Source organism: Cyrtonyx montezumae, unplaced genomic scaffold (assembly GCF_038088225.1).
Source record: "Cyrtonyx montezumae isolate F1298 unplaced genomic scaffold, pur_monq_1.0 scaffold_10, whole genome shotgun sequence".
Classification (NCBI taxonomy): domain Eukaryota; kingdom Metazoa; phylum Chordata; class Aves; order Galliformes; family Odontophoridae; genus Cyrtonyx; species Cyrtonyx montezumae.
Window position 1 is genome coordinate 946,595 of NW_027071826.1, and position 111,635 is coordinate 1,058,229.

Sequence of the window (111,635 nt, forward strand, 5' to 3'; positions counted from 1 at the left end):
ATTGTGCTACTGTAACAGGTACAACAATCTTTTGGATGGACTCTAATCCCCGTAATTCTTATTCTAGCTCAAGCTAAATTAATTTTAACAATGCAAAGAGTAGCTTCTGCACTAACGTAAATCTCAGTTCAGGCTGGGGTGAATCCAGATTAGTATTTTTGTTGGAAAGAGACATAATGAAGCCATAACTGCTTAGAAAAACTATACAGATTAGCTACGCTCTCCTGAAAGGGAATTATTCTGATCCAGAGCTTTTACTGTAGCTAATAACCTCTGCAAACTTCTCTGAATGACTGCTTTAAAAGATCATTTCTGCAGAATTTAGCTTGGAGCCATTTTATGACTGAGAATTTCATCAGGTCCCACGGACCTCATATGCCCCCCGTGCGTCTGCCTTTGCTGTGCACCAGAAGGAGTGTGAAAGATGCTGCCCTACTTTAGAATATGGCAAAAGAGATTTGGCAAATAATTTTCAAACAAGTCTTTCTCTCACAGAGTTATCTTTTTAGAGCAATAGAGCAGTACTTGAAGCTTTAAAACTGTTTGTTTTTATTTTACTGTGTTTTTTATTTCAGAAAAACACGTGAAAAATGAAGGGCGTGCATTCAGTGGGGAAATCGTGCAGCATCTTAAAGACATTATTGCTGCTATTAAGAAATTGGTAAGAAAAGTTAATACTTAGTTTGAGATATACAGCACAACGTTAGCTGGTAACCACAAAATCAGTCTCCAACAGTTGTAATTTTATGAGTGTTCTCTTGTGTATGTCATATTCCACTCCATGAGCGAGGCAGGTTGGGTGAAGTTGGGGGATGCTTGCTTGCATCTTGCTGCCTACAGAGGCTTGGCTGTGATGGCACAAACCAACCTGAGCAGAGTAGACTGCACAGCTGATCCAAGCCTCAGCTCGTCTGCTGGTGTTTTGATGTGGGAGCAGTGAATGCCTTTTTTCACTGCAGGTTAGTGGAACTTGGGATAACATCACAGATATCACCTGAAGGCAGCAGCCTTTGCTTGCCTGGAGTTTTTTCATCAGAAGGACCTTAATGCCCTCCGTGCAAGGGGCATTAGTATCACAGAATGGCTTAGGTTGGAGGGGACCTTAAAGATCATCCATTTCCAGCTCCTGCCATGGCCTGGCTGCCTCCACCAGATGAGTCTGCCCAGGGCCCCATCCTGCCTGGCCTTGGGCACCTCCAGGGATGGGACAGCATGGATGCAGAAAATGTGTTCTTTTCTCTTGGGGTTACTCTTGCCCCACTAATGTCAATGAATACAACAGATGGTACAGAGTTCAGCAAGGAGGTGCTTTGTCTTTCAGCTCAGTGTGAAGGGGTTGGTTTGGAATAGTTTGTCTTTCTTTCTAGCATCTGCTTTGCATGTGGTGATGGAAGATCATACCTCAACGTCTGGCTGAAAAGGGTTTTTTGTAGGTAACTGAGTTTTGTTTTAAGACCTCAGTGGTCATTAAAGTCAGAATGGTTTCAAGTAGAAGGCATTTTAACAAGTACCTCCATAGAATATTTGTCTAAGCAGGGGTAAAACTTGTAAAAGCTCTGTCAGTAGGCTTCTGAACCAACCCTTCAGACCAGCTCTGCATTAGCCTTATGAGATGAGTGTTTTATATAACACGCTGAAATCATAAAGCTGTTTTGTTTTTCACTGCTTCAGCTAATTGAGGATGTAATTCATATGAAATTAAGAACCTCTTACGCATTTATTTTACATATCTAAACATTTCATCTTCTCAAGGAAAGGCAAATAATTTATATTCATGCATATAGAAGTTGCACTGTAGACAGCAAAATTTAACAGCATCTTTTTTTTTTTTCCCTGCACTGTCTTTGCTGGTGATTGTAACTGCTGTCTAAAATGAAGGAGAAAAATAGGTCTGGTTTTATGCATGTTGTGATGTCAGCATCCATTTAAGATGAGAGATTTGAAGGAGGGGGGGCTTTATCAATCCACCTGAAATTCTCAGTCACGTGAGTTTGGGGAGTTAATTAAGTTACTTAAGGACTCCTCCCACCATTAGTTACCTCCTTTGATTAGCTCCATTGTCTCTTGCTCTATGGTCACCCTAAAGGTGACCCTTTTCACACCACCAGCTGTGAACCAGGAGATGACTTTCTGGTGTACCTGAAGGCCAGCTACAGGCTCTGTTCTTCAGACCAGAAGGAAATGAGGCTTTTCTGTTGCTTAAGTATCACCCTGTAAAACAAGTTACTGTTATTTTGAAGACTGAAAGAAAGGAAGAGAACAAGTGTGAGCAAGGAGAACAAAGCGTCTGGGTGTGGAAAATAATCAGAAATGAATAAGTACTAAAAAAAAAACCCAACAGGTTTTTCACCAGCTGTATTTGTTCTTACTTGTGGATTTGTTAACTGTCAGGAGGAAATGCGAAGGAATACCATTGAATGCCTGGAAGAAGAGACTACAAATAACAGCAAGCTTCTCTTCAGAATCCAAAATTTTCCAGGAGAGATTGCTGCAGAGATGACAGGTAGTACCAACCTAACAACTCTGGAAAGAAAAGAAAATTGAGTTTTCTATGCATGTAAATGATTTGAAGAGTTCTGTGAAATAGAAAATACAAATGGTAAATGGCTTTCAATAACTTAGTAATGAATGAAGATGGGTGTTTGCTGATGTGTGACTCTGCTAGGGATTATTCTCTCGTGTAACAGTGTGACAGACATCTTCTCTGAAGACCATGCACAAGTACTAGAACTGCAGCATTAGTTCTGATCACAGCAGTAGCACAGCCTTTCTCTGATGCTTGTGGTGGGGCACTTGAGTGTTCTGTGCTGCAAGTTCTCTTCCTGTGAAGTAGGATTATTAACGATGTAATAACAAACATTACTTCTGGGAGGGGTTCATCTCTCCAAATGCTAATCAAGTACCTCCTACAGCTGGTAAAGAGAGAGTAGCACTTCTGAGACGTGATTCATCTCGCATGGAATAGATGTTTAAAGCAAGCCAGAAGAATTACAAGGTTGAAATACCTCAGTCTTTGTCTATGAAGGGTTACCTGAGACGTTAGCTTTAGGTATCTAGATAAAAATAAAGATTTAGATCTCTAATTTTCTTTTTTTCCTTTTTTTCTCTTTTCATATCCCCAAGGCATACTCTGCTACCTCCCTTCTCCATTGAGGGATGTGGTTTAGTGGACGTGGGTTGGTGATGATTTTGATGGTCTTTTTTACATTGACGATTCTAGGATTTTAACTTCGCTGTAGCCACAGAGGGATGTGGTCAAGAAACTGATTTAGATGAGCACTGGGATTTTTTTATTTTCAGGAGAAGCAATGGGGTTGGGTTTTTTATCTGGGAAACCATGAGGCTGCGTGGCTCTAAGTGTGGAGCTCGGAGGGATGGCAGCAGTGCAGGGAGATGGGCGGTACAGTAGAATTAGATCAGCTTTAGGCTCATTGGGAAACAGCAGAGAGTTCTGCTGGTGGGTTTTTATTTCTTCTCCATCTTCGTTCTCTGTTTGTTGATTTGGTTCTTACAGCAAGATCCCTCCCTCTCCTTCCCTCTGCCTGTAGCGTGGCTGCTGTGCAGTTAGCTGGTTGCTTTTACTTGCTGCTGCCATTCTGCTCTAAGTGCTTTTGTGCGGGTGGTTGTATGCTCGTGTGACTGCTATCTCAGAAGCTGAAAAGATGCCCTAGTGCAATGCCCATGCATGGAAGAGCTTTATCCACAGAGCCTCCTCATGAAGGCTCTTCAGTTTCACACAGTCACAGCTCTTCAGGGAGAAATGCTGTTGAATTCAAGCAAGGTGATCTTGCTCCTTCTTCACGGCTTCCAGAGCTGCTGATGCAGATGTTTTTTAGTGAACGTTTATCATTTCACTGTATATGCCTACAAAATTCCCCGGGTATATAGTGAAAAAGAGCAATGGTTCTCTGAGAACATGGCAAACTTTTTCTTGTTGAAGTGATGATGACTCAGGGAAACTGTGATAAGACAAAAGTGCAGAAATAAAGTACACGGTTTAGGGATGTTCTGTAGTTAGTGTCTTAGAATCACAACTATTCCTTGCTGAGTGACAGTACTTTCAGCAGTGAGTTCAAGGTTATGAATCAATCCCTTTATGCATTATCTCAGCTATGCCTTTTTGCAGCGAAGAGGCTTCTGTGTGTTTTTGTATTTATTTTGTAGCTCTTGTTACTGCATCACGTGAATCTGGTGCTGCTAAGATGAATCAGCTGCAGTCTGCACTGAAAAACATTGCTGATGAAATTGAATTACTGGATGAGAAGCAAACCCTTTGTGAAAGGCAGCATGCTGTGCTGTGGTACGTATTTATTTGAGCGAGGAAAAACATACTGGCAAGGTGATTAAGGCAAACTGAAATGTTATGAAAACATGGAGAGCTGTGCTTGCCCCTCACCCCTGCAGCTAGCTGCAATGTTTCTAGGCAACTCTACGCTGCAGCAGCAAGCCTGCTTCTCAAGATCTGTTTCCTTGAGCAGCAGAGCCTGCTTGCTGCTGCCTGCCCCCTGTAACCCTGATAAGCTTGCTTAGGGAAAGCTGGCTGCTGCCTGGCTTCTCCTTTGGCAGAGAGTTTTCTCTTTCGGTGGTTTATGTTAAGGAATTACCACAAAGGTCATAATTCTCAGTATAGGGGAAAAAAAACCCAAAACAATAAAGGAAGGAACCCTGAATCTGTAACTGTGATACAGATCCCTCTTTCTCTTCACAAGTTACCCAAAGATACAGATACTTCAGAGATGTTTTCTCCCTGCCAGATTTCAAGTTACTGTCACCTCCTGGCAAGCTGCTATTAGAGCTGTTCAAAAATAAATTGCAATGCATTTTCTTAGGGGAAGTCTTCTTTATTCAGTCTTCTGGTGCTTGAAGGCAGCTCTTCCATTTTTAATGAACCTTTTGGAAACCAATCCCAGGCTGGATGGGGCTGTGAGCAACCTGTTCTGTATGAGTGAAATGTCTTAGATGGTTTTAATCACATGTGCTGGTGAATGTCTTGCCTTACAGTAGAGGCTGAGTTGTCAACATACAGATATGCAAGTGTTCATTTCAACAAACATTTGAAACTGTGAATCAGTAACAGGAAACATGAATGGTTTGTGTTTTCTTTTAGTGAGGAACAAGCGCGCCTGCAGACACAGCATAAAGAAAAAGTGGATTTACTGAATGAAAGAATGGCAACAAAGATCAATACAAATGTGCTCTTACTTGAGACTGATCGTAAAACAAGAAATACAGAAAGAGAAATAATCAGAGCAAAGGCAGCATTAGAAGAACTACAAGAAAAATAGCTGAAAAAATGAGTCAGCTTGAGAAAAAGAAGGAAGAATGTGATGGAAAGGTAAAGGTTTTGAAATGCCCTGGGAGACTGTGCTGAATGCTGTGTCTGGCTTTCTCAGTTGCAGCTAACTTATGTCCCCACAGTGGCCAAGAGCAAAACTGACTCTTGTCTCTGGGTGCACACACACACCAATTCCTGCCTGGGCTTCTGCGTGCAGAGGCTTTGTGTGTGAGTGCAGGGTTCTTACATACACGTACAAGCACACACACATTGAAATTACATGGTACGTAACATCCATTTTCTAGCAGCTCATCTCATGATGTCGTGTGCCTGTGTCGGTCCTTCTTGCTGGCAGATCATTGTATGCTGGGGTTGCACCCCTCCAGACACGCTGCTTGAAATAAAAGTGCCTATATTATTTACCACCAAACTGTCAGATAAGCTTTTAGTGGTTTTTATATCCTGCCCTACTTTCAGTTGCATACATTTGGTATCCTGCCTGAATGACATCATAAAAACAAATAGATTAAAAGAAAACTTCCTCGTAGAGAATACATTTCTGCAGTACAGGACTGCAGCTGTGTGCCTGGGGTGGCAAAATCAGGTTCCTACACTGACATAAAATCACATGAGCTCTTGAGAGATCAGATTCTCATTTGCATATTTTATTAATTATCTTTTTTTTTTTTTTCACATAGAATTTATTCCTTGGGTACATAGCTGTGGCTTTTACAGACGGTTATTTTCTTCCAGTGTAGATGTTGTTGTGCTCACTTAATTTTGAAAGGTTCCAGATGCTTTCGTATAAATTTTTAAGCAACACATGGTGTGTTACTCAGAGGGAATCAATTGTGTCATTTTTTTTTAATGCAGAATAGAGAAATGAAAAAAATCCTTGCTGCTCAGGAGGAAAAATCTTCGGCAAAAAAGCGCACGTTTGAAAACCTGAATATAAAAGTACTGGACCTGCAGCATTTGATAAGTTTGAATTCAACAGTAAGTTAAACACAGAATTGTTGTGGTTCACTGTTAGTGCAAAGATCAACAATTCTGTGTTTCAAAATTGGTCAAAGTGAGCAGAACTCAGAGTGAAATGTGGGCTGCCTTTCTGAGAAGGATGATGAGCTTTCGTGTTATCTATCAGCATTGCTGATTGACAACTGAATCATAAACTACTTTTGACAATAGGATCATAGAATCACCAGGGTTGGAAAAGAAGATCCATACAGAGTGTTTTCGATGGCCAATTTGTCCATCTGGACAGGTCTATAGGGAATTAAAAAAAATAAATTATTTTTTTAATTAAAAAAGGGGCTATGAGAGGATGACTTGAACCTCAGTTCTGAAGAAGAAGAAGAAGCTTGGAAAAGGCTTTGTTCAAACGTCATGAAAAGGTTTGCACTGCAAAAGTGCTGTAGACAGTTGTCATTTTGACTGCAAAATCTCAGACTTTCTAGAAAACAGTAGAGGAAAATCTCATTCAGATGTAACGAAATCTTAAAGACTAGTGGCAGGAAAGGGATTCGTTGTCTGCTTTTTTTAATGTATTTTATTTTGGCATAGTCTGTTTTATTTTTTATAGGTGATACATAACGAGGAAATTCTCATCCCAAAACTGAAGGAAGAACATAAACATTTGGAAAACAAGATGGATCTTAATAAGGCAGACGTGGCAGCAGCCTTGGAAAAGAAGTAAGAATTAGTAAATTCTTTGGGTTGATATCTCTGCTGAACCTGCATCAGTGTTTTCACTGGAAAAAGTTACACCGATGTTTATGAAGAACCAAGAAGCATCCAAATTTCATGAAGCTTGTGAATTAGTTATCATTGTATAATAGATAAAATTCAAGATGTCTTTTTATAAGTGGGAGTCTTAGCATCAATGGGAAAACAGAGAAGACTTGAGGGATAGCTGGGCTTAATCCAATTTAGCTATCAGTAATGGTACCTTTTGGACTAGAACTGTACCCATTTAAAGAGTATGGGGTGGTTCTATCAACTATTGTTATATATAATATAGTTCTATCAACTATCTCTGCACTTGCTACCATCTTTCTGTCACCCAGAATAGTTATTTTCTGTGCCACAGAGCCTTTTTTTTTTTTTTCTGTATATTCCCTGAGGTTCAAAATGCAGCAAATGATGTGAATAAGCAAAGAAGTCTGATGTTGTTTTGTGGGCTTGTTTGCTACGCACGGTAGAGCTCAATGTGGAGATCCTCAGTTTAACATTACCCAGGGTAGCTCCTTAGTTGCTTCCCCTCTGACTCTGCCATGGGTCACGTGAAGGTTTATAAGACTGAAGGGGATGGGGAAAAATTAGACTTTCAGATTTCCTGTTTGAACCCCTACAAGCTGAGTTAAAAACCCTTACAAAGGAGAGAAGAGGAGTTCTGTGAAACACGGACAAAATTATCATTCGGAACTTTGTTTTAACTACTGTTTTTCTTGGTGGCAGTACTAATCCATTAATGTCTTCATGAAATGAATACTGCCATTAATTAAGAGTGTAATTACTGTAAAGAAACGAGCTGCAGCCAGCATCTGGTCATGCCTCTTGCTTCTGTTGACAGTTATAAATTGCTTATCTTTACTCTCTTGAATACCAGTAGGAGGATTTATGCTAGAGAGCTTATCCATGCTCACATTTAAAGGGCCTAAGTAGTTGTGAGTTGGTGAATGACCACAGACTCGTGGGTTACGGTGAATTTTATAGCCTCATTGTAACACGATGGTTCCTCTGCCCTCATCCTGCTGAATTTTGGAAGCTGTTCAATGTTTTGAATGTCTTTGTTTCTTTCAGAATGTTTGCCCTTCATAGCTCATTCTGCTATTTCATGAAGCCGATGAGTTAAGCAGCTGAGTTCAAGAAAGAATCTGGTCAGTGTAATTTTTCCTTCTCAGTATTTGGCACATTCTCTCATAGCCTGTTCAATTTAGGTTTTGCCTTCTATATAAAAGGACACCCTCTCATATCCTCTCTTCCTTTGTATCAGATTTCTTTCCTGAACCACTTCTTTAGGTCGACTCCTGCTTCTTCCATGACTCAGTTTGTTTAGAAGATAGTCAAAGGAAATCTAACAATATTTAAGAATCTTTTACCGTTATTCTCATCATACCCAAATAAAAGTAATAAAGGGACAGGGGGTTAGAACTGGATGAACTTAAAGGTCCCATCCAACCAAAACCATTCTGTGATTCTATGATTCTAGAAACTCAGATATATTGGCATTAGAAACTACCAAGTTCTCCCCATCAAACGCATGCTCCACCTGCAATTCTACTGCACTCCCACAGTCACAAGCCAGGACCCCATTCATCTGCTTCCTACTTCCTTTCTCTCCCATCTTCCTGCCCCTATCTCCCTCAGTCACAACACATCTTCCCTCCACTTTAATGCTGCATGCTCACCTTCCCAGTGCTCCTTCACGGCCCATCCTTCCCCGTTCTCACTTCATCACTCCTGTAGTTCACACAGTGGAAGTCTCTCCCTCCAGGTGGAGCAAGGCACCGTGTGTCTGTGGGCAGCACGCAGCCTGCAGGTGGTTTCAGACTGATTGGCTTGAATGGGAACATGGAAATGAAGTTCCAGATACAGTCTTGATGTGCCATTTATGTATGTGGGTTCCATATATGAAGTCAAACTCAATTTATTTAAGTTCTCTGGGATTTATTTTTATTTATTTATTTATTTATTAATAAAAAGCACTGTAGCAGCACAGAACATTATTACAAGGTAAAAGGGAGAAAGAATATTCAGCTAACATCTGCACTCCTTATTTGTAGGCTAATGAATATCTACAAAACGCTCAATGCCTGAACAACAAACTTAAATTGGGAAACAAAGCTGTGCACCAAAAGCTTGAGCAAGCACTGGAAGAAGAAAAACACTGGGCCAGAACAAGGGAGGAGATGGAGGCAAAGTAGGTTTTACCTACCAGCTTTGGGATCCAGCTATTTTAATTTTGTCATTTTACTACTAGTGTTTTTTTTACTGCATATTGAGACCATGTTGCTGCCAAAGGATCTAACATCTTTTTTCTTCTGTTAGATTGAGGAGGTTATCTGTTCTGTTTGAATCTCTAGAAAACCTTGTGATGAAGAAGAATAACCTGGAAAAGAAAATTGAACACCTGGAAGACAGCCTATTGTATGTAATCTTTCAATATTAGCAATAGTAAATAATTTCAGTCTTGCTGGTCTGAGGTATTCTAAAGTGGACCATCTGATAAGGAACTTCAAAGGGTTTATGATCTTTACCAGTAGGCTGGAATGAAATTACATACAACAAAGAGGTCAGCTGCCCATTACCCTAATTCAGTGTGCAGCTTCTTATCACCAGATGAGGAATATTCAGATAACAGAGAATGTTGTAGCAGTGCAAAATGTAAAAAATCACCAACACTGGTTTTAGCTGCAAACTCCATACAGTAGTACCAGGTCTTGGACCAAACCATTATCCTTTTGTGGTGGTTTCTGAGAAAATCTGCTCTTAGGTAAAGCTAAGGAAACAAAGATTAGCCTTGTGCACAGAAATGCCCTGAAAAAAACCAACCAACCAAAAAAAAAAACCAACCCCAATCTTTGGGTTGTGTAGTCAGTGGGGGATGGATGGGAGGAGCGTGGTCAAAGCACTGCAGCTCTTTCTGAGCATGTTGCTGGTGGAAGAGATTTTGGATTTCGCTGCCATAGATAAGAACCTGCCCAGATATCCTGCAACAGACCCAGTCTGCCTGTTCACTACAGGACAGGGATGCTGAATTTGTACTCCAATAATGCAGTTCTCTCAAGTAAGAAGGGGTAATTCTGGCAAAGGGAAGAGTTTTTCTTCTCCTCTCCGTTGGAGAATCATCATTGGCAAGAGAAAGTGGAAAGGATCAGCCCCTTATGTCCTCCAAACCTGGCAGAGCCAAATATTTGCATACATTCTGTGTTTTGAGTGCCACCAATTGTCCTCATTCAGCAAAGCTTTTCCTGTGGTGTGGCACCGAAGGGCTGCACTCCTGTGGTTTCCCTGTTCTCTCTCTAAATCCTGCTGAGGAATATTTTGTTAATACACTGTTATCTGGCTTATGGATGTAATTATAGATAAAATGAAAGAAAACATTCACTCATCTCCCTTTTCATGTGAACATGAAAACACACAATGTGTTCATCGTGCTTTGTAAGGGAAGAAGTACATCAGTTGATAAAACCCACCAAAATGGGAAACCCACCAACTTCACATTCGAGAATATAATTTTACTGAGTATGGAATAGAAACAAATCAGATTTTTCATTGTTTTGCAGGAATTATTTAGGACCGCAGTGCACTGCTACTGAAATGTTTGTTCTGTTAGTTTTTGTTTATTCTTCCACAGAATATCCAAGGAAAGTAATGCAAAGGAACTGGCATCTCTAGAGCAAAAACTGAAGGCAGAAAAGAAGATGAGGTAAGATGGGAAAGTGTGTGTATTGTATCCTTAAAAACAAAGCAGTAAATCAATGCATTACTGCCCTTTGTTGCTATTGTATCAGAGATATAAAAGCAAAGACTTCTTAAGTAAGTATCCAGTGATACAAAGGCAATAGAAAAACCTTTCCTCAAATATACCCATGATTTTGCTCTGCCAAGTGGTGAGAATCATTGAACATGTAAGTAGATCTTAGTCATTATGGCAGTAAATATTCTCCAGAATTTCATAAGCTATTTGATATTTACCAGGATACCTACACTTAACAAGAGCTGTGAAACTCTTGCTTTTTATTTTCATTAATTTTAAATTTAATTAACGTCCATTGGTCACTGAACTGAATATTTACATCATAACTTGGTCTCCAAAATGCAATCATGCTCAATCCTGTAGGTTGTTTTTGCTTTTCTCCTCATTAAAATGCCGTTCTAAATTCTTACTCTTTGATAAATAAGAATCTTTTATCTGACTTCCAGTATGCACTTTCATGTCAACAGCTGTTCTTGCATCAGTGCTGTGCTCTGTCCTTCTTGTAGTTTACAAGCCCCAGGGATTTATGAACACAAAATGAGGTCCCTTCTAGCTTTGCAGATAAATTGACCAAATTATTTGGTCCAGACTTTACAGAAGGCTGGTCACATTTAGATTCCTCCTCTGTGTTCAGTACAAAGTCTTAAGTAGAAGCTCATGGGGTATTCTGTGTCTTTCTGAACATCTCTAGATCCTGTCAGCATCCCAGGCTTCTAGCTGAGCCCTTTTGATTGTAGTCGTGAAGTTACAGAAGATATCATAAAATCACAGGGTAGCTTAGGTTAGAGGGGTTAAAGATCATTGAGTTCCAACCCCGTGTGGGTGCCCCCCACCAGCTCAGGCTGTGCAGGGCCTCATCCGTGGCTTTGGGCACCTCTGGGAATGGGCACCCACAGCTCGGGGCAGCAGTGGCAGGGTCCCACCATCCCCTGAGTAAAAAATTTCCTCCTAGCATCCAACCTAATTCCTCCCTCAAAAATATGGATGAATATTCCAAATTCTCAAATTAGACGTGCTCCAAGAATGCTGTGTTCAATAATGTTGTAATTCCCTTCACAGTTTTTCTCCCAATTTCTATTTATTTCTACTTATGATCTGCCACTAGAGTGATGCTTCAGTGGAAGCTACTGTACTTAGCAAAACAAAGGAAACTCTTTTTCTTGGAGGAGGAGAACATAAGCAGCAGAGTGAATGAAAGGATAGAGACTGCTGAGAAAAGGCATGCTGAGCTACTTCTGGAGGTATGTTAAACAGCAGGTATTCTAACTGATGACATTCAGTGCTATGATATGTCCGTGCTGTACATTAAGAGTAAACTGGAAACTCATTAGCCTCCAAGGGCTACTTCATTGTGCGTTGTTAAGTGTGCTATCAGGTCTAAAAATCTCCAGTATCTAAAGACCTTAACTTCTCCATCTTTAGATATATTCAGTAGCCATGTGGGCATAGTCTTGGGCAGCTGGCTGTAGGTGGCCCTGCTTGAGCAGGTGGGATTGGACAGGATGACCTCCAGAGGTCTCTCCCCACATCAACAATTCCATTATCTCTTATCCTCGTTAACAGTTTAAAAGCAATTCTTTGCTCAGCAGATGTGCTTTCAATGCAGATTGCTCTCCTTTTGTTCTGATTGCTTATTTCCTAGTGGTTCAGGTAGGCACTGTGTATTTCAGAAATCACTGTCCTTTGTTTTGTTCTCTTTTATGAGACTGAAGAGCTTGGAAAAGAACTTCTTCAGTCTGAAAACCAAGTCAAAGTGCTGAGTGAAGAAGCAATTAAGAGAAAAAAATATTTACAGGAGTTATAATGAAAAAGATAAAATATCTGGAGGTAAGCTTTGTTTGTGTGTGTGGTTTGATGTTTTGTTGTGTTGTTTTTAATTAACCCTGTATCAATTTCTGGTGGATGAATTGATCCTGTTCCGTACAGAGTTGGCAGTGTTTGCTGCATCACATTGCAGCTATGCTCACTATTTATTTCAAGAAATTTCTCTCTCTTTTTTTTTTCCTCTTATATTGATAGTGGGAACTTTGTTTGTTTAGTGCTCAAAAACTCTTATGAAGGGACCCTAGCATTATTGAGACACTGCAAGTGGTGCACATCCAAACATGTATTCATGCACGTATGGGCATCTCTGTCAGTACAGTGCCACGCAGGGAAGGTTTTTCTCAGAAGAGATGCCTCCCATTTTAAAATAAAAATACAGCATAAATTAAGTCACAAGATGCATCCATTTTAACTGTACCGTGAGCTACCCAATGTGTAACTTGTCACCATTCATTTTTTTTCCACTGTTTTTGGGTAAACAAGCCAGCATTTGTGGAAATATGACAGCTTGATTTTAGACATTGTTCAAATTCTCCTCTGAATTATGGTTGCTGCAAATCTATTGGAGTGATGAGTGGTCTGCAATATATAACTCAAGGCTACTTAGTGCCAGTGTTCATTAAAACACTGATGAGTTTTCTTTCCCAAAGGAAGTAGGACAGAGGAAGACTGTATTCCCATGCACAGCTTTGGGAAATTTCAAGCACTTCTCCAATCTTTGGTATATAGCATGTGCTCTGTCTCCAGGGAAACTCTCTGGCTCTTGGTCAGCAGTCTGATTTGCAATAGGATAAATCAGATGCCAGGACTGTAGGAAGTGTCTATATTTATGACCTTAAGAAGGTATATTTTGAGAAGGCCTTGAGGATCTTCCTCATTTTTCTGGTGGAGAGGTTGTGTATTGGAGATTCAGTTCCCAAAACAGCCCCATTGGGTAAGACACAAAGCTGATCCTCCCAGGAGCCTGTCTTCTGCAGTGGTCAATAGTGCTGCTTGGAAAAGCAGTGTAAGAACAGCCAAATATAGAACGAAGTCAAATATAGAACAAAATAAATAACATAATGACATATCAGAAACTTCTTTGGATGGAGATGGCATGTGCATTAAGTAGCTTTTGATGGAATTTTATGCTATGCTAGACAGCAGAATAGTAATTCTTCTGTTACTAATTAATAATTTTAGTTTACATTTACGTTTATCCTCTATAACAGCCTGCAACATGTAATTCGTATTTACCCATTGTTTACTGCCCAGATAGAATCACAGAATAATGCTCCCAGATGGTTTGAGGGAGGCCTGCTCTCAGCTTGAAGTTAATGTGTCTCTTCTTTAATGGCTCAGGTGGTAGAAGGGAGTGAGTGCTGATCACGTCTGCAGAAGACAAACATGATAAGAGTGGGAGCACCCTCTACAGTGCAGAACTAGAATTCAAAATGTTTTTAACAAATTGCTAAATTAATTCAGGGGAAAAAAATAAAAAGAATTCTTTTGGTTTATTTGTAGGTTTAGGTACAAATCTGTTTCGAGTCCATCGTGGGTGAGGTCTTTAGCTTTAGCAGTGATAAAGAGGACTAAGGCTGGCAAATGAGACTTAAATCAACCAAAAAAAAAGAAAGGTTGAAGAAATGTGCAGATTTTCAAGTTAAAGTAGGTAAATCTAAGAAAAGGTGATAACTGGTGAAAAAAAAAAGATAGTTAGAGATCAAACTTCTCTCCTTGTTCCCTTGTTAAGACAGGGATATATAAAATAACAGGCAACAGAGTAGATTCAACTTAAGAAAAAGTTAAGACCTCAGAAAACACTGACAGCACAAACTGTGAAACCCTGAAATCAGTTGTCTGAGACATGGTGGTATCTCTACCACTGTGGATTTAAGGACAAATCACACATCTGTCATGGATACTTAGGTCTAATTGATTTTGCTATAGAGCAGAGAGAGATGGATGAAGATGAACTCTTGAGATCAATCCCAACATTATTTTCTCTGTTGGTTTTTTTTTTGTTTTTGTTTTTTTTTCTTCGCTCGCTGGTTATGCTGAATTATTTATGCATTAAATGCTGCTTAGGTAGATTATCAATTAATATTTCTTTTCATTAAAGGATGACATCAAAACTTCAGGTGAAAATCTTCTTCAAATAGAACACAAGTTAAACGTGAGCAGGCTGACTTTGGAGGAAACCCAGAAAGAAACAGAAGAGGAGTATGCAGGATACGAAGAGCTGAGGAGATCATTTTTAAGTAAGTGTGAAGCAGTTCCTCCACGTAGTAGGACTTTTACTATTTCTGAAACAGTATGCTGTAGCCCTTTGTCTTCCTGTGGCTCAGGTGAACTATGAGACAAGTTTAAACTGAGCTCTTTGTGACACCAGAATCCACAGACGTAGCTATAGCATAAATATGGAGTATTTTTAAATGCCAGACCAGTCAAACAGCTCGCTTACTGACAGAACCTAGTTCTCTTTATAGCAGCATAACTTTAAAGTTCAGTCGTTCCACTGCCTTAAAAACCCTTTCTCTGCTTTGTAGAAAAGAAAGATGAAGAGTTACAGATCGAAAGAGCCATTCAGAAATCAATCAAGACTACTGGGATGCTCAAGGAGAAAATTGTAAAAGCTCAAATCATACTTCTTCTGTAATATTTCCATCACCAGCTCTACTTTCTAACAGGCACTGTGAGGCTGGGGTTGGGGAAGATTGGCTGGGGCTCAGGGTGTGCCTTCATCTGTGCTGCTGAGCATCTCTCTCTACTCCTTCCCCCTTCCCAGTAAGAGGGTATAGATGCCTGTCTCAGTGTAACTTTGAAATTACTGAACAAAAGGTGCCATGCTGTAAAAAAGCCCTTTCCACTTAATATTTGAGTACAAATCTCCTGTATAAAGATCAGCTGGCAGTGAAGAGTTTGTTATTTATAGCTGGAGCAACGGAAGCAATTGCGTGTCAAGCGTGATGCTGCAGTCAGCCAGCAGGAGCATCAAACTGAGAGGATGAAGTTGCTGGAAAGAGACATCTATGAGATAACAGAAAACTTGACATTGTGAACGCTGAGAACTGCAGATTCAAATTAGTAAGTTCATTGAAGCTTAATAGTGCTCATTCTTAATATGAAGTTATCAGTTCATTTCTCGTTTCAGAGCTAGCCATGGGAATGCTGAAACAAACAGCACAGCACAGGGCTAGCTGTCTTTTAAAGGAATGTGTAAATCTGGCTTTTCTTTAGAGGGAAACAAAGAGGAATATCCAAGTGCTGTGCATCTCCCTAAGGAATATTATCACATATCTGCTGCATTTAGGGAGGGACTGTAGCAAAAGGCCTTCCTGCCATCTGAAGAAGGCTGAGAGGGGAGTGAGATGTCAAGGATGCTGGTGCTCTGGAATATGTGCTTCTGGGCATACTCTGTACACCTTTCAGGCTCTGGGCTATCAGAAGGATCATAAAAGTGGTTTTACTGCCAGGTGCTTTCAGGCTGCCATCCAGACCTGAACCCACATTTGTACAGCCATATGCACGCAGCTTCAGTGCACTGCTGGTGCCTGCCAACAGAGAGCTCCACTGCTGCAGGCAGGGAATGTGTGTCTGCTAGCACTGCAGATGCTAGGTACTAGCTACTCCACAGCTCCTCATGGGCATTTTATCCTCGTGGACTTCAGCTTCCCTTGGCAGCAGGGAGGGAGTTGGTGTTTGATGATTTTTAAGGTCCTTTCCAACCTAAGCCATTCTGTAATCCTATCCTACGATCCTGGTTTGAGGAAGAGAGGAAGGAAGATTTTCTGTTTGGATGTGCTGTTGTGGCTGTTCTCAGTGCCCCACCCTGTTTTACTCAGTACCATGGATGTGGCTGTGCTATGTTCATTTTGGTAACTGTTAAGATTTGTTTAGCAAGATGAAATGGACGCTGTTGTCGAAAGAAAGCTCATCCAGAGGACTGCAGTTAACCTTTGCATTTCAAAACTCAGCTTCTTCTATATTAGGAAGCAATTCTTTGCTGTGAGGGTGTTGAGACACTGGAACAGGTTGCCCTGTGAGGCTGTGGATGCTCCCTCCATGGAGGCACTGAAGGCCAGGCTGGATGGGGCTGTGAGCAGGCTGCTCTGCAGGGAGCTGTCCCTGCCTACAGCAGGGGGCTGGAACTGCATGATCCTAAAGGTCCCTTCCAACCCAAACCATGCTGTGATTCTACAATTCTTCTTGCTGGTATCTTTAGGAACGTTGACACTGCTTGAAAGTTACTTAGAAAAGCTGCAAACCATGAGGAGTATTCAGTCATGTTTATTTTCCTCTGACAGCACAACGCACAGATGAAAGAAATCTTTGCAATGAATTCTGAAGCAGGAGGCCACCAGTCAGCCACAGTGAAAATTCAGAAGGACCTGGCAGTGCTCTGTGGTAATGCAGTATCTACAACTTCAAAACTAGAAGTGTTAGGCTTAGGAACATCTTTCAGTCCTTGTTTCTTCTTCCAAGATCAACCTACCATAGTTTAAGTGTTGACTCTGTTGTAGGTTTTCTCCTGGAGGGATGGTCAGAGGACAGCTCTATTCAGAAGGTGAAGTTTGATTCTGTATCATAAGTACTTCACTTGTGATGAAAAATAATGCTTCATATTGCAAATAGGGCACTGCCATTCTTTTATTTCGGGGCACAGAGCTTAGCCTGTGTTTTCCAATGGTATATATGCTTTCCCAGGTATTGATCCTTTTGCTCAACCTTAAACCCCGCCATCTCTCTTTATCTGCCAACATTCTTACTGTCCTCCATTCAGATCATCAGCCTCGGCATATTTTTTCCAGTTGGGAATGTCCTTCATTTTCATTAGGAATTAATCCAAACTGTAAGAAAAATTATTTATTTATTATATATCCCATCAGAAAGGAAAACTTTCCTGTTTTTAAAGAAAGGGTTGGGTCATCAATAGAAATCCTCCTGCAGAGCTGTTACTGTGGGAAAAGGACGAGAAAAGGCTTTCTCTGCAGAATTCTGAGGGAAAGAAAAGGAGTTTTACCACGTGTCATTGCAGGAATTTCTGGAGAACGAGCAGGAAATTCTGAGCGGGGTGACAGCCCTACTAAGAAAAATTCAGCATCGAGAGGAAAAGATCGGTGGCGTTCACAGCAGGCTGCAGCAGAGCCTGGAGGGACTGCATTCCCTGTGTGAAAGAAAATCTCAAATGGATGACGACGGTCAGATACACCACGACTCTCCCTCCCCAGTTTTTTTTTTCAGTCCCTGAGGAGTTCTGCTCAGTTCGTTCATCCTTGGCAGCCTGTGGTGAAGCAGCTGTGTTAGGTCCCCCTCCTGCAGGTTTAGGCTTAGTGCTGAGGCTGGTTTATTAGAACTAGGAGCAGCCTGGGTGTTAGGAGCATCTTCAATCTCCACTTTTTAAAGGCTTTTGGTAACAGCAGCAATGGAATTGTACAATAGTCTGAGATCACTCACCCTTCCAGACTGCTATGTTTGCATTTCCACAAAGGACAAATAAAACTGACAGCCCCCAGCTTGCTGTCACAGCTAGCACTGTAGGGCTACGTGGTTGATTAATGTGCACGGTGTCTAGGATTTTCCTGGTGGGCAATCTCTACTGCTGCTTCCACTTGAATGCCATGCCATGGTGCTGCGCAGCAGGAGCTGTTGAGGTGGTTATAGTACACTGGGGTCTTAGATGCACACAGGCCCAACCACTTGTTTCAGTTCCTCTTTTTCACTCCAATCCTATAGCTTTCTGCTTTCCTTCTTGGTTCACAGGGACCTTGTTTGTAATGAGTCACAGCTTTGGTTGCTGAATGACCATTGCCTTGTTACAGAAAGTGGTTTCTAATTGTGTGGTAGAGCTGAAAGCCTGTGCTGTTTGGGCTGCTTTGAAATTGTTGGGTCTGGGCTATAAGAGGGAATTTCTAGAGGAAGGGAATGTCTCAAGAAGGAAGCCAGGCAGAGGGGGAAGGATGGTGAATGTACAGCAGAAGAGCTCCCTGCTTCAGCTGAAGGCCAATGGCCTTCTGGGCAGAACGTGCAGAGCAGGTTTCTCATAATATGTGAAACCCATACCTGGAAACAAACGTACAGAAACACGGACAGTTCTCAGCACTGCACCTTTGCAAAAGGCTTTTCCTGCCTCTTGCTGCCCTGTCACTTTCCTACAGAATGTATACTGTGTTTCTGTGTCTGCAAATGGCAATTTGGAGCAGCACAGAGAACATAAACTCCAGAACCTCACACTGCCTTTCCTCTCCTTCTAGAATCAGATGCAGCGAAGAACAATTGAAGAAATGCTCGAGATAGTTTTTGAAAGACAGAAGCCAGGACATGGGATGAGAAAACCAATGCTATCTTTTAATCAAGCATTGCTCAGTGAAATTCTGTTCCAAACCAGGCTGTCTTGTTTTCTTTAAGAACCACCTAAAATACTGGATTGGAAAATAAATACAAGCAAAATACTGTACTAGAATGTGTCTGAGGCTTTTATGCAGGTTCACAATGATAAATACAGAATTCCCTTTCATCTATACTAGAAACTGTACTCTTCATTTAGCAGAGGTTTCCAGTACTACGCAGTCTCATTCAGAACTGGTACAAAGCCTTGCACACACGTAACTTCTGGTAAAACAGAAGCTTTCACAATGCTTAATAAGCACTCAACCTGTTTGATGTGATGGCACAAAATCCTTCTAATGTCCATTTCCACCTTCTGAGAGTATGCGTGATGGCTCGGTGTACTTTGCTGTCATCAAATAGAAGATGGCAGGTGCAGGTACCAAGGCAAGCAATGGGAGGTCCTGCTCAAGCTTGTCCAGTTTGGGAATGGAGATGATTCCATAGGCATGAAGCAACCAGTGGCTGAAGAGGACAACAAGCCTTTTCTTCCTGACAAGAAGATCCCTGAAAGACTGAAAAACACACAACATTCTGTTAGTGTGATGTACATGGTATTAAGACACGTCACAGGCTGCACACAGGGACACTGCATGGAGCCTCCTGCACTGAAGCCCTCTCAGCACGCAGCAGTTTCTCAGTACACCACAAGAGGGAACTCTCATAGTCACCTCTTCCAACTAAGAGGAGTCAAAGGAAGAAACTTATAACACACTACTGAGAAAATCCAAGAGAGAGTAGTCCCTGATCCCTCAAGTATTTTATGAGTATCCATATATGAAACACGTTTCCCTACCTCCACTTCAGAAGCAGACAAGTACACAGCCAGTGTAACCAGAGACAACACCAGTATGATGTATGGAAAGGCGTAATCTAAAGGCAAACATTAACCAGTTAGTTTAGTGGGAGGAAAAAAAGCAACGTTACACATTTCAGCAGAGATTCTTCCATGGCTGCAGAGTGCACTAAGCTCACCAGTTACCATCACATCCCACACCTACAGCAACAGGGATCAGCCAGACACAACTACTTGGTGTTTCCACCCCAGATTTTCAAATTCAACTTCTGTCAAATGCAGTTCCTGTACACACAAACCACTAACTGGAAAAGGAAGGCAGAGAGAAAAGCAGTCAGGCTCAGTGGGGATTTTAGTTACACCGTCCCCCTCTTTGTGATAAGTACACCTGGAGCTAAACCAACGAGTAGCTGAGCTCCACAAACTTCCTTATACTTAAATACACTTCTCAAGTTGCCTGCGTCCTCACTCTGAATCAACTTCCTCTCATGCCCCACTCTAAACCTGTTTTGATAAAGTGACAGCCTCTAGCAGCACAAGCAGAAGACGAAGCTTTGTGCTGGAGTGCTGACAAGGAACTTGTTCACAAAAACCTTAAGCAATACCCTCACCGTGAAGCAAAAAAGCGTTGTGCTCCTCCCCTCACTGCCACACATCATTTGTTAGTGTGCTCACAGGTAGGTTCTTAGTGTTAAGAGGAAAGAACTCACAGAGCAGGCCTCCTCCAACTGCCTGGAGCACGGTGAGGACTGGGAAGAAGTAAAGTGCTGCATAGATGCTCTTAAATCGATCGGACTTTCCTAAGCCACAGGCAACTTTCTTAACCAGAAAAGGTCGAAGTAGCATCATGAGCACAAGGCAGAAGGCGTAGTATATGAACACGATCGTGTACCTGCAAATAACAGAGAAATCCCTTAAAACATACAGTCTTGTTTGTCCTGCACTCAACCCAGAACCAGGAGGTTTGCTGAAGTCATTCAGATGTGCAGCTGTCAGGAGGGAGATACAGACACAAAACAATGGAGTGATTTTTTCCTATGGGAAATGGTCAAGATGCAGCAAACAGGAATAAAAAAGGAAGTCTTACAATGCTTCATAGAGGAATATTCTAGAATACGCCACCTTCGTGGTGTTTCTGTCCTGCTTTGCAGGGGGGTTGGACTCAGGATCTTTGGAAGTCCCTTCCAACCCCTACAGTTCTGTAACTCCTTGGTGACAAGAAGGAAAAATGCTCTCTGGAATACTTATCAGTCACGTTTCCCTGCTGCATGCTGAGGATGTAAGCAAGAAGAAAACACAGGAACGGAGACTTTATCCTCACCAGTTCAGAAAGTCGTTAGGTGTTCTGTGTTTGAGACAAAGAACAGCTCAGTACACGAAAAGAGCTGAGGAGATTTGATACTCACGGGTCCGAGCTGAGTACATAAGAACGTGTTCTACAGCTCTGAGGAGAGGCACTGCCAGAAACAAACACGTACAAAAGGAGGTGACAGCTCTGAGTACAGAAGCACTTATACTCACAAGGGATAGACTGCTTCATGAGTGCAGTGCACTGTAGTGATGTAATCAGGACTTGGGTTGTAGAGCATCGTATACCAGTCTGAAAGCTTCTTCACCTTGCAGGAACGGATGTGCAGAGAGCCAGCGGGGTCACTCACCAGCAGGGTAACAATTGCTGCAATGCTGCACTCAAACAAGGCAGTGATGTGCTGCAGCAGTGCACTGGAACTGCAGAAGAGAAAGGCATTTACCACCACTGTGCTACCACTGAAGTAAATCGAAATACTGACAGTAAAGCGAAAGTCCAAAGAGGACAGAACCTTCTGCAGTTATGATTTACTGTGACCAAGGCTAGGACAAAGCTGTTTGAATACGTAAATATAAAATATGAAGTAATTTAAGCGGAATGTTAAAATTTATTTTCCATATCTTGAATGATTCAGCATATAAAATATCTGGAAATCATTCCAGCTTCTAAAATGAATGCCTGCTTTAGTAGGGACAGAATAAAATACTATCAAGCCATCACAAGGAGGTTTAGGTAGGCGACCTAATGGAGGAATGATGCAAGCAGGAGCTGCCTTCCAGGAAGGCACAGGCAGTCGCTTTCAATTGGAAACACCAGAAGCCAATATCCACGGTCAACATAAAGCACTGCTCTCCTCATTGCATCCAATACTCCACAGAGCTGAACTACTTCCTGCTGGAACAGCACAGCTCACAGTTACAGGATTTTAATTAACACGACTGAAGGAGGGGGTACACTGACCTCTTTTTGCCCGAATACCACTCAATAAAGAACCAGTGCAGAACGAGGGGCAGCATGGCCATGAAGCCGAGGTACAGCCAGTCATAGCGGCCCGGGGACCCCACGCACTCCCTGCAGATTTTGTTGTCATCAGTTCGCTGACCTCTGGGGCACACCTACAGAAAGCAGGAGATGGAGTCAGAGCCACTGCGAGCCCTTCACAAACCATTCGGGCTGTTCAGCCTGGAGAAGGCTGCAGGGAGACCCAAGGGCGGCCTTTCAGGATTGGGAGGCTGCAAGAAAGAAGGGGGCAGACTCTTCAGCAGGGCTTGTTGTGCTAGGACAAGGGGAAGCGGTTTTGGATCAGAAGAAGCGAGATTTAGACTGCATATAACGAATAAGAACATAAAGCCGAAAGCGTGAACAGGACGGAACGTTTATCAGGTTTAGAGAGAGATAAGCAGCAGCCTCAGCGATCTGTCAGCGCGCTCGCCAAGCTCTCCCCGTCCCTCGCCTCCGGGCGCACAAAGCTCGGGATGAGTGACGCGGGCCGGGCCGGAGCGGCGCCGCAGCACTTACCCCGCAGTCCCCGTAGAACTCCACGGAGCCGTTGACAGCCAGGACAACCCTGCCGCAGTACAGCCCCAGGCAGGCGGGCTGGATGTCGACAACTGCGGCGAGAGAGCAGAGCTCCGTTACCGCGACGCTCCACCCCGACCCCCGCCGCCGTTCCCGCCCCGCCGTTCCCTACCGGAGCGGCCCATCACGGCCGCGGCGGCTGCGGCCACTTCCGCTTACGTCACTTCCTCTTCCGGCGGGAGGACGACGCCTCACCCCCATTGGGCGGGGCGCTCCGACTGGAAGGCGGGAGATCGCGCTAGGGGGCGGGGCTACGGCCAGGGGGCGGGGCTACGGCCAGGGGGCGGGGCCAGAGTCCCGCGCTGTCCCCGCCGCTCCGAGTCGCGGGCGATGGCGGCTGCGGGCGGCGGCGGTGACGCGGAGTGCCGGTGGCTGCCGCCCCGCTCGCTCACGGAGCCGACGCTGCACGCCGTGGAGATGCACACGGGAGGCGAACCGCTGCGTGTCATCCCTCGGTTGGAGGCGATGGAAGAGGCGGCGGCGGCCGGGCTGTCGCTGCTGGCGCTGCGGCGGCGCATGGCGGCCGCGCAGGACCACGTGCGGAGGGCACTGATGAACGAGCCGCGGGGACACGGCGGCATGTACGGGGCCGTGGTGGTGCGCGGCGGGGCGGCCGCCGACGGGGCCGACCTGGCGGTGCTCTTCCTGCACGGCTCCGGGTACAGTGCCATGTGCGGCCACGCCGTGCTGGCCCTCGGCCGCTTCGCCCTGGACTTCGGGCTGGTGGCGGCCCCGCAGTGCCCCGAGGCTGCCGTTCGCCTGCGCTGCCCCTGCGGCCCCGTCACCGCCTTCGTGCCCTGGGATGGACGCCGCAGCGGGAACCCTGTCCGCTTCCACAGCGTGCCCGCCTTCGCTGCTGCCACCGGTGGGGCCCGGGAGGGTGGGACCGCGTCCTGTGGGAGCCGGGTGGGACGTGCCGGGGTGCTGGGCGAAGCTCTCTGCAGTTCCCATACCCCCCGGAGATGGTATACGGCGTTGGGTGCTGCGTTTGGGTGTGGGAGAGCTCGCTGTGTCAGCTGGGTACTGTGTCCCCTCCTCACTGCTGTCTCTCTTTCCCCACTCAGATGTCACCATTGACGTCCCAGGTCATGGCAAGGTGGTGGTTGACATCAGCTACGGTGGCACTTTCTATGCCTTTCTCAGCGCTGAGCAGCTGGGCCTCGACGTGTGCTCCTCGCAGACCAGAGACCTCGTCAGCGCAGCCAGCGCGGTGACGGAGGCAGTGAAGGAGCAGGTGTGGGCCCCCGTGCCTTCCCTGTGGGGTCATGGGGGCTGAGACCCTTTGTTGCCCGCGGTGCTCACATCCCCAGGCTGAAGGTGCTGTGGTTGCTGCTGGTGGCCCGAGTGCTCCGCCTGTTGCTAACGTTCTCTGTGCTCTCCCAGTTCAAGCTGCACCACCCCGAGAGCGAAGACCTGGCTTTCATCTATGGCACCATTCTGACGGATGGGAAGGATGCCTTCAGTGAGGAGCCCACCACCAACATCTGTGTGTTTGCGGATGAACAGGTACAGAAAGGGCTGTTCTGGGATCCTGGAGCCACAGAATGTCCTGAATTGGAGGGGACCCGGAAGGATCGCTGAGTCCAAGCCCACCTCTTTCCCTTCGTACCTCAGACCTGCTTATTGTATGGTTGGACTTGATGATCTCACAGGTCTTTTCCAAGCTAAACGATTCCGTGATTCTCCTTTTTCCCACTTGTGATGCTGTCCGAACCCCAAGGCTAGGAGCACTTCCCGCAGACAGAATTCAGGAGAGGAATATTCTTTTCTATTTTAAAACAAGGATAGTAGGGCTGGCTCGTGTTCTCTTCTGACCGTAGGTGGACCGCAGCCCGACAGGCTCAGGTGTGACAGCTCGCATTGCCCTGCAGTACCACAAGGGCCTCATCCAGCTGAACCAGAGCAGGACCTTTCGGAGCAGCACCACGGGGTCCTTGTTCACGGGGAAGGCGGTGAAGGCAAGCGGGCTGCGCTGGAGCTTCTCTCTGTTGAGGAGTGCTGGGAAAGTGTTCTTGCTTTCCCGCAAGCCTCAGGCATCACTCAGTGCGTCTCTGTCCTTCAGGAAGCCAAGCTCGGGGACTACAACGCTGTCGTGGTGGAAGTCTCAGGAGAAGCCTTTTACACTGGCACGGCCACCTTCACTTTGGAAGAGGAGGACCCGCTGAAGTACGGGTTTTCCTTCAAGTGATGTGGGCCACTGGGCCGTGGCAGTCCCTGATGCTCCTCCCCACGGCTTGGCACAGCGTGTGGAGCAGCAGGAGCAGCCCCGGCTGCTGCCATAACAGCTGCTGCTGTGCTTTGGGACGGCAGGTGCTCCTCTGCGGTGGTTGCTGGGAGCTCGCTTTGGAGAGCTGGCTTCAGCTTGATGTGCCTTATTTACCTTTGCGAATTATTCCTTTCAAAGCCAGATTCCTATTAAATGCCGGCTGAAAACACTGCCTCCCTTCTCTTGTTTTCGCTCCCAGAGCTCATTTCCAGGGTTCTGCCATGTGTGACAGGGGCAGGACTGCTGGCAGCCCCGGTGCCCTGCCTCACATCCTCACGTCCGTGCTTTGTTCCCCCTCCTGCATCCCAGGGCTGGGTGCGGGTGCTGCTGTGTGTCCTCATCACACTGCTCCCCAGACCCTCCTCTCTCGCTTCTGTGGACCAACTTTGGGTTAACTTTCAGCAGTGGTAACCGAGCTGGAAGGCTGGAGCCGCTCTGACCTTTGATTGCAAACTCATTTCTCTGCGATTCTGCCCGGGGCAGCAGTGCAGAGCTTTGGGGGGGTTATGGTTTCCCCCGCTCCCCTGCACAAAATGGCGTTCGGTTATTGAGGGGCACTCGTGGGATTTTCCTCGTGAAAGCTTTTTGCCAATGGTTATCCCCGGCCGCTTCCCGGAGGCAGCACGTCGGGTTTAAGAGCCTGGGCGCTCTGGGAACGTCTTCAGTCGGGGGTCAGGACAAAGGGAGACGATCATTTCCAACTACAAAAGAGGGGACGGATACACCGAAAAGGCTTTTTACGTTACGCGTCAGCGAGGGCACGGGAAAAACGGGCACGCTCCGCGGCTGATGCCCACCCCCCCCCCTCCCCCCCCCCCCGCGTGGCCGTGGGGGCGGTTCCGCGGGTGACGGCGGCGGAGCGACGTCAGCGGCGGCGGCGCGGGGCGGTGCGGGGCCGCGCATGGATGGAGCCGGCGGCGGCCGCGCCGGGAAACCTCTCCCGCGGCGGCGGGGGCAACGAGAGCGGCGCGGCGGAGGGGCCGGGGTGGTCGGCGGCGGCTCTGGCCTCGCAGGCGCTGGCTCTGCTGCTCATCTTCGCCCTCTCGGCGCTGGGTAACGGCGCGGTGCTGCTGGTGATCGCCCGGCACCGGCAGCTCCGCACGGTCACCAACGCCTTCGTGCTGTCGCTGTCGCTGTCGGAGCTGCTGGGCGCGCTGCTCTGCCTGCCCCTCGCCTTCCTCAGCCTGCTCGGCCGCCCGCCCGGCGCTTGGCTCTTCGGCCATCGCCTGTGCCTGGCCAGCGCCGCGCTGCACGCCGGGCTGGGCATCGCCGCCACCCTCACCATGGCCCTGCTGTCCTTCGACCGCTACTGTGCCATCGTCCGCCAGCCCCGACACAAGATGGGCCGCCGCCGTGCCGCACAGCTGCTGGCCGCCGTCTGGCTGGCATCGCTGGCCGTGGCCGGGCCGTGGTACGGGCTGGCCGGTGAGGGCCGGCGGGATGCCCGGCACGGGGCGTACCGCTGCGTCTACGTGCTGCCCTGGGGCTCGTCGCGGCTCGGCCCGCCCTACGGCGCGGCTCTCATCGTGCTGTGCTACCTGCTGCCCTTCGCCCTCATGTGCTTCTGCCACTACAACATCTGCCGCGCCGTGCGCTTGGCCGAGAGCCGCGTGCGGCCCCTCGCCACCTACGGGAACCTGCTGCGGGCCTACGGGGAGATGCGCACGGCCACCACCGTCCTCATCATGATCGTCTCCATCATCTGCTGCTGGGGCCCTTACTGCATCCTGGGGCTGGCCGCCGCCGCCGGCCGCCTGCCCTTCTCGCCCACCATGGACGCGGTGGCCAGCGGAATGGCGTGGGCCAACGGGGCCATCAACCCCCTCATCTACGCCGCCCGCAACCCCAACATCTCTGTGCTGCTGCGACGCGGCCGCGAGGGCGGCTACAGGACCAGGAACAACGTGGCCGTGTACCTCTCGGCCCCGGGACGCCGGCCGGAGCCCCGCAGCCGGGCCGAGCACGTGCGGGAGCGCTATGTCAACCGGCACGGTGTGTCCCCGGGGAGCGCCCCGTCCTCCTGCAGCCCGGCGAGCGGTGCAGAGGTGGCCACGTGGGCCTGCAAGAACCCGGCCGTGCTCTTCTGTCGGGACGGGCAGCCCGACACCGTCCCCGGGGCTGCTTTGCAGGGCAGAGTAGACACCGTCAACACCAGCCTCTGATGGGGCTGGGGGCTGGGGGCTGGGGCAGTGGCATCCCTGAGGAACCTGCGATAGCCACGGTGCTCGGACCTCTCGGAAATCAGGGAGATGAGCCTGCGTGAGCCATAGTGTGATTTTTTTCTCCATCGTGCGAGCTCTGGTTTGGCAACTCGGTCTGCGAGCAGTGAGGGATCCCAGGGAAAGGATGCGCCCCTTCCACCAGGCTTGGTGCAGTGGTGATGGCCACTGAGCGTCAAGAATTGGACCACGTGAGTGATTGCTCCAGCCCTGAAGAAAGCGCCAGACCGGGGCTGTGGAGCCAACACAGCAACAGCCTGAGCCGGCCGGCTGTGTGAGCTGGCCGCTGCGGGCCAGCACAGCCATCGAGAGCTGAGCCCCAGGAGTCAGAGAACACCACACTGTGAAAAGCGCATGGCGGCAGGAAAACCTCGCTTTAACCCATTGTACGCGGCAGTATGCAAAGTCATAGGGTGTGGGACAGCTTGAAAAGCGATCTGGGGAGGTGATGATTGTTTAAATTCCTGAGCGAAGCAAAGCGGTGGCTGTCGTGACAGATGCCTGCAGAGAAGGAAGATGTGTGATGCTGGGAGGGAGGGAAAGGAAGGTGAAACACGTCAGGATTTCAGCAGCCTTTTATTTGCAGGCACAGTCAGGGTAAAATACTGTGAGCGTGGGGGGCTGAGAGCTCTGCAGACAGGAAAAGGTGTGGGTGTAGTGTGTCGGATCACACGGGCACGGGGTGTACTCGGAGCTCACCAGACGTGTCTCCCATCTGCAGTGGTGTAACTGTGCTTAGAGGGGCTGCGTGAGAGCTGTGTCTGAAAGGAGAGGCACAGCAGTGCTGCGTGTCCTTCCTGTGCTTAAGCATTTGAAGATGTGCATGTGTAGGGAACAGACAGCGTCGTAATAATGGCAGGAGTCTGTTACTGGAATGTGATACACTAAAAGTAGCTCTGTCTGCCACTGAATAAAATGAAAATAATGCCAGGAAGTGGGAGTGCTGTTGCAAAGTGCAAATTCATATGAGTTGATCTGTATGATATTTTTGCCCATAGGCTCAGAGTCCCAACGCCTTAATCAGTATTCTCACTGAGATTGTCCTTTTTTGATCTTTGCAGAGATTAAATGTGAGAGGCAGGCAGTATTTTTCTTGTATGGTCTTCAGAAATACAGTGCTACTGATCTATGGCTTTTTCACCCGACTGTGACCCAAGTGAATGTACCATCACTATTCTGCAAGTGAGGCAAGAAATAAATTATCTTTTATGGAGGAGATGATGGTGTCTCAGCCTGGCATCATTCTCAGCACAGCCTTCAGAAGGGAACTTAAGCAAATGCTATGCAGTGGTCGTCGGGGTCTTTCCCAACCCTATCGATTCTGTCAGTCTGTCATTCTATGAAGTGTGATCTGACTGCACAGTTTGAATGCAGCCATTTTTCACGCTGTAAGAATTACAGTGAGATGCGATGCGGTGCTCCTGAGGGTCACAAGGAAAAGATGTGACTCTTGGATTGAATCACAGAATCGTTTGAGCTGGAAGGGACCCATAAAGGCCATCGGGAAATCAGTCCAGGCTCCGTAGTCGTCAGCCTTAGGTGTCATTCAGTGTTATGTCTGCACTGATTGTACTACTAAAAGCCCTTCAGAGGGCGGCCCCAGCCCCCTCCCAGCACTGATCTCCACTTGTCTTTCACAAGCCCTTGCCAGTGGCAGTGCATTAACGTGCAGAGCAGAACGGGGCAGCTGGCTGTGCTCTCTGAGCTTCCCAAACAGCCCTCTCCCGTTAGACTTGGCGTGCAGCAGGGGAAGATTCTTGACCAGGCCCTTCCCGCAGTGAACCTGCAGCAGCTCCTCTGGAGCAGGGCCTGCTCCGTGCCAGCCATTCAAGTACACGTGTCTCTAACAGCCCCCTTTCTCAAAGCGTGCTTTACAAAACACAAGTCAAGTGTCTTAAACCACGAATAGAGAGCAAGAGGAGTGCGCAAGGCTGGAGCCAGGCTTGCAGGCTGCCTGCCAGAGCGTGCTGCTGTGGCTCCCAGCTGTGCCGTGGGTCGCTGCCTCTCAGCAGCAGAGCAGTGGAAGCCCTCAGCCACGCTCAGATCCCCCTTTGCTGGGCTGAAGAGAGGTGCTGGGGAGTTAGCCACGCACAGTCCCTGCACGCTCACGCTCTTTAAGAGAGCCACGCTTTTTGGCATCGCTGTACGAGCTGCCGATCGAGCTCACGAGGTATTTCTTAGAAGGGAAGCATTAATTCTTTAGGAGTAAGGAGTGTTTCAAGAGGTTCTGATCCAGCTGGGGTCTGCCAGCTTCACCACTGAGGCAATCGTCAGATTCATCGAAGGCATTGCCTTCATCCCTCCCTAATCCCCGGATGAAGGCTCGGTTCAGAGGGACCGCTTTACAAACTACAGCAGCCACCAGCGGAACGGGAGCGCGATCTGACGTCCCTTCTTTCACACTCCAGCAGATGCCAGCAGAGATCTGAGCAGCTAGCACAGCCCTCCTGCTAACGAGCAGGGGAAAAGCCTCTTGCTCCCGAGATCAAGAGCTCTGCCCGGCGCTGGACTTCTCCAGGCACTGGCAGAAGCCCACAAAACATCGAGGAGTGACTCCTAAATACAGGGGATACTTCATTTCGTGATCCTGCTGCCTTTAGAAGCCATAGGAAAGCAGGGAGCTGCAGCCAGGTGTGCCCAGAGAGTGCTGCGCCAAAGCGTGATTTTGGGGGAGGTCGTTAGGGGAGATGATGATGAGTGCACACCAGGGGGGAGAACGTCCAGCACTGTGGGCATTTTCCTGCTTCTTGCAGGGGCTGGAGCAAGCCTTGGTGAAGGCAGCAGGGTGAGAGCCGCAGGATCATAAAGGCTGGAAAAGACCACTCATCCAGTCCAGCTGCCAAGCCCATGCCCACGAACCCTGTCCTCCCTCCGACGTGGACAGCTGGAGGCTGCGTGGTGTGCTGCCCCGCACAATGACTCGTGGCTCCGCGCTGCACGCTCACCAAATCGCTTCTCTTTATTGCATACTGCCATCTTAGAAAACGTACAGTCTCGTGACATTACACAGCATTGCCCGCTGGCTACGACTAATAACATTCCTGCACCTAACACACACTACCTTGGTCACTACGAAGCTAACAAAGTCCAAGACATACACTTCAGTTTACAAATTATTACCGATTATTATTATTATTAATTTTTTTTTTCTTTTTTGGCATTATTAAAAAAAAAAAAACAAACCGAACCGAAACAAACTGTCTTTAAAATACACACCCAAGAGAAAAGAGTGGCTACTTACACCAGCACCGACCTGAAAGCAGTTTCTGACAATGGCACATGGAGTTACCTGCACACAGCCTTCGCCGTCACTCAGATAGAGATCTTTGTGTTTCTTTTTTTAAAGGGAGTTGGGGGGGGGGGGGGGGAAAGAAAAACAAAGAAATGGCAAAAAGCTCAGCCCAACCACGAGGCTGCTGTAAAACCAAACAATTGGGTCTGGGAGGGCAGGAGGGGATTTGTCAGGAGAGGTCCTGATGTGGCACAGGGCTGCCGGCCCTTCCCACCCAGCGCCGTGCGGACCCAATGTGAGCAACCATTCCTTAAACCATCAGAGGCCATAGGTTTCTATTTTCACCCTTTTTTAATCTTTTTCTTTGTCGTTTTTGTTTTTATAACCCCCCCCCCCCCCCGAAGTCCGTTCCCTCAATTGTATCAGCCCCATTGTTTGCTTTTCTTTTTTTTTTTTTTTTCCAGCCATAAATAAAAAATATAAACAGAGGCACTTTAGTTAAGGAATAGTATTATCATTACCTTTTTGTCTTTATTTCCCTCTCCTTCTGAAAGCAAAGTGCTCGACTTTGAACAGAACCCACAGGTTGCACAGCTGCTTGGATGCGAGGTGCTGGGCTCCCACCTGGTGCTTGCCTGCTTCATGCTACTCAGAAAGTCTTTTTTTTTTTGTCTTTTCTTTTTTAAATCTTTTTTTTTGTTTGTTTGTTTTTTAAATCTACAGTGCGTCCAAAGTTGCAACGAAGAAAAGAACAAAATGGTAAAACCACAGCTCTGGACAACTCCGTTCAGAGTGATACTTCACAGCTTTCACACAGCACGCAGACCCTGTGGCCTTCAGGTGCTTAGAACCATATCTTTATACAGATCAGTTTAAACTGCACTTTTGCTATACAGTACATCTCGTTAACCGACATCGCACGCCCCGTCAGCAATACCAATTATCTGACCAAAAAGAGAAACAAAACCAACAACCTTAGTTCAGATAGCGTTCGTATCTAGTGCAACAGGGACAAACTCATCTCTCCACAGGAAAAAAGAGCAAACAAAGGATCACAAAAGCATCGGTGGTATCAAAAGGATTCGTCTCATTTCCTTAAAAAAAAACCCCAAAAACAACAATACCACAAATAAATAAGAGCAAAAAGTAACAGTCCTCTATATACTCAGCATAATTTAAGAATAGAAATGTTAACGTGTTTACTTTTTATTCTCCAATTTTTAATTTTCTAAACCTTTAAATTATTACTCCCTGAGAGCTTGGAATTCTTTTTATTCTTTTTTTTTTTCCTTTTTTTTCTTTTTTTCTTTTTTTTCCTTTTTTATTGTTTTTTTCAGACCGACATTTCTACAGGTAGTTCTGCTTACAGATTTGCAAGGACGAAGTGGAACAGCAAACCAGGGCACTGCTCACAGACAGCACTTCTTGGAGTCACTGCTTCTGCGTGCCCGTGAAAGGAGAAAAAAAAAACCAAAACAAACCCAACCTGGACAAGAAGGGGGAGGTGCAGCACGAGCCCGTGGGCTTGGCCCGGCCCCACTGCCACCCAGAGACCCTCTGCCCGGATGGACATCTACGGAGGATACAGTTTGTCCCATTGAACAGAAAGTGAGACTAAAAATGACAACATGAACCTTTATGGCCTTCGTGGCCTCCGAGAACCGACCCTTCCCGGCGGCGACGTCAGAAAAGCATAAATCCATCTGGGTGCCATGTGAGCAACCAGCACGCCCGGCTGAACTCCTCCCTCAGCAAGGCAAGAGGCAAAAAAGAGCGTTCCCCAAAACCAACGGGAAGAAGAGCACCGCCCGGAGTGCTCGTGGCACCGAGCTCGGGGAGCAGCACCCAAGTGCAAGTGTGGGGAAGAACCACAACAACGAGAACGCATCGAGTTCAGCCCGCTTGCTTTTCTCCTCTTTTCCTCCTCTGTGCTCCGGCACACGGTGCTGTGCGGCGCCGCGGGTCGGGAGAGCAGCTCTCCATCACCTCTGTGCATCGTGTCTCTGCGCCCAAGTCCTCTCTTTCTCCATGGACATGACATTGTGCTTGTGCATCGGGAGGGCCTCTTGACAAAGGGGTGGAGGGGACGGGAGGAGCACCCACAGGGACGCGCAGCTCCACCCGGCCCGGCCACGCTCACGGCACATAAACACGCGCTCACCCGCGGGGAGAAAAGAGCGTGCCACTGTTCCGCTTGGAATCACAAGGCAGTGTAATGAGAACCAAAAACCAAATCCTAGCCACTTGGAAAACAGACCACTCACCGGGTTTCGGGAGTCGCGCTTCTCGCTGCTGTCCCTGCCTCGCTGCTCACAAGTTCAGCTTGGTGACGGGCCGCTCGCGGCCGCTGTCGGCCAGCTGGTTGGCGATGCGCTTGCGGTTGCGCTTCAGCTTGGACAGGTCCTTGTCGAACACCTCCCCCGAGCGCAGGGCTGACACGAGGTCGTCGAACTCACCGCCTTCCTCGCTGCTCTCCTTCGCCTTCCTCGCCTTGCGCTCCCGCTCCCGCTGCTCCTTCAGCTGGAGGAGGGGAACAGCTCGCTGTCACGAAGCACCCGCAGCCCCACATGGTCAGGGCTGCCGGCAGAACCACAGCCCTGAGGTGTGCTGGCCTCCCATGGAAAGTCACCCCGAGGACGGGAGCGGGGTGAGCAGGGCCAGGGAGCACCAGAAGAGCTGGGAAAGCACAGCCCAACTCTTTTCCAATGCAGACTAGCGTCTTAGATATAAGATCTCACCAACCCATAAGTAATTCATTAAATGAGCAAACAACAGTGAAAGGCAGGGGGATCTAATTGCAGAAGCACCCTGACTGGCCTCCAGATGCTCCCCATGCCACCAGGTGTCCCCAGCCAGACCTGTGGGTGCCTGCTCACCTGGGCCTCCATGCGTGCCCGGCGCTCCTCCTCCTCCTTCCTCCTCCTCATGTTCTCATTCTCCTGCTTGGCCTCTGTCACGGCCTGAAGGAACTGATCGAAGATGCCGAAGAACTCGTCAGGCTGCATTTTGTCTGTGTCCTCTCCAAAGTGCTTCACGGCCTTGGAAAACTGGGAGAGAGTCACAGAATTGCAGGGGTTAGGAGAGACCTCGGGAGAGCATCCAGCCCAAGCCCCTGCTAACCCAGGTTCCCTGCAGTAGGTTCCAGAGGAAAGCATCCACACGCGTCTTGAATATCTTCAGAGGAGACTCCGCGTCCCACAGCCAAGCTGGGCAGCTCTTCAGGCGCTCTGTCACCCTCTCAAAGTGAAAAGGTTTTATGATGTTTTCACCTGGAACCTTCTGTGTTCCCGTTTGTGCCTGCTGTCCCCTGCCCTGTCTCTGGGCACCACTGAAAAGAGCCTGGCCCCACCCACTTGACACCCGCCCACTAGATATTGATAAGCATTGATATGATCCCCTCTTGGTCTCCTCCAGGCTAAACAGCCCCAGGTCTCTCAGCCTTTGCTCATAAGGGAGATCCTCCAGGCCTCTCATCATCTTTTAGTCCATCTTTGTAGTCCAGAGAGCTGTCAGGCTGCGGGGACACCATGCTGGTGGGACCCCCATGGAAAGCCCTAGGCCTGATGGAGCGGCTGGGGCAGAGAACAGAGTTAACAGCAGGGCTTTGACTAGTCAGGCCTTGGCTTAAACGTGACATAAATCATCTGCCACCTGATTTTCTGTGCGTTAGCTGCCCTGTAAGCCTTCCAGGAGAGGTTCTGTAGCCCCCTTTCCCAAAACACCCCACCAGCCCTTTGCACCTCTGGCTCTGCTCAGCCCCCAGCTCGACTTCATTAACCAAGCAGTAGTAAAAACAAGGAAGCAAAATATTGTGGGACTGAAGACTGAAGACATAAAACTAATAGTAAACACGGCAGGGGAAGGGAAACTCGCACTTTCAAGTTTTCTTTGAAGTATTTTTGGGGCATTATTTATCATTGCCACATGCTCTGCTATTGGAACCAAATGTGTTGCTGAGACTTCTAAAAGAGGTTTCTGCCCAGGCTCAGGCACAGCACTGGGTAGGGAAATGGGAAGTTTTCTGGTCTTCTGTGCTATTTGCACACCATTAGTGTGAGTGAGTCCAATAAGGCTGCAGCAAAGGTCAGGACAGGACACCCACTCCCTGCCGGTGCATCCCGGTCCCCAAGGAGCCACAAGATTTATTGGCTCCTTTGATTTTGCTCTGTGGAGTGAGAGGAACGTTTTAAAAGTCTGCCAATATGATTAAGTCTCAGCCTCTTTGAAAGATATTTAGGGCACTTCTATTTCTTCGTTTATTTACGAGACTTAGCACTTTAGGATGCAGGGGAGGATCTGAAAGGTGCCACTGTATCAGCTGAAACCACCGAGGTCGTAGCCGTTGATTTCCATTAAGACACTGACGTTTCTGCCACCTTTCTGGTGTGTGCCTTTGCTGAAAGAATGGAAGCAAAGGGTGCTTGGGAATCACAGGAGTCAGCCAACAGCTCAGCTTTAAGCCAGCCTGTTGGGAAGAGAGGATGGTATCACAAGAAGTCATGTGGCCGCTGGTGGCCGCAGAGAACTTGTTAAGGCACTGCTCTGGGGAAACTGAGCCTTTTAAGCAGCACCTCTAGGCAGGTCTGAAGTTGGCTTCAATCTTTGTCCCCTCCTGTGATGGTAGAACTATCCCATGGCTAGCCCCTACCTTGCCCTCCCAAAAGACAGACAGGTATCTCAACGTATTGTACACTGTGTCTCATGTTTGTTGGCCTGCCTTGTGATCCTGTGGCACACTGGGTTGTGGAGAGAAATAAAGCCCTGGGGACAGACAGGAATGTGCCATCCATCCACCCACCCACTCCGAATAAACCACAAGGAACAGCCCAGAGCCTTCCTCGTGTCTCAGCAGGACACTCACCCTACTTCACATATGTGTGATCTCTGGGGGGATATCTGAGATGTCAGCACACACAGCACATGCTCTGGGAAGGCCAGGGCTGTTCCTCCTCTGCTGGCTGGAGGAGGGGATGAAACACTGCCCAGATCAGATCTCAAGGGCATTGGTGACCTTACCAGTTCTTTTGCTTCTGCCAGAAGATCTTCAACATCGGAGAAGCTGAAGCTGGCTAGTGTGATGAACTGGCTGACAACAGACACAAACTTGTCTCCTGTTTGCTGAACTTGAGACTTCTGGAAGTCCAGCTCCTTTGGGAAAGAAAAAAAAAAAAACAAGCAATAAACGAGACAGGGCCTGGCTGCTGAGGGACACAAACATCACTGGCCTCTGTCAGTGCTGCTGGGTTTGTGCCCATGTCAGTGCTGCACTCCACCACTGCTCCCTCCCGCGAAGCATGAGACCTTGGATTACCCCACTTTATGATATCATGGCCACACTATGCTTTTGAGACCAAATCCTGAAGGAAATATGCGGAAGCAGCAATCAGCAAGATAGAGAGTCCTTAAGGACACCTTCACTGCCTCTTCACAGCTCCAGATGAGCTGCCCAGCCTGAGCCCCCGTCCCCTGAGGTTTTACAGCCAAAAGGACACTGCAGCACAATGTGGGTCCTGCTCCATGGGCACTATGCTTACTTAGCTTCCCCTGCTGTGTTAGCTATAAACCATGCATGTGCCCAGCCAACAGACAGTAGCTTCAGTGCCCCAACAGCTCTACAAGGACAGGCACATGTACAAGACAGGAAGAGAAGAGCAGAAGATCTTCAGGAAATGCAGTAAGGTGGCTTTGCTGGGTGGTCCAGCATCCATCTCGCCTCCACCCCTGCAAAAGGATGCCCTGGTGCTGGGAGCCAGGCTGGGCTATAGTTGATTTAAACAATACTCACAGTCTCCACCGCTCTCAGGCCGCTCCTCAGTGTGTTTATTTCTTTCTCCAGCTCAGTCATGCTGTTGGAAATGGCAGGATGTCAGTTTTCAACTTCTCCAGCACATTCTCCAGCTCTCCCACCAACACAGCCATGCTTTTTCATTGAACAGACCCCAGTGCTGCACACACTCCCCCCTGTTTGCAAGCTGGTGCGTGTCGAGCAGCAAATCGTCCTGACAGCCTCAAAGCGAGGGCAGCTGTCTATCTGAAAGTGGCTGCAGCTGCTTGAGAGCAGAGCACTCCTCTGTGCTTGTAATCAAAGGGAATGTGCTAAAAATCCCAGAGCAGGCAGCGCTGGGAGGGAGGAAGGGGCACCCCTCATCCCTGTCCTTGGTGATGGCAAGGCTGCTGTGCTTCCCTGCTTCCAGGTCTCTGTATCAGCAGAAGATAACCGTCCCGTTGCACAGTGGGCAATTCTGGGGGGAAGCACCATTAGGTGAATACCACACAGAGCATCCTTCCCACCCTACAGACTGGAGCAGCACTCCTTAACAGCGAAGCTTTCCCAAACGGAGGCAACCCAAATATAGAGAAACAAAAATAAATGATCACGGCTGGCACTGAGGCTGTTTACACAAGGCTCGAGTCCCCAGTGCGCCGAGATCGAGTGCTGATGGGTTTCTCCCATACAGCTGGTCGGGAGCTTTCTCACAAAGACTCGATGACCACAGCTTGATGCCTTTCCAGGGGTGCCTTCCCTAGGTCATGGGGCGAGCGTTCCTGGCAGGTCTAAGTCTGGGAAAATGAAGTTATGGGAGCCCCGTGCTCCAGCAGTTCATTAGTAGTGGTGGGACTGACAGAGGTGGCAGTTTTCCTTTGCAGCTGCAGGGCTGGGGGGAATTGAGGGTTTTCCAGAGATTTAGAAACTTTTTGGTTTTGCTCTAGATTGGACCGAACCCAAACATTACACGTGGTGTCCAGTTTAGCACAAAGCTGATAAAAGTTCAGGGAAAAAAAAGCCTCTCTGTAGATGCTTTCTTTCCCATACGTGTATCTGCACAACAGCTGCAGAGCATGAGAAAGAAGCCTGCAGCAGGCAGGGAGAGATGCCTGTGTCACAGCAGCCACCCACTCGTGCCCAGGTGTTCGGTCCAATCCCGGCCACTGAAACTTGTTCTGTGCTTTAAACGTGAGGATGCTCACCACCCAAAATGCTTCACACGTTCTTCTATGTGGAATCCATCCTTAAGAGCACTGAAACTTAAAGAGCTCCACACGTATTTGTCATCTCATCTCTACAAAGGGGCAGCTGGAGGCCCTGTCTATGTCCGTGGATGATAGAGGCGAACGCTCTCAGCCACATGAGCGCTGCTCACAGAAATGCACAGCCTCTGACTCCCCGTCACGGGCTCAGATCCCCACAGCAGCACAGCACATAAGCTCCTGTTCAACTTTAAAACCAAAATAGAGCCCCATTGATTTCAGAGGGACTTAAGCGCATACTTGAGGGCTTTGCAGAGCAACAGCAGATTCCTCGTGCACTTAACACTAAGCACGTGCTTAAGGGCTTTGCTGGAAGGGGGCCTCTCTGGAGTGCAGCAGCCCGCTCCACGCAGCAGGGTCCCCATGCACATTATGGGCATCAAAAGCTCCATGTTGGTGGCAGGAGGAGTGCTGGGTAGGACCCAGAAGGCTCTGAGCCCCTCGAGCTGGTGCCCCACACAGCCAAGTCTCCCCGCTGCACCCAGATAAAGAGCTGCCTTTTATCTGCAGCCACGCTGCAACCGCTTCCTACCAGATTGCTTGATGTACCATTAGAAATTAATTAAATGCCTCTGCGGTGAGATAACAGCAGGAAATGGCTGCCCTCAGCAGCTCTCCTCCCTCGCAGCCAGAGGCTCACCGCCCTTCAGCTGCAGGGGCTGGGATTTAAAGCCACAAGGTGATGCTTGCTGCAGCACCGCCTCTGTGGTTCTGTCCCCGTGGATGCGATGCAGAAACGCAGCTTGAAGCAAGAGGAGATGCAACCCCACAGAGCCACGTCCCTGCCCTAATCCCTGCTTACTTGACTTTGGCTGCCTGCGGGATGTCTCGCAGCTCCTCATGCAGGCGGAGGACTTTGGGATATTTCTTTTCGACAATAGTGATGAGATAGTGCAGAAGAGTAATGTTCCTAGGAGAAAGGAGCAGCGAGGTTAGTGTGGTGCTGGTGAAATCCCAACCCTCATAACTGTTTTGGGATTTCTGCAATAATGCTGCCCGCTGTCTGGGTCACAGAACAGGCGATGCGGGCTGGGCCTGTTCCACCACAGCCATGGTGCAGAGCAGCCTGGTCCCTGCATCGAGAGGGAGAGAGCCACTGAAGGTGCCTGAATGTCACCAACCCATTCCTCCGTCACCTCTGCTGCTTGGTAAAGGCTGGGCAGGTTTGGGATCTGACCCAGCTCCTCTCACCCTGTACAAAAAGGGTGAGTGAGCACCACGAGGGCTGACTCAGTTTGGGGTGACAGCAGAGGGGTTCCCCGCAGTGACCAGCCTCAAGACCCCTCCTCTGGCTTCTCAAATGGGGAAAGAGCACTCAGAGGATGATCTTCCACACTAGCCCTGGATGCCATTGACTAGCCCAGAAAGGAAAGCCCCTTCCCATCCCCATGCTGACTGCAGCTCAGTTCCCTCTAAAACTTTAGTGCTCCAGGATGCTTGTGCCATGGGATGTGCCAGGCGGGAGGGACAGGACCACTCTCACCCACCCACATGTTTGGGGCAGTGCTAACAGCCTCTCAATTCCCCTAGCAAAGCTGGAGCCTGAAAAAACTACTGAGGAAGAGGGCAGGGGGTGCTCACTTGTCAATGCTGGACTTTGTGTCTGCGATCTTGTTCAGGCTGGAGATCTTAAACCCAAAGGCGTTTCCCCTCTGTCCTTTGTTCATGTAGTTCCCGAAGGCCAGGACCACCTCCAGCAGCTGCTGCAGGCTGCTGCTCTGCAGCACCGCCTTGGAGCCAGCACGGATGGCTGCAAGGAGAGAGGTGCAGGATGTCACCTGCAAGCCACAGCACCAGCAGCGCATGGGTCCCCTGCCCTGTGTGAGCAGTGCTCTCGTGGCCATAACACTGGCCACCAGCCCCCTCCATCCCTGCCACCTCCACCAGAAGCAGTCAGCATTTGCAGCCACTTGCCTTCCACCTTGGGTTTGACTTCTGCAACTCTCTCTGCAAACTTCTTCTTGAAGTAGAGGGACTGCAGCCTCTGCTGATAATGGTTTATCCTGTCAGAAGAAAAGAGAGGTGCAGGCTGAGCTTTGCTTGCTCCAGGCAGAGCTCTGCTGCCCAGCTGTTCACAGCCGGGCTTACAAAGCACTCCTGAGCCACAGTGATTAAAAAGTAATGACTGCATTTCCTCTAGAACCCATGCTGGTTGGAAAAAAAAATGACAACTGAAGCTACAGCCATCATGGAGCAGATCCTGATGGGTTCTTAAGCACATGTGTAAGCTATCCTGAACTCAGCAGGTCCAACAAGTGCATTTTTACACTCTATTGCTATGAATAATCAGTTCATTTATGACCACTCCTGAGCAGAGATGTTGATGAGATCTGGGCAGTGAGCTGTGGCTGGAGGCAGACACATAAGCTACCACTGCTAATGAGACCTGACCTTCAGATGCTCTGAGTGACAGGGTCTCCCTGCACCTGGACAGCACAGCCACCAATACATCCCGACCCAGCCCTCTCCTGAGCAATTTAAGGGATGGCTCTGCCCGTGTCCCTTGTGTTTAGGCTAAACAAGATCTCACTTGTATGCAAATGACAGCATGATTGGAGTCACTTGGACCAGGACCCACGGGAGACGTGCTCACAGCAAAGGCCACAGGGTAGGCTGATGTACTGATCAGAAGTGACAAAGACATCACACTTGGTTACAGACCACGGGGCAAATTAAATAGCTATGAAATCAAAGAAAACATTTGTATCAGCACACTGTGCTTCCAAAAGATCAAGGTATGGGAGTAATAGTTTACCATGAGAAAGAAAGATAACCTGCAAGAGGAAGGCTAACTCCATCTTCCAGCCCTGAGGGCTTGGTTCTGAACTTCACAGCTCTGTCCTGCCTGCCTTTGGCTCTCAGCAGCCCCACAGTGCACTGCTCTGGAGTTCGCTAGTGCATTTCTCAGGGAGAACAGGAGCACTGCTATTTCTGATCTGCTGGAATGATGCCGTATTGCAAAACTCTCTGACTTTTCAAACAAGTCACTTGCTTGAACTTCAGCTAAGAAGTTCCTTGGAGAAAATTTCAAAGAGCTCCATGCTCAGTTGGAGTTAAATAACGAGCTTCAAGATTTTAAACCAGAACCCCTGGAGGATGTGCATGCAAAAGATAAGGTTATTCGTCCCTCAAGACCTGTAAGGCATAAATGATTGCTGCCAGGATCAGGAAGACATGACATTTCCTCTCTGTCTCATATATTCTCAGGAGCCCTGGGGACGAGTCATTCCTGAAGGTGACGAAAGGAACTTATCTTTAAAGCAGGGCAAAATTTACATATATCAGTCTTCAGTATTCATTAGGTTGTAATAGTGCGGAGTGGCACTGCTGTCATTCAAGCAGCACTTCCCACCTGGACCACAACGTGAGCAATGGGCCCTTCTGCAGAGTTGTGCCAGACTGAGCTCTTCTTCCCCAGGCAAGAGGCAAAGTGTGCTGGGAGATGCCCAGTGAGACACATCTCCCCCTCCCCTGCTCTGTCTGCTGCTGTTTTCTGGGATGCACAGCTCCAGACTGGAGAGTGCAGCACCATGAGTGATCCTTAAGGACAGGAGCACTTTGCTTGCCCTCCCATCCATTTTCCCACACATTGCTTTGTGTGAAAAACAGCGAATGGGGCACACTGCTCATCCAGGCTCCGTGAGGTCGGCCCACCTGCTCATTTCGAAGAGGAAGCGGTCAGCCTTGGCCATGCGGTCCAGTTCGTGCTTGTGTTCTTCCAGCAGGTCAATGTCACTCTTTTCTGGAACAAACTTCAGGAGCTAAGGGGAAGCACATTTGTAGACATGAAGTCCATACACAGCTCTGAAGTTTTTCAGGAGCAAAGCAGTGATTTAGTCACCTGAATCTCCTGCCTTTTCAATCTGCACGGTGACTCGGTGTACCTATGAAATAAGTGCATTCCAGCTGTCCCTTTGTCCTTCCTCCTCTGCCACATCACATTGCCATCTCTAGCTCCTGCCCTGCCACCACTCTGGCTTTACAACAGATATGCTAGGTCTACATCAAGGTTTCCACATCAGGTCTGCCAAATTAGGTAAGTGGGGCTCTCACTGCAAGAGAAAAGTTTCTCACTGCAGGCAGAAAGTTTGGGCAGGTGAATAAAATGCTTCTAAAGGCACCTGGAGGGGGGGGGGAAGAAAAGCTAAAACTGCACAAATGCTCAGTGAGCTTTCAAAAAATAACCCCCATCAGGCCAAAACTTCAATCTTCGTCCACCAAATGGCGCAGCTTTGGGTCCCAGGACAGACCCAGGTACCAGCACATAACATAGAGGCCATTTTGCTCTCAGTGCTGATGCTACAACTTAGCTGCCTGCATTCCTGATTCTCTAACTATCCTTCAGACGGTTCTCAATATGAGGTTGGCAAATAATTTGGGGTCCAACATGTGTCTCAGATCCCAAACATTACGTGTGGCCTCACAAGGCACGATGCCAACCTGGAGGAGCACTGCCCACCTGCTCCAACATGTCTTTTGGGAGGTCCTCCTGCTCGTCCATCGTCAAAATGGCACGTTTGATCTCCTCATTTGAGAGCTTCAGCCTAGGGGAAAGAGGGAGAAGGAGGATTAATTGCATCCATGCAGGGACTGCTAAAGCACATATATTTTTCTTCACGTTTTTGCACTGCAATTAATTAAACAATCTCACTGTGAAAGAGGGCAAGCCCCTTCCTCCCCCTGCCCTCCTCAGTACCTCTGGGCCCAGCACTGCTATCACAGACCTGGCTATCTTCTGAGGCTCTGTCCAAGCCCTTTGCAATTTTGTCTTCATTTTTCAGAGTGTTGCTGCTGCTTCCAAATACTCTGCTTGTGCTCAGGCATACAGGACAAAAGAGATGCTTTCTGCAGCCTGATGGATATTCTCAAGCAAGAGGTATGAGCAACAGGCATTAGACATAGCCAGTTTTGCATGCCAGTCTTATACCCAGGCCACAAGCTGAGCATGGATGCAGGAGAAGCAGAAGTTAGAAGAGGAGGGTGTTTTCCATCCCGGCATCTGCTTGGGTAGCAGACCAAGACCTTAGAGCCAGCTTCTGGAACACAAAGTTAAACAGGAAGGGTGCAGGACTCTCTAGGCTAGTGAGAGCTTGGCTTAGACTGAAGTCTTTTGTTTAAGACTGGAAACAAAGGATTACCTTCATCGAGACAGGTAGAAGAGCAGTGGCAAGTGAACTTTTGTTTCTTGTGAGCTCAGATTTCCCATCCTGGTCCTCCCTCATCTCTTGCCCCAGTATCCAGTATTTGAGGAAATCTCACAAGAAAGGTTAGTTAAAAGAGGAGTTAAAATCTCACCTGAACCAGGGAAGAACACACAAAGCCTGTACTGAGCAGTGGCCAGAAAAACTGGCAGGGTCACATCACATGCAGAAAAGACCCAGGATGATGGACCCCTATGCTGCTTGCTGTGATAAGAAGCCACGTCCTGGGGACACATTACCTGTCCCATAAGATCAAAAAAGCACAGCCAGCAGGAGCAGGAGGTGATGGTGCCTCTGTACTCAGCACTGGTGAGGCCGCAACTTGAGTGCTGTGTTCAGTGTTGGGCCCTTCACTATAAGAAAGACACTGAGGTCCTGGAGTGTGTCCAGAGAAGAGCAATGAAGCTGTGAGGGGTCTGACGCACAAGTCTTACAAGGAGTGGCAGAGGGCACTTGGATTGTTCAGTGTGGAGAAGAGGAGGCTCAGCTTATCGCTCTACAACTACCTGAGAAGAGGTGGTGGTAAGCTGGGGATCAGCCAATGCTCTCAGGTAACAGCGACAGCACAAGAGGTGATGGCCTCAAGCTGCACCAGGGGAGGTTCAGGTTGGATGTTAGGAAATATTTCTTCTCAGAGTGGTGATGCAGTGGCACAGCTGCCCAGGGAGGTGGTGGGGTCACCATCCCTGGAGGTGTTCAAGAACAGTGGAGATGTGGCACTGAGGGACGTGGGCAGTGGGCACGGTGGGGGTGGGGTTGGTCTTGAGGATCTTGGAGGTCTTTCCCAGCCTGAGTGATTCTGTGATTCTGCTAGATGGCAATGGCCTGGAAGAACTTGACCTCTGATGCTGCATGTGAAGACTGCACCCAAGCCACAGTGCTAAGGCTGAGGCCACTACCAAGTGTCACATCGGTCCCCACCCAGTAAAAAGTGGACACCTGCTGATCTGAGACATTTGGAGTGGAAGACAGAGTTGGACATCATTCCACGGGTGGAAGAGATGCTCCCAGGAGAAGGCAGCTGGTGGGCAGGTACCTCTCACACAGCGCACACCTGAAGCTCCACTGCCTCGGGGTGGTGGATGCTGAACAGTGAGTGTGCCTTTGGTAAGCCCTACTCATTAAAACCAAACCTGATAATTAAAAATAGAGATTAAAAAAAAAAAAGTGGGGGGGGGGGAGGATGAACAAACTATTCTCAGCGATCATCAAAACCCCACGCCAAGAACAAGAGGCTGCTTCAGGGAGCAATCACGGGGCGCCAGAAGAAAACAGCTTCTCAGACAATGCCATGGGAAAGGGGCCAGGGAAAGCTAGAAGCTTATCTATAACCACAGTAATTATCATTGTTGGCAGCAGCTGTCGGACGCGAGCTGTCTGACAGGAACGGGGTCACGGTGCTCGCTGTCACTGGGATTTGAGGCCAGCAGCCCGGGATGCGAAGTGACAGCCCGCCGGCCCCGGCCTGCCCGCGTGGCTTCCGCAGGGCCCGCGAAGGATGCAGTAAGTGTGAAGGGGAAAACAAATTCTGCCTGCGAGGGGACGCGCCCTCCTGAAAAGCCACATTCGTTTGAGAAAAATGCTCCGCACTGCCTCGCCGGAGAGAGGAACCAAACGAGCCTTTCACTGCCAGCACGCTCAGAGAGGGATGGAGAGGAGCCCTGATCTGCATCTTGCAGGAGGCAGCACGCTAAAAATACACACGTGTACACCCAGAGCAAAAGCAAAGGCAGCGTTTCACTGAGCAACATGCGGCAACGCACCGACATCGGCATAGCTGGAGTGTTCTTAAAAGAAGAGGGAAAAACAAATGTTACAGATATTCCGGTGCTGCATTACAAGCTGAAGGAAAATTCAGTGATCTCACTGCGCAGTAATTTCTCCCAAAGCAAAGGAAGCAGGCAAAAAAATAAATCTATAGAGAGAGATAAAGTATCTCACTGGCCGTAATCTTTCCACGCTGCAAGCCAGACAATAGCTGTTTAGCTTACAAATGTCTGGCTTAAACAAGGGGCCGAGCCCACAGGTCCTTTCACATGTGAAAGTCAGCTCGTTTCTAATGCACCCAGCCCTCTGCAGCAGCACAGCATGGATCTGCTGCTCTGTCTCGCTCACAGACGGGCACAGGGCTTGCTAGTGGAGAGTGCTGGAGGTGCAGGGGCTGAGCTGAGCCTGCAGAGGTCCCTGGGTGCAGGTGGCACAGCATCTCCAGGGCTGCAGCTCACACTGGGTTGGTGTTTCCTCTGGGGCAAGAAAGAGCCCAGGTGGGTGCAAACTGCTGGAGGAGAGCAGGTCTGCATCTGCTGAAAGTCAGGGCTCACTCCTTCTTGGCATGTTATATATTTATTTTGCTAAATATATCACTGCTTAGGAAATGGTGATGCTAGGAAAAATCATAGAGCCCCACGCCCCGCTTGCTGGTCCTTTGGGGAGGGACGCAAAGGGCAGACGGGCAGTGCTCATTCCTGCTGGATTAATTAACAACAACTCATTTCCAGCCACCACTAGAAGAGAAAGATCGGCTGGTGACCGCATACGAAGACCCTCACTCAGTGAGGCACCCCCCATGCCCCAGAAGTTAAGCAGCTCCCCTTCACACCGGAGGGGCTGCCTGTGTGCTTTGCAGGCACAAGCATCCTGCTGAATTAACCTGAGCCTGCTCTGATTGCATGCAGTGCAGGGCAGCAACCCAGGCAGTGCCCTGGTCCCGCTGCTTTGCTCTCTAGCAGCTTGCTGATGTAGATGCACTCATCCACGTGCTGCTCTAAGCTCCACTTTCACTGTAATCCTTGTTATTCTGACTGCTGCATTTGAGGAAATAAGAAAATCCCTAGAAGCAATGCAGAGCTCCCCACCCGGAGGTTTTGTTTGCAGACACAGCCTGCAGTGTGCCAGGGAAGGAAGCCACGTGGGCTGCCCATGCTGGATCCACTGCCCCACAGTCAGATAAAGCAACACGCCCAGGCTGGGGCACGACAGCCCTGGCCCCCACATCAGCCATACCTGGAGAGAAGGATGTTGCAGTTCTGAGCTCTCCGGCCATCGATGACTGAAAGCTCCTTGACTTTGTGCCTGGAACTCAACGTGTCGTCGATAGCATCTTCCTTCTGCAAAAACAATAGGGAGAAAAAAGGGAAAAAAAAGCATGGAGAAAAGCCACGGAGAAGGCATTTAGTACTCTCAGCACATAGCACTGCAATGCACAGCAGGTCCCCATTAATCAGGAGTGTCACCACGGGTTACGGGCAAAACCCATAGCCTGCAACTGAAATACAGTAAGTCGCTTCATAAACCAGAATGGGCTTTGAAGCCACTGGTTAGAAATGTAAATATTTTCTCAGACAGGGAAGATTTAAGAATGCGCAAACGCACAAGCGCTGCTGAATAAATAAAGCAGGGCTTTCTTAGCATACATATTTGTGACACTTTGTTCAGTCCTCACATGAAATACTTCACTCTGGGTGGCTGCACACAGCCATGACCACTGTTGCCCTGCTCTCCAGCCATCTGCAGCCGCCCTTCACGCATCAGTCTGCAGCAGCAAATCCACCAACAAAAGCTACCAGACTTCCAAATGCAACCTGCAGCACTGCAGCCTCTTTCAGGGCAATTCTTCCCAAACAAGGGATCTGAAGGCACAAATCCCTGCGGCACGAGCACCTCAATCTCCTGAGCAGCTGTTATCTTCAAATGAGCAGCGACGGACAGCGCTGTGGCTGCACAAGGATGGGCAGATGGAGGTAACAGAGATCTTGCAGGGTTGCCCGAGGAGCTCACGTGGAGCACGGTTTTAATAGAGCATGTTACGTGTTTTAGTAAGGTTAAGAAATTAAAACCTGGCTATTCGACCCTGCTGGGAGGAACCTAACCCAGAGCTGTGAGGTCCCACGTGCTGCAGCTGAGCACTGAATGTTTCAGAGATAGAACTGGCACACAACCACTTCATGGGTGGAAAACGAGCAAAGAAGTTTCCCCTTCTTACTCTTTTTCTTGCATGAATTAAAAGAACGCCTATAAGGAATGGGAAACTGTGGGGATAAGTGGTGCTGAGCTCCTCCTGCAGGGACAAGATTGCTTATCTCAGTCGTTAAGGAAGCCTCAGGGCAGGGCCTCCCAGCACGAAGGTCAGGCTGGATGGAGCTGTAGATGTCAGTGTGCATGGCCACAGACCATAGGTTCATAGGTTCATAAGGTTGGAAAGGACCTACAAGATCATCTAGTCCAACCATCCTCCTATCACCATCCCTACCCAACTACTAAATCAAATCCCTTAGCACCTCATCTAAACGCTTCTTGAACAGTGCTAGGGATGGTGCCTCACCCACCTCCCTAGGCAAAGGGGGTGAAGACCAGGTGGCCTTTAAAGGTCCCTTCCAATGATTTCGTGACTCTAGGCTGCAACTGTGACCCACTGCATGCGTCCCCGCGTCCCCAGCCCTGCCCTCACCGCTCCGACACTGCGGGTGCTCACTTACCTGCCGGGAGTTACTGCTCACAAAGAAGTCCTACAGCCATAGCAGAAGCATGGAAAAAGGCAGTAAAAACACATGCAGTTCAGTGATCTCAGCACAACCCAAAGGAATCAAAGCACGGTCACGGGGAGGGCAGCACTGCACAGTGGGGTGGGCAGAAAGGGGGAAAGCGCTCGGGGTCGGCCAGTGCCAAAAAAGGGAGGGTGGGAGAGTGGTGGGGAGGAAGGGATGCGGAGGAGGAGGGGAAGAAGGGGGGATGCTGCATGGATGGGTCACACCAAGGTGCTTTGGTGCTAGGATGCCGGGGACACGCAGGGGACCCTGCCAAGCCCTGCCACCAGCGCTGGCCTCACGCAGCACTGCTCAGCCCGCCACGCCGGGGGAGAAAATTACTGGGTTTTGTGAATCGGAGAGGATGAAATGTCACCACGACTGCCAGGAAAAACAGGGCTTTCAAGTGGAAATAACGAGATTCTCATCCCGGAGCAAATCTTGCCGCAGCAAAACTTTACCGTTTGCCATGGCAACAAGTCTCCCCTCGACTTGTCCTCCTGCGGGGACGCTCTGCCGGTGCCCAGCCTGCCCTCTGCCCTTCCCAGGACCCCGCAGCCCTGCTCAGCAGGCTGGAAGCACGTGCAATGAAGCCGTTACCATGAGACCACACACACACACAAGGGAGTTTTTCCCCTCCTCGTTTGCTGGGCTGTGTAATTTTTTTGTTTTGGTGTGTGCGTGCGCGCGTTTTGTTGCTCTTTATTTTGGCTTGGCTCGAGGTCTGGCAGCACTGTGATGGGGAGGGAGACTGCAAAGGTGCATCAGCAGTTTGTTGGCGTGTTGGGTGTCGTGTTCTTTATAAAGAAAGCATGCAGCAGCCAGAGGTCAGAGCTGGAGGGAGGGAGGCTCCAAATGCAGTTCATTTACAAAAGCTCTTCCTCCCACCCTTCCTCTCAGAGGTGACGCAGGTTTTCCCCTGGCCAGGAACTTTATCAGCACTTTATCAGCCCAGGAACCGTGTGTGGGTTTGGTTTGGTGGGAGGATGGGAAATGGCTCTGCTGACGACACAAAACACCCCAGGTTTGGCCACGGGTGCCTGGCAGGGGGCTGAGCCTGAGCCTGAGCCCCCTCTCCCCGTGGCTTACAGTATGCAAATGGTTCCCAGCAAAGGTTCAAGACGTACAACAACAACGTGTGAAGCTTTCCTGGAGCGTGGAGAAGTAACGCTGCGGCCGAGAAGCAGAACAAAACGTGCTGGGAGACAAGGAAACATCAGCCAAGAAAAGAAGGAACCAACCCTTTGCTGAGCATCCCAGCCTCTCAGCGGAGGTGCCAGGGCTTCCTTCGGCAGCAGCTTTGCAAGGAAAGGGGGAACCGACAGCCCTAAATAAAGATACCCAAGCTGCTATTGCTGTATTTCAGAGAGATGTGATGAAAAATGCAGCCCTATGATTTGAGGCAGCCCTGAGGCTGCTGCCAAGACAGAATCGGACTCCACGGATCAGCAGAGGTGGTAAAGGTGTTTGACACAATGATCTGCGATGGCCCCGTGTGTTTTCCTTCTGTGTCAGCAAGGTTGGTAAGTGCTGATACACAGTCCGAGGGGCAGGGGGCATTTCCAGAGCCCCACAGCAGGAGGAGGATGTACGTCAGTGGCTGCCATGGAGCTGGGAAGGAGCTGCTCTCCTGGCAGCCCTGGACAACTGACCCTGTTCTGCCAGCATAGTGTGAGGATGCTCTCAGGGGAAGATCCCAGGGTGATCAGTGGGGAAGGGCCCTTTCCCAAGAGCTGCAGAGTTCACTGCTGAGCCTATGTGTACCTCCCTGACTGGGAAATGGGAAAAGCATTCAAGGGGATGCTTAAAACTAAGAAAGTAATTAAGTCTGTGTGCTACTCAGATGGGGATTTCCAGGCACTACAGCAACACATGCAGCCAAGTCTCATCCATAACAGAGCCGCCACACCTACAACAAAGGGTAAGGGATGATCCTGCCCCACAGATAACTCCAAAGTTGCCCCCAACCCACTGAGGCATTGACTGCACCTGGCAATGCCACTCCTCAGCATGAACTGATGAGCAAACCCTGACGCCCCAAGCCCTACAGATGTCACGTCTCAGGAGGAATGGCCACTGGGTAAGTGACTTACAGCAAAGGGCTCCACACAAGGAGAGTGGAGGAGAAATCCCTACTGTGAGCTGTCAGTTTAGCTTTTATCACCCTTCCCCCAAAGAACAGGCACTTCTCACTGCACGTATTGGCCAGAGTGATGAGGCACACTCGCTTCTCCTATCCGTAGGATCACAGAATGCCTGGGGTTGAAAAGGACCTTAAAATTCATATAGTTCTGACCCCCCTTCCATGGGCTGATTGCCCTCCACCAGATAGACTGAGCTGTGCAGCGCCCCACCCATGGCCTTGGGCACCTCCAGAGATGGGGCACTAACAGCTCTCTGGGCAATCATTTCCAGAGCCAACCATCAGAGACCCTCCACACACAAAAACTTTGTAGTGGTGGCAAAAAGTAAGGAGTGTTTACATTTTTTGGCCACTCCCTTACATGTGTCCTTGGCTACACATGAGGACATGTGTTCGGTACCAGGGACACTGCCACAAAGCTGCACTTGCACAAAGCAGTCCTACCAAGAGGTGTTGTTTGGCCACGATGAATTCATGTGTTGTGCTCCCATGGGTGGGCTGGATTCCAGCCACAGCAGCAACTCACAAGTCATACTTCCACTCCTCTTTCCCCATTTCCAGATGCTCTCACATATGGGAACATCTGCCAGTCCTACCCCATTTCTGGCTCCCATGTTCAGCTCCCATTCAGTGCTTACCCAATCTGGGACATAAACCAGGCCACAGTTCTCCTTGCAGCACCTACCTCTCCTTGCTGAGCCCAAACTAACCAGCCACCTCACTCAACAGGACCTCAGTGAAGCCCAATAATTTTCAGATTTCATCTGGGCAGTAATCAGCAGCACACCAGGTGACTCTGACTTTGGCCAGAGGGCAAACCATCCACTGACGTGCTAGGTTTCTATTCTCACTTCCTTTGAGTTTTCATTTCATCTTCTCCATCTTCAGGAGGCACTGGTCAAACTCCAAAAACGTGGGGAGCAAGAACCAGTACTGTATCACCTATTCCCAAAACACACCAGGGCAGCACCTGCTCCTGGTTTGTTACTCTTGATATTTGTCCAGCTCTAATCCACCCTCTAATCGTCCTGCCCTCCATTAGCCTCCAGAAGAGATTAAGCTCTCACGTTGTCCAAGGGGATTATGTTTGGCTCTGCTTCGTCCCAGCCCCATCCTTGTGCCTGAGCCTGGCCAGAGCAGGACAGCCTGGCCTCTCCAAGCCTCCCTGCAGACAGGTGAGAATAATATTTTCAGTCTCTCTCTCTCTCACTTTTTTTCTCTTGCATTCCTGAAAAACTCACAGCTTGTCAGCACTGATGTTCCCGCCTGGGGTAAAACAAGTGTCTTATTTTCTTCATGTGCTTTGATGCTTTCCAAAGTAGGGCCATATTGTTCGAGAAGGAGATTAAAAAGCAGAGACTTTTGTCTGCAGTGTCATTCTTTTGGTTTGGGACTTGCATTTTGTTCAAAGCTCACATATTGCTCTGGGCTCACTACAAAAATAAAAGAAGAGATCCACCCATGGTAGATGTGGGTAAAGCTCAGTCCTTCTTGGCCAGAGTGGGATATAAATTTTCCACCCAATGCAGAGACATGAAGCAGTGGCTAAGAGCTATCCAAAAACATTACCCAACCATGGCCACATCTGGGGGCTATTTTCATACGCTCCCTGTCATTTTTGTTTGTTCTGTGATCCATCATCATGACACAGGCATGCCCGTGCCATGGCACACGCGGTCAGGTACACGGGCAGGGGTACCAGTCACATCTAGCTGTAAGCTACCATTTCAAGGCAAAGGCACCAGCAGGCAAATGAGAGGATAAACCAGATTGAGTCCATCTGGCAAACCAAGCACTCGAATGAAATAATGGTAGGAGGAGTGTACTGAGACCACGTGTGACACCAAGCGACTTCGTCATCACGGCGTCTGACCCAGATGCCTGTGCACAGCCCCGGCCTGATGTTACCTGCTGTCTTTGGTAGGCAGAGAACGTCCTTTCCAGGTCTTCAAGATCCAGGATTTTAAACACTTTTGCATCATCTATATCGGTCCACACAGTGCCTGCCAGCTTGTTCTGAAAGACACAGGGTGCACTGCACATTGGAGTACCCTACTGCAAAGCAACATGGCCTTCTGAAAGCACAAAAGAAGAACCTCTGGCTTACCTCTGGCAGCTTGGACCAGTTGAAAGACTTGAGGGCATTCGTTGGCTGTGGGATGCTCTTCTTCTTGAGGGCAAAGCCCAGCGGTGCTCCCGGGGGGGGCATCACCCCATCCAGGGGTGGTGGACCAGGAGGTGGTGGGGGGCCACCTGGAGGAGGTGGAGGTGGGGGTGGTGGTGGGGGACATCCCCCTAGGGGTGGGGGTGGGGGTGGAGGGGGAAGGAGAGATCCTGGAGCTGGAGAAGGTAAAGGGCCACCAGGAGCTCCTGGTGGCAAAGGAGGTCCTCCAGGGCCAGCAGCACAGATTGCCCTCTAAGAGAGAAAGAGAAAAGGGTCTGGTCACACAGAAGGAGGGCACCATCCAAAAAATGCTTTTGTTTTTGGCCAAAATGTAATCAGCAAAGGGATTCTCAGAGGCTTCAGAACTCGTGACTGAGGTCAAATGCAGACAAAGAGGTGAGATAGTCCCATCCCCAGGGATGGACATCTTGGTGGCCCTACAAACAAGCACCTTTCTCAGCCCTCAGTGCAGCCTGGCCTCCTGAAATCAGACCTCAGCAGCTTTGGGGGATTTGGGATGAGGCAGAAATGAGGAATGGGTTTGGGGCCTCACCCTGCTCATCTCATGGAGCTGCGCTGTGAGATCTGCCACCTGCTGCTTGACCTGTTTGTGCTCGCTGGACTCCTTCTCCAGCTTCTCCTTCATCTTGTTCAGCGTCTGCATCATTTCTTCCTTCTCCTGGGCCTTTGCATCGCACTCCCTCTCCTTCTTCTCCAACTTCTGCTGAAGCTCAGTGTGCTCTGAAACAGCCCCCACACCAGTCCACGAATGAATTTTGGAGCGATGAACACCCCAGTATGGAAAACAGCAGCATGCAGCATTATAAAACCCATGGTTCACACTTTCCTCACATGCAGCTGAGGGAAGAGAGTGTGTGCTCCCTGACCAAGGCTGCCTCTGTGCTGCAGACCCCACAGAGAAATGAGAATCTACTTCCTCGGGAAGCCCCATCGCATAGTACAAACTCAGCAACTCACACAGAGCTCACCCAGTGCAATGTGTAAATGCTACCTGTGCAGCTTACTGTGCATGCTCAGCTTAGAGTTAATGCCTTCCATTTTTCCATCACTCACCTTTCCGCATCTTTTCTGCTTGCTCTTTCCACTGTTTAACTTCATTTTCGTTGACCAGCCTAAAAGGAGCAGACAAGCAGCGCTGTGAGACAGCCCTCATGCAGTCAGCAAACACTGCCAGTAAAAAATGTGACTGGGAAGCACTGTGCTGAGGAGCTGGGGCTGTGTGGGGTGCAGCTCCCACGCCAGTAATTCAGACACCTCAGCTCTGCCTCCCCACTGCTCCTGGCTGCAGGGTTTGCATGCTGGCATGCTCTGCTCCCCTCCAGAGGCTGTGGCTTGTCCAGCCAAGGAGCGGAGCAGAAATATCACTGTGAGAGCAGTGACACAGAGGCATAGTGACAGTGACAGTCAAGGGAAACAGCTCACTGAGGACACGGTGGTTGAGCTAAATTCACATGCATATCTTGCTGAGCAGGTCTGAATGATCCAGCTCTGCCAGGGATGATTCCCAAACCTTGCCACCCTACCCGCCGTCTCTCTTGGAACAGCCAAATTCATGCAGCAAACCCAAAGAACAGTCGATGAGCACTTACATTCGGACAACATTTTTGATATTGAAGTTTTCCAGGGGAGTGGCATCGGGGTCCTGCCCTTTGTCACTCTGAATGACGATCTGCTGTATGATCCTGTCCAGCAGCAGCCAGTACTGGACGGTGTTGCCGCTTCTTTTATCTGGATAGGAGGAAAGGAAGAGGGCTGGGAGAAGCAGCAGGGATGTGGCTGCCCCCTGGGCGGGGGAGCAGTGCTGTGAAGCCCCTGGCAGCACGTGCTCTTGCCCCCCCACACCATACTCACAAGGCATTTGGAGACAGTGGTGCAGGATGGACATAAAGTGCGGGTACGCCTCTGTGTGAGTCAGCCTCTTCCTCGTCAGCTCAAACATCTGAGTTGCACTTTTGGTGTCAATGTGAACCTGTAGAGACAGCGAAGTGTGCTCTGGTCTCCGGAGTGAAGTGAGCAACCAACCCTACAAGCCAACCCTTCCCAGCGTGAAGAAAAATCACAAGAGCCCAGTGAAGGTCAAACAGCACTGGTCTGCAGCCAGGAGAGAAGAGAGATGAAGCAATGGAGCAGGGCAACAGGAGGCAGATTTACAGCTACCAAATTTGATCTAAAAGCCAGAATTTTGTTCCAGTCTACAGAGATGCCTTTAAAAGGAACCGTGACATCAAGTGCCAGTCCCTGCACCAGTAATGTTCACACTCACCAGCTCAAACCTTTTGGCAAATTCCAGTTCATCTTCATTTCTAAGCATTTCAAAAAAATCTAAATGCCTGAAGAAAGAAATGAAAAAGAAAAAGCCTATTAAAAGTGGAAATGAGCATGAAAATAAATAAAAGGCAGCCACTTTGGAACAGCTTCCAGAACAGCTCGTTAGCAGGCAGTAATCCAGAGGCAAGTGGGACATGAAACACCAACAAGAAGTTCAGTCTAGAGCTCCCAGAGCTCCACGTGTTTGCCTTCACTCTTGCCAGCTTGAAAAACCAATTCAGAAAGACAGAGGGCAAAGTAATTGCAGCCTTTCCAAGGAGCCTCTTGGAAGAGAAGACTGACGGCATCCCACCAGGGTGCTGGATCCTTCCCAGCTCAATTCTGTGTGGGAGTGCAGCGGATATGGGTTTCTGCCTTCTCTCTCTTTGGTGATACCAAAGTGTTTCGTAAAGAGGAGCCAGATCTATGTGGTTTTCCCCAAAGGCCAAGTCCAAAAACCAGAAATCATGCATGTAAGGAAAGGGGAAAAATAACAGTGGGCTGTGAGTCCCCACTCACCGGTCTAGGGTTGAGTTTTCGTGCTCTCTCAGTTTGTCAATAACTGGCTGGATTCCTAGCATGAGAAATTCGTATCTCAGGTGGAGTCTGAAATCCAGGCTTTCCTGTGAGGGACAGTTGTCGGGTCAACACAGCAAGGTGCATTTCCTCAAAAAGCTTCTTGAAAACCCCAAGCCCACCAAAAGAGCACCCTGTGCAAGAGCCCCAGAGCTCACCACGCCTGCGCCCTGGCTCAGGACTGCGTTGATGAAGGACATGATGGCTGTCTTGAGGCTGACTTCGTCCCGATACCGTCCTGTGCTCTTGTCCAGGTCATTGATCAGCGTCTGTCAAATGCGTAGTGGAAGTTAACAGCCCAGGGGCTTGTGATCTACTCCTGGTGGTCCCAAAGCCCCTACAGCAGTCTGCTGGTGATACTTCCTGAGCCAAAAGCTGCTGCCTGATGCAGCACAGCCCATCCAGGACCTGTGTCTGCAAGCATCTGCCCATCCAGATGTACTGCAGCTTTACAGAGTTTCACTCCTGGTGACTCTATAAAAGCAAGCATCCTTGGGTGGGACTGACTTAAATAACTGCTTTCCCACTCTCTGTTCAGCTGTGGTTATCATCAGATACGGCACTGATCTTGGGTGAATCCCAGAGTATCAAAATCCCACGTGGCCACACAAATCACACATATGTGGCACTCAGATAGCCATGAGAAGGAAAGGACGAGAATGCCCATTTGGGCTCTCTGGGGAGGTCCCCTCCTCCCCCAGCACTGGGTGATGGTTTGCCCAGACCCAGATCCAAATCTCAGGAGTGAAAAAAGGAGTTGAGAGGCACCTACCTGAAAGCGAGTCCGTTCGCTGGCGTATTTCTGGTAGTGCAGCATTGCCTCCAGTACCTTCTTGTGGCCGCCGGGAACCAGGCACACAGCGCCCATGATTTCCAGCACTGCCACCTTTGTCTTAATATTTTCTGTGCTCAGACTCTGAGCAATTACGTTAATGCTCTCCGAATGGGCCAGGACGTGAGCCCGGCCCAGGGAGTTGTTCATTAGTGCTTTTATACATCCAATGAGCGAGGTATGTATTCGAGACTCTGCTGTCTCATAGTCCATGCTTTTGAGAAAGTTCAGAATACATGACAAGCCATCCAGGTCGATGAATCGGGTTACAAACCTGTGAGGAAGAGGGATGTTTTAAAATCAAACGCTAAATGACTGCTTAACTCACCAATGGGGCTGACTTGTCTGCTCTTGTAAATCCAGAATGCCCTTCTCTCTGTTTTCCTGCAATGGTCTTTGGATAGCAGAAAGCCTGCAGGACTCCTACAGCCTACTCCTAGAGCACAGCATCAGGGCTGCAAAATTCCATCCTTCTGAATGGAGGTGAAGAACTTGCCACGGTGCAGCTACGCTGCAGCAAAGCCTCCCCAGTCTCCAACCTGAGACATACATCAGGCTCCTTTAGGACCAGTTTCGGACAGGATGGGAAGAAGCTTCCCAGCACTGCAGTTGTCTTTTCACCAGCTGCAGCCAACCCACAGAAACCCCAAGGACAGCCAAGCCCACGCCCTCAACGCCTGCCGGACCTTCTGCCTCCTGCTGCCTCTCCATCCACATCCTTCTCAGCTGTGCACATCTCACACATTTTTAAGCAGAGAATTCAGGTTTTGGTGATGACTTCTAATGCTGCTAAATAGCAAGCAGGCTGCAAATGCATGCTGTGCCTGAGGCAGGCTCAGCAAAGCACGCAGACGTAACCCACCCTCCTTCAGTGCACATTGCATGTGCATTTCCAAAAATGCCTCCTTGCTCAATGCCACTGTGGCTGTTTTGGCAAAAGGAGTGGGCTTGTACAGCAAGTGAGCCAAAAGCCATCCCAGCACTGGGATGAGTTTAATTTACAACCACTAGTGTTCATGTGCAGCAACAAAAGGAGTTATTGCAGTGTGAGTGAAAACTGATTTCTCTGCTTGAAAGGCTGATCTTATTATCTAAGTCAATAGGAAATTTGTTATTCAGTTCTCTGAAAGCCAAAATATGTCCAGCAGGTCAAGTTTCCTATGTAGCCTGCTGCATCACAGAATCATTAAGGTTAGAAAAGACCACTAAAACCACCCAGTCCAACCATCAACCCACGATTTCAGTGTGATGGACTCACAAAGCACTTTTAAGCACTCCTGAACGTCTTAGTGCAGATGACAAGGCCAGGTACCACCTGGGAATGGCAGGAGCCAGAACCCAGAGTGCTGGGCTCCGTGGAAGCCAGGTGCTTAGTGCCAACCCTGGGAACTCCTTGCCAGTGACCACCACCAGAACCATTGCAAAAGAGAAATGGAGTGTAATGCACTTGCAAACAAGAGCAGTGTCTTCTACAACCACAACGGGCAGAGCCATTATAACGAAACACTTAGCCATCAGAATTCAGCCTGAGGCATCTAAAAGATTTTGCAGTTGTGGACCCCAGAAAAAAATTAATTTAGGAAAAGCTAAAGGCAAGCAGAATGAATCCCACCTTTCTTTCTCCTCCCCATCAACCTCCTAGCAGTTTTTTTTCTTTTCTTGTATTTCACACAGGTCTGAAGATTCCTATGATTTTACTCCTTTAAAAAGTGCAAGGGAAGTTGAACTTGAAACCAAGGGCCTGGTTGACCAACAAAAACTGAAATTTTTGGAAAAATTCTGGAAGGTGTTTTTGTATTTTGTTCCAAGCAGAACAAGAGCAAATGTGAGGGGGAAAAATACAAAAAGAAGTGGTCTGATTTCTCTGAACAAATGTGAAGGTGCTGATGGTTCTCTGCAACTAAAAGGACTGAAGAAATTGAATAAAATGATAAGAGGTGGTTCAAAAAGGCAATGCAATTTCATAGCCCTTGTGTCCCAAGTCTCCTCCCCATCCTGCACTAGTCCCATTTCTATTCCTATTCTAAAACTCCTCTGCCAGAGAACACAAATCACAAGCTATAACCAGAGCAATAAAGCAAGGAAATGAACAGCATTGCCTCATTGGTTTCGTCCTCAGTGCAGTCTTCAAACTTTCTATTGTTTTATTTCTCTCCTCCTCATCTTCTTTTTCCAAAGCAATCAGCGATTTCCTCTGCAAAAAGAAAGATGTGAAGTTGAAACAGAGTGCAGGCACAAGCAGCAGGACCACCAGCCACCCCAGTGTGCAAAACCACAGTGCTGGAGGTGGGACCTGGAAACAACTCTGAAAGATGGAAAGCAGACACTGATGGGGCTGGGGGGATGCAGGGGGCTTGGGCAGTGCTAACAGGGAATCCACAACAGCGGGAAGGTGCTACATTGAGGTGGGGGTGAGAGAGGTAGGGTCTTTTAGCCTTCCCTGCTAATTGTGAATCCCATGTGCACCTGTGGAGGTGCAGGGGCTGCAGGGATGCCTTGCAGCCCAAACGGGACAGGATCTTGCATTCACATTTGGGGCCACCAGGGCATCTCCCGTGTCTCCCAGTGCACCTACAACGCCATTCCATTTTCATCCAGCATGACAACCACCACCCAGTTCAGAAGGGAACAGGGCGGTAGCAGGGATCCCACTTTCCTTGAAGCAGCAGTTCAGTGTCTCATTGCCACTGAACAATCAGACAGCTTCCTTAAAAAACAGCCTGAAAATCCCTGTTTGCCCTCAGTCTTGCAGCCTCCTGGCTTGGAGCTAGACAAAAGCCCCCTGTGCCTTTGAGAACTCTTTTTTTTTTTCTCCAGAGCTGCATCCAATGAACAAAAAACCTCTCCCTGCATTTCTCCTGACTTAAATCACTGCCATCAGTGCTGCAGCATTGTAGAAATACTTACGGCAGCCATTGAGTTCAGCTGATCAATGTAAAACTCAGGCCAGCTAGTGGCCCCTTTATTTTCTTCTTGGTCCTGCAGAGAGTGGGGAAAAGTGAAACAAAGAGAGTGGATCATAAAAAAATGGCATTGACATCTCCTGCCCTTCAGAGCCAACCATCTGTGACGTTCCCTCGTGCTCTCACATTACTTCATATCAATAAAGGCTCAATTTTCTGTATTCTGAACTCAACACTCATTGATAGTTCCAGAACATTACCTGATCTATTGAATACGTATTTTTTTATATACAATCTATGTTATGCCACCTGTCTGTGACTAAGCTCAGTCTGGTAATCTTACACTCATCTTCTCTTGTACAAACTCCACAGGGCCCTTGAAGTTCTGGCTGTACAGCTTCAATGAATGTGCTTTGGGGGAAAAAATAAGGTTTTACAAGCTACGAAGGCTACACAAATGTGACACGAACAAGAGTTTGCTCTTGGAGAAGGGCTGTGACTTACCAATAAGAGAATCTCCCAGCACAAAACAGCCAGCTCCCCTGAGGGTTCATTAGTTATTAGGAGGGAACAAGCACATGGCAATGTCCCCTCTCAAACGACATCCCCCCGAGCCCACGATCTATGACAATGATCGATGCAGAGCTCTGTTTGGTCATCCCAGTTACAATGCTCTGCACCTGGTGTGACCCACCAGAGGTTTTCAGGGTCTGCCATGCTCTTGTAGGATGTCACCAACAGACTACTGAGCCATGCTTGGATAAATAACACTGCACGTACAGATATTCTGAAGGAACAGTTCAAGACCGACTCTTTTCCCCACTGTATTTTCCCAAAATTTCTCCTGAAAGAAGAAAAAGGATAAAAAAAGACATCTCCTTCGGGCTGAGCCAGAAGAAGCAATCCATCCCTAATTTTAAGATGGAGCTGGAGGTATTTGTGAGGGTTAACCCACACTTGCTAGGGAAGGAACTGGGGGTGTGCGTGCAGACGACAACTGATAGTCCAGTTGATTTCTGCAAGTCAACAGAGTCCAAAATATTTACTCTGGTTCAAGAGGCATAAATGGGAAACGTTTGTGCATCCAAACTTCTCAAGGTGCAGCTTGCCAAGAGGACAAAATAGAGAACTAGTGAGCCTTTGTCATGCGTGGCTATGGGATGGGGACAGGAGAAGTCCAGGTGTGAGCAGGTGGCAGCCCCTCAGCCATCTCCCCCAGTGTGCCAAGGGTGAGAGAAGCTGCTTATCCACAGATCTGGTCAAGTTTAAAGTGAATGAAAAGACTTTTCTGAACAAGAAGACTGTATTTATACCTCCGTGCCCTCTGCTTTATTAGTTTGGGCTGTTCGCCCTTCCTTCTCCTGCCAAGAACTCGAGTTTTGAATGAAACACTTGATTCTCCTTCTCTCAACATTTTTTTTTAATCTAAATGGGAATCAGCAGATTTTTTTTTCCAAAGATGTTAGAAAAACAACCAAAAAACGTGGCCTTCCCACTGGCTCATGCCAATCCTAATAAACGTGCAGGAGGTCCCAGTGCTTGCCTCTGTGCCACTGGGAGAACCATTAAGATCTGTGCTTTGCCAACAAGTGTCCCAAAATCCCCATAAAATCCTGTAGGACATGTCACCTGCCATCACATCCTCACCCACTGTGGGGACCAGCGTGGTGCCCAAACCCAGGAGAGAAGAAAATCATTCCCTTCTTGTCCAAATAACTGCTGCCAACATGAGAAATGCTCATCTGCTGGTTGAGAGAGAAACACTGACTCTGAAGGGGAGAGAGAGGTATGCTCTGGAAAATAGGAGGCATGGCATTGTCTCTGCTTTCCCCTGTTTGGAAAAGTTGCCTTGAGTGGAAGGGCAAGAGGATGGAGAGGCAGGGATGAGATCTGAAGCCTCTTGCTGTCCTTTGTTAAACAGACCAGAACAACTGTCTCTAAATAGCCCATCTGGCTGCCAGTCCTGCTGCATTTTTGGCCACATTCAGACTGTCATCCCAACTGGCTGTGCGAAGTGATGGCTGTGGGGCAGGGACCATTCCCACCTCTGAGCCCTCTCTGGGCAGGAAGGATGTCCTCAGCGTGTCAGTCTTCAGCTGCCTGCAGCTGCCTATGACCAGGGCTTCCCACCGTGGGATTTGGCAGAGCAGTGCCTGCTGCAGCCATGTAATTGGCATGCCAGGCTATGGAGAAGTCACAGTTACCCTACAGCTGCTCAGGATCATGGAGAAAGCACTTGGGTGCTGAGAGATGGGTGTAATTTACATCTACAGAAAGACAAAAATCATACTGCAAATTGCCCCACACAGCTGGGGAAACCCACAGAGCATCCCTTGCACTCTGCCTGCAGCCAAAGGGCAGCCTGCCCCTGCCATCCTTATTCAGTGTTCCCCTGTGCTGCTGCAGGACCCCACATCCCCACGAACCCAGCCCAGCTGCACTGTGCTGGAGCAAGGAACAAACCAAGGCTCCTTCTGGTTTGTCAGGTCACCTGGATGAACTAATGGGTGCAAATGTAACCCAGCTCACTGCTCCAAACTTGCCTTGAGACATTGCATGGGAACATAGGCACCAGGCTGGGACCACAAAACCTTGCCAGCTTTGGCACAGCTGCTACAGGATGCAGGGGTGAGCCCCCAGCACCTCCCAGTGCACACAGCTGCATGCAGCACCGTCTGCATGCACCAGGCGTGGGACAGATCATGTACATGTGCCCAATGCAATTAAAAAGAGGGAAGGGGGCCAGGGATGCTGCAAGCCTGTGCACACCTGCCAGCCCACCCCCCTGAGCCATCCTGCCATGGGAAGGCTCAGCACCGACCCCGCAAAGCCTATAGGTAAAGATTTCCATTGTGCCAGCTTCCTTCCTCCCTTTAGAGGTTGGCTCACTTTGTCCCAGGGGATGGTGCAGCCAAAGTGCACACATGTGCCTTGAATGCTGCTCACAATGGGATCGGCTCCTGTTCCTTCCTGGAGGCAAAACTAAAGGTTCCAGCAGCAGCACCAAGCCTTGGGAAGGGGATCCCTCCACAGCATGGCATCATGAGATGACTGCAGCCCCAGTGTGAGCACGGACCTGCTGCTGCCTTAGGACTGAAAGGAAGCGGTGGAGCACGAAACACCAAGGTCTCTGGGGGGTGGGGAGGAGGATGAACAACAAAATTGGCTAAACTGCTCATTTATAATTAACTTGCTGCATTATAAATATTTCCTTTAGCTTCGGCTCCCTCGGGCTCCTGCATTTCCTCCCCGAAACCCCCAATTTAAAGAGCGCTCTCAATTAAGTGTGGCAGGACCTCATTAATTCACATGAGCAGCCGGGCAGGCTCATCGGAAAGCAGCCTCCCATGCAAAAGGGGAAAGCACAATAAAGCAGCCAAAGATCAGGGCAGAAGCTTCCTTAGGCTCACTGCAGGATGCTGTGCAGTGGTAATTATTGTGGCTAATGGTCTACAGCACACCGATGAGTGTCCTTCAGTGCATTTGGTGGCAATAAAGGAGGCTCCTGACAAAGCGAGGAGCCTGGAGGGAAGTGACTCACATGGCTTTGCTTGGAGGCAGGATGAGGGAGGAAGCTTTCCAGGCACCAAGGTTTGATGGGGTGAACTCACCGGGGCAGGCTTTTGGGGGCATGTGGAATGTAACTTCTTTAGCTCTCCCGGATGGTCCATCACATCCCACTCCACAGGAACCAGGGACAAAAGTATTTCTCAGTTTCTTCCTCTAGGCACCAAAGCCTTCCGCTCCCTCTCTCATTGGGAAGCTTGGTCAGGGAGGGGAAAGTGGTGAGAGTGGGTATGAAGTCAGTGGGGAAAGAAGGAAGCAGCTGGGGACCCAGTGTGGTCACCATGCTTTCCTTCCTCCTTTCCCCATGTATGGGTCTGACTACCCATCAGAGCAGCTCTGCGCATGCCATGGCTACAAACAGCCACCAGCAAGTCCAGTGGCCTTAGGAGAAGCAAAAACCCCCACAGACCAGTTCTACAGCCTGCCCAACACTTCTCTGCATTACAAACCATCACTACCAGCTTGTTGGGCAAGGACACATCGGGCAACGTGCTTTGGGAGAAACCTCCGAATTTGTTGACCTGGAGATCAGCATGAGAATACAGCTATCAGACTCACCACGGCTGAATTTTCCCTTTAAAAACCTCGCTTCTGTTGCAAAAATGGAAGCAAATGCATTTGTTTTTATGCAAGCTCCAAAGGAGAGCAAGGTAGAGTTCAGTGCTGCCAGCAGCCCACCCAGTTTAGGCATCTCTACGGCCAAGAGTGGAGCAGTCCAGGACGATCAAGCTGGGTGCTGTTTGCAAGGTTGAAAAAGAAGCAGGCAGTAGCACAAGCAGGTTTAAGCTGCCAGGTTTGCAGTTTCAAGCCAGCACAGCTCTGCCAACGTGGATGAAGCCTTGCCAGGTGTGCACAAGCAGTGACATCCACACACACACACACACAAAATAAATAATGCTAATAATGTCATTTCCTTACACTCTGCCAAACGCTCGTGGAGTGACCCTGTCAGCCCCACAGCTGCTGAGAAGGGCTGTTACTTGATATGAATCTCTCAAAGTTGCTATCTCAGGTCTGAACCATCCCACTGTACCACAGGCTATGCAGTTCTTCTTTAGTACTTCCTATATGCTCTCCTCTACAGATGCACAAAGGCCCTTGAACGTTTTTCCCAGGGTTTAAAAATTATGCTAACAATAAGCAAATATAGCATGACCAGATGCCTTTCATAGTCAGATGGTTCATTGTTTAAAGAGCTTCAGTTTAAAATCCAAAAAGATTGCTAACAGATGCATTTTTTGGCTGGAGACAGAGAAAATCCTCGCTTTAACAAAAGCGTGTTGTGATTGGAACTAAAAAGGGAATTACCTTGGAAGATAAAAAACTATAAACATTTCCTATCGAGAAATACCCCCAGCCATGTACACACAGCCGTGTTCTCCACTGTTCAGAGGGAAGGGGAGAAACCTCAGCCAGGAGAATCACACCCGAGGCAGTGTTCAACCTGCTGCAGCCACAACTGCAGGTATCACCTGGCTGCAGCACTCCTCATTCACCCCAGGTGGCTGAGCAGGCAAAGTGCTGGGAGATTTTTTCCTCTTCCTCTCAGTCAGATTTGGCTCTTAGATACTGCAGCGAAAATAAAAAAATAGTAATAATAAAAAAGGAAAATGGTTTTAAATGGAGGAAACTGATATCAACACAAGCCCCGTGGTCAAGCTCCAGGACAAAGATGCACGTGGAGCAGAAAGCTGGAAAGCAGAGCGCTCTGGAGGGGGGGTGGAAGGCACAGACAGACAGGAAGGAGGCCATCTGGTTGGGAAAAACAGTATCATTGGAGAGTCATCACTCACTTCCCTATTTATCATGTTTTTCCCCCCGTTCTCCTGCAAACACACCACTGTTGCCTTTTCCTAACGCAAAGGGACCCTGATGTTACATCTGACAGCTGAGGAAATGTTAGATGTGAAGGTAACTCCTGCTTGCCCGAGGACAGCTTCGTACTGAAAAGAGCTATGAGCCCAGCATCACCATGCTAACAGCTTTTCAGCACAGGCTTAAAGCGTGCAGCATCGTTTGTCATCTTCACAGCCCATTTGTCATCGCTGTACAACCTCTGCTCGGGTTCTACAGATGCTCAACAAGAGAAGAGTAATAGGTTTAAATGAAAGGGAGGGGCCAGAGCCAGAACCTGTACATTTCTGAATTGATTTTAGCTACCAATCCCTTCAGTGCACCTATTTATGACGAGCTTCTGCCTGAATACCCCTGAGTCTACATTTATTCCGAGGATCTTAAAGAGGACCCAGTGACTTGCTCCAGCATGACGTTACGCTAGAGCCAGCCCTCCTGCAAGGAGGAGATGCTACAGAGTAAGAGCAAAGTGTTATTTATTAGCTCCCTTTGGAGCCTGGCCCCTCTGTTTTAGAAAGGCCATCCCGAATGTCCCTTTGTTTTCACTGCCTCAAACCCATAGCCGAAGAAACATTAAACCTGGAAGCCCTCCTGCTTCCTCCCTGTGCTTCCGTGCAATATCCTCTCCTGGAGAGCAGGACCAGCAGGGAATAAAATGCTTTGAGATGAGGTATGAAACGAGTCATCATCCAGAAATACCACTTCTAAAATCAGACCTCATCCCGCTGTTAATGCACCTCCACTTTTCACATCTCCTTGCTTTATCTCGGCTGAAGAAAGAGCTGACAACTTCAAAGCAGGCCCAGTACTCCTTAAATCCTCCCTCCTGATTTGAGTGTGGATTTAATGCAGACTTCAGCACCTGCCTGAGTGGCTGCCTTCAGACTAGCCAGCCTTGATCACAAGCTGCTTTTTCTCTCTCTGCACCCAGAGCACCAGAGGGTGGTGAGGTCCCAGCACTGCTGCCCACAGAGCTGTGGGTGCCCCATCCCTCGAGGTGTTCAGGGTCAGCTTGGATGGGTTCTGGGCAGCCTGATCCATTTGATCTATATAGCTGGCAACTCTGCACATTGCAGGGGGGTTGGGACCTTTAAGGTCCCTTCCAACCCAAGCTGTTCGATGAATCTATGACCCCTGGGAGGGGACATAAGCAACCCCACATGGGTCTTTCTGACTCAACGCCCAGCTGAACTCTTCAGCTAATGGGAGCCAAAATTGGCAATGGAGGAATGTGCAAAATTGCTCAGGGAAAAATTCTGGACCCTTGGCAAGTCACTCAACTGCCTATGACTGATGCTAGCCTTTGCCAACTCCCCCAGGACCCACCAGGTGTTACAAGTTCTTGTGCATTTCAAGTAACAACTTGCCATTAACCACAGACAGGCCAAAATATTTCATCATGTCCCGAATTTCCCAAACCACAACCACTGGGGCTGTGGCCAAGGCAGCTAGGTAGGACCCCAGCCCCATCTCCAGCTCCAGCACTGTTGCCCAACCCCAGTAATTACTCTCAGTTGGAGAAATCCAACCCCCAGTGCCAGGTATTACAAGCTACCCTGTAGGTATAGCCAGATAAAAACAAAGAGGTACACAAGTATGATTTCTGTAAGCTGCTGTAACAGCCACAAACGTTTTCTGTTGTCTTCGAGCCACGTTCATCACATGGGAGCAGGACTGCCTAGAGCATGCCATGCACAGGGAAATGTTCTCCAACATACCTGATTCCTGGCTCCCTGCGCTCCCCACCTGCTGAAGGCTTTGCTGATATGGTTTTGCTCATTTTTAATTAAAAAGCAGGACAAAAGCACTTGTCTGCCTGCAAACCAGCCACCAGCACACCTCCTGTGTATGCCCTGCAGGTTGCCCAGATGGTTTCTCGAGCAGGGCAGCACTCCAGAAGATGGCAGAGGGCACCTGTGCAGCTCTTTCCTTCACACTCAGCAGAGCAGTGACTTTCTTCAGCACCATTTTCAATAAGCATCGCAGTGTCTGAGTGAATGCTGGAATGGGGGAACATCAGTCCCATCTAAACCCTACCCGGGAGATTAAATAGCATGTAATCTCCACACACAGTAATAATGACATGGTGCTGCCTGATTTTAGTTCTTATTGTATCTGATTATCCAGACACACTGGAGACTATGGCTACTTTTATCCTAGAGGCAACGAGAAGTGAGCATCTTCTGCTCATTTTCTTGATTAGGAACAGTGCCTGTAATGTGTTAACATCTTCTCCCCTTCAATTTAAATCTCCGGTATGCCAGGCCTCTGTATAACAATAATACATGGATTTCAGGGGTATTTACGAGAGGCTTAATACTTAATCCTACATGAGCAAGGTAAGCCATCCCTTGGACTGAAATGAGGCTGGAAAATCTGGTGCCATTGCTAAAGCTGAAGAAAACAGGCATTAACAGTGGCAAGTGGCACCTGAGCACAGCCAGGCCACCGTGAGCGTTTCAGAGCCAACTTCTGTGGCAAAGTGGATAGGTTATGGGATGCAGCAGCAAATTTGGGAATGATGGGCATCTGCCCCCACTGAGAGACGGTGCTGCAAAGCTGAGCTCCTGGCATCACCTTGTCCTTAACATGTTTCCTTCGGTTTCCGAAATTTAACGTTTCTCATAGAATCACAGAATGGCCTGGGATGGAAAGGATCTTAAAGAACATCTAGTTCCAACTCCCTGCTGCAGGCAAGGTTTCCACCCTCTAAATCAGGCACCAGATCAGGCCCAGGGCCCCATCCAACCTAGCCAGGGATGGGGCACCCTCAGCTCCAGGCAGCAGTGCCAGGGCCTCACCTCCCTCTGAGTGAAAATTTTCTCCCTAACACCTAATCTAACTCTCCCCTTTAAGTTTAAAACCATTTCCACTTGTCCTGTCACTATCAGTCTATGTCAAAAGTTGGTCTCCCTCCTCCTAATAAGCTCCTTTTAAGTACTGGAAGGACTTTTTGCCCCATTTCTCCTCAGCTCAGTAAGTCCTGTGGGATCTCTACTCGGGGCAACATGGAAATAAAAGAATCCCAACAGGGTCAGCTGGGGATTCTGCAACCCCCAGGGCGTGGACTGCTTTGCAAAAATACTGGGGCAAAAAATCTTCATTATACAGGGGAAAAGTCGCTATTGGGGGGAAGGAAGCCCAGACATTGAGTGAACACAATGCTTGCAGGGGTCAGCCTGTCCCCAGCTTTGGGACTTGGGGAAAGTGCAGGGAAACCAAGTGCATTGGAGAGATCCAACTCATATCCTCTGTGGGATCTGAGGGCTCTGTGTTTTAGAGATGGGGGTGTGAGGACTTTGCTGGCCACCTCACTTTTCTGGACCACCTCAGAAAACAAACAGGTTTCTGCGATGCCCCAAACAGTACTTTGCACAAAGAACACAAAGAGCTGTTGCTTTTCCATCCGCATCCCCCCTCCCCCCAGTACAGGGAAGGGAAGCACCCAGCCGTACTAGCATGCAGATGTGTCTCTTACTTTTTTCTTGCTGCAGTAGATCTGCCACTTCTTCTCCGCCGGCAGAGCAAACATAGCTTCTCTGTGCTTGTCGGTGAGGTCAAGTTCATCCTGACAAGGGGAAAAAACAAGCCATGTGAGCACACAGCACAGTGATCACACAGACACAACCCCCAGGCAAGCGATACAGACCAGCAGCGGTCCCACCACATCACCCTGCACCTATTGATTTGCCAGGTCAATACGTTAATTATCATCCTGTGATTGCTGACCTCTCTGTGACTCCTGGCTGGGGGTCGGCTGCTGGGAGGAAGGAACTGTAAAATTCTGCCTGGCCCCTTCCTGACATCACCTAAGCTGCTTCTGAGGCAGTGGCAGCTCAGAAAGGAGACCACTACACCAAGAGCCCAGCAGTTACATTTCACAGAGAGAGCTGAATCTGCATGGGACTTGGGTTGACAGGTGTTTTTTTTTTTGTCTTTTGGTTTGTTTGCTAATAATTTCAAAAAGCACTTTTTCCTAATAACTAGGCTTCATAAAGAGACACATCCCCTCTATCAAAAATGAGTGCGTACTACATATTGCCTCCTGGAGATAAAGCCATTTACTGACTGAGATCGTCTTGGTTTATGGGATTTCACTTTAAAGGGTACATCCATTTTTGACTTTGAGGCCTCAGTTAGCAGCGTGCCCTCCGCTGGGATGCCCGAGTGTTATCAAAGCCTCGTCGCTTCCTGGTGCTAGATGTAGGTCAGAGCTTTTATCAGAGAACAAACCAAATAAAGCATTCAGGCAGGGCTGTGAGGCTCATTTCTAAAGCCAACATTGATCCTACAGCCGTGGATGTCTCTGAAAACCACCCCCATCGATGACAAGCCTTTTGCTGGAGGGGTGCTGGTGCGGCAGCGGGAGCTCTGGGGATGCTGCACAAGGTCACAGGAGAGCCATGCTGTGGCCTGCAGCCAACTCATCCCACCCAGTCTGTGGATTTAACTGAGAGGATTCCCATTAAAATTACACACTTAATTCCAGCAACTAAAAAACAAAACAAACAAAAAAAAAAGCAGCGCTACAGGGACCCATTAAATTGTTCCTGCCTGAATCATAACACTTACAAACTAATTGTTTTCTCTATGCTGGTAGACTCTGGTTCCCCAACCAAAGGTAAAAGCCCCATTGGGTGAAGACTGAACAAGAAGCCCAACGGTAGAAATGATCCCTGTATGAGCAAGCCCACGGGCCATGAAGAATCGAGCTGAATTAATTAAAGGTTATGTTGCACCCAGTATTCAAGGGAGCCTTCAGCTACCTTGCAGCCCAAACAGCACGACATGCCCCATCCTGAGCACCTCGGAGAGGAGGGGCAGCTGCAGCTTCACCTATACAGCTACTGCAGGGAATGATTTCACTTCCCAATAAATTGCTCCTCAGAAAGGAAAGGCATGATGGAGCTTTCTTGGTTATATATGCATGGAGGAGCTTCGCCTCTGCCTTGATTTATTATCCAAGAGAAAATATAAACTGAGCTAAAGCTTCAGCGGTAGTAAGAAGGAATAAAGCAGAAGAACATTTAAGGTGCTGGTATATGACAATGTGCAAACACATCCAAATAAGGTGCAGAAATACTCCTGAGCCTCACACAGCACGTTCCACTGTACCTGAGCTGTAACAGCAATCTAACAAGTTATCACAGCCCTGCGTCCCTCAGGAACACCTACCCAATGATGTCTTGCAGGATGCTGCTTGGGAGAGGTGTTTAAATAAATAATAAGTGGCAAGCAGTGAATACAAAACCCCTCATAATCACACAGTGACTAATAACTGTTATTCTGAGCTGTAACAACGACTTAACCACGAAGAATGAGATCTCTGCTGCTAGGATATGCATGGGAATCCCCACCCCAGCCTCGCTGGGTTTGAAGCATCGCAGTGCTCACGGATGAGTATCTCAGGACTCCTTGGCCCCAAGCAGGCTGCTCAGAAACCATCCTTTAGACTCCAAAGGATCAACAGAGAATATAAAACCCACCCACTCTCCACTTGTTCACAGGCAACTATACCAACCCTAGGCTGAGAAAATCATCTGCAACTGCACTGCTGAGTTACGACAGAGTAGTTGGGCACAACCTCAAACCCATCTACACCTTCAATTAATAATCATTAACTCAATAATTAGGTGATTCTAACCAGCAATTAATTTTACAGGCCATTTGCAAGCCGTATACTGCAACTCCAGCACGTGATGCTGGCAGCAGCATAAGAAGAGAGCCCCAGGTTGGCGTCCATCCCCATCCACCCCTTTCACCTCTTTGCCTCTACCAGCTCTGCCCCTTTGCACCTGGCTGTCTCCCACAGCCAGAGCTGCCAACGTTGCTATTTTAAAGATCTAAAGATTTTAAAGGAATCAGGTCAAAGCCATGTAAAATAACAGCCTCGTTTTGCTGCTAAAAGGAAGTCTCTGCCCAGAGTGTTTTTACTGGAAAGAGATACAGTGCTTTTAAATATTTATCCCGTACAGCTCAACTCTTCACCTTTAGATCAGGAAACGTGTTTTCACATTAAATCTTCATTTGAATATGATTATTAAATAAAACAAAAAACCTCACAGGGGGGAGATGTGACTCTGAGTTTATGCAGTTTCTAGGATGTAAAATAGAGCCATGCTGCCTGCACTGCTGACGGCTCAGGATTCCCTTCTTATGCCCAGCAAACCTCTTCACTCCATGCACAACATGAGCATCCAGCAAAAGCAGTTCCACACTGTATTCCCCAAGCTACCTTAGGTACATATGGACCAAACTGGAGTTTTCACCCCTCCCTCCACCCTTCCCTTGGAGGTTGTACAGTGGTGCTAAGGGGAGAGGATCCCGTGGCCCTGACATTACCAAGCCAAAATTGGGCAGTATCCTTAGCAGGCAGTAAGGATGAACCTGTGGATGGAAGGTTGGGATACCAAAAAAGAGTCCTGCTGAGTGGTACAGGGATAGGAGAAGCTGTGAGGTTTCAAGCTATCTGGGGTGGGAAGGGAAATCTGGGTCCATGTGCTCCAATGCCATGCTCAAGCACGGACACTGAGCTGTTGCTCAGTACCACGTCCACATGGCTTCTGACTGCCTCCAAGGTGGGAGGCTCCTCAGCCTCTCTGGTTTGCAGACAGTGCAGTGCAGTCTCTGAGCACCACTTAATTGCAAGCCCAGATCAGAGCACAGGAAGGCAGTGCTCCTGAAATAACTAGCTAACCCTCCAAGCGGACAGGGCATCAAAGTGCAGCCCCAGGCCATTGCAGACACTTGTGCCATGCTGGAAATTTTAACGAGCATCTTCCAAGGGCTGAGAATCACTGGGCTTTCACTGGGGAAATGGCAGGAAGTGAGGAGGTGGCTGGGGCTGCCAGCTCTGCGACACAAGGTCAGCAGAGGGAGGGAGCAGCAGGGCAGAATGCCTTTAGGTCACACTGGAGCACGGGAGATATATGCAAAGAGTGGTCTTAATGCTAAGGTTAGGCAGGACAGCCCAGGCGTGAAATTGCAGAGCTGGAGCCGCTAGTACCCACGTTCCTCTCCTTCACTATCCCTACTCCATGGGGTGGCAGAGATGGGGCAACGATGCTGCGTGCACCATCTGCTACGTCAGAGGGCACCACGCAAACACCGCTGGGTTTTCCTTTACAGCCCGTGAACTCCAAATCCAAAAAACCCTGCAAAAAGTAGGGAGGAAAGATTAAATAACAGACAATTAAATAACAGGACACGATTTGCCACTCCTGGAATATTTTCAGAGGTGGTAGGAAACGTGATGAAAAATTTATCATCGGTCTAACGTACCTTTCAGGCTGATTAATTGTGTAACTGCAACATGTGGAGGAGACGGGGGAGAAAGGAGGTTATTTCATGTCATAGCTGAAATAAAAACTCATGAAAAGGCTGCTGGTTTGTTTGGGGTTGATGTACACAAGTGTGCATACATACATATATATATATATATATGCATATATAGAAAGACATCCTAGACCAATGAAAGAACAACAGAACAAGCAAGTGAACAAGCTCCTGATGGACCAGCACACAGTTTGGAAGCTTCTGTGTAAGGCTGCAAGGACACCAGTGGGACTACAGCACACAGCCAAGATCTCTGTCCTCGAGCACATACAGAGAGATCCAAGATAACCTAAAAAATAACAGTAACAACAAAAGCAGAGAGAGAAAAAGAGAAACAAGTGGAACTTGTGGTGCTAACTGGTGCAGCATGGGAAATAAAAGAAATTAGAAATTGCCTGTTGAAGTCTGCACTGGCTTCCTTTCTCAGGGGTCATATCGCTTTGTCACCCTCTTCCAGGCATTCTTCTCCAAGTTCATCAATGTGATTTATCCAAGAATGTTGCAGTGTCAAGGGAAACAGCAATCAGCCTTTTTCCTCCCATACCTCATCTAATCTTCCTCTGAATGAACACGCTGCCTCACTGGGAGGCTGCTGCACTCACTGCTGCTCCTAGCCATCATTTACACTGGCACACAGCAGATTTTCTTTTTCGGCTGTTTTCCCCCAGAAACAGATGTATTAATCAGCGGCCACTCCAGCTGTATGCAAACAAAACCAACACCTTCAAACACAGTCTGAAGGTAATGCATCCTGCTGTGCCACTCCTCTGCCTCTCTATTGAAGCAATTACAACTCTCAAGGTAGGCAGATTTAGCTTAGCTTTTTATTTAAAACATGGAGGTCTTTCGTTTTTAATACAAGCCATAAAAATACTTCCTCTCTAGCACACATTTCTCCAGCCACAGTACTCCCAGAACTTAAACCAGCCCCCAGACAGGCTGACCCAGCCTCTGTTATCACACACAGTTTACCCACAGTAACTGGCACCTGGAACTGTGGACCACGACCAAAAGTCAACTGTTTATGTTTAATAACGAATAAGCATAAGGGATAGAAGATTCATATTCATTTTGCCTTTATCATTTAATGAATGCTTTGAAGAAAGGAAATTGCCTACAGCAAGGCAACGAGCAGCAACAAGGCCTCCTCCCACGTTTCATTTGGAGTCCTAGATTAGAAAGCAGAGACCTCAATCCATCCTGCTTTGCAGCTTTCTGTTCCTGACCTGAATGCATTGAACAGACATAAACAAAATATATATACACCTCCTCTCCTGCAGGAAAGATTATGGCCATCAATATCTGATTTAGCCCTTTGATAAACTACTGCAGCCACTTTGTATCCCATTGTATTCAGGTACCTAACTGAGGCAGACTGCTTTAATGTTATTTCATCCAATTAACTACTTTAATAGTCTAAAGTAAGTTTAGATTTTAAAGGTGTTCACGTTCCAACACTGATGCATTTTAAAAGAGAAGCATCACTGTGTGTTTCTCTTTTTGTAGCCATGTGAAACCACATATATGCATATTTTTTATTTACCGAGCTCAGTTTTCCATGACCTTTTCACCCACATCATCTGGAAAACCTTTCTCTCATTTTAATTAAACACTTCTGCAGCCTGATTTATTGTGCAAAGCTACCTAAAGCAAGGACTGTGTTGATCTAAGCAGTGTTACGCATGTGGGCACTCCCAGATCTGAAGCCCAGCAGGTGCACGGCCAGAGAGCTTTTTCCACACAACTGGACCTAAACCCTGAAAACAACAAGACAAGATGCATTAGCCCATTATTTGTTACTGAGATTGCTAAAATGGATTAAAATGAAATTAACCTCAGCTGGACATGACTGCCTTTCAGCTGGTGCAGCTCATACCTTAATGAAGAATGGTGCTGGCAAATAAATCACAAAGAGGTTTCAGATGCGTGTTTCCTGCCTGCTTCTGGATGCAGAGAAGCAGCTCCCTTTTCAATCACTTTTTAGATACTCCTTCTGTAGCTGCAATCTGTGAGACTACTAAAGTTGGAAGACAAGCCAAGAACACAACCTAAGAACAAACCTACTCATTTTTCTCTTGCTTAACCAATACCTTTTGTAAGTTAAGCTCCAAGCCAAGCCTGGGATGCTTCATAGGAAAGAAATGTTGTTGCCCCACTTCATATTGCTGATGTGCTATTTGCCTTCCCTGCAAAGCTTTGCTTGCAAGGAACCAAACAGAAAGGTGTCTGCTAAAACCACTAAAGCAGGTGTTTTCAGGGAAGCTAAACCCCTCAAACACAGGCGTAGTTTCACATGCTGGAAAGCCTCGAAGGCACAACCTGACCTTGGCCATGGCTGTGCACCAAGGAAGGCAGAGATCCTGCTTTCAGCAGATACTGCAGCAGCATGGACAGCTTTCCTACAGCTTCCCACTGAGGCTGGCAATGAAGTAAAATCCACAGAGTTCAATCCTGCCTATGACTCTTGCAACACCACAGTGTGAACAGAGGGCAGCAAAACAGGGCTGGAGCAGATGCCTGACCAACTAGGCCGGTACCTCTGTGGTGACTCCTATGGGGCTCTGGTGCAAGCTGAAACCCGAAATGCCCCACTTAACATCTCTGAAGCATTACCAAACAAGCTGTCCAAGCACCTCCCAGTGATGTGGTCCCCTCTTTTATGAAGAAAAGGCAGCAGAAAAGGACAGCTGACCTGCAAGCATGAAATGTGAAGCCCTGCTTTGCAGTTGATCCCTCAGCTGTTCCTTAAAAGCCGTGCTGTTTTGCAAGGCCAAAAACCTCATGCATTCTCCTTACTGGATTAGAAACTGGGGGAAAAGCACATTACTGAAGTTCCTGAGTAAAACCTAGAGATGAATTCACAGAATGGCAGGGGCTGGAAGGGACCTCTGGGGATCATCCTGTCCAACCCCTGCTCATGCAGTTCCCTACAGTAGGTTGCACAGGAAAGGTTCAGGTGGGCTTTGAACACCTCCAGAGAAGACGACTCCACAGACTCTCTGGGTAACCTGTCCCAGTGCTCTCCCACTCACACAGTGAAGTTTTTTGTCATGTTCACGTGGAACTCCCTATCTTCCAGTTTGTCCTGGGTACCACCGAAAAGAGCCTGGCCCCATTCACCTGACTCCCACCCTTTAGATATTTATGAACAGTGATGAGATTTCTCCTCCCCTCCAGGCTGAACAGCCCCAGGTCTCTTAGCCTTTCCTCAGAAGGGAGACACTCCACGCCCTTATTCATCTCCGTAGCCCTCCGCTACAAAGGAGGAAAGGCACCACACTTGTGAAAGCATTTTACCTCCACACTATTCCAACTCAAGATGTATTTATAGGCTCATATAGGCACTACTTCTCGAGTTGTGCCACAGCCCAGGTTCATACATGTGTTCCATTGAAAGAAGCAGTAAAACTACTCCCAGAACATCTCAGCCAAGCACACAACATCATCAGCCACAGACAAATCCCTCATCTTGAAGCATGTGCTCAGGGATGCTGCCGCACCCAAGGAGCAGCTCTGTCACCTCTGATGAAATGCATCAGTTGCTGTGAGTTGAGCAGAATGCAAATGCTGTAAAAAATACTGTGCACTAAGCAACTTTTGCTTTGTTCCCCAGCCTCCCAAGTTTCCAACACTTCACAAAATGGTACAGAACGATGCAGTGGACCTCCACATCTCTATGTGCAACGACCCTTCAAAGATCCCTGTGACAACAGTCACAAATACCCCACAGCATCAACCACCCGATGTGTCCCAGGGGGCTGGGATCACTGCACAGCCACATCTCTCCTGATGTCCTATCCACAAGTCTCTGAAACCTGCTGGCTGCTGGAAGTGGGGAGAAGGGACCCAGGGAAGGATAGATGCTCTGGTTTTATAGGCTATGTCTGAAAACAGGCTGCTGTGCATCGTGGATGGGACGCAGGGCTATGTGGAAGCTGTACAAATTTATTCTGCACTGCTAAAAATGAGTAAAAAGTGAAAAGGTTGGGGACCAGTCATTGGAATTTCCTAAAAGACCAGGTGTTTGGCAGGACAAGTCTCCAGGGATGGCCAAAGCAGGGTCTTCTATGAGCCCCTCCCTCCACCCACAGAGACGCGGGGTGGGAAAGAAATGTAAGTTTTGCAAGAGGTGATACCTTGTCCTCCAGGGGCGAGCAAAACTCTGGTCTGAGGAACCACCAGAGCACTGCCAGGATGATAACACCACCACAACCTGCCCTACCTGGCTACAGGGCGAGGAGATGAGACACAGCAATGGGTAACTCAACACTGAAACTGGTTACAAACCAGCTGCCTTGTCCAACGAGTGATGTACGAAGGTGCCCTGTCCTTCCCACCCCCTCAATCCCTTCCAAACACACCCCAGGGGTCATGGGCTCTGCTGGGGGCTGCCCACACTCGTGCTGACCTTCCCTGCCCGAGCTGTTCGGTCTTCCACCCATCCATGAAGCGCACGTCCCACGGGGCCGAGGCACACCACCACACACAGTGCTTCATTAAAAGCCTCAGAGTGACAAGGAGTGTTAAGCAGATATAAAGGACATCAGTCATTTACCCATCTGGTGGAAAGGCTAGTTGCTGGCAGAAAATAGACAAGACTGTTACGGCGAGATCCACCATATGGTGCCATTATGCGAAGCTTTGCAAGTGCTTTCTCTGAGCATGCAAGCAAGATTTTAGCCTTTGAAGAAACGCCGTATTGTTAGCCTAGACACACAGGAACCTCTTGAAAGAAGCTGTGGCAGATGGCTCAGCTTTGTTCCCTGTGTACGAAGGCAACTCATCAGGATGTGGACGTCCCCCCTCATGGGCACAAGGCACAGGCAGCCCCAGCACTGCCTCCCAGAGCTGGTGTTGGCTTCACTCTGAGGATGCATGCATGCCACCACATGCCATGGCACACTGAACATCCTGATGGACCACCAGAGGCTGCTGGAAGTGAAAAAACAGCCGAAATCCAACGAGTGCTGCTGGAGGTACCGCACTGCTGCGAGAACTCTGCCCAGCCTTGGTGGGATGCAGTGGTGGCGATGAAAGTGCCGCACGAAACCGTCATTTCTCATCCCAGCAAAGTGAGCTGCAAAATACTACGTCTTCCTGAAACGCTGCTTTTGTCAGTGACTCTGTGCCAGCACCTGCTCCTCCCTGGGTGGCTGAGCCTGGCCGGAGCCCCAGCAGGACACAGGACAAAGGGAAGCCTTTCAAATGGGGCCGGCGCCCGCGTGAGCGACATCCCAACAATACCCCCACGAAAGCCCATTCAACTCAGGCGAGGGGGAAGGAAGGGAAAGGGGAGAAGTTGCTCCAAGAGGAAACAGTGATCATTAACTGACCACAGCAACAGCGTTTCCATGTGCTCGGAGCCAGAGGAAAGCCACTGCCTGCTCCTGTTGCTGGCTGGGATGGGACGCACCGTACGCAGGGCCCAGGCTGGAAATGGGGCACGTTCCCTGCCACCCCTCTGGAGAAGCACCTACACAGCCACAGCATGAAAACAAATGTATAATGCAGAAGTTGAAAAGCAGTTAAAATCCAAAGTGTCTACATACATATGGATAGGCCATAAAACACGTGGCAGGAAAGCAAAGTATGCATCTAGCTAACCTTGTATCTCCAAGTGCTGGCTTAAACCCCTCGGCAGCACAAACCCTAATGCTCAGCCACTGGCCCAGCACTGTAACAGTTTCTCTCCAGAGGCTGTTATCAGATTCAGATGAGCAGGCACACTTAAAAACACCCACAGTCCTAATGATTTTTGGCAGGACTGCTCCAAAAAGGAAAAGGTTTGGCCCTTTGACGCTCACAGCAGCTTAGGGTCTGCAGAGCAGGGACCTTGTGCATTGTTTGCCTTTGTGGGAGGACTGTCCCCACGGGTGACCAAATCAAGGACCTCAATCAAATCCTCTCTGTGTGCCACTCCAAGCCTGGGCTGAAGGGAACAAGTGGTGCAGAAAAGCCGCTATGAAGCCACAAGAGTTGGCAGAGCACCAACCTGAGCTGGCAAAGCCTCCAGGCCCCTCCAGCCCCTCTGACTTCCCTCAACCCAATGGCTAAGAACACCAAGCCCTCTGGAAGCAGGCCTTGTCCCACAGAGTGGGCATAAGCTGCCCTGTGCCAGACACTCAAGTGTGCCCCGGCAGTGTTGGGGCCACGGTGCTGAGCAGTGACATGGGGCTCAGCAGGCATAAAGCTCAGCCCAGAGCCTCTGAGCACTTTCTCTGTCTCTCTTCCAAATGTTACACAGTGGGTTTATACAGAAACAGTGGGATAGTTTCCAAACCATTTAGCTAATGCTGAAACTTAATACCCAGCACCAACAGGTTATGGAGAGTGGCTGTAACTGGGGTGGGGGGCACTGCGTCTTCCCTCCTTACAATGCCTTTTGGGGGAATCTGCCCTCATGCATGCACGGGGATCAGATCAGCCCTCCTCTCCTTCCCGGCTCAGGTAGAAATCACATTTTGGGGGACAAACCAAGGGACTGCAGCTGCTCGCATAGGAGCACAGCAGGGACACGCTGCCTGCTCTCCCCAACATGGCTCCAGGCCTTCAGGGAGCCAGCACAGCTCCTGCTGACCCCACTCCTGGAGCAGCAGCTGCCTCCCAGCTTTCTCCTCAGCAGCAGCTGGGGAAAAAAAGCAAAACCTTGGCAGCATGGAGCAAGGAAGACACCAGAGCATGCTCGAGTTCGGCTGGTCCTCAGCAGGACATGAAGCAATCTCCACAGTGCACCCTGTGCAGGAAGCATCCACCTGAACTGGGCAGGGGAGGTGCTTTGAAAATCACCTGGCGGCAGAATATGCTGTGGGTGCAGGGATGTCCTGTCCCCATCATGGCACTTTGCATGTCTCAGCCTACTCTGTCCTACTGCTCGTTCAGAAAGTCCTTTGGGATAAACCTGCTCTTCAGTGGCCTGGATCACCGAACTCATGCTGCCAGTGTCTGATGGGACATGCTTATCATGAGGTGTGACCAGCCAGCACCACAGCATGACCTCCTAGCTCATGCTACACAACAAAACACCATGGAGAAATCCCATTTCAGTGCTGAACCAACTCAAAGTGGAGCATTTCTGGTCCATCCAAAAAGCCACAGTGAAATGTGAGAGGAAATCAAAGCTTCTTTTTGCTGACATTTTTTATTCTTCTGATCCATCTTTTTTAGAGTTTGAGTACTGAGGGAAAAAGAATCTTGACTTTCTGAATGTCAATTTAGACTGTTAGCAAAAAATCCTGCAAAGTAGAGTACCCGTCAAGGAAAACTGCTTTGCAACTACATGGGATGAGCTGCTTTTCTAGCTCTGACACCACCATATCACCTCAGACCCCAGGGGTGTGCAAAGCCAGAACAGACCCCTGCTGCTGCCTGCTCGGAGAAATCAATGCTTTCCAACAAGAAAGGAAAACCACCCCCAGCTGGCAGTACTGCATGGAGGAGCAGATCTCGAGGCTCAGCACAAAACCACTCCCACGAGCAACGCCTGATGCACTTTTCCACATCAAAGCCTGCCTGAAAACACAAACCCAAGCACGTCCTCACCGGACAGTCCAGAAGGAAGGGTGAGGGGGGTGGAAAGAAAGGAGAAGAAAGTATAAAAAGCACGGTACTTACCACCAGCTCGGTGAACATGGCATCCAGCTCCTCCACCGGCGGCATGGGCAGCGCAGGCTCCATGGTCTGCAGGGCGAAGCTGCTGTCATTGCGCAGCCGGTAGGTGATCTCGGGGTGGTCGCTGCTGCGAAAGCAGCAGAAGATGAAGGAGATCCCCCGACTGCTCCTCTTCCTCGGGGCCATGGCTGAAACGCTCCACGTCCCTCCCTGCTGGGCGCTAGATCCTGGGGAGAGAAGAGAGAGTTGGCTCTGGCAGCCGCCCCGCAGCGCGGCCGTCCTGCGCAGAGGAGGAATCGGAGCCACCCACGTGCTCGGAGCGGAGGGGAAGAACGGAGACCGTTTGCGTGCCAAATATTTCTGCTCAGATTTGACATTTATGGTCTGGGCAACCTTGAGGACCGTGCTAATTCAAAAGATGCCTTTGCTTGCCTTGTGCGGGTGCCATCAGAGCAGGAGGACGCGCTGGTGACCCCACGCTTGCAGCTCTGCAGTGGAACAGGTCCTGACCTCCTGCCATCACTGCCAATCCCAGCAAATCCCAGAGCAAATCCCACTGACATCCCCACACCGTGCTGCTTCTGCAGGCCCAGCAGCCAGAGAGCTTGGTCACAGGGTATGGAGGGTTTAGGATGCTGCGGCCATGCGTCCCCAGTACATCAAGACCCCACGCAGCCCGGCTCTGCAAAGCACAGAGAAGTCCTATATATCCCCGCCAGACTCTGACATGCATTCCTAAACATCCACCAGCAGCCACCAGTTGGGAGGCTCTTTTACACGGAAAGTTTTACTTGGTTTTAATTAGATAAACCCTACTTGGAATTCCAGTAAATATTTACAAGACGTGAATTCAGCTGATAAAAGTCACACGGTGCCGGCAGCTCAGACTTTCCTACGCAGTGCTTACGTGGGGCATTACTCACGCCATCAGTTTGTTCAGTTTTGCTGATTTCTCAAGCCCACATCAGGAGTGATGCTCAGGGCAGGAGGGTAAACATGCAGCCAGAAATGCCATTCAGTGCCTGGCTCGACAGATTATGGCAAGGACCAGCCAAACACGGCACAAAAAGTGTGACTGTCAAGGATAAGAGTCAGCAACACAAGGGGAGGGCCTGCTATGAGGAATAAGGATCACCCCAATGAGAAAATCAACTAGCAAAGAGCTCACTGTAACAGAGCTTAAACGTTTGAATTGTCAGTGCACGCTAACTGAACGTCCACTTGTCCAATCTCTGCAAAACATGACACTGAGATGCTCAGAGCCAGGGCAAGTAGCCACGTACCACCACAGTTAATGCAGAAGGCTGAAACGCTGATGACTTGGATTCACCAACAAAGAAGAGACTTGGAAAAAAGGTCAACACTTGGACAGAAGTTTGATTTCTCCAGAGCCAGCCATTGCTGTCTGACCACATGTTTGTATGCCCAAAAAACAGCTGCTGTGTACCACGCAGAGCCAGCGGGTTGGTGGCAGACCTGCTGCAGGACCCCACACCACCACTCGCTTCCCCTGAGCAGCCAACACTGCCTTCCCGAAACAGGGACCTTGCAGGAAACTCAGGCTTACTCAGATAGCCTTAACTGAGGATCTGACCCTTGAAATTCTTTTCAGCTGCATACTTTCAGCACACAGCATAAACATCTGCTGCACCAAGAGCCATGGGAAACAGTTACTCCGTCTTCATACAAAGTAAACCCAAACTATGAAAACTGCTCTATGCCCAATCTGGATGGTGCCCCTTCTCAGAGAGCCCCAAACCTCATTTCACATTCAGCACCTTGGATTTGGACAAAGCCTCAGGAGGAATTTCAGCTGCCACAGAACCTTTCATCACAGCTCCCAGGCAGCCTGTACCAGAGCAACCCACGAGCAGCCTGCTGGCACCCAGTGGGCTTTAGGAGGGCTTGAGACCCAGTGGACAGCCTCCTTCCCAAGGTTAATTGGGGGGGGGGGGACAAAAAACCAACCCATGGATACATTTCCTCCAACTCAGAGTAAACGAGCAACGCACTGCAGTCTTGGATTTTGCAGGACTGCTGGGGAATGAAGGCAGGGGAGATGGCAGTGACACCCCAATTCCACCTGAAGCTTGGTTCCAGTCCACACACTCAGCTGTGCAAAATTTGGCTACTTGGTCTTCCTACTGAATCATGCTCCCACAGGCGGCATGCTTCGTGGACAAACAACCATGCCATTGGAGCAAAGCAAGCTGCTCTCCTCTTCCACAGGGCGTTTGCCAGCCCCTTTTCAACACCGCATCAACTCAGTCCTCGAAACCTGCTGCTACATACAAGCTCTGACTTGGGCTTGCAAAAAACCTTGTATCAGAACAACAATTGCTCTTCAGAGACAACCTGCTCCTGTTGGTGCCTTAAGAGAAATCTGAACCACAGTGCAAAAGGCAGACCTTACTTTGGGCTTTAAAGCAGGCAGTCCTCCAGTAAGCAAGACAAGGTATTTTTGTGTTGCTTCCAGCTTTGGAGCTATTGAGGTTACTAATTTTCATCTACAAGCAATTAAAAGAAGAAACATCTTATAATGCAGGCTGAGTGGGCTGTGGGTTATTAGCCACAGAGGCTAAAAATGGTTAGAGAAAGAGTATGTTAGCTACCAGGCAAACAGCATTAAACCTTGGGAGCACTGATGAATATTCATTAACGTGATGGATAAAAATCAAAACACCACTTCCTGGCAGGTCATGGGGAGTGCTGCAGACAACACAGACTGCCTTGGCAGGATGCAGTCCAGATACACAGCCTCCTCATTCCCCTGTAAATTCTACAGAAATCAGTTATTCATGGAGAGGAAACTAAAAAGGAAAAGCAACTACTTGCAACCCAGTGGCTTGCACTAAGGAAAATGAAAGGGACCAGTTTCATGCGGCGTCACTCATTAAAAGTCCTGCTCCCACCTCCCATCTACACACTGCAGCACTAATTACATCAATAAATTCAAGTCAGATTGTGATCTAATGGTGCCTTCTGGCCTTTACTATTGAGTGGGCCAGAATAAATTAAATTTAATTGCCACTGTATATACCGAGCCAAGGAAGATAGTCTGGGAAGGGTCACTGAGGGAACTTCTTGCCAAACCCCTGACCCCAGGCCAGGACCCAAAGGGCTGAGTCATTCCCAAAACTGCTTTGATTTAACAGCAAAAGGGGTAGAAACATGCACGGAACAAGTGGAGGATGTGGCAGGAGACCCATCACACAACCTGGCTCTCACACATCACATCTGGCCAAGGTCCTCTCTGCTGACTTGTGTCAGGTGGGCCCTCGTGTGGGTTTACAAAAGGTAAGCTTTATTTTTACTGCAAATCTGCAAGTGATGGCAGTCGCCTTGGCTCACCGAGAGCTCCAAAAAGGCTTCTACGCAGTAACATGGCCAAACAGGAGGAATGATGGCCACCACCCTCAGGGATGACTCCATCTCTCACCTGGGCACATTCAGAGTCATCTCAATTCGATTCTTCCCCAGCAATGCAGTATGTGGGAATTAAAGAGCAGTTGTGCCGTGAGCCCCCAGGGAGGACAGCAGTGAAGCTGGCTTTCTGCAAGCTCCGTGGGAACCACCTGACGCATTTCTGCTGCCTGCTTGCTCTGTCACATATCCATCCATGTCTGGCTTTTTTCCCCAAGGGAAGTCAGATGAGGATTGGGAATGATACAGATAGGACCTAATTAATTCCAAGACATTTGCTTTTGGCAAGCTGCAGGAGATAAAGGGAATTTTTCTTCTCTGAGCTACAATAACAAACCACTCAAGCAACCAGACAAGGGAATAAAGTCACTGTCCCTGTTACAGGCACTGGCAGCAGATAGCATAGTACCTGTGGCAACACCTTTGTCAAGCACTCACAAAGGATTCATGTTTTCTTGGAAGAAGCATTAAGTTGTACTCCATTTCCAGCGTGGGGGAAATGAAAGACTCACAACAGCTAGGAAAGCTGTCAACCTCTGTCAACCTCTCTTTGCATTTCTGGCAGGGGCTGCAAGCTGGATGATGTCCCACTGATCCCTACCACCAGCACCGGTGTCACCAACCCTTTCTCCGACCAGCTCCACCTACACAAAGGCCCACATACCCAGCTCAGGTTTCCAATTAATGCTAAAGCAAGGGCTGGGAGGTTCTGAAGATGGACACACACTGAAACAAGTGGAAATGGGGACACTGCTGTTCATAGCTGCAATCTACAAACTGGAGATGCCCATGAGATCAGCTCATCCATGCTGTGAGGCTGGGGAACAGGAGGCAAGACCTGGCCCAGGACAAGAGCCAGAGGACAGCAAAGGAGACCAGAAGGTGTCTGATCTTTCAGCAGGTATTACCCAGGTGAAAACATAATGGATTGCAAGGGCTCAGCTGCCAAAAGCTAATTCTGCTAAGTTTGAGGCTGATGCAGGACAAAAAGAGATGTTTTGCTGTGATGCAGCAGGCTACACAATAGAGACGTTTCAAGCTGAGGTTATTTCTTGAAATGAAGACAGCTTTTGGCTGTGGGGTAAAGCACTGATTATGATAAGGATCTGATCCATAGGGTCTCTAAGCAACCCAATAAAATGACAGCTTTGTAAGCATCTCTCTTTGGTTTGTAGCACCCCTATTGAAAAGTCGCCTCTTATTTAGTAAGGGTAGGTCTCCCTAAGCCCCAGGAGGCTGCCATGCAACTGTCAGAGGTCCCTGCAAGGCTCCTTGCAGGTGGGCTGGGAGGCACTGCACCACCACAGCCACATCCTGCAGTGACAGGGCAGGTATGGCAATGGCTTCCACCTGCCCTGTGCAGGTTTCCTGCTTGTGCCAGCGGCTTGGGAGCCACATCCCTGAAGGACCAGGGGAAAGCAGGGCAGGGCACTTCCTGGAGGCTGGCACTTTATCCTAGCGAGCCGTGCCAAAACCCTGCACGAGTGTCACAATGGCATTTCAACTGTGATAACAGAGCTTGGGGCAAGCAGAGCAGCAGGGACACATCCCTGGCTGTGACAGATCCCAGCCCTCCTCCTCCCCTGACCCCTGGTTTGCCCTGCTTTCCCCCCCCAGCAGTGATCTTGTCTGTGCCTCCACAATACCGTGCTACCATCGCCGCTGTGGTACGAAGCAACAGAGAGGTGCTTTAATCCCAACACCTTCCCCTCCTGTCCATGTTGCTCAGCTGGATTTATGCAGCTTGTTCTAAAAAAGCCACAGAGGGCGAAATGAAGCTCTGGGTAGGAGTTAATCCAAGCGCTCCTCGCAGCCACTCCCTGTTATGCTGAACAGCCATAAAACACAGACGAGGGAGGGTGCGGGGAGGCAACGCTCCCTTGGAAATACAGTGCAAAACCAAAAGGGAAGAAAAAAGAGAAGAGCGGCAGCCGCAGCTGGCACAAACACAGCAGCCCGGCTGGGATGGGATGCTTTCACATCTCCCCAGCTCCTGGAAGCCCGTGTACCCCGATGAGAGCCACCACGGCCAACCAAGGACTCCACGTGGGCTGCAGTGAAAGGATGCAGGGAGTAAAGTGAGCTGAAGTTTGTCCCCACCCCCCTAAAAAAAAAAAAAACAACACCAACCCAAAATCGCCCAGAGCAGTGCTTAAATGAAATCAGCCATTAGGAGAAAATTGGACCCTGGTGTCGCTTCCGCCTTTGCTTTAAGGAAAGGAGAGCAGCAATTACTGCTTGCATATTCAGCAGCCTCCTTGGCAAGCTGAATTAGCCTGCGTGGAGCAACGTGCCTGCAACCGATGCCCCAGTGAGCTGGTCTGGAGCCAGCACCCGTATTGCAGAGCTGCGGTCTGCAGCACAAAAATACCCAGAGAGGGCACAAACGCATGCAAAGGAGTGTGCACGCTCCTCTTCACACCCGCCTCCAAACCCACACGGGAGCCAGGAGCTAAATCATCAAATATGAATATTAGCTTGCTGTTTTTCTGGCTCTTCTCCCATCCCCTCCCCAGTCAAGAATACAAGATCCCAAGCAAGCTCTTTCCCAACAGGGAGCTTTATTTCAGCGTGTTTCACAAGGTGAAACTGCTTTTGTGCAACCATGGTGACACTTGCTGACCAGCTCTGCCAAACCTTGACCGACTGCAGCATTTCTGTCATGTCAAGCCCTGGAGTTTCGGTGCAGCGTGGGATGCTCTGATACTTCCCCAGCGCTGCAAAGCGGCCTTGCTTGCTGGCAGTGGTCAGGAGGGGTCCCCAGGGTGTCCCGGACGCTGTACCGCTCATGACAGCACACCTAAGGCAGAAGTAGGGCACCCAGAACATTGCTCCTGTAGGTTAACCCATCCCACTGCTAAGCAATGCAGCAGCCTTCCTCAGCGCTCTTCCTCAGCACGCTCTTCCTCAGCGCTCTTCCTCAGCACAGCGTGGTGCCCACCGGATCACACAGCGCAACTGCTGTGTTTCATTTATTGGCATTCCTCCTTTACACTTCAGAATCAAGCCCTTCTTTGGATGAGCAACTCAAGACACAGGACTGCATCCGTGGGAGCCACCTCTGCTCCCAGCCCAGCAGACCTGAACCCATCCCCAGGACACAGCCTGGCACAGCCCCAGTGGTTTCTATTAAAAGCAACCAGGCGGGCTCCTTGGCCACAAACTCCCACGCAGACCCTGTTCTCAGACACAAAGCTGTTTCCACGCACAGACCGCATAGGAGAGGAATGTTTATGTTTGGCTGAAATACGTGCGCGTCGGCAGGACCACAGTTTTGACGTTGGAGGAGAGAGAAAGACAGAAAGGAAAGAAAAAGAAAAACCTAACAACCACAAAACACTTGGCCAAAAAGCCTTGAACTATTTGATGATGGGCTCTTCCCATGAACCCACCTGTGAGATGAGATGGGGCAGAGCTTGGGAGCTCCCCTGCCCTGTGATGCCACTGCAACACCTTTGGGGGCCGTGCTGCACTGTTGCAGTGGGCCAGCTGTGCATCAAGCACAAGGGGACACGGCCTTACTGCTATCAGGGAGCACTGGCTGCCAGCAGGAGCCTGACTCACTGCAAAAATCACAAGAGCCTTTAATTCCCAGCACAAGCAAATCTCAAATTCTTCAGTCTCATAGATTTATATACATATATACTGCTGCCAAATCCTAAACTACCCCAGATCCTCCTCCCTCTTTCCAGAGATCCTCTTGTACTCCACAAACCTAAAAAAAGAGCGTTTTGCATCTCCGATTTTCACTCATGCTGCACACCCCCAGTGCAATAGCTGCACCATGCCCTGATTTTGGCAGGAGCTCACATAAAAAGCGTTCACTGCTTTCTGTGTTCCTTCCTCTTATTGTGGCATTCATCATAAAACGAGGCACACATCTGGGCCTGTTGCCTTGCAAGAAGATGTTTTATTCTGCTCCTGGCCAAATGAGCTTGCAGAGGCATTTTAGAGACTGGATGGTGAAATTCAGATTGCAGCATGAAATATTAAAGCAGCTTTTTTCACTAAGCCAGTACACAGTTATGTACGGGGATGTATAATATGACAAAAAAAAAAGCCTGCTTTATTCTATCTGACAGTGCTAGTCACAGAAAAGAGCAGCAGCTCCCGTGCAAGCACTTGCCCAGCAACAACACAGCAGTGAGTCCCTTCTCCAGCACATGAGCAAGGAGCACCCAGCCCCACAAAGCACAATGCTGCAATCTGCTCTTCTAGGGAGAAGCATCCCCAGGGCACAGCGAGACATGATCTGCCTTAAAACTCCCCATCCTCACAGCAGCGTCATCTGCTTTGGCAGCCCAGCAGGAATGCAGAGCAGGGGATGGATGCTGGCTCTTGTGGGACCACCTCTGCCCCACAGACAAGGCTGGGTGCAAGAAGATGCCTGCTGGGTGCTCACATAGTCCCTCACTCCACCACCACTGCAGGGATCGATGCTGCTCAATGCACAGATGCATGTGACTGGGGAAGGTGCTGCTGAAGCAAAACTTGGCTTAATTTTGAAGGTTTAAAACCAAACCTTGCAGAGACTTTCCCAGCCAACCATACAGCGAGCAGTACAGTAATACCAAAAGAGTTCACCATTAGAAGAATAAACCTAAATGGTGCTGAGCTCGATGTTGGTGCCAGATCCTCTCAATGGCTAGAGACCACTTCCCACCGAAGTTTCATCAGATCAGCTTGGGCAAATGCTATTTATTTCAGGAACAAGGACAACAGGCAGGTAACCACAGACAAGACCCAGTTTGGGAACCTAAAAGAAATATATATATACGTTTCCTAATACTCACTAGGGTGCTAAGTGACCCAATTCTACAAAGCAGACACATGCCTTTTTCCAGCAGATGGGCAGATCCATGGTCCTTCTTTTCCAAAAGCAAACATGTAAACACATGGGTTGGTGGTGGGAGGAAGAAATATTTTTTCCCATTACAGCTTCACTGAGCAATCTGGAGCAAAAGGAAGCCCTCATTCTCCTCCTCTTCCTCCATCCCAGCTCCACTCTCAGCATTCAGTGCTGTCACAACTTGACATCCAGTCCTGCTCCATTTCCACCCCTGGTTCGGTCCAAATTGGGAAGAAATATACACACCAAGCTAATCACCACCACCACGAGGCTGATAACACGGGGACATGAAGCCCTCCCCAGGTTTCAGAAGCCTCCCAGCACAGCAGGACTGCACTGCAGCCAGCCACAGCCTCGTCTGCCAGAAGGAAAGCTCCTCTCTCAGTACTGCTGTGCTTACCCCAAAGGATGTGGATTTAAGTCACTGCATTTCTGAGATCAGTGCAGGCTTCAAGCACTTACTTTGATGATGCAAACCTTTTGTCAATAGGCTCAGTAGGCTGGCAAGTGGGGAGAGAGGAGATGCATTTCCTACTCTTGGAGGATATCTGTTTGCCAATTAGCCTTTTCCTGGAGAATAACAATAAAAGCTTTGCTTTATTTTAGTTTCTTCCCTCTCTCCCCCCTCCTGCTTCTCCAATGAGTATGTGGACTCTAACTTTGATTTATCATATGCAAAGCCTCACTGCTGAACTTTCCATTTCACTGCTCCCTGTTTCAGCAGTAATCCCCAGGGTGAGACAGGCTCTCCCACTGCAGAACCGGGGAGGAAGGAAGGCAGGTTTTTCCTCTCTTAAGCTCCTTAATTAATCTGGCATTGCACGCAGGGTTTTTGAAGCTGTTCAGCAGCAAACACCTGCAGTACAGCAGCTCAGCAAAGGCTGGGGCCACCTCCACGGCAAGGAATCGAGGAGCTACCAGCTGAATCCCCACTGGCCAATCCAGGGCCATGTTTGGGGATTTTCGGATTATCCATGCTTAAGGTGAGGCTACTAGAGCTGCTGGTATTTACATAACTTGTGGTGTGCAGCAAGCTCGTGTTTGCTCTTTCAAAATGGAACTGGACTGAAGCTGCCATAAACAGGAGACCATACTGAAAGGGGCCCTGAAGGGCAGATCTCTGAGTAGATTATTAAACTTCTGGTGCAGAAAGTGCCCAAAGCCAACGAAACAGATTCACTGGGTCTATCAATAGCCCCGCACGCCACGAGCCATGTGATATCCTTATTTCCCTTTAAAGATTTTAAAATACTGACATTAATCTGGAATTATTTTTGCCCCCAAAGTACAAAGCTGGGGTCGAGAATTCCTTGATGAAAATGTCTGATAGCAGAAATTCCCCACCAGCAACTCACAGCACTGATACCTCCCACTGCTTCAGCAGACGAAGGCCGGAAAATAATATACGTGAACTCGCATCGACATGACATGATGCTGCACAACTGCACCAAAATGGCTCGGGGGAATGAGGAGAGCTCCAGCACTGTGTCTGCTCCTCGCCAGGCTGGTAAAAGCAGCAGTTTCTATCACCTTACACTAAAAGACCGTTTGCATTTGAACATAAAGGAAAAAAAAAACTAGATTTTTTTTTAGATTTTCTTTTTAGAGCCATTAGAGATGCTCAAGCCCACTTCCTTATAACTCAGCGCTGCCTGCTCAAGGCACACCACTTGCACTGTCCAACTATCCTCCCGCTGACTGTGAAGAGCAAGGGCTTGCTTTGAGCCTGCCCAACCCATCTGCTGCCAGAGCTGGGCTGAGCACTGACCCTTCCCCAGCACAGCATCCAGACAGAAGCATCCACCCAGTGAAAATCTCAAGGGGATGCATTTAAAAATCAATACTAGGCATTTAGGTGCTTAATCCAGGAAAGTATCAGCATCAGCAGTGTCGATATAAACCAGATTTAAGCACAGCGGGTACATGCACAGGCTCTGCTTTTTTGTGCATTGATTTAACCAAATCTGTCTTTTCCCCCAACATTTTCCAGTCCAAATGGGGTATCAATAGCACTGCTGACGCTTCAGGCGTGGTCTGCCTCATCTCTGGAGCCTCTCTGATGCACTGATGCTGTTTAAAAACCAAACCTCCATGAGCAAACACTCCCAGCAGGGACCCAGCCCTGTCAACCTCCCCCCAATGAAGGTGCAAAATCACAGTGGCAGCAGCCATCTCCCCACCAAGGTTGCATAGCAAAGTGTTGGGTTTGTTTGTTTTTGCAGGTTTTCACATTGCAGTCACCATAAGTCACAACACTGAAGTTCCCATTCCCTGTTGATATTTACATAATGATCTCCCTTTTCATTAAAATTGGGAAACAAGCAGCCTTAGAATTGCAAGGAAATGCTTGAAAACGTGACCCAAGGGTACCCTAAGAGGCTCAGACGCTCTGAGAGAAGATAAACTTAAAAGCTTCAAATACAGTTATCTTTTGGAGATAAGATAGCAGAATTTGGTGTTCCTCTATTTGGGACCTGCCACCCCACAAGCACAAAGACACCTCCCCAGCCACTGTGGCAGGCACAAGAAAGGCACAATATCTCCCGTTTCTGCAAGGATATGGCACTGTGCTCTGCCCTCCCCCATCACCCAGTCTTCAGCACTACAGACAGACCTCACTGTCACCACTCTGCTCATCTCCACACATCCTCAAACCACTCCTAAAGCTCTTGGCCTCTTCTGAATTTGCACTACAGATACGTTAACTCTTGGGGTGGGAGGCTGCCACTTCTCTCCATCAGCACCAGCTCAATTAACTCAGAACCCAAGGCAACAAAGCCTCCAGCTGTGGTGTCCCTGTTCATCGCGTGGAGTGGGACCAGATGGCCTTTAAAGGTCCATTCAAGCTCAAACAATACTATATTCTGTGGTTCAATTTGAGGGTTTCCAAGCCCTGGTGGGGGAGGAGGCCTTCAATTCTGCCCCCATACAGCCTCGTGCTAACACTGGTGATCAGGGATGTTCCCTCAGAGCTCACCTTCCCTCCTGGCTGCAGGATGATTTACCAACAAAGAGAAAGACCCCCCCCCAAAAAAAACACTGTATGTATTTCTTCAATTTCAATGTATTCCTTTATCAGCTCTGAAGCTGAAGCAGCTCTTGTGGAGAAGGACGTGACTGAGTTTCTGGCTGCAGCTTTCCACTGACCCCAGACAACGCAGGGCCCAGCAGGTCTAACCAAGCCCGAAACCCAGTGACCTGAGCTTTATTCCTCCATTTGTGCTTCATCATGCCCGGGATAGGAGGGTCAGGAGCCGGCCAAGCAAACGCTGCGAGCAAGGAGAGCGGCGCTCACTCAGCTCACAGAGCACTTAATGGCCGTGAGAATAATAAAAAGTAAACCAGCAAAGCGTGCGGAGACGCTGCTGTCTGGCTTGGGGACTGCAATGGAGCGAGAGCATCTGCGCCCAGTGCCCACCTGTAAAGCTTACAAGGCTCAGCCATGAGATGGAGGTGCCACAAGGGCTGGCAGGGGGAGGCTGCTCCGGGCCTGGTTCCCAGCACCAGGCCATGCTGGGGAGACCCACGGGGCCTCTGTCCCACCCTCTGCTATCAAACAAGCCGGCATCTACCTCCACCTCAAAGGGCTTTCCTCTGTGTCCAGCCTCCTTAGCCCGTTGCTCCACATTAACACCGTGGTTCGGCTGTCCTACACATACACTTGGAGAGGGAACTATGCTGAGATCATTTGCAAATTTATGGCTGACCACGAGGGAAGGAAATGCAATGGCTCTGGGATAACGAATCTATGGAGTGTGTTCCAGCACAAGAGCTGAAATGTCATCGTGGGAGCTTGCAAAAGCTGCACGCTAGATTCGGGTGTGTGAACACTCCTGCTTCACTCCCCCACAGCCAGAGATCACCACAGGAACTCAACACACCCTGAAATAACTCCCTGTAATGAAAAAAGTCTTCCCAAATCCCAACAGTGCAGGTTTTTTGAGCTAGCAAGAGCTACCTGTCCCCATCACCTGCAACACTGCAGCTGCCAGAGTGGGGAGAGGAAGAAAAAGCACCTTCCAGACAACCACAGGCAACACTGTGGAGCTGAGTGCCTCGTGGGGGAGCAACCCCTCATCACCAGGAGCACCTGAGGCACACCGACACCTTATAAATTAGATTTCAGCAGTTCTACCAACATGTCACATGGATGGGGAATGCATGCTATGCAAATCCAGCCTGAGACTGCTCCCTGCCTAATCTAGCTTTAGATTCAAATGCTTATTACCATGGCATCTAATTGGGTAACACGTACCAGGGAGTTTTAGTTTGGGCTCCCAGTCCTTTGTCTGTGTTATTATTAGGGAAAATAAGGCACTGCATTTAAAATGTAAACAGAATAAAGCATAAAAATGTATTGATATCTACCAGTAAAAAGCAAGCAGATACACAAACATTTGTCAGCTCACCTACAGTACAATGAGCACCGACTCCTGCTCACACCCCACTGTATCCCCCTGGCAGGTCTTGGGGAGTTCTCCCTTTCCCCTGTGAAACATAAGGCCAAGCAAAGGTCTCACACGCCCATGCAGAACTCATCTGCTAGCAGATTGTTCCCAGGAGCACCAAGCTTGTCTGATTCCAGGTTAGCAAAGCACCTTACAGATGCTCCGGGCACCCAGGCCAGGGCCACCAGAGCCTAGGTAACGTGCTCCAGTCAGGAGACATCATGCTGGTTTGGGGAGGATGGGGGTCTCTTGCTGCAGGGACCCTGTGAATGTCATTCCCAGAGGTCATTGCCTGTCTGTTTGCTGGCAACAGCCACGTAGCAGGTTCACACTGTGATCAACATCCTCTCCATCCCTACCTGCACCAGGCACGGTGATTCATTTCATTTCCATATCTGCTGAATACAGTTGGTCTGTCCAAGCTGTATGCCACCTCCAGTACCTCCAGGATACAACCAATACCCCAACTCTCTTCCCCACCGTGTAGCCACGACTCAGCTACCATTAAACAACAGCTGTTCAGCCTGCCATGGCAAATGGCACACAGACCTGCCACTAGCTCCAACAAAGAAGTGCAAAAATTGTTACCAGCCTCTGAAATCACTTATAAGACTGCACTGACCTTGCTATGCGAAAGAAACCACACCTGGTGGGGGTAGCAGCACCACGAACACCAGAACTAACAAAGACGAGGTTTGTGCTGGTGAACCTATGTCATATAAACTATGTTTATATTAAGGCTGCAAGATGAACTTAGATTTATTAGACAGCAGAGAATACATGTCAGCAAGCATTTTCCCCCTGCAACACCTACGTGTCTGTGCAGAGTCCTGCAGTGTGGGCTCTCCGGTGTACCGTAATGCATTAAACCCAACTCAAGCACTCTTTATGGCTTGGATGTTCATAACATTTATGCTTGTTCCCTGGCATCTGGTACAGGCTGAATTTTCATTCCATCCCCTCCCTTAATAAAAACCTCCACAACACCCTTCTAACACAATGCCTGTTTTGACAAAACTTGTAGCAGCTCCCCATATTGGAGATGAAAAGAGAGGACAAAATCAGCCAATGGAATTAACGAATTATCAGCAGAGGGGGAGGAGGCACAGATGTACAGGGCAACGTCAAGGCTTCCTTTCATTAGAAAGCTGCTAAAACTATAGCTTAACTTTAAAAGATGCACGTTATTACTGTGAAAAGCAAAGCAGCTGATGCTCTGCCTCTCAGGCACACGCGCTCTGTGCTTCATAACTTACTGATCAAATATCCTAATGCCTTGCAAAGAGAAGAAAAACAAACCCAAAGGAATCGAAGGCTGCAGCTTAGAGTGTTTTCACAAGCCTTTTCAGAAACCAAGCTGGATGGTGATGGCTGTTGGGGCTGTCCCTCTGACTGTGCCTCATCACCTCCTCCAACTCACAGCAGCACCTAGAGAAGATGTGGGTGACTTTTCTTCTGTGCTCCTGCAGCTGAGGTGACAGCAGGGAAGGTCAGATGTGGTGGAGAGATCTCCTCCTCCATGATGCCCAGCCCATGGCACAGAGGGAAGAAAGTCTTTGCCAGCCTCCCACCCAAGGACATGGATGGAGGTGCTAGCTGGGGTTCCTTCTGAAGGAACACAAATATATTTGCTTGGCCTTAGGGCCTGAACACCCCAACAAAGTCATACTCCTTTGTGAGCTATAAAAACAGAGCTGACATTCCTATGTTGACACTCAGTACCACTTCTGAGTTCAGTTCCTTCCTCAAGATGACTGTCTCAGAGAGGATCCTTCATCCCACTACAGCACAGCAAACCACAGACAGTCCACATACTCATATATTTCCAAGGGAAAAAAACATAGTCCAAAGCCTCCAGTGCTGCATTTTTGACCATTTGTTGTGATGCTGTGGGTAACACACATGTGAAGAGCATGGTTTGCTCATGGAGAAACAGAATGGCAACCTATCTGAGATGTAAAAATAATATAACGAATAAGTATATTTAGATGTATAACCCCACAGCAGCTTTATTTACAGGGATGCCAATCACTTTTACACAGATATAAAACGGGCTGGCAGAATGCCTTCCACTATACCCAGAAACCCATCTGTAACAAATCTAAGCCGTGATATCCCCGCATACATTTGGCCAAACAATAACACTGCCTGCCATCTTGACATCAAATGTACAGATGGGCTGGGGGAGCTCTCCAAACCTGCCACGCAGCCATAGATGGATGCATTTCGCTTTTACCTACTATAAGCCAGTTGGAGAAAGGAGGAGATGAAAGAAAACCAGTTCCCATCTGGGCTGTGTGAATGCTAATATTAATGCGATGCCAACTGGAGAGCAGGCCAGCCTTCAGCTGGGGACAGGTGAACCGCTTTCAGCACCTCTCACTGGTGAAATTGGAAGCAATTGCAAACAAAAACAGACCCACTGGAGCTCTGCAGCACCTTTGAAGGGAGGGATTTAGCTAGGGCACTTCTGTACAGCCTTCTCAATCCACCACTTGAGACACAAAGCTAGGACAGAGGAAGATGCATGAGAAATTAACTGAGAGCCATCACTCGGCTCTCAGTCTCAAAGCAGACAAGATTTCTCCTGCTACTCCTCCTCTACCACCACTGTCCAGCATCTTGCAGCTTTGTCTAAAGCCTGCAGATGTCAAGGGGGGAGGTGGCCATTTACTTCTATGGGTTTAGCATTGCAGCTAGCTGAGGATGCAAGCCCAGCACACACCAACTACTCATACTGTCAGATGAGTTTGGGGGATTTGGTTCTTTTTACCATCTGGAGAAGAGCTTTCATTCTGAAAATTCACATCTACTTCACAGGAAACAAAGCCAAACTGTTCTGCATCCCAGCAGGACTTGTGGGATCCAGTCATCTCAGGCATTGGGTGACAGGGGCACGACTCCACATCAGATACAGGCTATGGGTAACAGCACCCTCACCTGTGGAGGTCACAGCACTCTGGCAAATGCCAAGGCCAAAAATATTACTCTGGAATATCACTTCGAGTGGCTCTGTGAACAAACCCAGCATTCACTTTCAACACTTAATCAGCACATGATTTGTATAAGCTGAGAAAGGCTCTCTCACACAGCCTGACAGCATTATTTGACAGATTCCTGCCCTTGCTCCTTACATTATTTATGAGAAAACAACTCCCAACAAACGCGATCGCCTTCTAGTTCAGTGAGTAGATTTACCTGTCCCTGCCTTGGGGACAAAGCAACACCTCACGGTCCCCTTCTGTCCTGATTCCATTACAGCGTTATGCTACAAACAGTTTACAGGCTGGCATTCGCTCTGATTCATGCTCGGAAGTAAATATGTCTAAAAAAGTAATTGATGGCAAGGAAAAACAGAAACACAACAGCAGTTTTTTCACTCTCAAAAAGAAAAAAGCGAGGGTAAACAACCAGACACAAAGCCACGACATCCTCAATTCAAATGTTTTCCAAAACATTTCCAAATGTTTTCCAAGGTTTCCAGTCGAAGCTTTTCACAGCTAAGCTGCAACGCCATCAGAGCCCGGGGCAATGTTTGCAGCTCAGGATGTATTTCAGCATCGTACCGCAGTGCGTCGGGGCCGCGCACTGGGATGGCTGGCAATGCCTTTTGGCAGCATGCTTGCCAAAAAACACCCCAAACTCTTACGTAGAAAACACAAGGCTGGGTTGGATGGGGCCCTGGGAAACCTGATCCAGTGCCCGATGTGGTGGCTGGCAGCCCTGCCCGCAGCAGGGAAGCTGGAACTACACGATCTTCAAGGTCCTTTCCAACCCAAGGCATTCCACGATTCTGTGTTGAAAAACCAGCATTTCAAAGGAAAACTGTCACACAGTCACTCAGTAGGGCATCTTCCAGCATGATGGAGCTTGACTGCCACATGGATATTCAATAAGTGAATAGCATCTTTTTCAACTTGCTTCTGGACACAGTCAAGCCCAAGAGCAGGCTGCTTTCCGAAGGAACCCTATCAACCGTACTTGGGCTTTGGATTAGACCTTCTGTAGAATAGAAAAAAGCCTTGCTCGAGGATGATAAAGTCTAGACACCACAATATATTTTCCATCTGATGCAGCAAACCTAAAAAGCCCTCCCTTGATCTCAGACTGCCGCGATCAAAGCCATTATCCCATTCGGAGCCCTTCTGAAACCTTAGCTTCCAAATGTGCAAGTTATTTTTAAAATCTAAACCAGGCCAAGCCTCTTGTTTGGAGTTTTATGAGGAAAACGGGGTATGCGTGTCCCAGTCCTCCCCCCTGCATCTGAGAGTGGCTGGCGGTCAGCCCGCACATGGGGAGGCTACATGGGAGGACGTGGGCTGTGCCCCCAGTGACAGTCATGGGGCAGGGGGATACTCTCCATCCTGGATTTAGATGCAGGATTTTGGAAGGCAAACACCCTATGTACCCCCTTCCTGCAATCTGTGTCTGTCTTCGGCATCCTCCATCACATCTTTCATTTTCCCTGGTGAATCTTTTGCTCAACTAAGCAGCTTCTGCAGCAGTAAAGCTGCAAACAAGATGAGCTGCCTCTTTTTGATCCTACTATCAGCCTGACCTCTCCCCAGACGCCACCCAAGCAGACTGGGATAGCCACAGGCAGGTATGGAGAGGATGGTGCTTAGAGACCCTTCATCCTCACTGACATCTGGGATGTCAGTGCACTACATACAGCACTACACACTGACCATCACAGGCGCTTTGGGAGGTGTCATCTGAAATCACAGAATGATTTGGGATGGAAGGGACCTTAAAGCCCACTCAGCCCCATTGAACCTGGCCACGAGCACTGCCAGGGATGGGGCACCCACAGCTTCTCTGGGCAGCGGTGTCAGCATCTCACCACTGACAAATTCCTTCCTTATATTCAAAGGATTTACAGTTAGTGTGAAAAAGAGATGGACTTTGAGCTCTGCCCCCTCATACACAAGTTTTGCTCGATCTCCTGAAGCTGAGCAGATGCTGACGGCCCCACTTCACACGCACATCAGCCCCTTCCTTTCATGGGAAGGCAGCGAGCAAAGCCACGCCACGCATCCGTAATCCTTGACAGGAGCTAATTAAAGCGCAGTTACTGACCTCAGGACAGAAGCCAGCCAGAGAAAATTTATGGTGTGCATCACACAGGCAAACGGAGGAGCTGATCGTAACGGCAGCTCCTGGCTTTAAAAGGCTGCAGGAGCACATCCATCACTGGCAGCAGCGTGCCCGTGACCCCAAGGCTCGCACACAGGCTATCTGACGCGATGAATTACATGGCCGACGAGCCAGCACTGCAGCCCCTGACTGCTGGCACAGTTTCCCAAGAAAGTAAAACCAAGAGTAAAAGGCAAATTATTGAGACCCATACGTTGTCCTCGGGGCTGCTGCCAGCCCTGCCTGCCCCGCATCGCTCTGGCCCCGCTGCACAAGCTGCTCTTGGGACTGCAGTGATAAATATTAAAGGAAAAAAAGTCACATTGTTGATTCATGCAAGGAGAACTCTGGTTTTTATAACATCACTCAGTTAAGGAGTTGATGGTGGAACTATAGAAGGGAAAGGAAAAGCCCTTCATTTCTCCAAAACGACACTGAGTAACAGATCCTGCCAGTTAACTGGGGTGTACACGAAGGCTTGGCTGTAAGCGAGGTCATTAAGCTGGTGGGTTTGTTAAGTGCCAATCAAAACAGGCACTGCTCTGATCACTGCACGAGGCGCTGGGAAGCAAACACAGTGCTCAGTTAAACTGGTGATACCCAGGGAAAATCCTTCCAGCTCCCCCTCCCCCTCCCCAAGGGTAGCATCCACCCCCAGTTTTATTTTATGATGTACTTACACAAGCAGCATGACAGATAACTTGGAGGAAATCAGATGCTTAATGATTAAGCGACACTTAGGCAGCACTCAGAAAGATAAATACGCCCTTTGGAAACCCTGCAACAGAAACAGAAGGTATAAACAGACAGTAACTAATTATTCTGATTAAATCTTGGAAGACCTGAAATCACCGACCCAGCCAGGCTGCAGCAGAACAAAGCCAGTGTGCTCCTGGGCCGCTCGCAAAAATAAGTCACACCCTTTCCAAAAGAATTCGCCAAAATAAATGCGAGTGTTTTTTGTTTGTATGCCAATAGGAAACCTCTACAGTACCCTGGAGGGGATCCGTCACCATCAGCTAAAATTAGGCATCAATGAAAGCAAAGCGGGTAAGCACGGGTGGTTCCAGCATGCGCCTGCACGACGACACTCCCACGACTCGCTTCAGAGAGGCACACTGGGCTTTTATCCCCTAGAGGCCACTGAAACTGAAAACAGAGCTTTTCTGAATTAGAAGAAATTCAGGATAGTAACTAAGGTGTGTTCCTGGATTGAAGGGACGGGCTGGGAGTCGTGTCTTAATGCCGAGCTGCCCCGATGGGATGTGGTGCGACGAGGTGGGATGGGATGCTCAACGCAATGGGATGTGCTGCTGCTTCTCACCACCAGCAGCTCGTCTGCCACCACGGGCCTGATCTATCCTGGTGCCAAGTGCTGGGAGCCTCTGCTACAGCAGATACTGCACCCAGAACAAGGGAAGGAGACGTGCTCGGCAGACGATGCTCAGCTCCCCTCGCCTTGGTGGAAAAACATCGTTTTCCTCCCCCCTTCCTCTCCACCCTCCTCCTGCCACATTAAATACCAGCAGGCCTCAGGGGAATATTTAATCTCAAACCTCAGTAATCAATCAGTTCACCCTAACGCATGAGAAAGAGTCACAGCAGTAAGCATCAAATCCCATTTCTACCCAGCGATAGCACGTTTTAATTACGCACACAAAATGAGCCCTTTAACAGAAATCCTCATCAGATGCCCCCCAGCCTCGGGGTGGTGGGTGGGGAGGGACACAGTGCCAGGGGAGGAACATGGGGACAGGGGGAGGGAGGGGAGGAGAAACCACTGTGGCATTTATTTGAAATGACAGTTTCACAGGGCTGCTCTGGTTTGTGGGGGGGCACGGTAACGCTTCATCTCTCCCCGGCACCGCTCGGCCACGTCCCGAGTGGCACAGCTCACAAACAGTGATGTGAAACACGTATCTATTTCAAATACAAACACACGCACAGGCTTCTCTAATACGGAGGAACAAAAGAGGGGACGTCCTGCTGAAACGTGCTGTGTCGCTCAGCTGCTCTCTGCAGCGACGAAGGAAATCAGAACCAGAGCCCACGCGCACGCCTGCTCACCACGGTGAGTTTTTGGGAACATCTCTGGATCCCAAACGCCAGTTCCGAAGGGTCCAAACCGCCGTGAGGAGGGGGCAGAAGACACCTCCTTGGGGTCCTGGAGGGGTTTTCCAACCTTAGTGGGTCTACGATTCTAACCACTGCTCCACCTCTGCTGGACCACGATGCTCAGACCACACCAAAAAAGCTCAGGTTTGGGGATGGCGGCCTTATCTTTGACTTCACACGTAGCAAAGCCATGTTTTCAAGCCCTCGTTTTCCGGGCAGGTCCCGGACAGCAGGCTCCTTATGCAAACATGCACGTACCGCTTTCCAAAGACGCACGCTGCCCCGTTTGCAGGAGCGGTTTTCGGAAGGGGACGTGGTGTGGTGCAACAGGAATTTTCCAATTCCTCCCAACAGGAAATGCCAAGTTGAGATCCGAAAGGCAGATTTACCTGCGACTGAGATTCCTGTTACCAGTTCCCTTCAGAAAGCAACCGCTCCCTCCCCCCCCTTTATTTTTGGCACCGGTTTCCCCGAGACTTGTAACATCAGGAATTGCTTGGCACAGGGACAAATTCCTCAAGCTCCACACGCATACCTAGAACAGCTATTTCAGCCTGAAGAGCAGGGCTTCGTGGGGCTGTTGGGGATGGAGATGCTCGGTATCTAGAGCAAAGCAAACCTCCCAGGCACAGAAGCAAAGATGGATTTATTGATTCATGGAAAACGTCCTTATGAATTACTTCATTCAGATTAACAGGACAAAACAAAATGAGGGCTATCTGGTAGAGGCACTGCGAGGGCTTCAGTCCCAATTTCAGTCCCCTCCTGTGGGGGAAAACATGCTTTGAAACAAGATGTTGCTATCAGGGCTTCACGAGCAGCCAGGCTGGACCTAGGACATCCACACAAAGACAAGGTAGATGCAGCAAGGTGAAGCTGCCTTTTGTAGGAGCAAGAGCAGCTTATTAAGACTCAAATTGCTGCCCATGGCTCCAAATCACCTTCTGGAACCGTTTACCAAGCTTCCTATTTTCAGATCATCTGCCAGTTTTTAAATCAGCATCCATTTGAGATCTATTTTTGAAATAAGCAGCAAAGAGGGGAAGGAAGGATGGATATCACCTTGCAGGACCGTACCTCCACAGGTGCTGCAGGAACGTCATTTCCTCTAACAAATTTCCCTGCTGGGGATATTAAAATTGCAATTATCTGTGTGCATTTAACAGGGAGCAGTGAATTCTGCAGTCAAGCATCCTGCACACGCAGGAGACCAGTGCTGGGATGCCCACACCACTCTGTCCGTGTGCCAGCTAGCACAGGGGGACAAGGACACGGGGACCCTGGCCACACGATGCTCTACTCCCCGGGCACCTGCGAAGCACAAAACGTGCTGCACTCAGAAAGCTGTCCTATTGTTCTCTTAATTAAATGCACAACCAAAAAACTCAAGGAATTGGCCTTTCAAGAGGAAAGCCAATCCCCTCTCTTATATCTAAAATTTACCTCTACATAAGCCAAGTCAAGGATAATCCCTTGGCCTCCATTTGGGTCACCTGCTGGTTTGTGTAGGTACCACAACATGCATTTATTTTACCTATTTATATATCTGTCTAATCCTTACCCTGGCCCAGGCTCCTCGAGGGCCAGCATTTGCACAGCTTAAGGGCTGGCTCTGGCTGCCCAAGGCTAAGCGTGGTCACAGACTGCTGATAACAAACGGCAAACTGCATTGCAAAGAGAAGCACCAACACACAGCAAATATGTGCAAAAATCACACACAGCACTCTCACTGGCCTCCACCTCACAAGGTCCCTCCGCCATTTAAAGAGGGATTTAGATTGGATATAAGGAAGAAGCTCTGATTCTCTGATCCTGAAGCGACTGTTTCATTACAGCTCTCCCAATGAGCAGTTTTCTTGGCTATTTTGAAAGCTGTGACAGCTTATGGCCATGTTACAAGACCAACTCTTCTAAAACCCACCTCTCTCAGAGCTAGAGGTGGCCTTGCAGCAACCATCTCACATCTCAGTCACCAGCACAGACCAGACATCGCTTAACAGGAGGCAGTAATACAGGGCTTGGCCGTGGGGTGCCCTGACCCCCAGATGGGCACAAGGCCGTCCTCCTGGGTTGGTTTGGAGCTGCGTTTGCCTGTTTTGCATAACCAAAATTAGAGTTAGCCTCAGTAACCACACCTTCAAGGGTATATTTAACTGAAATGGAAGACAAAGTTTGGGACAACGGCAGTTTAGCACTCAGCATGGTTACACCACAAGCTCACGTCCAACAGCAACCATACCCTACACAAACATTCCTTACAGCTCTGAGATTCACTGGCCCCAGGAGGAGGAGGATCAGAGCAGCTCCTGCAGAGCTTTGGAAGGAGAAACACACCGAGGAGACAGAGGAGTAGGCCCGATGAGCTCTCCATGCCTTGGGCACAGCATGGCCTCACAAGGGTTTGTGTCACCCCTTCAGACACTGTGATGAGATGCATTGTCCTCCACAGCTCTTCAGCCTTGAGGAAGTAAGAGTAGGGCCAGAACAGCAGGATAACACACATACAAGGCTGAAGACAGGCTTATTTTTACATCTTCCTCCCAGGAAGCCACATCACTTGTCACATCACATCACCATGCATTACCAGCAAGGTCCCACCTCTCACCCTAGCCCCATCATACACCACCTAAGAAGGAAAACCACCTTACATCTTACACTTTGGTTTATGTTGTTGTTTTGTGGGGTTTTTTTATCCTGAGGTTTTCAGGTTTGGCCATGCTGAGGGTGCCACACCAAAGAGAATGGGTGTCCCCCCATTGGGACAATTCAGTACCCAGGCTGGTGACATGGTGGTGGCTGGGTGACAATCAGGAGGGTTGGGATGGGGGAAAATTGATCAAAGGGAGCAGTTTGCATTAAGTTTTAGTTCCTTCCTTCCCTCCGGGCTGTGCTGCTTGGGCAACCAAAGAAACCTGGTGGTCACCGAAGAAGACATTGGGTTTTGCACTGCTTCTCTGTAGTTGCTTTACAAATAAACAAAGAATGAATGTCTGCACCCTGAAAACACCCCACAGCCCTTCATCCAAGCAGAGCGCAAATCCAGCTGCTCCACAATCTTATCTCAATGCAGAAACAGTCTGGGATGAGATACAAGGGTTCCCTGAAGGCACTGCTTATTAAAGGCACCTTTATTTAGCCTGTTTTCTTCAAAAAAGAAAGAAAGAAAGAAAAATGCACTGAAGTGCCATTCCCAGATGGGTTTTCACTGCAGCAGCCTGCATGGACCCAAGCAGGGTTGCAGGGACACGTCACCACTGTCAGCTGCCACTCACACCTGCAAAGCCAATGTGATTCTTCGGGCTGAAAAAGCAACCCCAGGACCGGGGGGCACCCGCAGGGACCCGAGGGCAGCAGTGACCCCACAGAGCCCCGTCCCCACTCACAGCAACGTGGACACTCACCAACAGGCACTTTGCAGAGGCTGATGGAAAGCTTCCTATTCATTCACCACGCATCTGCCCCTGCACCTCGTATCCAACCAGCAGGCTCTGCATGCCTGGAGCCAAACGCACTTCACGCCAGGTTTCGACAAGCAGAGATACAAAAGCACAGAACAAAGAGGCACCGGTCTGCACTCATCCCCGGGAACTTCCCTGCGACCAACCTCTGTTTACCCAACACGAGATCTCTACACGTTCAGCTATTTTAATCCCACCCGCTATTAATGGATGTAAAAGGCGGTTGGGTAAGACGATCAACAAAAATCTCATTTAGAGATCAAGACAAGCTTAATTGGTTTCTAGCCAGACCTGCACAAAGATGGGTTACTCCACAAATACAGTTGCTAATCTGCCCATTATACTCCATAAGCCCCCACTGACAAAGAAAAAAAGGGGGGGGGGGGAAAGAGAAGATGCACAAAGGAATGCGGGATTTGGGACACTACTAACAAGGAGCAAATTAGAAGCTATGAATCCTGCAGGAGCAAGGGCTTTGCTCTCCTTTGAGGCAAAGGAATAACCAATAAACAAGACAACAAATAAAGACGTAACACAGACCAAACGTGCGTTCTCCCTCTTGCTGCCAAGCCAGCATCATCCATTTCAGTTTCCTGAAGAGCATTTCCAGGCACTATTGTTTCTGCAGGTCTGCAGTTGCAAGGGGAAAAGCAGCTGAGGACACGTCATTTCACGAGCGATGGAGTCGAAAGAACGAAGAGCCTTGTGATTAAAAAGCACAGGACTGAAACCCTGGAGAGCTGAATTCACTTCCTAACCAGACTGCAATAAATAAATAAATAAATAAAGAGGTTTCCTGTGTGACCACATCCTCGATGATTTATTCAAGTATCTAGTGTTGAAAACTGAGTTGAAGGGGGGGGGGGAAGGAAGCGGGAGGAGGAAGGGGAAGAGTTGATCCCACGGGCTTTCAGTAGGCTTGGGGTGAGCCAAGCAGCATTGGCAGCGGTGCAGGTAGCAGTGCCGAAAGCCTTCCCTCGTGCAGCAGCCTGGCGTGGGAGGCCTGTTTGTTTTTGGGATCCCAGCCAGTTGTGCAGGGTGGGCAGAGCTGCACCCAAGGCAGATGGGAGATGACATCGCCGCGGTGTGCGGGGGGCTTGCACCTGCCAGGGAGATGTTTGCAGGTTTTTTCTCCCCTCGGAAAAAATGAGCACCCATTTACTCACAGAGCTATCTCCCTGCTCACCGCAGCCAAAGCTCAGCCCTCTGGATCCCCTGTGCTCCAATTGCTCCGACACCCCGTGGTGTGGGGATTGCAGACCCCACTGATGCATTCTCTTTCCCCAGGGAAATGAAACAGAACACGAGGCAACCAAGTTACACGGGTTAAGACCCCCCTTTCCTCTTTTTCTCATGCTGAAAGCCATCAGGCTGTAGGATGGCTTCAAAAACGGGCAGACTGCATTTCGTGGAATCTCTTTTTAAAAGGGAACCGCAGTTTCTCGCCTGTACACTCCACAGCGGAGCCCATGGCACGTCACCGCAGTCTGAACTGTCACCACGATGAAGAAATGTCAGAACGTCGACCTCAGTGAGCAGAAGAGCAGCACTTAACACAAAAGCAAACGCTGAGAAAACCACGTGCACAAAGACTCCCTTCCAACTCCAGAACCCAAAGTAAACTGTCGGTAGGAATTACAACATTTAGCACGCTCCAAAAATTTTCCTTGACATCTTTTTTGCTCCGTGTGATGGGTAGAGACTTCCCAGGGCTCCGGAGCCAGCGGCGATTTCACGTGCAACGTGCCAGACAGCGGTCTCCACGGGAGATGAAAGGAGATGGAGTCTGAAAACGGAACTGAGGTGTCCCCAGAAAGCCTCCAGCCGCTCTGCAGGATGCGTCCGTAACAAGGGGGTGGTGAGGAGGGAGCACGGTGTCAGCTCCCAGAGCCAACCTCCTGCAGCCCCCGAGTTTCACTAAGCAAACAAGTGATGTAGGGCCGTCAGGACAGGGCTCGGTGACGTAGGGCTGACAGGACGGGGGTCGGAAGCACCGCCTCTTGTAAACAGGGTTGCTCAGGAGGCACCAGGGATCAGAGCAGTTCAAACAGTCCTCGGCGTGACTTCCTGGAGCAGATTTGCAAGTTGAGCTTTTCTGCTGCCTGGCTCTCGCCTGGCGCTGCCAAGGATCATGTGGGATCACACCCTGAGAGCTTGGCCCCACTGACACCCCCCTGCACCAGCAGGGATGGCGATGGGAGAAGCCCTAAAGCCATCTGCAAAACCCAAGTCCTCGAGCAGGGCAGGGGCAGGGCAGCAGGGAGCACGGGGCCAACCCCACGGGGCAGCCAGAATCGCCAAACATCCGAAGGGCTTGCAGCAGGGAAAGAGCTTTACACAAACAGCTTCACAGCCACTTACAGCCGTCCTCAAAGGAAACAGCTGCACCGGACCTCAGCTACCACGGCCCTCCGGGACGGCACGCGAGAGTCCACAGCTCGGTTCACATAGATGATGCTGAGGCCAAGCAAGGAGAAGGCATCCAGAAAAATAAAAGCTAAAAAGCACGCGGCCGTGCTGCATTGGGAGCCTAGTTCACGCTGCTGTTTCAGGGTACCTGCACCCCCTGGTCTCATGTTGCAGCACTTCAGGACAAGTGCTGTCCCACCCTCCCAGTCCTAGCAGTGCAAATGATGGGTGCAGAGTGCAGCTGCAGGGCTCCAGCAGTGCCCACTCCTCAGACCTGAGGCTTGCAGCCCAGGGGGCTTTGGAGTTTTGCTGCTCTCCAAGGAGGGTGCACACATTTTTCCTGCTTGCTGACAGCCCCCCCCCTGGGGATTCTCACATACACATAGGACCTCCCCTGGGCCAGGAAGCCCCATTTCCTATAATGCGCTGAAGGAATCCACCTCCTACAGTGATTTCCCAAAAACTGTCAAACGTAGCTGAGCTTTGCACACTGGTAGGAGAACCAGCTGCTAATTCCAGTGCTAAACCCCCCGACATCAGCCTGAGAGCAGCACAGCTCCAAGCTGCCTTAGCAGATGTGCCCCAAACCCAACCCACGCTGTGGGAAAGGGGACAGGAAAGTGGCACAGGGAGCGCCCAGAGGTTCTGCCGTGCCTTACACATCCCCAAGGGTGGGCATGTGTCTGAGGAGTTAACTGGGCCTTTCTATCACCGCTATGCATGTACACACACACACGGGTTTTGAGCTTTGCATGACAAATTTCGAGCTGGGGCTTTGCCTGTGCAATGAGGAACGAGGAGTCCCAGTCTGGGACATCCCAAGCCCTGGGGAATGGGTGGCTCGGGCCAGCTCTTGCAGATGAATCTGATGGCAAGATGTCAGCCTGAGAGCTCAGGAGCAGCCCCTGCACTGAAACACTCCTGCTGATTTCCTGCCATGCTCTTGGAGCATTATTTCATTCGACCTCTTCTAAAAATGTCTGAACTTGGCTGAGGCAGCCCAGAGAGGCACCCATAGGCCTGGGCACGAAGACATGATTCAGGTGAGCAGCACGTAGCTGGGAGTGCATAGCTGAGCAATGCTCGCTGAAGGAATGCAGGAGGAGCAACATGAAGCCACTTGTCTGGCACGGAGAGGAGCTCTGCAGTGACACGCACAGCCCTGGTGCTCAGCAGGACTCTGCTGCAGCAAGGGCAGGCTCAGGGGGATGAAGATGCCTCCGACCAACAACACATCACCCCTTGCTCATCATTTTACAGATGCACTACTGAATGTTCTCAGTGCCAAGAAGGAAAGGGTGCAGAATGAGAGCTCCAAAATGACTTAAAACCATCCGAAAGGCAACAAACCAAGCACCAAAACCTGCAGGAAGACACAAATGAGCACCAGAACTCAGCTCTGACAGGCTATGCAATGCCTTGCCACCAGCTCTGTCACGGTGACGGGGTCCACCCCACTCCACCTTCAGCACCAACATCCTGCAGTGACTGTCAATGCACCTCAGTCAGTGAGCAGTAATTTATGGAGTAACTGAGTGACTCACAGCAGTGACTCATGGGTGAGTGCCACCACGCTGGGCCACCCCATTCACTCTGCAGAGGTAGGAAGTGACTTGCAGGTGCAGGTGATCCCGGCGGCACAGAGCTCTTCCACTTTGCAAACTGGGAAGAAAAGGTGGAGGCTGGGGGCCCAACACTGGAGGAAGCACTCAGGAAGAAAAGCAACAGGTGATTCACGTGGGATGGGGCATCGTGGAGGACAACCCCACCTGGTTTCACCAATAGGAACACGCTCATAACGCCATGCATTACTTTGCTTTGCTATCATGTCAGGGGCTGGCTTTCAGGCCACTCCACTCACACAACAAACCCTGTCAGCTCACATCACCAAAGTCTCCGCTCAACCAACAAGGTAGCTGTGGGGTGCCAAGCTGCTCCTCGGCCCCACCTCCTTTGCTTTTGTTTTGTTTTTATTCCCTCAGAGGCCACACAAAGATTTGAAAGTTTTATGACTCAATGAGCTGACATTTTCCACGCCATCCCAGAACTTCTGGTTCTTCAACATATTCCAGAATGCTGCAATGCACGGGGACAGGAGAGACAGAGCACAGCTCACCTCCCAACGGGACAGGGCTAAGGCAGCACCAGCACGGCTTCCCTTCCAGCCCAGCTCAGAAAGGGGGCAGCAGGGGAAAAAAAAAAAAGAACTAAGAATAAATAACAGAAGGCTAAAAACTTTCTATTTCCAACTTCCTACTTAATGCATTTGGGGCTGACGTGCAGAGCAGAGCTCATGCAATATGCAAAAAAGCCACTGCTGGCACATGGAACTGCTTTCCAAAGCTTCGTTAGTTGTTTCTCCCATCCCCTAGTACGGGAAGCACGTTGAGTAAGTCATCTGCACACTAAGCCACGCAGACTTAACCAATGCAGAAGCTAGGGTCAGATGCTCAGCATTTCTTCACCAACTTTCAGGTCTTCATTCAGATCAGCTCTTCCTCAGCACAGCAGTTATGTTTGTCTTTGTGCAGAGGTGAAAAGTACACATGCTGTTATCTCAAAGACGGGGGAAAAAAAAGTCAATACTGACACAATTTGAATTGTACAGCACTCAACTATCACAACTTGCAACAGAACGGCCTTCCCAGCAGGTCTTACAGGACAGCAGCAAAATGCAAGATTATTTATTACCAGAACTACTGATAGAAAGACATGCATTTAAAATGAAAAGAAAATGCAGGCTGAAGCACCAACATCGAGTCCCACTCAACTACTGCAGAACAAGCACGCCCTGCTCCGCACGGCCTCACTGCTCCATCCACAGCAGCCTTCCCAAGCCAAGCTGAGATATTTAATTACCAGCATCGAGTCAGAAACCAAAGCACCCAACAAAATCCTCGTTTGTGACAGAAGCCTGCAGAAATCCCGTTGAGCAGGCTTTGGCAATCTCCGAAGCTGACAGCTGGATGCCCTTGCTTATCTACTGCTGAAGCACGCACAAAAAAGCCCCGAATGCTTGCAGTGCCGTGCGAGCCTTCCAGGCAGCCCCGCCAGGCTCTTTAAAAGACCCATATAAATAGCCAGCCTCGTGTATTAATACCTCAGAGATAAAAGCAGCCATGCAGCAGCAGCTTGGCACGTATCGGCGCCGAAGACCACCCGCCCTCTGCGGTGTATCTGCCCACATCACCTTTGGGTTGTAATGCAATAGGCACGTTGCTTCTTGTGCTGCTATAAACCCAGGGTCATGGTAGGGGCTGCTCCCTCTGAATCACAGAATCATTCAGGTTGGAAAAGAAGTCAGAGATCCCCAACCACCCCCACTATGCCCACTATGCAGCAGGTACATGACACCCACACAGGAGTCCGTGAGGCAGCACAGGAGGAGACGGGCAAGAAGCCAAAACAAAGAACAGAAGCAGGAGGAGATAACCATGACCCGGTCCTAGTGGCCATCCCATCTACAGAGCCCTTCCTGCTGCCTCCCGAAAACAAAGGGTCAGATAAGGAGCTGGCCCAGGTCAGGACCGATCCGACTCCACTTCCAGCCCAGGGCAGCAGATTTGGTGCTGCTCTTACACCTCGTCCATCCTGTCTGCCTGCCCGGGGCGGAGGCCGGGCCGTGAGGAGGCCAACCCCAACCACCACAGGGCCGCACACAGTGACCCGGCCAGAGGAGGAAGAAGAGGAAGAAGCCTCTCTGTTTCCTGCTGCCCTGTGGTCTCACCTTGCTCCATCAGAGATCCTGGACTTTGGCTCTTGCTCCCCGCATACAGGAGGCTGTAGGCCACGCTGGGCCGGCCCCAAGGACCTGAGTCACTCATTAACCAAGGGGATGTCAGCTGGGAAAGGAGGCCATTGGCAAAGGGGCCTGCGGGACCCTCAGCTCCTGCAAACACCGAGCACCTCAGGATGCCCACGGCTGGACCGGGGGAGGAAAACGAGGCAGTGTCCCGGCCCTCCGAGGTGGCCTCAGCAGGGAATGCGGCTGTGTTCTGTGTGCAGTATCAGCATCAGCCTCTAGAGAGGGAAAAAAAGCCTCATCTGTGCAGCTGGGAGAAGCCGGCTGCCGGCACGGCACTGAGCGCCGGCCTGCGTGAACCCAGCGCGGGGACCCGGCACTGTCCCACCGCCTCCGTCCCGCAGCAATGGGGCAGGCACACGCTGCTCGGCTCCAGCCCTCGGGACAGCGCTTCGGCTTTGCCTTCAATTCACCTTGACGCAAAAGAGATGCACAAAAAGCCCCTTCCTCGCACACGGGCGTGCGAGGCAGCGCAGCCCCCACGGGCGGAACCCGGCGCAAACCCCGATACAGACGGCCGCGTCCGCCCCACGGGGATGGCAGCGCGGGCATCCTCACCCCCTGCACCGCCGACTCCCATCCTCCCGAATCCTCCGCCCTGCAAAGACGGCGCCAGAGCCAACCTGCTCTACGGCCGGAGCCCCACAGCCCCACCCCATCCTCCGACACGAGCCATCCTTGTGTCCGCGAGACACCCCAGAACCCCGCTTTCCCCCACCGCAACCCGGCGGGGCGGGGACCCCCACCACTCCCATCCCCCCCCCCCTCCCCCGCCGGGCTCCATCCATCCGAGCGGAGCGGCGTTGCCATGGCGAAGGCAGCTCCGCATCCCGCACCCCTCCGAGCCCCCCGCCGCCGCGGCCCCGCCCGATCCCCGCAGTGCCGATGCGGGACCCCACACACCCGGCGTGCCTTGGGAGAAAGGGGGGGGGGGAGGGTGTGGGGGGGGGGGGGGGGTAGGGCCCGGAGGAGCGCCGGGATAGGTGAGAGGCTCAACCCGTACAGAACGGAAAACGCGACCCCGGTCCCCCGTCACGCTGGCAGCACGACGCGGCTCACTCACCGAGCGGCAGCGGACGCGGACCCGGTACCTGCCGGCACTGCGCGGCGCGGAGCCCGCCCGGCCCCTGCCCACAATGGGCCGCCCCGCCCCGCCCCGCCCCGCCCCGCCCCGCCCCGCCCCGCCGCACGGCCCCGCCCCGCCCCGCCCCGCGCGCTGACGTCACGTTACCCCTCCACCCCCCCCACCCTCCCCGGCCCGGAGCCGCCGGGAGTTGTAGTGCGTGGAGGTGCGTGACTGCGGAGGGTGCTCGTGGGGTGAATGCTGCGCAGGGGGAGGCTCGGAGGGGGCGGCGGGAGCAACGCCTTCACTGTGAGGGTAGTCAGACCTAGGATGGGTATTCTGCCCATTCCGTCCCGTCCCACCCCGTCTCACTCCGTCCCGTCCCATCCAATTCTATCCCATTCTGTTCTAGCCCATACCATCCCACTCAGTTCCACTCCACCCCATTTCATGCTATCCCATCCCATTTCATTCCATTCCACACTTTCCTATCCCATTCCCTCCCATCCCACCTGGTCCAATCTTGTTCCGTCTCACCCCATTTAATCCCATTCCATCTTGTCCTATCCCATCCTGTTCCATCCCAACCCATCTGATCCCATCCCATCCATCCTATCCTATACCATTCCCTCTATCCCATCCTGTTCCATCCCAACCCATTTCATCCCATTCTGTCCCATCCCATCCTATCCCATTTCATCCAGTTCTGTCCCATGCCATGCCATCCCAAGCTCAAGACTGAATTCAAAGTGTGTAATATTATAGCTTAAGTAAATATTTCTTTTCTGGATAAGAAGTCAAGCTATTTATATATTGATTTTTTTTTTCTCAGCAGCAACCCTTCAGACTGATGGGAAAATCTGAGGGCCACGAGAGATTACGGAGGTTGGTTTCACGTGGGCCCTAATAGAAATGAAGACAAAGGAAGGACCAATGAGGGGAATGTACAGGAAGAGCATCCTTAGGGGCTGCCACCAAAGCATGGAGCGTAATGCTTTTGCCACCAGCAGCTTGCTTTTACACAGGGCTGCTGCAGAAACCCAAAGTGCAAACACTGGTGTACTCATTGCAGAGTGCTGGGGCTCTCTGACCTCCAACTCTTGGTGCTGGAGCAGTGGGAGGCAGCAATTCCAGGAGCATTTGGGGGGGAAAAGGTATCAAGGGCAGGCTTTTGGCAGCAGCAAGTCTGATGGCAGTGCTGGATAAATCTCTGAGTCTGTTGGGGAAGAGCCGGCACAGTTTTTGGAGAGGGAAATTATGGCTCACCAAATCTATTGCAGTCCTTGGAAGCAGCCAAAGAGCTGGGGGACAGCAGAGATCTGGAAACAGATATAATGGATATGGATTTCCTAACGGTTTGTTCAAAACCCTTCATCCAAGGCTCTTGAGGAGAGTAAGGAGCCATGAAAAATTAAGTTAAGGACAGAAAGCATAAGGGACAGGCAGAGGTGAAGGGGTGCTCAGAGGAGCAGAGTGGAAATCTATGCAGATCATTAAGGTCATTAAGGAAACCATTAAGGTTGGAGAGAGCTCTAAGGTCCCCAAGCCACCCCCACCGTGCCCACTGCCCACGTCCCTCAGTGCCACATGTCCACGGCTCTGGAACAACACCTCCAGGGACAGTGACCCCACCACTCCCTGGCAGCTGTGCCACTGCATCACCACTCTTCCTGAGAAGAAATCTTCCCTAATATCCGCCCTGCCCTCCCAGTGCCCGCTCCTGCCTGCCCACCTCCTCCAGGACACACACTAACCACACATAGCCAGGGTTTGCCAGCCTGGCTGAGCAGCTGTGGGGTGGCTGGCACCTGGAGGTGCTTCCACATGGCAGCAGCTCAGCCATTTTCCTGTAATTCCCTCCTCTGAGCTTGTTTGGAGGCTGCTTATCAAGCCCCATTGTGTTGCTTTCTCGCTTGTTTTTCCAACAGCCGCCTATTAAATTAAGCTCCTATATTCAGACATGAAGCCCAATCAGCAGCTGCCCACAGCCTGGCTGGGTATGTAGGACACATGCAGCAGTGAGGCAGATGAGCATCCAGCCCTCAAAAGGGGACACCGTGGGTCTGGAGGGTAACCCTGCAATGCCTGGCAACAGGAGGTTCTCAGTGCAGGTGCCAAACCGAACAAGGGAGTTCCTTGTCCTAAAGATGTAGGAATATAGCTGGTGTTGTTTGGACTGACTGTTCACTGGACCTGTAAATGTTCTCAAAGCTCAAGCTGTGTAAGATCGATACCACGTAGTCCCCAGGGGAGAGCTGTTGCCCATCTACACCAGTGAAACTGGGAAGGGCATCCTTGGCTCTGTTGGCAGCAGTGGAATGTGGAACCCACCCCACCACAAAAGAGAAACAGAATCACAGAAGGACTGAATCATTAAAGTTGGACAAGAGCTCCAAGATCCCCAACCCACCCCCGCCACGCCCACTGCCCACATCCCTCAGTGCCACATCCCTGCGCCTCTGGTACACCTCCAAGGATGGTGACTCCACCACTCCACACCGCAATGCCACTGCATTACTGCT

General features: G+C 49.5%; 4 protein-coding genes across 5 annotated transcripts; 2 read left to right on the top strand and 2 right to left on the bottom strand.

Moving 5' to 3' along the window:
- Nucleotides 1-19,243: 19,243 nt before the first annotated feature.
- On the bottom strand, nt 19,244-22,685 carry JKAMP (JNK1/MAPK8 associated membrane protein). The gene is made up of 6 exons (XM_065747715.1): nt 22,571-22,685; nt 22,013-22,167; nt 21,265-21,471; nt 20,454-20,635; nt 19,744-19,820; nt 19,244-19,462 (listed from the first exon to the last, which is right to left on the bottom strand). The coding sequence occupies exons 2-6, from the start codon at nt 22,072-22,074 to the stop codon at nt 19,244-19,246; spliced, it is 747 nt and encodes a 248-aa protein (XP_065603787.1). The 5' UTR covers nt 22,075-22,167; nt 22,571-22,685.
- A 275-nt stretch (nt 22,686-22,960) lies between these two features.
- Nucleotides 22,961-24,851, top strand: L3HYPDH (trans-L-3-hydroxyproline dehydratase). The gene is made up of 5 exons (XM_065747339.1): nt 22,961-23,495; nt 23,695-23,864; nt 24,014-24,136; nt 24,451-24,588; nt 24,693-24,851. The coding sequence occupies exons 1-5, from the start codon at nt 22,961-22,963 to the stop codon at nt 24,816-24,818; spliced, it is 1,092 nt and encodes a 363-aa protein (XP_065603411.1). The 3' UTR covers nt 24,819-24,851.
- A 950-nt stretch (nt 24,852-25,801) lies between these two features.
- GPR135 (G protein-coupled receptor 135) lies at nt 25,802-27,058 on the top strand. The gene has a single exon (XM_065755644.1). It carries the CDS (start codon nt 25,802-25,804, stop codon nt 27,056-27,058), a length of 1,257 nt encoding a protein of 418 aa, XP_065611716.1.
- Nucleotides 27,059-32,174: 5,116 nt separating this feature from the next.
- On the bottom strand, nt 32,175-109,155 carry DAAM1 (dishevelled associated activator of morphogenesis 1). 2 transcript variants are annotated; one of them, XM_065747727.1, is made up of 26 exons: nt 109,114-109,155; nt 96,947-97,044; nt 78,414-78,637; nt 66,946-67,035; nt 58,051-58,122; nt 57,243-57,337; nt 55,084-55,417; nt 54,470-54,580; nt 54,255-54,358; nt 53,692-53,758; nt 53,280-53,397; nt 53,018-53,156; nt 52,482-52,540; nt 51,961-52,148; nt 51,351-51,659; nt 51,152-51,259; nt 45,581-45,684; nt 41,836-41,920; nt 41,031-41,137; nt 39,291-39,379; nt 38,958-39,126; nt 38,179-38,286; nt 36,133-36,193; nt 35,364-35,495; nt 33,224-33,394; nt 32,175-32,867 (listed from the first exon to the last, which is right to left on the bottom strand). In XM_065747727.1, exons 3-26 carry the CDS (start codon nt 78,594-78,596, stop codon nt 32,658-32,660), a joined length of 3,213 nt encoding a protein of 1,070 aa, XP_065603799.1. In that variant the 5' UTR covers nt 78,597-78,637; nt 96,947-97,044; nt 109,114-109,155; the 3' UTR covers nt 32,175-32,657. The 2 variants fall into 2 exon arrangements, with proteins under 2 accessions (XP_065603799.1, XP_065603807.1); XM_065747735.1 differs by lacking the exon at nt 96,947-97,044 and having other exon boundaries at nt 109,114-109,136.
- Nucleotides 109,156-111,635: the final 2,480 nt, after the last annotated feature.

Coding starts and splice junctions, on each gene's coding strand:
- JKAMP (XM_065747715.1), bottom strand. CDS start 22,074: ATGGCCATGCTGCCCCTCGTTCTGCACTGGTTCTTTATTGAGTGGTAT. Junction 19,821..20,453: donor AGTTGGAGGAGGCCTGCTCT/GTGAGTTCTTTC, acceptor GTTTGCCTTTAG/ATTACGCCTTTCCATACATC. Junction 19,463..19,743: donor TGTCTGCTTCTGAAGTGGAG/GTAGGGAAACGT, acceptor TGTGTTTTTCAG/TCTTTCAGGGATCTTCTTGT.
- L3HYPDH (XM_065747339.1), top strand. CDS start 22,961: ATGGCGGCTGCGGGCGGCGGCGGTGACGCGGAGTGCCGGTGGCTGCCG. Junction 23,865..24,013: donor CGGAGGCAGTGAAGGAGCAG/GTGTGGGCCCCC, acceptor GTGCTCTCCCAG/TTCAAGCTGCACCACCCCGA. Junction 24,589..24,692: donor TCACGGGGAAGGCGGTGAAG/GCAAGCGGGCTG, acceptor TCTGTCCTTCAG/GAAGCCAAGCTCGGGGACTA.
- GPR135 (XM_065755644.1), top strand. CDS start 25,802: ATGGAGCCGGCGGCGGCCGCGCCGGGAAACCTCTCCCGCGGCGGCGGG.
- DAAM1 (XM_065747727.1), bottom strand. CDS start 78,596: ATGGCCCCGAGGAAGAGGAGCAGTCGGGGGATCTCCTTCATCTTCTGC. Junction 54,581..55,083: donor GCGAACGGACTCGCTTTCAG/GTAGGTGCCTCT, acceptor CGCATTTGACAG/ACGCTGATCAATGACCTGGA. Junction 41,921..45,580: donor TGCAACATCCTTCTCTCCAG/GTATGGCTGATG, acceptor TCTTTCCCCTAG/GCTGAAGCTCTCAAATGAGG.